The following is a 144,179-nucleotide window of genomic DNA, read 5'->3' as shown; positions in this document are numbered from 1 at the left end:
CGGTCCACAGAATATTGCACGTACATTATTCGGGAGTAATTCACCGTGCCATTTGTGCTATGACATTTTGTTCCGAAAGTTTGTCGAAATTCATCACGGGGAGCTTAGTAGGTTGTTTCTCAAACCGCATCTCGGACATGACTGATCGTATTTGCTATGAATATCTCGTTTTAAAGCACTTTCCTTCAGTCAACGCACTGTTACGTCCTCCAGACTTCATATTCCTTTCCCACACTCTTAGTTACCTTACGCTCTGTAGTCTACTCTTATCGTTCGCGAGTCAGCAGGTTCTTCTGTAACTCGCGGCTAGCTTGCCTCCTACATCCCGCAAAACCAAGCTGATCCATCCTAGCGCTCAAGCAAGACACCTATCCCTCTAGACCAAGACCATACCTTTTTCCCTCGACCGACTCCGTTGCATTGACTACTAATAAACAATCATATACTTTAAATCGTTTACCTTCCCTTAATACCGATCCCTTTCTATTCCATTCACTTCCTGCATTGGGAGTAGTAGCACGCAAGTGCATAGTCGACGTGAACGGACCCTACAATAGCCAAATAATACCTTGGCTGGGCGTGGAGTAAGCTCCGATTACCGCTCATCGGAGCCTACGCAATCTGCCCCGTGACAGCACGAACATAATCGCGTACAGAGGTAAACGAAGCAGCAGGCGGCAACATCGTGGCAAGGGTCTGATGAATAAAATCATCAACAGCCTTCCAGTCGAATTGCATGTACCTGGTTATCAGTACTGTGGGCGTGGTACAAAATAAACTAGGAGACTCGCGCGGGGTGATCCGGGAATCAATCTTCTCGACGCAGCTTGCAAGGACCACGACATTGCTCACTCGCAGAATCGTGAAAATCTTGAAGTTAGAAACGAGTATGATAGGGTGTTGGATGAGAAAGTTTGGAAACGGGTTCTCGCAAAGGACGCACATTTGGGTAAGAAGGCAGAAAACTTGTAATGCGAATTCGAGAATAAAAAAATGTGACCTTGAGAAAAATTACAAATGCTGTAAAACGTTCTATGGTTCCAGGCAACGATGCCAAAGTAGCTATCGAATCTGCGCTGAAGGGAGCTGAGAAGGCCGTTAAAAAAGCGGGTGGTAAACGTAAAGTGCGAACACCTCGCGTCCTACCAGTATCTTCAAAAGTCGGTGGTTTTCTACCGCTTCTGATTCCTATTTTCGCTGGACTTAGTGCTACAGGCGCGTTAGCCAGTGGTGCGGCAGGTATAGCAAAAGCTGTGAACGATGCAAGTGCTGCTAAACGAGAACTGGGAGAGAGCAAATGACACAACAAAACTATGGGAGCTATCGCGTTGGGCAAAAGGCTTCCTATGAAACCGTACAAAACAGGTCTTGGTCTCCATCTTTCAAAAAATTAGATGCGATGCTACCACGTCGAGCGTTGACTGATTGGGACTTGTTGAAATATGGAAAAATCTTTAAGGTTCCGCAATTCCGTGGTGTTTTCATGCGAAACGAAATGCCCGAAAATGGTCCACGAAAAAAAGAGTCAGCTATAATCAACCTTGACGACAAAGACGGTCCGGGAACATACTGGGTTGCATACAAGAAACGCGACAATAATATCGATTACTTTGACAGTTTCGGCAACCTTCAACCACCCTCAGACCTCATGAAATACCTCGGCGTTGGTAGTGTTGAATACAATCATGAAAGGTACCAGGATTATGATACATTTGAATGCGGACACTTGTGTTTGAAATTTCTGAGTAGTGAGCTATATAAACATGGTGCGTGATTCATCGAAGTCAGTCTACCACTCGCAGTTATGGATGATTCGTTAACGTTGACGATTTCGGGGACCTCTTTCACTCTCGAGGCACAATATTTCCCACCGATTGAACTTGCTCGCAATAAAAGTTATGCTCTTGGCTTGGTAGAATTTTTGACTTTTAATTCGATTCCCAACGTTAATGTTGGTCACAATAAAATTTACGTAGCTGATAGTGATCACTATACCAACCAGCAGCTACAAGATCGAGCACATAGAGAAGTATCTTCAAAACGTGCTAAGAAATACAGATGTTAGGCTCAGCATCAAACCCAACAATAATACATTACGCAGCGAAATCACATGCAACCACCCGATTGACTTTGAGTCGAATGATTCCATTGCTCAACGTTTGGGATTCACGCCACGTGTATTGGAGGTTGATAAAACTCACGAATCAGACGTGCCTGTAACTATACTCAAGGTCAACGCGTTGCGAGTTGTGTGCAGTATTACAACGGGCGCCTACCTCAATGGACATAAAGTACACACTATTCACGATTTTTTCCCCACTGTCCCACCAGGATATAAGATCGTGTAAGTACCGTCGCACGTCATTTACCTTCCGATCACCGTCAGGACCATGGATCACGTTCAGCTCCGGTTAGTGGATCAAGACGGAGACCTGGTTAATTTTTGTGGAGAAGTTATTACTGTGAGACTACACATCAAATCGCAATAAACGATGGGAATTGTATATAACAGACCGTCAAAGAGTGGGTATATCAGTAAGTCGGCATGCCCCGATCAAGTCAGTCGTCGATCGATTCCCGAACCGCTAACACCTCGAAACGTGGAGTTCCTGATAGCTCTGAGTCTGAAACTGACACCTTTTGGAAGAGGAATTTCCGACAACTAAAAATCCGATTTTGCTGTTTTATCTGCTACGTACCATGGAGGAAGAAATCTTAAACATTCAAACACCAGTCGTCTTTGACAAATCCGTTGCGCATTACGAGATTCAAGCTCACAAACCTTACGCCTCGTCAACTTTCAACAACAGCGATGAAATTCGAATCACCCTTCAGCATCAGGATTTATGCATATTACCCAGCAAAAGTTCGGTAAGTATCCATGGACGACTCCTCAAACCTGATGGTACAGCTACTGTGAACACACAGCTCGTAAACAACGCGATCTGTCATTTGTTTGAAGAAATTCGCTACGAAATTAATGCAGTTGAGATTGATAGAAGCAAGAACGTTGGCTTGACAAGTCTCATGAAGGGTTACGCTTTCCTGCACCCTGGTCAGACTTGGCTGATGGAGAACGCAGGATGGCTTGATGTAGAAGAGAAGAAAAAATTAACCGATGCCGAGGGTAGTTTTCACGTACTGATACCGCTCAGCATGATATTGGGTTTCGCCTAAGACTACCGCAAGATCGTTGTCAACGCTAAACACGAGTTAATTTTGACGAGATCAAAAACTGACGTCAACGCAATCATGCAGACTCAAGAGGAGGAATTCAAAATCACGATCAATGCAGTGGAATGGCTTATACCGTATTTGAAACTCGCGGATCAGAAAAAAAGTTGAGCTACTAAATTTCAACAAGAGAGATCCGCCTATTTCGATGAGCTTCCGCAGTTGGGAATTGTATGAATATCCCTTATTTTCCACAACATCGAAACACGTTTGGACTGTGAAAACTTCCACTCAGCTTGAAAAACCTCGGTACGTCATTTTGGGTTTCCAAACAAGTAGAAAGAACAAGACCGGCAAGAACGCAAGTCATTTCGATCATTGCAATATCACGGACGTCAAGCTATTTTCAAACTCTCAATCTTATCCGTACAGTAACCTGAACCTCAACATGAGTCATAATCTGTACGCCCTCCTGTACGAGTGTACACAAACTTCCAAGCTACCTACTACGACAAAAACCCCGAGCCGTTGTTGACACAGAGTGAATTCCTTCGAGACGTCCCCTTATTCGTTATCGACTGTTCAAAACAAAACGAATCTTTGATGTACGGACCTGTGACATCCGTCTTGAATTTGAAACTAAAGCCAACTTTCCCGCTGAAACATAGGCGTATTGCTAGACTGTTCACGATCGTATTGTCGAATACAACCCACTCAGTGGTGGGTGAAAAAATTGGTATGAAAGCTGGCCCGTTCCCACCTTGGCTATAATTTCAATCTACTCGGAAGCATCTCCATCAATGTTTTTTCTTCAAGCCACCTTACGAATGGGATTGTCCGGACGTCAAATACAAAAGCCAAAATTCTTGGTTGGAACGCGATTTTCACGGGTTACCTTGGAGCTGTGGAACCATACCGTTTGAGGAAGTTGAGTGGACCATTGAAGACAGGCTGTGCAAAGCTGAAACCGTGTACGTAGAAGGAGTAGAAAAACGAGATTGGTTGCTTAAAATTGTCCCCAAAGTTCAAATCATCGATTTGCTGGACTTTGGCTATCCGTCCCTTCAAACCTTGTAAAAAACTTCAGTTGTGTCTCTAAGGTGTGACGTGCATACAATATCCAACGCAATCTGTGCAGCACAAAACGTTTTGTTACTTCAAAATTGGCTACAAAATCATCATACTGTTCAAACGGCGAGGGTGTACGATTTGTGTTACTGCGCAGAAGCATCTACAAGAGCGGTCCCGCATTCCTGGCGAATATATCATCCTGGTTACCATACCGTTGAATAAAATTATAGTACTATCGTTGTGAAGTAATTGTCAACTGTAGCCTAAAAATTGTACTCAATAAAACTGTTTTTCAAAGAATATTTGTGAATAAATTTTACACCTTTACCTTAGCTCTCAAGAGAGAAATTTTTTCAATACGAAGCTTATGTAATATTCAACCTTGCTCTCCATCCTTGACCGAGCTGTACTCACACCGAGTCATGTCTTGCATTCCGAGAACGATAGTAACCCAACACCGCAGATCCTTGGCTCCGAATGTATTCTACCGCTGGTATCGATCGACCTTGCACTCTGGTCTTGATTGAACCCATTCAAAATTCATCATAGAGTTCACAGTACAGTTACAAGGCGCAAACGCAGCTTGCAACACTTCATTGTTGCTTATTAGTGTTCGGAGTAACAGTTTCTTTGATTTTAAGACTCAATTCTGGTTACAATTACAAGGTACAAAACTTATGTAGGGTTAAAGGTATACAGGATGGCTTAACGTTAAAAGAAAATCATTTAGATTTTCAATCTTTATTTATTGAACGTAAGACTATTACAAGATACTGGATATGTGCATGTGATACTCAGATTATACGTATGGGCTATTCCGCGTCGACCGGATCAGTCATCTCTCAGATATTTTTTTAATTTGGCATGTGGATTGTGTAGGGGGAGTTGGATTTTTGTGCCAAAGCGCGAATCTCATAATGCAAAATTCGATTTTTTATTAACAATAACAAATTAGACTCCCATTTTTTTCAAAAATTCATAACTTTGGCAAAAAATTAGATACAATATATTTTTTTTTTTTAAATTACGCGGAAAGCTCCATAGAATTTAAAAAAAAATACGAAATGGTAAAAACAAGTTGTTATCAATTGTTTATTTAACAATTAATTTTTCAAAGATTTTTAAAACAGTGACTGACACGATCAAAAAATTTTGTTAAAATTCTGACATGTTCCTTGAACTGTACTACAACCTGTCAATCAATTCCAGAGGGGTGTTTTTCTTCGTTTTCGAGTAAAAAATCATTAAAGGTGTCGATGCGCATGAAATTGCGGCGCGCCGAGTCTCTAAGTAATGGCGGGCGGCCGGTTGCCGTCCACCGCTGCCCCGCGGTGGCGTCGCAGCGTTATTTTAGAGTCATTTTCACGATGTAGGGCATGATTGGAGAATCTGAAAAAAATACTGTACCTTCACAAGGCCTGCTCAAAGCGATAAGTGAAGTTTGAAGAATGTGTTTTTATTTTAAAATAAGTAGCAAGTTATGTAATCATCATCATTTATGTGCACTCTCATGGTGTGTAACCGTTATTTTGAATCTCTGTAATAAAAAAACGGTGAAAAACACATTCCTGAAACTTCACTTATCGCTTTGAGCAGGCCTTTTGAAGGTACAGTATTTTTTTCAGATTCTCCAATCATGTCCTACATCGTGAAAATGACTCTAAAATAACGCTGCGACGCCACCACGGGGTAGCGGTGGACGGCAACCGGCCGCCCGCCATTACTTAGAGACTCGGCGCGCCGCAATTTCATGCGCATCGACACCTTTAATGATTTTTTACTCGAAAACGAAAAAAAACACCCCTCTGGAATTGATTGACAGGTTGTAGTACAGTTCAAGGAACATGTCAGAATTTTAACAAAATTTTTTGATCGTGTCAGTCACTGTGTCATGTGCGGAGCGGTCTCGCACGCGACGGCTTCAACTCTCTAGATCTCACAGAGGTTTATATTTAATTTTTAGGTGGGTTGGTAGGTGAACGTCCTCTACAGGGCGTTCCCTGGGAATAGGTTTGGAAGATTTCAATTATATTGTACCAATGGTTTGATGGGAAGCAAGTAAAAATGTTTAATGAATCAAAAACTAAAAGCAGAAAAGGTTCTAAACAAGGAAGCTTACAATATTTTCTTACTCTACTCACGTTCTCTCTCTCGCTCTCTCTCGCTTGCTGCTTCGGCCTCGATGGTGCCGAAGTTTACACACCTTCACAAACTCACTTACAGCCTACACTGCTCTACAGAGTTCGTGGCTTATACGATTGCGCTTATTACTAGCTTCAAAGACTGACGCCGCGACGCGAGATGCTCTGGAATACCGCTTGTAGAATTAGAGGTGTTCTCGCTCTAATCGTCGGTGATTCTAAGTCTGATACTCTTCACACAGCAGCTCTGAAGGAGCCTGGGTTCCGTTGATGTCGTTCTTAGCTGTCTCTAACGGGGACTGACTTCGCTCGCTCGTCCGACACCCCTTGGAACGTCGGGCGGCGAGCGAGTTTTCGCTGAATTTACAATTCGATGTTTTCGCTAAATACACAGTTCCAGACAAAGGCTCGCCTCGCGACAGTCATCCTCGAAGCGCTTGATTTCGCGCTCGCCTCATCCCGGTGTTGATTACACCCGGGATCTGGCGGGCGCGAAGACGCTGACGTTGCTGGCTGTCCAACTATGCCGTTGCGCGTGGTTACTCCACGAACTGGTTATGATAAAATATTTTATATAGACTAACTAAAACTATGCTTCCTTGTTTCTAGAAATAATAATAATATATAAAATAATGATTGATATGATCGGTAATATATCATAGTTTTGAGTAAATATGCGGCGCTCGTGACAACTGTTTTAAAAATCTTTGAAAAATTAATTGTTAAATAAACAATTGATAACAACTTGTTTTTACCATTTCGTATTTTTCTTTTAAATTCTAGGGAGCTTTCCGCGTAATTTGAAAAAAAAAAATATATTGTATCTAATTTTTTGCCAGTTATGAATTTTTGAAAAAAATGGGTGTCCAATTTGTTATTGTTAATAAAAAATCGAATTTTGCATTATGAGATTTGCGCTTTGGCACAAAAATCTAACTCCCCCTACACAATCCACATGCCAAATTAAAAAAATATCTGAGAGATGACTGATCCGCTTGACGCGGAATAGCCCGTATATGAATTCAAGTTGACCGTTCGGTCCACCAAGATAGCGTAGATGCAACCGTATCTCCCTACTGGCTGTCGTCACCTTCTGGAACAAATCATCATCTTCTTAGAGGGCCTTGGTCAATCGGTTCGGTAGAATAATCGTGAAAGAGTCCTCCAAGTCCAGAACGATTTCAATACCAAATTTCGTTTTAACCTGACGAACGCCGTTGACTCGGTATTCGATGTATACTTCGAGGTCCGAAAGCTTTTTCAAGGGCAGAAGTGTCTCCAGCCGCGAAATTTCGTTCAATTTTGAGAAGTCCATGATCGTAACTGTTAATTCGTGTTTGCTCAAAATCTCTTGCGAGTTGATTTAGTTGAGTTCTAATTTGCACTAGATGTTTTACTCCTCCAATATTCTTGACGAGCAATTCTAGTCGTTTCTTTAATTCACGTTGTTGTTCCAGAACACTTTTCATTTGCAAGAAGAACGGCTTCAGACTGACGCTGAAGTTTTCGGTTCTACATTTTATAATACCGCTCCCCACTTGCATTCAAAATCTGGTGGGGGTAATGAATGTCACGTGGTTGATATCAAACCGGCATCCGAGTAAGTGAAAAACAATTCTCAGAACCATTAATTTTGGAATGTCGCGTGGTTGATAACGTGGGGAAGAAATGTGAGGTGGTTGATGTTACACATCAGCGTTTTCCAAGTGGATGAAAAACAATTCTCAGAACCGTCAATTTTGGAATGTCACGTGGTTGATAACGTGGGAAAAGAATGTGAGGTGGTTGACGGTACACATCAGCAGTCCTACCGTGGAAAAAGAATGTGGGGTGGTTGACATTACACATCAGCAGTTCTACTGTGGGAAAAGAATTCGAAGTGGCTGATGTTACACATCAACAGTGCTATCGTGGGAAAAGAATGCGGGACGGTAAAAAAGTTCACGCTCCCAGCTGCGCCCTCTAACGTTAGCAGGCGCGCACTACATAGAGACTTTGACCTTCGGTCGGTAAGACAGCACGATTTTGACCTTTGGCCGATAGAACTGTCGGTAAGGTTGCACGTTTTTGACCTCAAGTCGGTACGGCAGACTGTGACGTCATCGCAGAAAAAGGGTTTGAGTCTGGGGAGGATGTCGGTAAGTGTCGGTAACAGGAATTTGCGTGTAGAACCCGCCTTGCTGTGCTACTACTGAAAGAAATTCAAATCGTTTGAGCGTGACTTCAATATGAGGAATATCACTCGCTATCGTTGGGGCGATCACTTGTTTTTGAGAAAAATGCAAATAAGGTTGAGGTGCTAAATTTCAGTACGCGATTTTTGAAAATAGTATTATGCGAAAAACTTATAGAATTCCAAATACATTGTGGTGCTAATCGTTAGCGTGTCTTTTGCGCGACCAGCATCCCGAAATAATTCAGCCGTAAATATCAAAATTACTAGTAAAAAAATTGTTTTCTCTGATTTACAATATTCATCACCAGAATGAATTATCGCGCATGTGCCGAGAACGGCGTAATTTTGTGCTTTCCAGATTCCAACCGGATAGACCGTAACCAGGACCGCAACAAATTTAGTAAATAGCTGAAATAATATGTTTCAATCAATGTAAATCATTCATGTGGCTTGCGCGTCGCCGAAAACTCAAGAATATCACAAAAATTCATTTGAGCTTTCACGCGGTGTCGCGAAAAACCGTAATGAATACCGAGTGCTGAATTTCGGCACCCGCACTTTTCAAATATCGATCGCATATGAACCCAGTTTGGAAAATTCCATTTTTTGAATCTTGCGTGATGTAGTGACTTTCGGTGAAGTAACGCAATAAAATATGGAGTTCTGAGCTCATGAAGCAAACAAGTGGCTGAAATAGAAGTGCTGAGAGAAATGTTTCAATCGCAAAATGAGTGTTATTCGTTTAAAGTCTGCAACAGGTGTGCTTTTACAAGAATGCTGGTTGACGCAGCAACCTTATTCATTTCAAGATATGTGAAAGCTTATATGTGAGTTTCATTTAGGATAACTACTAGATCACTAGAAAAGGGCATGAAACAGGTGATTTCATCTTTTGTAACATTACTTCCCCTTAAGAAAAAGAATTGACCACGAAGTGAGTGATCTAGTAGCCGATGCTCGTAGGTGAGTTAGTAGTATGTCTCTAAAGATTGTGACGTGGTATTTCGTACCCCGTCACTTTATTTAATTATCGCATTTCCCTAGGTGCAGATATCGCTAAAAATAACGAAAGCACGTCTGAGGCCAATACTCCAAAAATGAACGACTGATTATCTTTAAGTTGATTTCTCTTTACTAAGCTAATTGTATGCTATTTTCTAATTCTGTAATGCTCTTCGAGAACCATCCGCGAGACCTTCGCGTCAAGATACAAGGACACTGCCTGACAGGGGTCACGTACCAGCTCAACATCGACCACAACCGACTACAGACGAACGAATACCGCTGAAACCACTCCCGATGGATGCCTATCTAGTTGTCGAACAAGGTCGTGCGTGATGCACAAACAGCACCTCCAACTATTTGAGACTTATCGGCCAGGAGCCGAACCACGAACGAATGCTTCTACCGCTCGGATGCATCGTTAGGCGGCGTACAGGGCTGTGCGTCAAAAACACAACGAAGCCTCCCGTCGACGATACTTATCAGCCTGGAGCTGAACCGACCCTAACATCTACTAAGTCGTTGACTATCCAATAGAAGACGGTTTTCTCTTCACGAACCGTCTTATCGAAGGACTGCGGCGTGGAATAGGCTAATGATATGCTGACCACGTGGATCTGGTGGATCTAGTGTGGGGATCCGGGTTGAGGGCCATCACCACCAGATCGTTCCGGCATGAGGGCTTCGATGAGCGAGGGCCGGGATGCAGCGCCGACGAAACAGCTACAACGGGGAGTACCAGTAAAGCAAGGAGTGAGTTACAGTCGATCGCAAGTCCAAAGGACCGTTGACGTAATATTGCCGCACACCTCAATATCGCAACACATGAGAAGTACGACCCCCCCCTCTCACCAACGATACCGCATAGCTGAAGGAAAATATCTCTAACCACCTTCCGATGTCCCGATACCTCGATACCTGTCGTCGAGGGAAAAGAAAAACAAGCGGCGAGGGATTATCGCCGCCTACCCGTGGACCAGGCCTACGCGACCTGCTGGTCCAATTAAAATACCGCAAATTTGAGGAAGAATCACGTGACAGCAGCTCGACGAAAATCAGGATCATCGCTCATCTCGTCACTCTACGTTCAGTTCTCGTATCATACCGACGTGCTATCGTAATCTTCTGTGTCTTATCGCTACCTTATCGCATTCTCTCGCACCTGTTATATCTTCTTTTACGTAAGTGAGGTTCCTTTTCTATTTTGTGAAGCCACGAGATTACTTGCAATATATCGTACCTTTACCTTTATCTCTTTTTCTCTTTACCTTGCAGTTGGTCTGCTTGAGCCAATTGGGCTCGTATCTTTTCTCTTTATCTTGCAGTTGGTCTGCTTGAGCCACCTGGGCTCGTACCTTATTCTCTCTTATCTCTTATCTTGTCCCTTTCTCTGTCTTATTGCAAGTAACTTCGCGACTAGTTGACTATTACTTACGCATTGTAGTGACTATTGCTTATTTTATTATCTTTCTCTTCTAGAATATTTGAATGTCTAAAATCGCTGTCTAGCAGCGCGTTCCGTTGAAGGATCAATTTTTATCTTAGCTATTGAGCATTGCTATTTTGTTATATTTTCTCTGATTAGTTATATCTGTCTCTTTACCTATTACCGTTGATTATCGTATCTTAGTGAGTGTACCGCGGGAGCGATCTTACATCGCTGCGCGGTCCCGCTCGTCGTTCATTTGACATTGGAGTATTGTGCCGTATCGCATAACATCTTTTTCACTATTTTCTTCGCTAATATCGCTGATCGTAGTTATCCGTAGTCTATTTGGTTTGCCGTACGTTGCATATTAATTATCTTGAATATTGTTTGCCTTATCTTGAATAACCTTTTATCGTACCGAATATTATCTCTCTTTCTCTCGCACTTACCGCAAACTAGAGACTACGTATTATCTGTTAGTACCTATATTTTATGATAATTTTCTATTTGACCTGTCGCTTGAATTTACCTTGCAATTCATAATTCCCTGTCTGCCTATTTCTGATCATTCTGGTAATGTGATAACTATTACAATTGTTGTATTTCGCATGTGTTTATAATCGCTTCTCATATTTTATGATTTATTTGCTTACCGCTTAATTTAAGTACCGGATATCTTTTCTGTTCTGCCTATCTATCTTAAAACCGTGTTAATCGTTACCTTTAGTATCGCGAGCTTGCGCATATTTCCCGCTTATTCGGAAAACGTTCCGTTATTTGTTAACTCTCTCGCTTAACCTTTCTCTGGCTGTAAATATTGTTAATCATCGCATTTATCGTAATTGTATCGCAATCTCTTCAGCTGCTTGCTTGTCATTAAGCTTATCGCTTCTTGCTTAATATATTTGATATTATTCCTGCTTCACCTGTTTCTTATTTTATCTATTGGATTCGACTCCGCCCCTCTAACATTATCTTGTCTCTCTGAGCGAACTGTGCAAAACCGTCGTAGAACCTGACCTCACCTTTATCTATTACCTTTACCTTTACCTTTATCTTTTTGTCTAATTATCTATTTTTGACGCATGTGCGTCTGGCGCCCAACAATCGTATCTTTCTCTCTTAGTATCTCTCTCTCTATCTAATCATTCAGGTTGGTGACTGCGCCGTAGGGTAACCAATTATCGTTATATCGTTTTACCCTCAACTGTATGAAAAATATTGGTTACAAGATCTAAAAATTCCCTTTTTAACACCCGGCATTCGCCCATAGCAGCCCCCTGACACTAACCTGCTTTTCCTATACGATAAATGTAAACGCGTTTTGTTTCGGAATCTGAAGTTCTTGAAATCGCCACCAGCAGCGCTGGCTGTTCTGTGTGAATCTTCGATATTAAGCGAGGAGTGAAGCAGATCAACATAACCTCGGCCTCCCCTTAAACACTCCGACCGCTCCGATTATTGTGCGCATCGTGCTGTTATTGTTGTGACGTGTGAAATTTATTGTTTAAATTGAGTGAAAATTGTAAAATATATAAAACCGTTTTATTCGCGAGGTAAAGTTTTATTAGCGACATGCCAACGTGCTCAGTCCCGGGCTGTACTTCCGGGTATCCTTCAAACTCGGAAAAAGTAAATTTTTTCACAATTTCCAAACATCTCGAAATTGCTGAAAAATGGAGAATTGCTATGAAACGCACAGACGCGTGTATTACAACCAGATTAGCATTTTGTGAAAAACATTTTGTCAAAAATGAAATTCTTTGGCAGCGAGAGTTGCTCGGTCTTGATAGTAAAGTGCTTGGAGTGGTATGTTCATTTAGGAATTCAATCTTTCATGTTTTGCAGGAGGTCAAAACTATTTGTTTAATTTGCTTAGTTTCACGATAGCAATAAAAATGTTCAATCGACGAATTACAGTCACAGTACAAAGTCCCCAGACGCGCAAAGGTACAGTGCCTTCGAAGTTTTCTTAGGACGATTGGACGAATCCAGTGGAACCTGGTCAGGTTCAGATAAAACCTCAAATTGTAGATAAAAAGGATAATGCATATGATTCAGGTATTCACGTACTACAGTCTGACAATAATGACGGTAGAATCTCTGTTCCCGATTCGATCTTTTTTCAAGAACCAGATTTGCCATCCATTGAATCTACCTCGCTTTTTCAAATGGAACAACAATCTGTAGAAATTCACGTGCTGAATTTCCAACATATCGTGACAGCAGATCTGGACCTGCCGCCTGGATGGATAAAACAAATTATTAGCTGAGTCAAAAAGCAGCTTACAGGATTTTACATCCTCAAGACTGTTGAAACTGAGGGGATATGTGAAAGTGGCATATTCAAAGGAGTGATTATAGCGGAAGATTCATCGATTCAAGTTAACGTTCTTGGCAAACAACTCGACCTTCGTCGGTTCAATATATCTTGCCCCATCATGGATATACACGAACTACAGAATTTGTTATTTGCAATGCATCGGCTGAATGTGTGTCGTGGTTGTTGGGAACCACCAGTGAAGACCGAAATTGAGCAGCTCAGTTGCGAAAAATTAAAAACAGATTTTTCCTCCACTTGGAGACACGTTGAATGTCCTCTGCTACTTTCCCATAAGAAAGTTAATGTACATTGCAACAAAGCTAAACACGCTATCGATACAAATCTTCGCCGGTACATCGAGGGAAAGCTACAAGCACGAAAAAAAAAGTGGATTTAATCTATAATTAATCTATCTATTTATTCTGTAATTGGAGTCACCTATTTCCAGAGTATCCCATTTTCGTCCATTCACCCATTAATCTAAGATGTCTCATTTTGATTTTTCGCTTTTACCTACTGTGTGTGTTTGAACGAAATTTTTTGGAACCGTAAGACAGGCAGGTGACTGTGACGATCACCCTTCGACGCTGACATTTTTGAACATGTTCAAAATACTATCGGTGTACAATATATTAAAACCCCTAAAAACCGGGAATTGTTCCATCATCGGTGACAATACCCTGGCAGAGCCTTTGGTGACACTCGGGGATCTTAAAACAATATACGCCAATCCCGACACTTCCATTGAACTTGCAAATTCTGTTAAACAACAGTTGCAGAAAATTATTAAACACGAAGACTGGGATTTCACAGAAATCACTGAGCGTCATTATAGCATGCCGCAGGTAGTCAGTTGCATAACTTACTGTTTGACTGCCGACTTAGTTAAACGAGTCTGCAATAACGTCAAGTGTATCAAATGTAAGCATGCTTTATTAAATCCAAACAATACGGCAATCCTTCCGGAAGCTGTATTGAATAATTGGCAACGAAGAGATGGGATATCACTTCAAGAGTAACTTATTGCACCATAACACAATATTGTGTCTTATCCGTTATCAGCAGCATCTTTGTCTGGGGATACTTTCTTTGTTCCCGACATTGTCTTAGTTTCCGATGATTCATTTTTGAGCCTTTGATAAAACAGTGAAAAAATGAAAAAACGTTAACAATTCAAAACGTTTCAGAGGTAGTTCCGTCCAATATTTATTTTCGAGAAAATTCAAATATACGTCTTATTTCCTTTGCATTTATACGCAATATATATTTTTTCAGATTTTTAAGCTTGAATTTTAACATTTTTCGTGTATATGCAAAACATATAGAGTTCAAGGCTAGTTATCCCATTCAATATTTTTTTTTGATAAAATCCAAAAACACGTAAATTTTCTTTTGTGTTCATGTGCAATATATATTTTTTCAAACTTTTAGATTTCAATTTGACCAGTTTTTGCATACCCGCAAGATGAAGAGCGTTCAGGGGTTACCCCTTCAATATTGGTTTTCGAGAAAATTCAAAGATTTGTCGTGTTTTCCTCGTGTATATACGTAATGTAAATTTTTTTCAGATTTTTAGACTTGAATTTGACAATTTTTTGCATACGCGCAAGATAAACAGCGTTCGGGGGTAGTTACCCCGGCCAATATTTTTTTCAGGAAAATCCAATAACACGTAAATTTTCCTTTCCATTCATACGCAATATATATTTTTTCAGATTTTCAGATTTGAATTTGACATCTTTTTGCATTAATGTGATTATATTTAGGGCTGGCTCACCCCCATAATTTTTATTTTTTTTTATTTTGAGAAAAATACATTTTCCATTTCTCTTCATGAGACAACATTTCCAGTCGGATTGTTTAAAAAAAAACATGTTCTTGGGGGTGAAACTGGCAAATCGCCCCTTGACATGCCTAACTTTGAAGGGTGGTTTCACCCCCTAAAAGGGTTTCATGGCCGTTAAAAAAAACACGTGTCGCTTAGTTTTTAGTCTACTATAACATGTTACGAAAGAAATCAAATCCGAGAGTTCGGGCTGAGATTCCTTCCTTGTCAGTTTTGCTAAGAACCCTGCTATAGTAACAGATTACTTCCTCTAGTTCTCCTTGCACCTGTAACAAAACTCCACCTATACCTGAAAGCGAAACATCCATATCTAAAATAAAAGCAAGCTCAACCTTTGGATAAGCTAAAATGGGAGAAGAAGTTAGACAAGTCTTCAGTTTCTTGAAAGCTTCTTCGCATTCTGAGCTCCACTCGAAAGGAATTTTACTTCCGGTTAGATGATGTAGAGGTTTAGCTATGGTGGCAAATCCCTTTACGAATCTTCGATAATAGGTGCGGAGTCCCGAAAAAATCTGAAATTATTCCTTGTTCATAGGCGTGAGCCAAGTAGAAACTTTGCCGATCTTGCTTGGATCTGTTTTCACTCACTCAACTGAAACAAAATGTCCGAGGAAGCTGACTTCTCTCTGGAAAAAGGTGGCACTTCTTCAGGCTCATCTCTAGGCCCGCCAGTTTCAATTTGACGAAAACTTCTTTGAGATTGTGAACTTCTTCTTCAAAGTTTTTGCCTAAAATGATTATGTCGTCCAAATAAACAAGGCATATTTTTCCTATGAGTCCATGGAGGACAGCCTCCATTATACGTTCAAAGGTAGCCGGGGTGTTACTCAGACCAAAAGGCATAATCTTGAACTGCCATAATCCTCCTAGACCTGTCACAAAAGCTGTTTTTTTCTTTATCTAGAGGATCCATCTCGACTTTCCAATACCCACCCTGTAGCTCCATGATACTGAACCAAATTGCTCCAGCCATCAAGTCGAAAGTCTCATCAATCCTGATCAACGGGTAAGAATCCTTCTTGATTATGTCGTTTAGTTTTCTGTAGTCAATGTAGAATTGCTTTGTTTTATCTTTCTCGTTCACCAGTACGATTAACGAGGCCCAAAGACTGGAGGAGGGCTCGATGACGTCGTTTGCCAGTATATCCTCGACGAGCTTCTTCATCTCCTCCCGGCCGTTCAGACCGAGTCTTCTGTGAGCTTGCTTAATCGGAGAATTATGTCCAACGTCAATCTTGTGCTTGACGGAAGAACATTTCCCTTTATCACCGCTATTTTTAACGAAAGAATCTGCAAACTCTAGTAAAAGGGACCTAAGCAAGTCTACCCGAACTACGTTAAGAGCGGCAGAAGATTGTTCTAACAGATTCTGTAGGTGCGAGGGAAACTGGTGTCGAGACTTGTTCTGAGAGTATTCTATTTCTCGTATTCTAGGGGGAGACCAATAAATTCCATCTCTATTTGCGTAAAGAGCTATCTAGCGATTATTTGAGGCTAATGAATTCCCTTTTGTTGAAATAATACAGTTCTGAGCTGTAAGGAAGTCTGTTTCCAAAATTTCTTCATCCTCGATATCTGCGATATAAACCTTACGAGGAGAGTACAACTGAAATTGTTAATCTGAACAGTAACCTGTCTCAAAACTGGGGTTGTCTCTCCTGTGGAAGTTCACAGAGGTAAAGCGGGGAAAATCTGATCATCGGATTGAAAGAGCCGCGAGCGTAAAGATCAGACTGCCTGAAATTTGTAACCAAAACCTGAGTACTGGAAGGGCTTTTACTACCCAAGGTTCGCGATGATTTCCGCCCTGCTGAATCATCTGGAGCTAGTTTTTCGTACCAGCTCCGGTCGAGGAACTTGGTTGAGGATCATCATCCCTCTTAGTTGTGTCCCTATTACGCCATTCCGAAGTTCTCGGACTCAAGTCCTGAGGCGGTTCGCGAGCAAACTTTTTCGATGTAAAACAATGATTGGCATCATGTCGTTTTCTTTTACAAAATAAACAGATCGGGACAGGTTGAATAGGTTCATTCCCGCAATTTTCTTGACAGTTATTATTATGTTTCCGAGAGAAACCACGATTATTCTTATTTCTAAATTTTTGATTCTTTTTTTGCTTGTTAGACGAGGTCTTTTCTGAACCGACCTTCTGTCTTTCCTCAGGTACGTTTTTTGAAACTTCAATTTGACGAATTTTAGCTACTCCTAGATGTTCTCTAGACTTCAAGGCGACTATCTCAAGAGCCGTAACCATAGCTTCCCGAAGCGTAGCAGCCTCTGAGGTGCTTGCTAACCACGAGTCTAATATCGGGATCACGTATAGATTTTACAAATGCTTCTACTGCAAAGATACCTTTCAGGCCATCTGCATCCGGAATTACGGCTCTACTTAAACAATCTATCTCCCGACCCCAGGGAGGCTAAATCTTCGTCGCGATTTTGGCGTCTATTCTGCAGAAGTTGGATCATACATAATTTTTTGAGATGTTCACTCCCGTACTGAAATTTGAGAGCGGAACTCAATTTTTCGTAATTCATCATGTCTGTTGGAGACAAAGACGATAAAACGGTAATGGTTGAACCGTGTAGATTAGCCACAAGATTCGCTGCTTCCGAAACGGTCCCAAAGATTGTGATTAGCAGCCGCGAAGAACTGGTTTTCAAAATCAGACTACGAAACTTTCTGTCAAAAGTTGGAGGTTTTATTACTACAAGGGCCTAGTTTCACGTATATAAGACGTCTATCTATCGAGGTTTGGTCAAACTTCCGGGCCACGTCCGGTACGGCTCAAAAACGACTCGTTCAAATGAGGATTATTTCGCGCGTGTTTCGCAATGTTTGCAGGTGTAAATGCCCGCATGCATGTCAGCGCCTGCAATCGCACGAGGCTTAAGAACGTGTGAAGTGATTGTTCAACACCGTGTGTTCACAACAACGTTGTGAACACAACTCATTGGTCGCGCGCCTTCCAACTCACGCGAGGCAACCAGCCTCGCACACTTTCCAATCACGCGACCCAGAAGAAAGTGTGACGTCACGCACGCCGCTCACGCCACCCACACAGCCGAGCGCATTGCGTAATCAACGAACGTGGTCTCCCGCTGCCAAAGACCAACCGAGGCTGGAATAAGAGACGGCCGATCAGACCGATCGGCAGGACACTTCGGGTTCAACTCGTCCTGACGTTCCCAACAGACGCTGACGCTTCAACGCCACGCCGTTCCAGCTCATCAACGCTACGCCGACTTGACTGACGCTACAACGACTGTGACTGACGCTGCGACAGTTGACTGACTCCACGACAGACCGGATTACAAGACATTGTATGACGGACCCCTTTTATCTGGCTTCGGCCAGCGAACAGACAAGAACAACTGCATCCAACCCGCCTGTCCCTTGGATTCTACATCCAATTGACATTCCATCACGACCACTGACCAGACCACCAGCCGTACTTCTTTCTTTATGGGATGTACGCAGAGCACGACTGACCTCTCCGAGCTATCACCGACGCATCCCAGCTCCAGTATCCCCGTTTCCTGAGCCGCAGCGTTCTTTTGTGTCAACTGCCACCCAGACGACAGATAGCGAGTGGGAGTCTCCGGTGAAAACAGCTGAGAACCGCCGTCCCCCAATGCCACCCAGCTCACCAGAGAGCCGATACACTCCGCCACCCAGGACTGTGACCGAACCCCCTCGACGACCGACATCCGCACTGAAGCCTCCGCCGCATTGTTTTACCACGAAAACTACCCCATGTATCACTTGGCGACCATTCCAATAACTGTATATATGTAAATAAAATAAATAATAAGATACAAACAACAGGAATTAACAGGAACTTGGACTATTGATAAACGCAAATCATTGATTCCGCAACGTTTCGACCATTTTATTCGGCCTTCTTCAGGCGTCTATAAACATACTGTAACGGTTTAGGCGTTACGTTAATAAAATATGGATCCGCGAGTTTACTTATTATCAAATCAAAGGCGTGAACAAAAATATCGTGAAAAATGCTTTTAATGCAATATACGTGTTTCTTGTTTAAAGTCTGAAACAAGACTGTTTTTACAATAATATCGGTTGGCGCAGCAACCTTATTCTTTTTAAAGACATAAGAGGTTTATAAACGTCTTTTATCTATGCCGACTACTAGATCATTAAAGAGGGGGCAAAAGGGGTGATTTCACCCTTTGTAACACTACTCCCCCCCGAGGAAAAGAGTCGTCCCGACTCGGGAAAGATAAAATAATTATAAAAGTATTCTAGTAGTCAGTGCTCAAAGGTGAGTTGGAGCTGTGGCTCTAAAAATTTAAGAACTCCCTTTTTTACTATCTGGCATTTGCCCACAGTCTCAAGGTAAACCACAGAAAACCTTGAGCAGATAGTTGAGCGTTAAATAATCTCAAAAATTTATGTGCCATGTTTTATAAAGGTTAGTGTTATTAAGTGTTATGTGGCTTCATGAATTCAAAGTTATCCGCAACGGCCCAGATTGATGTCGGGAAGAAATTCAATCTTCTTCATGAAGGATCCCTTCGAAACAGGTTCGGATGAAAACATCGAACCGAGAACCGACAATTCCAGGACCAAATAAGACGAAAACAGACTTCTCTTCATAGGAAATAAGGAAATCGGGGGGTGACTGAATCCAGAGCTTCTTCTGAGACAGCACACCCTAGAGTTTGGAGGACAAATGTGAGTGGTGGTATAACAATTCAAATTCACTGAGTGAATTTGGGAGAATACTTGAATAAAATAAATTGAATATGTATTCAAAAGAAAAGAAACGATCTTATCTGAATTATTTCAGCGTCCTTCTTCAAAATAAAACCACCAGTCATCCTCAGGAATCGGGGAAAAATTGGATGGGAAAAGGCTGTGTCGAGTAACCTGAAAAGTACTCACAAAAACTGACACTTAAGGTTAATAAAATGTGAAAATCAAGCAATCGCTCATCGACCTCGAAAAATAATCGTGGCTCTTTTCACATTATTCCTTAAACCAAAGCCTATCCGACACAAAACTCGATTCTGAAGAAGAAATTTCTAGAAGGAAACAAAACCCTTAATAAAGCAAGCACAAAAATCCTTAAAAACTTGATCGGCTGTAGCTTCTGCATTGATAACTAAAACAGGAGCCGATAAAGAAGAAAAGGTTTGTTTTACTAGCCAATCTTCATGAACCTCATGGATAGTTCTGAGTAGCTCTAAAGAAATACTCGATTCTTCCTCACGAGAACGGGAACTGACTCGAGCGAAAGAAGTTTCTGGGGAAACTCGCAAATAAACAATCAAATCTACTCTGAGCTCAGGCGAGCGAATGAGAAGATCAAAATTTTTTGTCAATAAATGAGATTCGAAGTCGCGAAAATTACCTAACCTTCGACGAGCTTCTACAAAACAATTGCTACTGAATATCGATCTTTCCATCACCTTTACAGGCAATGAAGTCGTCTGCAGATGTCTATCTAACATAACCATTTGAGCGAAATGTTGAAAATAATAGCAATAACGATCTGGGTTCTGATACATCAAATCTAAAAGATTAATTCCGGCTACATTTCGATATTCTTCAAGAGGTTCTAAAAGTGTACAGACCTGGCGATCTGCTAAAAACCTCTTAGTGAAAGTTGTTTTTCCGCATCCGATATTTCCTTCAATAATAATCGTAAGCGGTCGAGTTTTACTCAAACGAATTCCGAAAGGTAAATTCTTCTCCCAATCGATAACCGACTGTAAAGAAGGTCAAATCGATCACAGTCGTCAAGGGTGTTCGTTTGAAGATCTAACCTCGAAGGATGTCCCTGGTCTTGGAGAGACTGTTCCAGGTTGATCCTCTTCAAAAGGAGCAAGACGATCCAAGTGAACCACTTTCTGACGCGAATGAGGAGATCTTCGGATTCTATAAACAACATCATTTATCCGGTTAACCACTAAGTAAGGGCCTTCCCAATTTCTTTGTAGCTTTGGACATCGTCCTTTCTGTCTTCGAGGTTGAAAGAGCCAAACAGAATCTCCAGGATTAAATTTTAAATCTCTGGCTCGAATATCATAACGAGTTTTTAATTTATCTGAAGACATAGAAATTCTATTCCTAGCAAAGTGATGAATTTCTTCTAAACGTTGTTGTAATGAAAAGGCATAATCTGTTTGATGCTGTCTTCGCACAGGAACAGGGCCTTTCTCTAAATCTGACGGAAGTCGAAGATTTCTTCCAGTAAGCATGAGGGCTGGCGTCTGTTTCGTCGTCTCGTGAATCGCAGATCTGTAAGATAAGAGGAAGAAAGGGATCCAGGAGTCCCAGTCTCTCTGATTCTGCTCTACGAAGGACGACAAATATTGTAGTAAAGTCCGATTCAGACGCTCTATCATGCCGTCAGATTGCGGATGCAAAGGAGTTGTACGAGTTTTTCTAACCCCTAAAATCTGAGTAACCTCTTTCATTAAGGTCGACTCAAAATTTCGGCCTTGATCAGTATGAAGTTCTAGAGGAACTCCGTGTCTACAAATAAATTCTTTAACGAATGCCTGCGCTACAGTAGAGGCTTCTTGATCAGCGAGAGGGACCACTTCTGGCCACTTAGTAAAATAATCAGCAATAACCAAAGCATATTTATTTCCAGAATGGGTTATCGGGAGAGGTCCAAGAATATCCATTGCTATCCTTTCAAATGGAGCTCCCACGTTGTAAATTTGAAGAGAGCTTTGTCCCTTCGCTCGAGGTCCTTTCTTTGCCGTGCAGACTCGACATCTTCGACACCAATCTTCAACGTCCATCCGGCAACGAGGCCAAAAGTAGAAGTTGCGAATTCTGCCCAGAGTTTTATTTGAAGCGAAATGTCCACCTGCAGGAGAATCATGATAAAGAGCAAGAATCTCCGGAACTCGTGACCTGGGAACCAAAAGTTGCCACCTGATTTCTTTCAAGTCTGCAGATTCCCATTTTCGGTATAAAATTCCATCAATTAAAAGGATAGAGTCCCATTGAGCCCAATAAATTTTCAAATCTGGCTCGGCTAAAGATATATCCTGCCAGTCTGGGCGAGTTTCTGCTTCTTTCCAAGACTTCACTTGATTCAAAGTGTCGTCCTCTTGTTGCGATTTTCTCCATTCCTCCTGGTTATTTTCGAAAGAAATCTTCCGTATTACAAGAGAGGGGTCACGATTTTTCTCTAATCGTGCACACTGTTTACACTCTGGCATTTCCTCGCAGGGTCTTCGAGAGAGAGCATCGGCGTTTCCATGATGAATTCCTGCTCGATGACGAATATCAAAATCGTACTGACCGAGCCTTTCTAACCATCTAGCTACCTGACCTTCGGGAGATTTAAACGAAAGTAGCCACCTGAGAGAAGCATGATCTGTACGTATCAAAAATTTCCTGCCGTACAAATAATGGTGAAAATGTACTACGGTCTTAACAACAGCTAAAAGCTCTCTACGAGTGACACAATAATTCCTCTCGGTTTTACTCAAAACTCTGCTGAAATAGCTTATCACTCTCTCTTGACCTCCCTGAATTTGTGACAGAACCCCGCCTATTCCTGAAAGAGATGCATCCGTATCTAAAATAAAAGGAATTTCGACCTCTGGATAAGCTAAAATCGGCGAAGAAATAAGATTTTCTTTTAATTTCTTGAAAGCCTCTTCGCATTCCGGGGTCCAGTCAAAAGGAATCTTGATTCCGGTCAAATGATGGAGAGGTTTAGCTATACTAGCGAAACCTTTTACAAATCTTCTGTAATACGTACAAAGGCCTAAAAAGCTTTGAACTTGTTCTTTATTCTTAGGTGTCGGCCAAGAAGAAACCTTCTCTATTTTGGATGGGTCGGTTTTCACACCTTGTGCTGAAACGATATGTCCGAGGAAGCCTACTTCTTTCTGGAACAGATGACATTTTTTCGGGCTCATTTTCAGACCTGCTTGCTTCAGCCTAGCGAAAACTTGTCTGAGATTTTGAACTTCTTCTTCAAAGTTCTTGCCAAAAACGATTATATCGTCTAAATAAACGAGGCATATTTTGCCCGTGAGCCCATGGAGAACAGCTTCCATCATTCGTTCAAAGGTAGCCGGGGCGTTACTCAAACCAAACGGCATAACCTTGAACTGCCATAATCCTCCTAAACCCGTAACAAAAGCTGTTTTTTCTTTATCTAGAGGATCCATTTCGACCTGCCAGTATCCGCTCTGAAGATCTATGGTGCTGAACCAAGTTGCACCAGCTATCAGGTCGAGTGTCTCGTCAATTCTGGGTAGAGGGTAAGAATCTTTCTTCGTTATATCGTTCAGCTTCCTGTAATCGATACAAAATCGTTTGGATCCGTCCTTTTTGTTAACAAGGACGATTGGTGAGGCCCAGGGACTAGACGATGGTTCAATAACATCGTTCTTTAACATGTCTTCCACCAGCTTCTTCACCTCTTCTCGGGCGTTGAGAGCAAGTCTTCGAGGAGCTTGTTTAATTGGTGAACTCTCTCCGACATCGATCTTGTGCTTGACAGAAGTACATCGGCCCTTATCACTACTATCTTTCGCAAAAGAATCTTTAAATTCTAGTAAAAGAGATTTAAACGATTCTTCCTGAGCTAAATTTAACGAAATCGAAGATTTCTCAACAAGGCTCCGTAAATGAAGAGGAAAATGTTGTTGTAAATCACCTTCCGACAGTTCTATTTCTCGAATTCTAGGAGGAGTCCAATAAATTCCATTCCTATTTGTACAAAGAGTTATTTCGCGATTGTTTGAAGCTAGTGAATTTCTCTTAGTCGAGATAACACAGTTATGAGCTGTAAGAAAGTCTATTCCCAAAATACCTTCATCCTCTATATCTGCTATAAAAACCTTATGTGGAGAGTCGATACACCCAAAAAGGTTAATTTGGACAGTAGCCTGTCTCAAAACCGGGGTCGTCTCTCCAGTGGCTGTTCGCAGAGAAAAAGAGGGAACAATTCGGTCATCGGATTTAAAGAGATCCGATCGAACTACGGTTACCTCCGCGCCCGTGTCTATTACCCACAGACAATCGACGCCATTCACAGTACCGCGCGCGTAAAGACCAGACTGTCGTAGACTTCTAATTAAAAACTGTTCTCTAAGAGGGCTTTCACTATTAACAATCTGCGATGATTTTCGCCCTGACAAATCATCTGAAACTAGTTTTTTGAGTGAGTTCCTGTTGAAGAACTCGATTGAGGATCTGCTTCCCCTTTTTCTATATTTTTCTTACGCCAATTATAAGAATTTGGATTCGAGCCTTGCATCGGTTTTCCACTAATTTTTTTAATTAGAAAACAATGATTGGCGTCGTGGCCTGTTTTTTTACAAAATATACAAGTCAAGCTAGTTTGACTTGTCACGACCACGTTTTTATTTATACGCTCGTTTCGACGGTTTTGAAAAGAACCTCGATTTCTTGATTTAAAATTGTTACCGTTATTTCTATTTTTATAATTTTGAGGTTTTGGCTCCTCCGAGTATTCAACACTCTGTCTTCCTGAGGTGTTTTCAGACACCTCAATCCGACGAAGTTTGCTTAACCCAAAATATTGCTTTCTCATTGCCTCCACCTCGAGGGCTTTGGCGGTTGCCTCCCGCAGAGAAGTGAGGCCCGACGTTCCAACGGCCATTTTAATTTCCGGATCATTAATCGCATTCAAAAAAGCTTGCGTTGCTAATAAGTTACGAGACGGCTCGTGATCCGGCAAAGCTATACGAGAAAGCCGTTCAATGTCCTGACTAAGAGACGCGAGGTCTTCGTCTCGTCCTTGTCTTCTTGTCTGTAACTGTGCCGTGTACAGTTTCGTTAAGTGGTCATTTCCATACCTCAACTTTAATGCAGAACTAAGTTTTTCATAATCAGAGATTTCTTCCTCAGACAACGCCGTTAAAACATTCAAAGCCGGCGTTCGAAGACAGGAGGCAAGACTGTGGGCCCTCATGGCGGAGTCCCACTGATTATGTTTAGCAATTGTATTAAACTGGCGTTCATAATCCGCCCATGGAATTTTTCCGTCAAAAATTGGCGGTTTTAAAGGATAAAGAGGTTTCTCATTAATCTGAGAAACAACCTCAGGAAATCTCGAATTATTTAATTGATTAAAATGAGAACATTGAGGCCGAACTTGAGTCAAAGACTCGGAAAAACCAGCCTCATTATTTACTCTCATTCTACTAATTGGAGATTCATCTACTCTCCTAATAAAAGGCACAGACCTTGATTCAGGAACATCCTGGGTTCGACCTGGATGTTGGACCTCCTGAACAGTAGGAACTGGAACAGGAGAGGGAACAGGAGAGGGAAGCGGAGTAACAACTCTGGAACCCTGCGGTGTAACAGCTGGTCCCTCAGTGCCGCTCATCTGATGAACGGACTGAAGAGCCGCCACAGTTGTCCGGAGCAATTCGTGTAGACTAGTCTCGGAACGCTCTTGAGCTTCTCTGTCTAGCCTCCGCTGCTCCAACTGAGTGGTAAGCTCCCTTTCTCGCTGTTCTCGTTGCTCTTGAAGCAACTGGACAAGTTGTTGTTGTTGTTGTCTTGCCGAATCCAGAAGCTGCCGTTGATAACGTTCGGCGGCTTCTTGTTGTTGGCTCATAATTTTTAGTAGGTCGATTTGTGAAACTGAGACCATCGTAGGGACAGGTAAAGAGTCCACTGAAGGTGCACAAATAGACTCGGGAAGCTGCGGATTTTCGGTGATAGAATGTTCTTCACCGCCACTTTCCCGACGACGAGAGCGTGTTAAACGACCGCTACTCATAGTTTATTTCACTATTTCACGCACTGAATCAACTTGATTAATAAGAACTCAAGATCCCGCTTCTGACACCAATTGTAACGGTTTAGGCGTTACGTTAATAAAATATGGATCCGCGAGTTTACTTATTATCAAATCAAAGGCGTGAACAAAAATATCGTGAAAAATGCTTTTAATGCAATATACGTGTTTCTTGTTTAAAGTCTGAAACAAGACTGTTTTTACAATAATATCGGTTGGCGCAGCAACCTTATTCTTTTTAAAGACATAAGAGGTTTATAAACGTCTTTTATCTATGCCGACTACTAGATCATTAAAGAGGGGGCAAAAGGGGTGATTTCACCCTTTGTAACAATACATATAAATACAAAATATTTTAAACACAACGCATAATACATATAACAAGATTATACAATTAATAGCAAATAAATTTACCTCAATTTATAAGCGTAGACAATATAAATCTTCTTATACAACTTCATTAGCTCCTCATAAATAATTAACAAAATTCAAAAATTTATTAATTAAAAAGAACGCAGCTAACAGAACCGACTTGTACATGTAAATAAACTGTCGACCGCAGTCAACCTCAAAATATACATAAATGAGGAAACAGTAAGCGAATGAAGCGCCCTTGTTTCCCACATTCACCGCCGCGGGAATTCAAAACAATACTCTAAAACATTTCTACAATATCTGAGTCAAAACAAAAATTAAATACATTAAAATAGTCTAAACATTCAAAATAAAGTAAAAACTAACGTGCGTCACCAAGATAATCGTTATAAACCGATAAAATCTCGTTGTACATTGCACTCAGATTCTGGGTGTCAGTACGCTTGTTTACCGTGTCATTAAGTTTAATCCAAACCATTTCACTAACCGATCTTTTTAACCAGTTATTCTCTAAATCTAAGATCTTCGCTTTGTCAAAATCAAACCCTGTTAATTCCTGTTGTTTGTATGATATATCATGGACGTTAATATAATGGATAAATAATAAGTATAAATAAACTCAACACCACAAACTCATCTTTGATTTCAAGCGACTCACACCTTCCACGCGGTTCGGTCGAACTACGAGCTATCAAATAGCGAACACCGTGCTTTATTTAATGAAGCCGTTAAAGTGAGGTTAAAGTCGCCAAAATGAATAAATTTTTTTTTGTTTTTCTGACGATTTAAATTTTTTTCTCAATTACATGCGAACAATGCGTGGATGACCACAACCGGTGACATTTGAGTGGCTACTACTAGAAAAAGCGGGGCTGTCAAAAAAAAACCAGCAAATTTTCTGGTGCGAACTTTTTGCTTCAACCGATACACATAATATATTGTTTTCCATTTCGAAACATGATTTTACTCACCTGTTTGCAGTGACGGAGTGTAATTTGTCGCACTTTTAACACGATAAGCATTTACATCAACGTTGACTGACTGGCACGAAACAATGTTACCGACCGCAGCTAACTTATCATATGGATGTTTTGACTTCGGTGTCAGCACGAAATCATCGTGCTTACATTGGGCACAAACGACAATTGTCGTATCGACTGTATCTGCCCCCTATCGAAAATGATCCAAAGGTGACCACAATCGAAGCATGGCCACAACCGGTGATCTTCCCCTACTATGTCACATGGGCTATAATAAATTACTTCTTCCTCCACAGAATAACGCAAAACACGACGAAAACACGTCGGAGGCCAATACTCCAAAGAAACGACTAGCTAATTTTAAGTGATATTCATTTATTAAGCTAATACCTGTCTATTTTCTACCTTTTATATCGCACTACGAGAGCCAGCTTCATTAGCATCGCTTCGAGAGAACCGGATATCGCAACGCAGAGGTCACGGACCGGGTCAACAGCATCACACCGTCAGCTACAGAGATCGGAATATCCCCAATCCCACTCCAGGTGGATGCCTGCAGGGATTGTGAATAGGGTCATGTCTGGTACACGTTCGGAAGTGCCCACGCAGACCTCCAATGACCAGACTTCTCGGCCAGGAACCGAACCACCCAAACACCGCTACAGCTGCTTGGATACACAAACCGTTGACGACACTTATCAGCCTGGTGCTGAGCAAACCATACCGCCTATTTCGCCATCAGTCATCAAATAGGAGCATGTTTGCCTGATGCACATGACTCATTAAAGGACCGCAGCTTCGTAACCAAACCCGAGTTGGTAAGGGATGGACACCACATCAAATTGGTGGATTCAGGATGGGAACCCCATCTAAAAATCAGCATTACCAGGATGTCTCGGTACAATGGTGCCATAGGGCCAGTGTCGAGCTGAGATACCAGAGAAATGGACTGCGCGGAAAATATCAGAATACCGAGGAGTCGGCATAGGATCTGTACCTTTTCGATATCAATACTGCAATATTGAGTAATATCGTTATATCTTCAATTATCGTCGTCTATCTGCACGATCTACTCACGTATCGATACCGCAATACCGCGAGGGGTGAATCTTCCCTTCTGACGAACAGCGCAGAGCAGCTGACTGCAACCTCTCTACATATCGCTCGACGGATCGATATTTCAATATATGTCAACGAAGGAGGAGAAGCCGAGTGAAGATGGACCACTGCCCGTCTCGCGTGACCTGCTGACTCAATTAGCGATCGCACAGGACGAGGAGAGAACCGTGTGATAGCACCACGCCGAAAATCAGCCGGGATCGCGAGGAGCACCACTCGACCCGGCACACTTTAGTTCAGTCTATTCGGCATTCAGACGTGTTTTCTATTATCAATTCTTTTACCGCATCGTCTCTAATTTTCTATTCGATCTATATCTGTTTCTTGTACCTGTTTTCTGATATTCTCTTCTATTTTCGTAAGTGAGGCTTCGTTTCGTTATTTTGTCAAGCCACGAAGTTACTTGTAACATATCTTGTCTATATCTTCGTTCTCTTCGCTCTTATATTTTCTCGCACTCTGCTCTGCATGAGTCACGTGGGCTCGTATCTCTCCTTTTCCTATCTAATACCGCAATTAATTTCGCGACTGAGTAGCACTTACTTATTTGTAGTGACTATTGCCTATTTTCTTGATCTCGTTTCACTATAATTGATTAATTATCTGATATCGCTGAACAGCAGCGCTTTATTATTTCTTCGCTTACGTTGGATCAGAATATCTGTAATCACCTTGCTTCACTTGAATTTGATCATTTCTTGTTTCTCTGTAGTGATTGGTAAATTAGTCAGCTTATGAATTCACAAAGTTTAATTTCGTCTCTTATTATCGGTTATCTATCTCTTCTTTATCTTGTATATATCTTCTCTAACTTGATTATGATCTGCTTTCTTACCCAATATCTTTCGAGTAATTAATATCGTAAGCGTACTGCGTGCGCGATCTTATATCGCTGCGCGGTATAACACGTCGTTCTTTGCCTTTGGAGTATTGCGCCGTACGGAAGAAAATCTTTCTTATTACCTTTCATCTCTGATACCGCTGTGAGCTGTTACGTAGTTCGTCTCTAGTCCCTCTAATTTGGAATACATCGCGTTGTAATGGTCTCTATTCTCTTTTGTTAATACTGTTACGTAAGCGGGCAAAATAAATAATCAGGAGAATTTAAAAAACTGGGGTGGTTTAATTAGGACAAAAGTACAAGGAGACGTGTGTCGTTTATAAAGTCCGTTCAAGGAAAAATCCAGAAAGATTCTCGTTGATTTCAAGAGACGATCGTTGTCCGGGAACATCAGATCTTCATTTTGCTTAATTAAATGAATACATGCATATTCGAAGGGGGAAACCGTAACAATACGTTAAGAAAATCTGTGTTCTTTTCTGTTTCTTCTCGCTATCTCGTACCTACTGCATGTATCGCAAGAAAGACACTACGTATTTTATTTTTAATTTCTATCGCAACCGTTTGAGTCCCAGGGGGTATTGAAGAAACACTGTCAAAGAATCCTAAACAGCGCAATCGGGCTTTCTCTAAACGAGTACGAAAAGACCCAAGCAGCGCGATAGCACTTTGTTTATTTGATGTCGAGAAATACCAAGCGGCGCGATAGCACTTTATTTTATATCGATAAATCCCAATCGGAGCAATAGCGCTTCTTGTATGCGGTAGGTAACGTGATTCTCGTCTTTTCCTCATCGTTCCATCATTTATTACCTATATAATTGCAAATCTGGTGCGTCAACATCACTAGGTCGGAGTTCGTGATCCACTCGTCGTCAGCCAGTTGAAAACTCTATCAATTATATGCACTGTGTCATTGATAATAAATGTAAATTGCTGAACCTCAAGTTCACGCGCTTTCAGTGGCACCTTCGGTGAATTTCAGATTAGACTTTTCTTTACACATGTTGCAAAAATAGCATGTGTTACACATGCCATTGACTGAATGCATATGTAGGGCGTCCCGATTTGAAAGATACAATACGTTTTCAGCCCACCTAATGGTTCAATTGGAAAATGTGTCCTACAAAAGTTGTATGGTTCAGAAGGGGATACATGAAGAATTTTTTTCATGCGGTCCACCATCATATTTTTTTTTTAACCTCATCCTGCGTTCACACGGGTAGTTGTACCATTGCAGCTCAAGCCTTCTGGTGTAAACGCAGCACTCGTCTTCACACAGCTACATATTCGCTGAAAATTACCCACTATTTGCATTTTTAATACAATGCACCATTTTTTTCCAAGGAATGGTGAAGCCAGCAACTTAAGTTCGGAACTTCCCACAAAATCTATAGGAAAAAAAGTGCGCCATGAGTTCACGTTTTATTCAATCATTTCGAGAATTTCTGATGCCAAATCTATCACAAAATCCCTGAGACATCTCGTCACTTTTCTGCTTAATTCAAGCAGATCTTTCACTCTTTCACTGGGCACGAATATAGCTCCTACTCCGCTTTTTTATCATGATAATTTTTATTCTCTCCAGGCACATGTTCAAGCTGAACTTAATCTAAGTAACCTAACCTAACCTAAGCTCTCTAACTAACTTCAGGTAGAACACGCAATTGTTTAGCTAGCCTCTTTCCAATCAGCTTAGGATATGTATTTTGTTTTATTCTCCACTCTTTGCTTTGATGTGTTACAGCTCCATTCTGTAGTTGAAATCTGCAACATACAATAAAAGTGGTTCAGATTCTCAAACTTGTTTATAAGGTGCACTGTATTATTATGCATACAGAGTGATTATCTATCGACAGAATGATCTGTCGACTGCTATAGTTTGACGCGTATGCGTTAAAATCATAGACATATAAGAATGTCAATGGTTAATATTCAAGAGCAGTTGTTTGTCAGGGTAACCAACAGTCACAAATTCAGATGACAGGCATACAAGGAGATGGTGGGGTAGTCGGGTCTCAGAATATCTCCATACTTACCATGGAGGAAGGTTACTTATTAACTATTAAGTACACAAAGCCATCGAACTAGATAGCGAAGAATAGCCGAGAAAAACGCATTTCTAAAATATAAAGTGACTTAAATGTACTGAAAGTTTTCATGGGTGCGAATGAGTTCGTAGCTCAACAGCGAGACTCGATCCCGCGACCTAACAGTTACTAGGCAAGCACGTTACCAAGTAAGCTACGAAATCATTCGTACCCATAAAAACTTTGACGGAGTATATACAACCTTATAGATTCCTTAGTTTTCCGAAGTTGAAGTTAACCTAATTAACATAAGGAAACATTAAGTCAACACAAGCATAAAATCGTTAACGTCTGTGGTTACGCGGCGGGAGAGGTATTCATAGAACGAGCTTATCACAGCCACCGGGCGAGGGAATTGGGACGGGAGAGGGGCGAGAACACCAGAATCTTCTTAATCAACGAAAATCGGGCAGTCTTGAGTTTGTCGAGCTCGTGAGCAGTTACTCTTCGGTGCTTATAACTGAAGCCAACTGAATAAACTTGCCGCTGACTAATTGTAAGCTGCTGACTAATATCGTTGCTTTATTTGCCTTCCCTAACCCCCTGGTATTTCTCTTAACAATATTATATCGGAATGTATTTGCTATATACACCTTTGCGTACGCCTACGGATATCCACAGATGAAGGTGTGCTAACAAGAAAATAGGTAGGGTTGAGATTGAATAAATGCATTTTTTCTCGTACGTGCAAGCAAAGTGGAGCTTAGCGTAGCAGTTTAGCGGGATGAAAGTTGTCAATTTCATCTCAGAGTTGTAAAGATAAGTTCGCGCATGTGCAGTTTGAGATTGCTGCTGTTTCGTCCACAGGGAGAAAAAATTGGTCACTCACGTCTCGCAAAACTGCCACGCAAGTCACTGAAATATAATGAAGGCGTTGTCCCATGGTTCGGAATGCGTTCCGTGCGGAAATCTAGTCACTTCTAAATGCATCAATCAGAAGTGTTCCAGCTTCACTCGTACTAGGTTGCTTTTCTTGGGATGTTCCATGATCTGGAATCTTTACCAGCGAAACGATCGCTTGCAAATCGCAACCGTTGCTTTACTTCCATCCAATTTGATTTATCGTCTATTCAAAAGGCGCTTTGCCTATAGTATTTTATCAATTAAACGAAGAATAAATGAAAATGAATTGAGTCACAGCCGGCGCTATGCTATGCTCTGCTCCGAAATTGACGTGAGTCAGTTAGGCGCTATGCCACGGGTCTGCTGACCGGCGTGTCCGAAGCAGTCGTATTTATACTAATGTCCTGCGGCAGGGACCACGTTCAGACGACGCAAAGATTAGTCACGGTGTATAGTTCATACGTCGGTGTGGTCAGACGTTATGTTGATTGCTTGATCCACTAGTTTGAACGGTCGAACGCTTGGCAAGATACATATATAAGTTTATACATTACGTCAAATATAGCGGAAAGTTTACGAATTTGATTATTTCCATTTAGTTTTTGGAATAATTATACCGTGACAATCTCTTGAAACTATACTGTGACGGGACGCCTGGCTGGCGTACCGACACCTGGGGCTCAGCGCGTGCCCCCTAATATTTTGCTTGGTAAACCCAAGCCAAATCTAACTGTCCACTCGATAACCCCGCCACATACCGGGAACCTAATCAAATCACACGATTTACCGTACCCCTTCTTCAGGGAACGCGACCAATCTCTATCCGCGAAAACGGCGTAACTAGACAATAAGAGTATATAAGACGAGCGCAAACGGGAATCTAGTAATCTATCTATCACCTATTGAGCAACCGCCAGGATAGATCATCGCAGACTTCCACGAGAAGACCCATACTTCCCACATCCACGAGGAGCCGGACACCAAGGACCCACGATCAGGAGACGTGGAGTACCCGTGCAAGGAATCCTCAACACAACTTCCCATCAAAGGAGGGCATTCAGCGTACTAATAAATCCTATTTGTTTTCAATAAAATAAACTCCTTAGGTACCAGGGAGCCGTGTCTGAGTGAAGAACAGCATTGCGTCTGACCTCATAGCTCAGATACGGTGATCGTCTCACAATCCCCCGACCCGTAGGTAGGACACCTGAACCCGTAGAGAGTCACGGTCATAGCGACTGAAAGTCTTAAGGGAGCTTTCCAGTGTGAAATTTTCAAAAAATCGATTTTTTTTTTTTTGCTTTATCGAATAGTATACACTCTTCCGAATATTCCCTGAAATTTTCATGCCGAAATTCAGATTATTTCGGTTACTGTACAGCATTTTTTGGAAGAAGGCAAGGGAGCGCTACAGCTGCCGCGTCGGCCGTCTGCCCGTGCGACTGTTATTTCTATTGTCTCGTTCCTACCTGCACGTACATGAACTTGGCTCGCCAATTGTCGAAAATGTGAATTCGGACTATTGCATAATTTGCCGTTAATTAGCCGTAAATTAGTCGCGCGACTTATTTTTTTGCGCACTCAATTTTCAAAAAAAAAGCGGACGGCGTGCTAAATTCTTGAAAATCAATCAATCACTGTGTGTGGCAACTAGCCCCAAAGCACGTATTCTGCGGCAAGCAGATAGTAGAAATCGCTACGCAGTGTGCTGTGTGCACCTTCAATGAAGGTTACGACCCAATTTTAAAAATTTTGGAGACGATGGGATGCACGATAGGGCCGAGCGCCGCAGATTTCGCCGCTAAATACAAGAATGCGCGCATCACCCAAGCAAACCGCCGGGCGTCCCTGGATAGCAAAGAGGCGAGGACAGCTCGTCGGATTGAACAATCCATTGAGCACGATCTTTTCGAAGAAGCAGAAGGGATATTGTATGGACCTGGCATCGCTGATTGACCGTAAGTAAACGATTTACCTAAAATTTCCTCACTTGAAACTTTGAACGCGTTTTTCTCGAAACAGCATTTTTCAAAACGGTGGCCAACTTGGAGGGCAGAGTTTTAAAGCTATCGAGTTGAATTTTTTACACAATATTCTTAACGTCATTGTTTATCGTGCTATGGAAGCTTTTTTTTTTTTTTTGACATCTTCCTATTTTTTTGTAAAAAAAACTGCCAAAAAAAAATGCTAAAATCGATACTTTTTGTTCAAACCGGCGCCATTTTTGCAAAAAAAAAAAAAAAGAAAAAAGCTTCCATAGCACGAAAGCCAATTATATACCGATCAATAATCTTTTTGTGTTTTTTGTCTCAGATCAAAATTGTGACCCCCAATGTGGCCACCACATCCAAGTGCATTTTCTGCAACAATTGTTTCATCATTTTTATAGATACTAATTAATAAATAAATCGATCTTTAAAAAATTGTTTTGTATTCTTCAATACCCAATTAATATACAAAAAAAAAACCAGACCGATTAGATTATTTTTTCTTTAAAAAAAAAAATCGCGAAAAACAGCGATTTTTCGGGCTGTCACACTGGAAAGCCCCCTTAATACAGGTGAAGGTACATTTGCGTAGAATCCCCTTGCCTTTAACTACCACGCTAGTAATATCCAGTCTTGCCATACGCAAACTGAATCACTATCAAAGTCCTTCTGACTACTGTGCTATCACTCACGTAATATTCTGTTTGAGTACTATCGAAACGAATAATTACAATATCAAAATCAACTGTCAGCGACGATTCCTCATTATCAAATACCGTCCCTCTGACGACCAGGCTATCACATAAATAATATTGAGTCTACCCATAGGTAAACCGAACTACCATCCAAGTCCTTCCGACTACCGTACTAGCACACGAATAATATTCTGTCTTAGTTCCCACTAAACGAATCATTATCCATCACCAAAACCGACTAGTCAACGATCCAGAATAATCAAATACCGTCCCTCTGACCAACACGCCATCACGCAATTAATAGTCAGTCTTGCCGCAGGCAAACTTCATTAATATCAGAGCAAATAAGCAAGAACTATCCCTTCCTAAATTATCGAAAATCTCTTAGAGATTCCCAGAAGAATAAGTTCACAACCTTTCATCCTGTCTCTTATCCCGCCTCCCGGGAACAAAACATTGACGTATAATTGCTATATTTCCTTTTCCGAAATAAATAATTTCGCATCACGAGCCAACCTCTCAGAGCGATCTATCTGTGCGTGCTTCACACTCACAGATCAAGTTTGACCCTCAACCGTTTACACGGCCTATGATGATGGGTCTATTCCACTCGTGCCTGTGCACATGAGGGTGAGAAAACAAATTCTGAGGCTATCTCGAAAAACCAAGTTGAAGTGGTCAAACTATTCGGGCTGTTCCCGGAGTTAATCACACAATTAACAAGTCATCCTTCTCCACCTTCCTTCCGTGTCCAGAGACCGAATCCTGCAGCTCTATTCCAGAGACAGAAAACTCTCAAAACAAATATATCATTCGAGTATGCGCTAAATATCACACATAGCGTGTGTAGTTTTGGCGAAACAAAGCCCGCGAATAAACTGTACGTCTCATTGGCGAAAGCGTGCAAACTCGAAACGTTTCATTTCATTTAATGCGCATGCGCGAGTTTTATCGGCTGCTCGGACAGGCTGGCCACTCCGAGTTTCAGCTGTCAAACTCTGTTTCTGGCGGTGATGTAGTTCATACGAATTTTTGAGGTTAGAATCTCAAACAGTCGAGGTAGTGACTCGGAAAGTTGATGCTAATGCTCTTTGAAAATTGGCTTTATTCGACTGAAATGAGAAATCTGTTTAAATGTTGGGTGCTTGGAAGAAACGCAGCAGGTAGGTGGGAACATTTTATTTGATCACTTTTATTATTTCGTACATTAGAAATAACAATGAAATTTTTTTCTATCAACAGGTGATACGGCCAAAATAATTACATCTCTAATATTTACTGTTATCTGCCTATTCAATTTATCACACGTACAAAAATCATCGCCACTTTGAAGCAACTAAGCAACTTTCTCACTCTCTTGTGATTTCAGGTGGTAATATTGAATTTTATCACTTTTGAAAATGAGACATTGAACCGAGCGTTCAAGAAATTTAAATATCTCACTATCTGTAATAGAATGGTGAATCTTTTTTTTTCTCGAAAATAGTTCAACAAAATTTACAAATAGTCGATAGTCAATGTATTTTTTCCGATCAATAAATTATTGCTACTACTATTAAAAATTTTCTAATGATTATCAGAGTTCATTTCGCAAATTTTCAATGATGTTCAATTAAATAAATGAAGGGAACCTAATACTCAAATTGAAAATTCAAGTAATATTAGATTTATTAAAATGATTTCTGTATTTCATGTTAGTGCGGTTCGAAACAAAGAAAATCTAATCGGAAGCGTAGAAACCAGGAACGTAGATCACATCCTATGGCACAAGTTGAAAATCAACTTTCTCAAAATGCGCCTTAACGTCACAATTAGCTTCAAGGACAATCATGTTTTAGAGTAATGTCAGAAAATTATTAAGAAGATATCGACTTATCGGATTCAAGATTGTGTCCCTTATTCCATCAAAATAAATTAATATCTAATTTTTAACGAAGTTTATGAAGATTTTTTTTCCAAATAATGTAATCCGATACAATATCTTGTTCATAGTCCTCCGAACATCACCTTGTAACAAGGATATTTGGAAAGAGTCCCTTTGTTGCAGGAACCATTATAAAATTCTTGGTTTTCAATTCGTGCTACTGAATAACTTCTGCGTTTCAGGTTCCGTTTCCAATCTCAAAATGAGATTTTTTTTGCTCCAGACAATGCTAACATGAAATGCAGAAATAATTGCGGTAAATGGAGATTCACAAGCTTTCAGTCTTAGCGTAGGACCCTATAAAGAGTGTAAAATTAAATTTGGTTTTAAGTTATCGTGCAACTAGCTAGCCTGATGACACCGTCAACTAAGATTAATTTAAAGACATTTTTAACTGTAGTTATTTAACAATTCTAGATTTAGATTGATTCAGTTTGCCTGGAAAAATTCAACCCTAGAATCTAATTGAGGACTTGAAAAACTATTTATCTGAATTTAATGCCAAAGAGAGTAAAAGTAAGCTTCAAAATAAGATACCAAATTAAATGGTATAGTTTGAAAAACAATGCTGGTCAATAATAATGCTTGAATTGCAATGGTGCACAGAATGATTCCTCGGTAGAATGAATTGGCAGCAACGGTTAAGTAACAAACTTATCGCTATTGGCTCGATCAAAGTAAAATGATGGGATATTCAGCCATTATCATCTGTAGTATATCCCGCTTTTCAATTTTGCCTCAACTGATGTTAAGAAGGTGGCGATGGCCTGATGAAATTCAGTCTGGCACCTGATGTCTGACGGAACAACCAGGTTCGATGGTTATAATGATTGCACCGCTCGAGAAACCAGGATCCTTGCCACCTAAACGTTTTGACCATCAGGTAAGGCATAAGTTTCTTGGTGTTAATCAAGGTTTAAACTTTCAGCCTGCTGAAAAAAAAAATAATTTCATCATTGAATCCATGTTAAAATATTGTAATAGTCAAAGATCACGTAATTAGAAATTTACCTAGATGCTTCCATGCCTGACAAATTTAGTCCCGCTTTGACAGTGAATTATTTCGTACCTGAAAATATTAGAAGCTATTATTATCAGACAGGATCTTTTGGTATTTTTTGATACAACTAATTTCCAATAAAATGCACGAAACATAAATCGTTAATGAGACGCATTTTTAATTTTATGTAAATAAAGAATCTGTTCACAATAAACTTTGTTTTTACTTACCTACCTCTGTTTGTCCAGACTCCCACTTGTTAATGACATTTCACATTGAATTTCAGAATTCTTCTTTCAATAAATAACACCCAATTTCTGTATCATTTGATATTTGCTTTTCCGTTGAATTCTTTATTGCGTCGGTTGGATATCTTCCGATATTGACCGCGGTATTGCTGAACGATACTCTTCTTTTTAAACAATTCACTTTACGTAAAAATAAACAGCAGCACAACCTCAATCCACGGCTTTACGCGCGAGAGATTTACAGCTTTAGTTTCATTTTGTGTACGTTGGCGCTCTGCTCAGCAGACGAAAATATCGCCGCAAAGCGATTTCACCGACGAATGAGATTGAATTATATGACGCATGCGCATTGTATGTATAGTTTCAAGAGATTGTCCCGGTATACTGACAAGACCTAATGACGGATTCATCTTCTCTAACCTCGATTTGATTACGCTCTTGTTACGCACACAAAAATGCATCTCACGGATGCACTCTTCCGTTGACAGTACGTAATTTGACCCTATGCATATGGAACGGAACGCCCGAAAAGCCTCTGATTGGTGCTGAAGAGTAATTAGATTTCCGTACGGAACGAATTCCGAACCATGGGACAGCGGCCTAATAACACTAGAGCGCTCACTGCAGTGGTAAGGGTTTCGGAGAAAGAGATATAGCTTGGAAGTAAAGTGCTATCTCTTAACTAGCTATTAAGCATACGCGGAACAGTCTAAGTAAAAATATAATGTTACTAATTTACAAAAGAAAATATATGCTATAGGGGCACTGATCTTCGGTGTACAAGCTTGTCTGTACCGGTGTAAGAAAGACAGCCCTTCACTTCTGAGCTATCTCTCTCTCTCCGGAAAGCCAGCCGTATACCGAGCCATACCGTGAGCGTGCCAGTATACGAGTATTATTATATTTCAGTGCCCAAAGCTCCATTACTTTTCATTCGCTTGTTATAACTATCGTGTGTGACTCGGGCCAAAAGTTGGCAATTGCAACTGCGTGCGCTACGTTTCGCCGGAGGCTATTTTGGCGCAGAAACAATTCGGCGTAGGAATGTTTCCTCGGATGTTTCGGTGCAGGACCAGTTGGGCGCGAGGACTCTTTCTAGGTAGCCGACTGCTTCGTGCTTAAGAAAAAACAATAATAATTCATTGGGAAATTCCGCACGTGTTCCATAAATATGGGAATTGCAGAGAAAGTTCACGCACCTATCTTTACAATACTTAGATGAAATTGGCTACTTTCCACCTGCTGAACTGTTATGCAAAACCCGACTTTTCATGCACATACGATAAAAAGTAAATATTCCAGTAAGGATGATGTGTTGTGGTTTCGGTTATACCCCTGTCATTACGGAGGCCGAATTTATTCTAACCTGTGAGATACGACAGTCACCTTCCAGGTTTTCGTAAGGGATGGTGTGTTGTGATTTCGGTTATGCCTCTGTCATACGGAGGCTGAACTTATTCTATCCTTTGGGACGCGACAGTCACCTCTCGCGTTTTCGTAAGGGATGGTGTGGTGTGGGTTTGATTATGCCCCTGTCGTACAAAGACCTAACTTATCCCAATATCCAGGTTGCAATAGTCACCATCAGCATGTTGGAATTTTTGAAAAATCACAACTTTTAGACGATACTATGCTTGGGGGTAAAAAAAAATTGTTTAACTTTTAATTTGAACCAGTATTCATGCAGAACCAGTCCTTCGGTCTCCCCCAACAATATACCGAAGGAAAATGTTCTATAAACAAATATTCTGTAGAAAAATATTCTATCGGCTCCACGAATCAGACTGCGCCAAAACGTCGCTGCGTCAAATCATCCCAGCGACAACACGTCGCCGCGCTGAATCGTCTCCGCGCTGAAACATCTTGCCCCTAAAATCCTGCTCCCATCGCAACTCGTGTTATTGCTGTCCTCGCTTCGCTTACGTGCAAATTTCACACTGGTCGCAATCGCCAACTTTCGTCCCTTGTCACACAATACACTAAAAATTATCCGCCGATGTTCATTTAATTAGCCTGTTCTTTTATGCATCTGAAACATCTGGTGGTATTTGAATTGATAAACAAAACAATGGAATCTGTGCGAATTTCGACAATGCATAATTTCGTGATTTTAAAATTCAGCAATTCATTCAAGTCTGGAAATTTATTTAAATATATGGTTTTTGACCACGTGTTGTAGTTGTATTTCACGGATTTTTGGGACTGTAATATTTAAGGGTGAGGAACTTTCCGTTATTCTAGTGGTAACGAATAGTGTCATGAGGCGTCATGCTGGGCATCATTTTCCAACAATATAAAACCCGGAAAAACAGTCGTACGATATCTCATTTTGCTCTTAAGTAATAACGAAAATGTTCTCACCCATAGACCTTATTATCTACAAAAATTTGTGAAATACGGAAACATATTTACCGGCACAGGTATTGAAGCGGACGTAGAAGTTCATCCTTCAGCTGGGAGTTTCCCTCTAAAATAGAAAGTGCAAAGGTACCCGTTTCCAATGTAGATAAGCATCCTTCGGTTGGTTGAGTTCGTATTACATATTCGCTGGTGGGTAACCCAACAAGTTTGCAGGAGCGTATAGAGTAAAGCATTGGACTACCATGGAACATTGCCTAAAATCATTCAAAAGTATTCAAAGAAAACCGGACCCTCTGTTCAAAACTCAACACCTAGCTATAATATTATGCGTGAGATCCTATTGCTGTAATATATTGAGTTCGATCCGTGGTTACATTTTCTTTTTAAATTTTTGAGGTTGAAATTGGTAACATTACGTGACGAAACATTCATTAGAAATCACTTATTCGCTACTTCAAATTGACTTTAGAGGTGTCAAGTTTTCAGAATGTCAGATATTATTTAGGTTGTTAACGTTCGCTCAGTTTCACAATGCTTCAGATACTCCTAAAATTGCGGAATAACGATTTTCCCTAAAAGTGCATTGTGAATGTTACGAATTTCAATCTCATATGAAAGCCAAAGGAGGACAAGTATAGTAAAAAAACATTTGCGTATATCTTCACGATATTTTATAGATGACTAGGTATTGTTTAAAATACTCAGGTCATGAAAGGAACAGACCTCACTCGCGATGCGTTTTCGATGAGAAAAAAAAAAAAAAAAAAATAGAATCATATTTTCCTCAAGATTCACTTACCGCTTTAGTTAAGCATATAATATATTATTGAGGGAGTCAACAGCTTTCATAGGCACAATGGACAGATTTTTAGTTCAATAAATTTATGAGAAAAAATTTTTTTCGTATAGTGCTTTTGTTTTTTTTTCACTGTGATACTTTTCGAGCAAAATTATGAAACTAGTATTTTAACATTCCTTACAGATTTCTGAATAACTCGTACTTTTCCCAAATTTTTGTGACTGTACGCCGTGGTTGAAAAAAAAATTATGGCCATTTTTTTTTCTAGAAAAAATAAATTATTAAACAAGATTTAGCCTTATTCTCGCTAATTGTACTTTCATTTTGTTGTGAGTAATGTACTGAAATAATTCACTTACTTTAGAAGTACTGCTTACTTTTGTAGTTAGACTTATTTTCAAGATCTAACAATAAGTATTTTAATAGTACCTACTTGTCCATAAAATATCATTAATATATTTGCAAAAGGCATTTTTACTCCACTTTTCTCTCTATGTCCATTGGCATTATTTGAATGAGTTTCTCGGTGTCCTCAGGTCAATTGTTTGCGAAAAAAAAACCCAAACATTACGTTTCGGCCCAAATTTAGAGGACCCTCCTCAGAACTATTTATTACCACCGAAAAAAATTAAATAAACAAAAATTGTACAGCTATAATTAAGATTGTAATTAATTAAGCAGTTAAACCGTGACCTTATTGTAGAATATCGGGACAGACCAAAGTACACAAAAAGAAAGGAAGCTAACAAAAGAAAAAAGAAAGAGAACTTACAATGAATTACATAGAAAACAGCAAAATAGCCGAAATTTGAGTCAATCCGGTACACAGTAGAAAAAAAACCAAGGAATCGCTGAGTCGTCATCTGTGATAAGGTAAAGCTATTAAGTGCTATGGTTCAGATAAAAGTGAAGAAAAACTTACCAAAAAAAGGAAGGAATTAAAAATTCATATTTTATGCGGTTCTTTCGGGACCATGATAACAAGTAAACCACGATCGCAAATGAGAAAAAACTAGTAGCAGTGACAGGAAATAGATGCTCACAGTGAGGAAAATGGTGAACGAAGGAGACCATGGAAAGATTACTAGGATGACGACACAGTAACATGACAACTTACAAAGTAAAGCAAGACAATCAGTAACTAGGAAGAAGCATGGACTAGAGATGTCATGGCGCTGGCATCCACCCTTTGAAGTTAGGTACCTCTATCGCGAAAAGAAGAGACTCACTACTTATTCATAATCAAACTGTAATAAATGTTACTAAGATTGTCAATATCAGATCTTAGATTGACGATGTTGCAATTTCTGATAATACTACACATTTCTAAAATCAATCTTTTTCTATAATCATTCTCGCGGTGGAGGACACTAACTTCTGTAAAATTAAAATTATGATTATTACCTATTCTGTGCTTTTTCAGGGCTGTTTGTTTATCCGGATCCGAGAAAATCTTTCGTTTATGTTCATTAATCCTTGTTTCTAAATGTCTACTTGTTTGTCCTATAAAACATTTATTGCAATCAGCGCAAGGAATTCTGTAGACTACTTTTGAACTTTTTTCAATCGGAACTTGATCTTTCGGTAAAACAAACAACCCTGACAAAGCATAGAATAGATATGTAGTCAAGGCGGCTAGGTGGTCTAGTGGAGTAAGGCTCCGGCAAAGCATCTCTAGACACCAGGTTCGATTCCGAGCTCCGTCGTAAATTTTTCAAATCACCAAAAATTTCCGAATTTGCATTCTCTAGCATTTTTCTTCTCACTAAAATAGGTATGACGTATTTTCATATCATTGCATAGACGGTCGGATCCGTTTTACGTGGTTTTTAACAAGTAGTGAAATACACTTGTAAACATGTCACATACATATTATGATCTATACTTGTGCTTCTTGAGACGAATTTCATGATATATGTATAGAATAGATAGTGATCATAATTTTGATTTTACAGTTCTGCGGAGGACCTCCCACACTAGGGCCGAAACGTAATGTTTGGATTTTTTTGTCGTAAACAATTGATCTGAGAACACCGAGAAACTTTGTCATAAATCCCAACGGCCGAGAACTTTCTTCATTGTTTGAATGACTTCGAAGTGGCACCTTTATGTTGACACCATAATTCTAAAACAGTTGGTAAATTCCTTTGTCAGACCAGAGTAAGCCAATGACGAAAAGTTACCTTAGCTTGCGGCCATGTTCCGTCAAGTATAACCAGATTGTAAGGTTTTTGACCATTGATTCCTACAGGATCCAGCGTGTCGAGGGCCACAGAGTCATTAGTTGGGTAGAGCATAACTGTATTTGGATCTTTCAAAATGTCTGCCAATCCTTCGTGATGAGGAAGTGGAAATTTTTTACCCCTAAATGATGAGAAATATGGCGATGATTCGTCGTTAATTTAATGATTATCTTAAACATCAATTTTGAACGCGACTGTATAATAGTTACTAACTTGAATTTAACGGAAGAATGAAACAAATAGCTATTTTGACATTTTAGGATTAGTTTAAACTAGGTGTTTTTAATAATATGAGTATAGGTATTTTGCTTTGTTGTGGTTTACACAATTGCATACAATTCTGAAGTTTGGAAATAACGATCGCTGCTAAAAATTTATGGTTACTTTAATGGTACCAGCGCCAATTTCATCATTGAGTTGCGCTTTAGCGTAATTGAGAATTACAGACACGATTTAGTAAATCTGTATTCGAAAGGATGCATAGTCAGTCTTTATCAACTGTATTGAAGATCAACTATTTCAGCTGTTATAGGCACCTATGCATTAGACCCGATAAAACAATAGCACGGAGGATTACAAAGGACTGAAATCTTTACCGGGGATCAAGTAAACCTACGATTCCAAAAAATTTGACAATTCACTGCGCTGTTGTAAGCGAAGACCCTCCACTTTCACCGACTTGGTATAAAATTCGAGCGCGAGTACAAGTAGAGCCGCAAGTAGCCAAATTTATCCCTATCAGCGGGACTTGGACTAACGTTGACGAGTGGTCTGGCGGTTATTTGTCATCATTTTTCCGACAAAACAAATATTTATACCGAAAAAATGTCTCCTTTCGGCGAATGCCTCATGTCTACGAGCTTCTAATCTTAAATACCAGAGCGCACTCAAGAAACCGCTTCTCTCAGATAAACATGTCGCAAAAAGAATCACTTGGGCGCATGAAAATTTTGATCGTGATTGGGAGGATGTAATTTTTTCCGATGAAGCCTCTTTTTGGGCACAAAGTACCATCAAAAGAGCTTGGTCTTCCCCCACAAACAGAATTTTCCAGCGGACCGTAAAACACCCGATGAATCAAGCGAACTAGTTATAGAAAATATACGCGATGCTACCTCTTTATTTCGATCTCCACGCATCATCAAACCCTTACTCTTTCGCGAACCTTCTAGGATTAAAATTATTGAACTTTCTCTACCTCTAAGCACGGTGTAAGAAAAGTGACGGTTGATTGCTGCGCTATTAGTTGTTATAACAATCATCGCGGTATTCACGAATGTTCGTTATATGTTTAACAGGTGTAATTGTATAACGGCTCGTTATAATCTTCTGTTCATTGTATCATTGTTCATCTTATGAAACATGTAAACAGCGTAAGTTTGACGGTCAAAAACAATAAAAACAGAAAATTATAACGGGCTGTTATACAATTACGCCCGTTAAACGTGTAACGAACATTCGTGAATACCGCGGTCAAAAATACCGAGGAAACTGTTATTTACTGTCCCTACGCGACAGACCGATTCAAAAAGATTGGTTAATTTGTCTAAAACCGTCGGTTCAGATGAATGCGGTCGATTTGGAACTATTGTTTATTTTGCGCACGGTCTCTATAATGTGATATATGTTCATGCATGCAAATCGAAAGATTGCGCGTCGCAATACTGTCTGTTAGTAAAACAATGGGAACCGTTTCAGTAACGGATGATTACATAACTCGCTACTTTGTAAAACTCCAAGAAAGTCTTACGCAACAATATTTCCAAGAAACGGATTCTTGTAATTTATAGACCACTAATGTTAGGAATACATTTTCTAGCATGATTCTCGCATAAAAAAGATAAGTTTTTAGATAATTCCCTATTCGTTGCTTATGATAATCTGAAAAATTGACTTTGTATAATTTCAATAAATCTGCACGTTTTCAGTCCTTTAGTATCCGAAAAACAGGGTTCTAGAAAAATTTCGGTTTGTCGGTATGTCAGTCTCTCCTGACAAACTTCCACGATGATCTCTAAAATGGCTCTATGAGAAACTCTAAAATTTATATGAGTTCATATGTAATGATGGGCACAAAAAATTGTTGTTCCATTTTTGAAATAAGAACTTCTTTGGCGGCGCTACCGCGAATTAGCAACAATTTTGTTGAACGTCGTACGTTCGTACGTCCGATAGCCCGCGGCGCGGGTAGGGGAAGCGGCGTAGTGGAGGGACAGGAGAGAGGTAGTAGTTCAGCGAGAGCAGTACTGTGAGCACTGATTTTTCTGAACATCTGTACGTTCGTAGGTCCAAACAGCTCGCGGTGCGGAAGAGGCAGCGGCGTGGAGAGGGGACGGGACAAAGGCAGCAGTGCAGCGAGAGCAGTACTGTAAGGCGAGAGATAGAGGCTCCCCCTCTCTCACCCGCTCTGTCTGTCTCTACTATATCTTTCTTGTAGCCGTGAGAAAAAGAAATAAGGGATGTTAACCCCCCATTTCAAAATTTTCGAATTTCGAGAGTTGCTCTGGTTTGCTCCGAAGTTGCTCTACATTGGTCCAGACAAGTATTTCGGCAAACTCAAAATTGAACAAATAAAAATAAAAAAACCCATTTTCCACACTAGCCCCCCGTTTTTGAAAAAGTGATTTTTTCGCGACTGCTCTAAGTTGCTCAAGTTGTTCCGAACATTGCTCCAGAACACAGTGCTGTCAAATAAATAGTACTCAAACAAAAACCAAAACTCGACGGGGAGCTTAGCCTCCAATTTTTTTAAATAAAAATTTATAAAAATGATTTTGGACAGATGAAAACTTGCTCTGAGTTGCTCCAAAGCCGTAGGATTCTGAATCGAAAATTCGTCCCGGAAATGACAGATCAATTTTTTATACTGGGAAATAATCGTGCGATCCGGGAATCGTTCCCGGGTCCACGAAAGCTTACCCGGGAACCAGAGTTGTGAATTACACATAACACTGCCTGATGTGAAATGGATGAGTGCTCAATTACAAATACAATAAGTAACGTGCAATGGTTGGGTATTCCATTACAAATACAAAAAGTAACGTATAATGGATGAGTGCTACATTACAAATACAGGACGTAATGTGTAATGGATAAGTGCTCGATTACAAATAAAAAAGTAATGTTTAGTGAATGCTTTATCCATTGCAAATAAATAAAGTAATGCGTAATGGACGCGTGATCCATTACAAATTTAAAAAAGTAATTTGCAATTGATAAGTGATCCGTTACAAATTACAAATAAGAAAAAAGTAATTTGTAATGTAGAATATTCCGATACAAATTGAATAATTGCTCCATCATCATTTCATTTCACTCACGAAAAGTATCTTCTGGGCAAAATCGTTTTTCTTCTGTTCAAAGATCAATACTTCACGCAGAAGAAGAACGTGCAAATTAGAAATTGAATTTGTAATGGAGCACTCATCCATTACACATTCAAAAAAGTGATGTGCAATTGACAAGAGAACCATGACATATTACAAATGAGAAAAAAAAGGTAATTTGTAAAGGAGAGTATTCAATACTTTTCTACATAAACTTTTCCATCGCCTTGCTACCTCTTAACAGTTGAATTTTGGAAAATGCTGAAATATGTGTTTTATTAATAGTAATGCATAGTGAGAAACTTGGTTTTCAAATGATAGCTTTCTCATATAGAAAACTGTGTCAGTTCAATAAAACAATGAAAATGCAATGCGCAAGTTTATAATTTGCACGTTTTTATTCTGCGTGAAGTATTGATCTATGAACAGAATAAAAACGAATTTGCCCAGAAAAAACTTTTCGTGAACGAAATGAAATGATGGTGGAGCAATTATTCAATTTGTAACTGAATATTCTCCATTACAAATTACTTTTTCCTCATTTGTAATTTGCAATGGATCACTTATCAATTGCAAATAACTTTTTTCTCATTTGTAATTTGTAATGGATCACTTACCAATTGCAAATAACTTTTTTCTCATTTGTAATTTGTAATGGATCACTTATCAATTACAAATTACTTTTTTAAATTGGTAATGGATCACGCTTTCATTACGCATTACTTTATTTATTTGTAATGGATAAAGCATTCATTAAACATTACTTTTTTATTTGTAATCGAGCACTCATCCATTACACATTGCGTCTGGTATTTGTAATGTAGCACTCATCTATTATACGTTACTTTTTGTATTTGTAATGGAGCGCCCAGCCATTGCACGTTACTTGTTGTACTTGTAATTGAGCACTCATCCATTTCACATCAGGCAGTGTCATGTGTATTTCACAACTCTAGACCCCGGGTAGGCTTTCGTGGACCCGGGAACGATTCCCGGATCGCACGATTATTTTTCTCAAAAACAAATTTCCCAGTATAAAAAGTTTTTTCGTCATTTCCAGGACGAATTTTCGATTCAGAATCCTACGGCTTTGGAGCAATGCAGAGCAAGTTTTCACGAATCCAAGATCAGTTTTAGAAAGTTTTATGTAATAAAATGGGGGGCTAAGCGCCCCGTCGAGTTTTGATTTTCATTTGAGCACTGTTCATTTGACAGCATTGTGGTTCTGGAGCAATGTTCGGAACAACTAGAGCAACTTAGAGCACCGCGAAAAAATCACTTTTTCAAAAACGGGGGGCTGGTGTGAAAAATGGTTTTTTTATTTTTATTTGTTTAATTTTGGGTTTGCTGAAATACTTTTCTGGAGCAATGTAGTGCAATTTTGGAGCAAATCAGAGCAACTCTCGAAATTCGAAAATTTTGAAAATGGGGGGCTAACATCCCTTGTGAAAAGGAGCGGCGGCTCGCTGATTACCGTCGCGCTCTCGCTCCCTGCGGCTCTGCGTGGCTGGCTGGAGTTGCGTTGCGCGCGCACGCAAACGCCGAGTTATTATATATGCTAGTGAGCGTAACGGTCACCGAAGCACACGTGAATATTTGTTTTTGATCGATATAAACAAGTTCCATGGGTATTTTTTGAATACGTCGCAAATAAGCTCTCACTTCTGCGCTACGTCTGCGACGGACCCATTTTTTTTAACGTACGCTTCTGTCGAAAGTCAATAATTTCAATTTTCGACAAACTCTCGCGATGGCCTCGTAAACAGCTCAATGAAAACTCGGAAGTATACGTAACTTCATATTCAACGGATGAGCATAAAAAATTGCCATATCCTGTTTTCTTAGACCGTGTGCTTATATTGAAAAGAATTCTTAAAAGCATACTCGACGAACTAAGACATAGTCCATATGACGTTTATAGAAAATTTTATGTGTTACTATAAACTGAATAAAATAATGCAATGAGCAAGGAAACCATTACATAAAAGAAGAGAATTTTAACGACAAATGTAGTGGGAGAAACTTGACATTTAAGTGGGGAAAAAATACGAAATCAGTAAACTTTGACCAAAAGTATTCTTTTGTGTGTAAGGACAGGTAGTTACCTGCAAGAGTTTATTACTTATCGTTGTCTCCGACAAATGTTTAAACAATTTCGTTAGAAAATCACAGAAAAGTAGAGTTGCCAATAACTCGTTCAACTAGATTTTGATAAAAAACGTGTTGAAAGAAAAAAGAGAGCATTGGTAGTAATGTCAAATGAGAAAAGTTCCGTGAAATTTTAGATATGGTCAATACTGTAAGTGCTAGGGTTTTTTGATTTAATGATCGAAAACTCGGCTCTGAAGTAGTAGTGTAAAAATTCGTAATGCACGCGCACGCTTTTCGTCCAACTTATTCTAACTTTTTTTCTATCTAACCGAATCGACAAAATCGGCAGCAATATTGAAGATGAATATTAGAACTTGTACAAAAACCTGAAACAGACAGTAAAAGCCCGTTTTTTATATTGTTTTCATATCTATATATGTACACGACATTTAAGATAATTTCCGGGGTGTAAATCCTGCTACCCTACGGCACAGATACTGATCTGAACAATAACGATAAGTAGAGATAAAGATATTGCTGTGGGGCGCCATACGCAGTAGCGTCAATTAGATAATTAGAGAAAAGAAAGGCAGAGAAAAGGCACGGTCAGGTTTTACGACGGTTTTGCACAACTAACTCAGTTTAGATGAGATAATGGTAGAGGGGAAGGGTCGTACCCAGTAGATAAAACACAAGAAAATAGGTATCCAGTGTATTAATAAAAAGTGAGAAAATAGTTACACTCAAGCAATTCGAGAAATTTAGGTAGAATCAGACAATGCAGGAAATTCGGTATAACCGGAAAGAATGGTAAGAATGGAAATTAGCAAATGAACGAGAGGGATATGTGATAAGCGAGAGGTAGATGCGTGTGTTCGCGATACTATTACTCGGAGCAACAATTAGCAAAGTTTACAATATTCGGTTAAGATAAGCTAGCATGCAATCCACAATCTAAGATCCTTAAATTAAATGTTAACAATGCAAGTAAAGGCAGAATAATATAGGGAGAGAATAGTATTATGACAGTAAAGAAAGCAGTCAAGGTAATTCGAGAACTGTTAATAATGTTCGTAAATTCGCTACCCAGTTAGTAGGCAATATTTTAGCAAAAGTAAAAATTTCGTGTTTGAAAGTGAATTATTTAGCATTTTCATTAAATTTGCAATCAATTTTCTTAATTTTGCTTCTAGCTTAGAAAAATACAAAAGCGTATTTTGAATTTATTAAATTGTTGCGGTAAATTTGTTATATTTGTAAATTTATTATTCTTTTACTGTGCGGCATTCGGAATTTAGTAAACATGCTGCTGAAATTACCAGACACATATACAAAATAATTCGATTACCTAGAGTTGGTAAAAATTAAAAATATATTGTGGCATAAGGAATCAATGTATATTACTATTAATTTTGCTCTACAATTAGTTTGATTTCGAATTTCTTAAAACTGAATTGTAAAATATTGAACGTACTGCATTTGAAAAGTTTCGTAACAGGTTTTGGAAATTAAAATTTTTTTTTCTGAATCTACTCAACTTGTACAGGTATAAATTTTATGCGAAATCCGTAACAATATCAGATGTAAGCAATGTCCAAAAAATTACCATGTAAACTTTGGAATTAGTAATCGAATTTTTAATTTGTGAAAATTACACCGTAAGTTGACTGATACGTTCTGAAAATTGACTGAATTTAGCTAATAATTGGATTCGTAAATTCATTAAAAATTGTATTGTAAGGAGGAATTTGGAAAATATCTTATTCATAAGCTATCATTGACTGTATTACTTGTCATGCCCGTGTGGACCGTCGTCCATTGTATTATGAATCAAATGAAGTCATGATTTTCCATAAGGTAGTTTGGCGTAGTAGGTAGGGCGTATGACCACTAATCGGAACATTGCGAGCGAACGGGGTTCGAACACGGGTAAGAACAAATTAAGTGCTAATGCTTCTATTCCATCTAAAATCCGTTTTCGTTCAGTACAGCTACTGAGAAGTTGTTAAAATGATGTCTGTGCTCACAAAAAGTCAATGAAATCAATTATCGAACCGTTTTTTATCGACATTTTTCACTTCACAATTTTAGTATCATTTACCATAAAGTTCCTAAACTCGAACAGTAAATTTAACAAACTGTAATTCAAAATTCCTGTAGCCTGTATTGTAACAACGATATTATTATAAAATGTCAAAGTAAGCGCCTTATTTGCGTAGGTAAAATGAAGTAGGATAGAAGGTTATCTTATGCCAATGAAGTAGAAGTTCATGTTAGGTCTATTTTGCTCGAGCCAGTGTAAAAAGAAGAAAAAACGTCGCTGTGAGCCTCTGGTACTCTCGCCAAGACATATGTATTGTTATTATATTGAAACGTATAATTTTGAAAAACTGGTAAATTCGAAAAATTAACGACTTAACTTACTTAACTTACTGGTGATGAGAGGAATTAACGACATCAGAGTCAGGGCGGCTAGGTGGTCTAGTGGAGTAAGGCTCCGGTAAAGCATCGCTAGATACCAGGTTCGATTCCTGGCTCCGTCGTTAATTTTTCGAATTTACCAGTTTTTCAAAATTATACGTTTCAACAATGAAAAATGCCTCGTGATTAATATTAATATTGATGATGCATATCCGCATTTCAATATTAGACGGTCATTGACTGTCTTACGAGCTTCGCATCAGAAGCGTAAGATTCCAAAATGTAAACACACTTACAGACATTCTTACAAGTTGTGCTCGAAGAGGAAGAACACTTTCTATATTCACACATTGTTATTATATTGTTGTATAGATATATGTAATAGCTATAACAGTGTTTAATCAGCTCGAGTACCCTTTTTTAATCCTTGCTTGTAACAACATGGCTGCTGCTGAAACGTGTGCAATAGCACTTTGGTTGTTTAACGATTCACGACACTTACATGCCACTGAAATCTATTTCACCCACAACAAAATAGCAACACGAAGAGCTCAATTACAACTCCGTTTAACATTTCACTTCCAGGATGGGGCTACGTTGAAGAACGGTTTGTTGCCGACGATTCGTGCACACTGCAATTCATTTCGTCAGAGCAAGGGGCAACCTGATAATGGTTGCTCCCATGGAGGGTATCCCTATATATACCTGGACTGGACCCGTCAAATCCGGACCAAACTACCAACATTCTACAGAATGCCAAAATCTCTAACCCAACTGGAATGCCAAGTCTTGAGAGAAATCAACAACAACCCAGGCATCATCGTACTTCCAGCGGACAAAGGCAATGGCACGATGCTCCTCCGTAAAACCGATTACGAATCCAAGATCCGAGCACTCTTAGATGACTTGACCTACCGGAACATCCCGAAAGATCCTACGTCCAAATATGAAAGACACACTTCAGTACCGATCAAAGAAAGCAAGCTTTCAAACCTTACTAAAAAGCACTATTACCCGAAGAATCGTACCATCCCAGACTGTATGGTCTACCCAAGATCCACAAGGCCAATGTACCCCTGAGATCCACAGTCAGTGCAACCCACTCACCTACTTATAAAGTAGTAGCTAGTATACCTAGCATCTGAACTCAAATGACTACTTACCAACCCCAGCTAACGCATTCTCAATTCAAAAGACTTTGTCGACAGAATCAAGCAGATTCAATTATTTCTAGAGGATATTGTAATCAGCATTGACATAGAATCCCTGTTCACCAAAGTCCCCATCCCCGACATCATGGACATCATAAAGACATCCGACAAGGTACCCCAACACCTACTTCCACTGATTGAACATTGCCTCACCAGCGCCTACTTCCTTTACCAGGAAGAATTCTATGAACAAATCCCCTCCGCCGCCATGGGATCTCCAGTCTTCCCCATCATAGCCGAGAGTTTCATGGACCACTTCAAAAAATAAGCCATCGCCATTACTAAAACCAAACGAGAACTCTGGCTCAGGTATGTAGATGATATATTCGTCATCTGGCGACATAGTAAAGAACACCTTCTTATCTTGCTGGCTCATATCAATTCGCGAAATCCCAACATATAGTTCACCATGGAAATGGAAAACAACAACCAACTCCTCTTGCTAGATGTATTGGTCACCAGGTAAGTAGATGGACGCCTAGAATATCAAGTATACTGGAAACCCACACACGCCAACAGATATCTTCACGCATCCTCACATCACCACCCACCACAAAAAGAATCAATCATCAGCTCACTCACCCACAGGGCTCTCACTGTCTTCGATTCAACCAGCCTAGACAAAGAACTTTTACACCTACGAAAAACCCTACAATCCAGTAGATACTTTTTCCAGACAATCAGACGGACCACTCAAAAACTCCAAAACAAAACGGTCTTGAAAACAAACTCACCCCCAGACGCATCAACAGAAAACACGAGGAGAATTGTCTTCCCTACGTCCGGATCAGCCGGACCATAGGAAGAATCCTATGGAAACACAACATCAGACCGATATTCAAACTACCACAACTGCACTGCAGCACATCAGAAGTAGCGGTACATCAAATGGAAACAGGCCAAAAAATGCTCCTTAATCAAACCACCTCTCTGTCCAATACACCGTAGTACTTTCCACGAAAATAAGGAGACGCTCTTGGAATCCGTAAACATCCCAACAACATCAACGGGAATAAGAGATATCAAACACATCCAATTTGGAATGCCACCTTCTCGGTTTTTGAACTGATTGGCCAATCAATTAAAAAGCACTCAATTGGTCAACTTCACCCAACTGGAACGTCACGCCCAGACGGATCCAGTCCAGGTATATATAGCGACACCCCCAAGGGAGCAACCAGTGTCTAGGCTGCCCCTCGCCCCGCTGAAGTGAATTGCAATTTTCACGAAATGTCGGCAACAAGCTCTTCTTCAACGCAGCTCCATCTCAGAAGCCAAGTCTTATTCAGATTCCGACTGCAAAAGCCTCAAAGACCTTGCAATTCCGTTGGGTAAGCACTATATATTGAGATCTTACATCGCGAAAATTCAGTGATACAAGATGGTGCCACCATGAAATTTTCGGCTCTAAGGTAATATTCACGGACTTATGGACGGAACGCAAGGTGGTAATGTAGGCGCGGGGGTTATCCCAAAAGACAGAAGGGCAATCAGAACGGGAGCCATATTAATAGGAGTCATCTGCGCGCCATGTTCGACCAGTTGAGTATTGAATAGGTGCTAAAAGATGTAGATGCAGTGCAACGTATCATTGGTTTAAGAACAACGCAAAAAGCAAAAGGAATGCCGTGATATTGACCAAGTGGTACAGTGGTTAATGTGATATATTAATATAAATTTATATACTTGGTAAGTATATGTATCTGTATATGTAATTATATGTTTTGTAGTATTATTTGTAAGCTATGAATAATACGTGCTTCACTCATATACTTATTATTTTAGTTTTTAGCTCTGGAGACAACAAAATAAGATGTTTTATCCATATTGCTGTTCATTTTGTCATATAGATTTTTTATAACAGAATATTGTCTGTCAGAGATATGTAGTGGTTTTATATTATTATCCTTTATAACAAACAATTAAAATTGTGCACATACGTTAATTTCATCAATTGCTTTTCGCTGATTGCGGAGATTCCCTACAACCACGTTTATTTGCAGATACTTTGTACCGGATGGGTGTTAATTTCGCGATACCTGACTGGAAGACTTCATTAAGATCCAAGGTACTGTGGACAAGGCGTAACCAATTTGTTTATTAGTGTCATAACATATTTTTATTTCGAATAGTGTTTGCGCTCGGCATCGATGGCGGTAAGAGATTTTTTACCAACGAGGGTTGTAAATCCTCGTCAAACCAATCGGGAAAGATTTTCGATGCACTGGCTTCCTTGAGACAATTGGGTTTGACTCAAAGATGATTCAATGTTATAAGGTTTTAGTCAACAAATATATTTATTAACAGGCTTGAAGTAAATTGAATACACTGTTGAGTTCGGTTGTATGAGATTCACGCGGGGTAGTGAGAAGAAGTTGTGGAAGTTAGAATAAGCTGGTCTTCTCTTCGCGTTGGTCGAAACGAATCTGATCTTAAAGGTAGTTTTTAAAAATTAACTAATTTCCGATGGCCAAAAAACTACTGGAAGGGGTAGGATTGTCCCTTGAGAGAAGGGATGAATTTTGCTTGGGAGTGGGAGTGAGCACCGGAGCCAGAAGCAGAAACGTACATTCCCAATGTGCGATGCACGTGCGGGCGTTTTAGGATACACGTCATAAAAACCAAGGAACGAAAAGTGAAGATTAGAGAATTGGTAGGTAGGCAAAGGTATTTACGAGTAGAAAGTAGAGAATTTGTCGAGATTGCAAGACTGGCTGCCAGATGTGGCGGACAGGCGTAAGGAGTATCCTTTTTTGCAAATCAGTCGACGAAATTCGTCAATAAGGGATGGGAACTTCCAGCAGTTGAGTATTTTATGACCTTAAAACGTGACTAAAATGTCCACGCAGAGATTAGGATTAAATAATGTAAAACGTGAAAACGAATGCCGCTAATTTACAGAGCGGATTCAACAAATAGAGATATAAGTTTGGAGCTGTTTCTACTAAATCTAATCACAGAATGTATCTTTAATAACGTAAATTTATCTCATAGGCTGCTGATTGTTAGTAGTTCGGTTGTTCACAACCACCTTGTGAAGACCAACTTTCCTGTCGCGCGCCACAGCGGACAGCACCCACTACGTCACACGCGCTGCTGACGCCACCCACGCAGCCACGCGCGTCCCGCAATCAGCTCGCGTGGTTTCCCGCTGTTAAAGTGGAGCCGCGGCTGGAATAAGAGACCACCGATTTCACCGATCGTCAGGACAACTTCGGTCTCACCCTCATTGAGCCACAATCAAGTTGCACCACCAGTACGTCACAGTCAATCGACAGCAGTCAAGCACCAGCCAGCACAACTAGAGGGACAGGCCCCTACAATCCCCCAGCTCCTTGGGTACTACCTCCTTGGACTTCTCGCCAAGACCGCTGACTCAGCCACCAAGCATACTACTCTCTCTCTCTCTGGGACGTCCGACGAGCCACTACACGCCGCCACCAAGCGCCGCACCAATCAGTCGCCCATCCTCCTCACTGCAGCCTCCACCGAGATTCCAGAGGACCACGACTACTCCTTCCATCACGTGGACCCCAAATATTAAATAACCTTGTGTATATATGTACTTTTGAATAAATCAGGAATATTATAAACAACACAAAATCTCATCCTTGACTTCAGAACGATCACACCTTCCAAGCGGCTCGGTCGAAAAAAAAGCTAGCAACAACTAGCGACCACCGGTCAATTTAGACATTTGGAAACACAAACATTCCGACATAGCTGAATTTTAGTAGAGACCTTGGGTTTACCATTATAAAGAAATCGCAAAAAGTCCAGATCGATCCCATGTGTACTAAAAAATTATTCAAGGTTAAAGGTCAAAATTTTCGGTTTTTTCGATATTTCTCGTTAAAGGTTGATTTTATCAAAAAAATTTTTAAGACCAAAACTGTAGAACATAAAATTATCCGCAAAAACGGTCTCTATACTTTTTTTCCTAAGAATCATCATTTCTGAGATATCGCGATTCTAAAAGTCGAACGAGTTACATTCTATAAAATATGCACGCATATGATATGTCACGGATATACTCGTACATAGTATATGTATAGTATATATAGTATATATACATAGTGTATACATAGTATATATTATGGTATATATACTGATATACATAGTATACAACGATATACATAGTATATATGTGGGATTTGGAGTAACAGGGATCCTACGTATTAAAGCGTGCGATGGGTAAAATATAAATGGATGTTTATTACGTTTTACAGGTGCGTGGATACGGAGATCTGGTTATTGCGCGGTTACAGTATCGGTACTCTACCGTGTGTTGATTTTGACTTTTTGAGTGTGAGGCGAAGGATCTTCGCTCTCGTTTTTGCCCGCTGGAGTGGGGAAAGCGCGCTGAGGATTATTCCCGAAATTGGGCGATAAACGCCGAGCATTGCCTCGCTCTAATACTAGAGCGAGTGCGTGTATGTGGCAGGCGCCACATATATATGTATAGTATATATCAGACTGCCTCAAAGAAAAAAAATGGGTGCGTGTACTTATGTACGCGCGTGAGAAGTTATACTTCTTTGGCATCATTAAAAAATACACAACATGTCAAAATCTTCTGTCACACAATGATAAAGAAAAGAAGTATGTAATAAAAAACAATAAAACAAATAACGGATGTCTTACATTATATTTAAATAATCTATTAAATTTTTGTCACGAACTTTTTATTAAATGTTCTATTAAATTTATTTCTTCATTTTGTAAATATTAAAAAACCAATAATAAATACTCAACATTGATAATTTAATAATATTTAGTATTAATTATATTAAATAATGATATTTTAATTTATATCAATAAATAATACATACGGATAACTAACCTCAATTATATTGGAGCACTTGAAAAAGTATTTTAGCACAATTTTTTCACTAATATTCACAAAAGTAAATAATATTAATCCAGATATTCAATTTAAATCACTACTGAATATATTTTATTGCCACATATATAATTCGCACTTGTATGAAAATAAAACACGTGTTGTGACTGTAAAAACTAAAACCATGTGGATAAATATTATAAATAAATATGAAAACAGTGATCAGAGGCGACAAGCGTACCAACATTAGCTTTTTTTCGAGACTTAATGAATTCGGTTGAGTGGGCAACTTCATCCTGTTAATTTTGTGTTACAGTGATGCGCGCGCATCCTGAAATTTCACTCTCATCAGTTTTTCATAACGCGCCTAAAGAAGTATAACTTCAAAAAAATTTTTTTTTTTCGATCTCCAGCTTCATGAAATCATAGTTTATAACATAATATTGAACGTCGTGACAGGAAATCGCCGTGCGATTTTTTTAAGAGGTGCCGCATCGAGATTTTGTGATTCCCATATGTTTAACACGTAAGAAATCCAATTCTGACGGTTGGAGGGAGATAATAATTTTTCTCTGCAACGAACGGAACTCTATATGTATAGTAGCGCTTGACAGTTTATATGTTTTCTTCGAATGTATTTGACGGATATTATTCAACATTTTAATGTGACCCAGTCGAGGAAGCTGGGAGTTTATCCTAGGTACCCATTTTTCGAAAAGGCGAAAAACCACGTTTTACGCAATGTTGAATCACTCGAAGGTCGTGCGATCAAAAAATTTCTCCAACACGGCGATTCGAAGAAAACATATAAACTGTCAAGCGCTACTATATAGAGTTCCGTTCGTTACAGAGAAAAATTATCATCTCCCTCCAACCGTCAGAATTGGATTTCTTACGTGCTAATCAAATGGGAATTACAAAATCTGGATGCGGCACCTCTTAAAAAAATCGCACGGCGATTTCCTTTCACAAGGTTCAATATTATGTTATAAACTATGATTTCATGAAGCTGGAGATCGAATAGTCTAATATATACTGTACATATACTATGTATATCAGTATATATACTATAATATATACTATATATACACTGTGTATATACTACACATATACTATGTATATCCGTGACACATATAATGTGCGTGCATGTTATATAGAATGTAACTCGTTCGACTTGTAGAATCGCGATATCTCAGAACTGATAATTCTTAGGAAAAAAAGTATGGTGACCATTTTTGTGGATAATTTTATGATCTACAATTTTGGTTTGAAAAATTTTTTTGATAAAATCAACCGTTAATGAGAAAAATCGAAAAAACCGAAAATTTTGACATTTGACCTTGAATAACTTTTTTAGCACACATGGGATCGGTGGGGACTTTTTGCGTTTTCTTTATAATGGTAAGCCCAAGGTCTCTACCAAAATTCAGCTGTGTCGGAATTTTTGTGTTTCGATCACTATTTTTCTGGCTAAATTGACCGGACTATAGATCAAAAACATAAGTTCTTTGCCCCAAATAAATACTTTAGCGAGCCGTTACTTTATACAGTTAAAAGTTTTACTTGATTCAATATTCATATAATTATCAAAAAAGATGATTATTTCCAAATAAAACAATGTAAATATCATCCGAGAAAATAAAACACTAAATTTAAGCTTATATTTATCAGTAAACTCCTTACGTAGTAATCATAACATAGGGTGAACGGTTTGAACGTGGCGCGCAAATGGCTCCTATCAAGATAGCTGATCGATTCGATTACCCTTCCGTCTTTTAGGATACCCCCGCAAGGGAAGGCTCCGTCCATAAGTCCGTGGTAATATTTAAATATTACAGAAAGATGTCCTGCGCTGGGCGAAGGACTATGCGGCGGTCATAACTTAGAAGCAGCGACTACGGTACATCGATCTACCCGCTGCCTAGCCTGTCCATCCCTGTCGGGATCCTCACCTTCCGGTCACGATCATTCTTCAGTTTTCCGAGTGGTTAACACTCCATGACCCTAGAACCAATGCCCACGGACAGCAGGCCGACTAAGGGAAGAAAAACGCCGTCCTCGAAGCCACTAACACCATTCGAGTGCCCCCCCCCCCCCCCCCTGCCCCAAAACGTCTAGGCCGGCAAGCCAGGGCCGTCATCTTACCAAATAAACCCCTTTTGGCAGACCTCCCTCTCCCCATAGCCTGCATCACTTCTTACTATGAAGCTGAAGTTAGCGCACGTGAGAAACTTTCGACCGAACCTATACGTACAGAGCGTTTAGCGCTACAGTGGGTCTAGGATCAGTGTGGCCCAAGCGCGAGCCCCGTAATGATTGGCATCGCCATTTTTAGGAAATCGATCCCGCGAATTTCGAAATATTAGGCAAATTACATACCAGCTTCAGAACGGTTCAGGCTGTGATACTTGAAACTCGCAGAAGAAAACTTAGCTTTTTTTTAGTATTTCTTTTTCAATTAATTCATTTCTGATCGACGTTTATTCAATGTCACTGTGTCGACTATTTTACAATATTTTTTATAATTGAGATTTATACAAAAACAAGTTTTTATACACGTAAATAATCGTATATTTATAGTTTACAATCTTTATCATAATTTTACACAACTTTATTTCTATACATTTTTCTACAATGTACGCAAATTTTTATTGTTTCTTGATATTTTTACTTTCATATATTACTAACGTTTTAACTACTTTTACGTATATGTCGGCGTAAGTAGCCGGCGGCCTCAGCGCTTGACGCCCGTAACGCTCGTACTATTTTTGTTTTGATTTAGACCACATGAGTATCGACTTCAAGTTCCGATCTTTGTAATGTAGCAGAGAATGGGTAAGGTACCCTACTTTAATCTTAGAGGAACAACAAAGAGTTTACCTTGCGGAAGTCGACACGAGAGAGCTCAGTGAGAGTCTGAGGCAGGGGGTCCGCACTCGAGTGTGGAGAGCTGAGATAGAATAGTTCCCAGCTGAGGGAGCTTAGCCATGGTGGCGTTGTATGCGCGCTCGGCAATAAGTATAGTTTAGGCCAATCAGAATATACATGAATATACACCGCTGTACTTATATATATGTACTTATATATATACACCGGTGTATATTCATGTATATTCTGATTGGCCTAAACTATGCAGAGCCTAGGGCGATGATTGAATATGTAAGTGGATACACATTTCAAAATTATTGCTGTAAGCTTTTTATTATCACTTTAATTTGATTGTATAGAAAGAGTACAATTTCGAAAATTTCGTGACGACTTTCAAATATGTTTGATTGTATAATGTTTGTAACGGAATGCCCGTTTTCCATTACAATACAATAAATAAATTAAAATAATAAATAGTTTGGTGTATCACCTTCGCCGTATCTCCGCGTGATACGTTTAATAAAAGAACAATAAAAAAGATAGAATAGAATTGTTCACAACAACCTTGTGAAGTCAACAAGTCGGTCGCGCGCCTTACAACTCACGCACCGCAACAAGCGTTTCACACTTTCTAGTCGCGCGACACAGAAGTATTACGTCACGCGCGCCGCTCACGCCACCCACGCAGCCGAGCGCGTCCCGCAATCAGCCAACGCGGTCTCCCGCTGCTGAAGACCAACCAAGGTTGTGATAAGAGACCACCGATCTCATCGATCGGCAGGACACTTCGGTCTCGCCGAAACTGACCAGACGTACGAACTACACTGCTACGCTACGCTACGCTACACCACGCTACGCCACGCAACGCTACGCTACGCTACGATCACAGACCAGCACGCAGACTTTTGACAACTGCATGACGAACTCTGTTCAACTGGCAACAGCCAGCCCAACCAAAAGGACAGGTTCCCACAACCCACGAGCTCCGTGGGTGCTTCACCGTGTGGACCTCCCATCAAGGCCTCTGACTAGGCCACCGGCGATCCTGCTTTCGCTGTGGGACGTCAGAAGAGCGAGAGTAACGTCTCCAAGTTACTACCGCAGCATCCCGGCAGCGGTCTCTCCGTTTGCAGAGTCTCAACCCACCTACGTGTCAACGGCCACTCAGACGACACCGTCTGACAGCGAGTGGGAGTCTCCACAACAAGCGACCGAGCCGGAGAATCGCCGCCCTCCAACACCGCCTAGCTCTCAGCGCCGGCGCTAGGTATGGGCTAACCGGGCAACCGCCCGGGGCCCTGTTCCCGAGGGGGCCCAAAGACTGAAGAAAATAAGAATTTTTTTCGGAATAAGGTTAACTGCAATAATACATTATCCTGTGTGTGAACATCGAGATGATAGGTGTAAGAAAAAAAATATGAAAAAAAATTATAAAATGAGGTTGAACGATTGGGCCCTTGTAGAAACATTGTACGGCTCACGCTGCTGTACTAGGTTACCGGCGAGCACGGACCGCGCGGGGTGTTGGCTGGACCGACGGCCCCCACCACAATTTGTTCGGCTGCAGCGCATGCGCCAGTTTATAGCTCAAACATCAAGCTACGTCGTGCGGCGCGGCGTGCCCAGAGACTACTATCAGACCACGCTGCTTGTAACTTGTATGGACTGTGGATTCACTGCTACGCTCTGTCTAGCTGAACCGCTGTATTCGCATATTCCATAGGAACTCTTTCAACAACGTGAACATTTCTTGAAAATTTTCTCGCTACCTATTGTTGTTTCTTATTTTTTATTCTCGATGCTCTTTTGAAAGTACTAGTAATTTGCAAACTCTCGGATATCGACGAGACATTTATTCAGAAGCTGCCGACGTTCCGGTCAGGCAGCGGCCGATCACGTTTAGGGCACAATCTTTAATATAGGCATTTCTACGGATATTCATATTACTTAACATTAATTAACCGCGTTCAACTTGACTTACATTGCATAAATTACGATTTGATTGAATTTTTCTGAATTTATTTTTGTAATTGTTGGATTGCACAAGTCATAGTCGATAGTCATTATGAACAAGCCCGAAGACTTATCAGGGTCCCAAAAGCGGAAATTAAAAAAAGCTCGATGTGAAGCGGACAAAAAAAGTGCTGTTTTTTTTCAAGGCTATGTTAAGCGGTTGAGGTCTGATAATGAGGGTGGTGAATGTAGCCAAACCACGGATGATTTAGACCCCGCTTGTCCACCTTCCAAGGACGCCGTAGATTCTGATGGAAATTTGGACGCTCAGTCAGTGAATACCGGAGATATGACGATAGCTACAGATAGAAACAACTTGGCAGAAAAAGTTATAGAAAAAGATTCTACAGTATCAAATATTGATTGGCAAGATCCTGCTAAGTGGCCGAATAAAATCAGCGACAGTTCACGCGTAGCATTGGTAAAGCTAGGGCCTACAAAAATAGATCGGAATACAATTTTTACTTTTGATACAGATCGCCGGCGCTTCACCATAGAAAATTGTTATCGAACCCTGAAGAATGGCGAAAAAATGGAGAGATCCTGGTTAATTTATTCAGAGACTAAGGATTCCGTTTATTGTTTTTGCTGCAAATTGTTTGGCCTCCGCAACATTCCAACCCAATTGCAATCGACCGGATTTAGATCCTGGCGGCACTTGCAAGACAGTTTGAGCTCGCATGAAAAATCCAAAATGCACATTGAATGCATGACAGACTGGAAAGAACTCAAAGTCCGTTTAGATTGTAGAAAAACCATCGATGATGAGAATCAAAATTTAATCCAAAGAGAGGAAACCTATTGGAAACAAGTACTTGAAAGACTCGTTGAAATAATTAAGCATTTAGCTAAGCGGAATATGGCATTTCGAGGTACTGTCGATCGATTATACGAGCCGAATAACGGTAATTTCTTGAGCCAAGTTGAACTGATGGCGAAATTCGATCCTATTTTAAGCGAACATGTACGTCGAGTTCAAAGTGGGGACCTCCAGCGCGTTCACTATTTGGGAAAGGAAACTCAGAACGAATTCATTGACATACTGGGTAATGCAATTTTCAAAGAAATTAGCAGGTGAGTGGTAGCCGCGAAATATTACTCCATAATTTTAGACTGCACCTCCGATATTAGTCATGAAGAACAAATGACTGCCGTTGTTCGATTTGTCACTGTGTCTAAAAACACCGTGGAAATTTGCGAGCATTTCATTGGCTTCGTTGTTGTAGACGATACAACTGGTAAGGGATTGTATGAAACGTTGTTAGATATCTTGAAATCAAACAATCTTGAATTGAATAACTGTCGGGGTCAAGGGTATGACAATGGCAGTAATATGAAAGGTAAAAATAGTGGTGTTCAGGCCAGAATTTTGAAGGATAATAAAAGAGCGTTTTTCGTTTCCTGCAGTTGTCACAACCTCAACCTAGTAGTTTCAGATGCCGGACATTCGTCCGTCACAGCTGAACTATTCTTTGGTGTTCTTCAAAGGCTATTCGCAGTCTTCGCTGCTTCAACCCAGAGGTGGCAAATATTGAAGGAGCACGTTAATATCAGTGTGAAATCATTGCCTGAAACTCGCTGGGAAGGGAAAATAAATGCTGTAAAAGCTGTGAGGTTCCAAATAGCAGAAATCAGAGATGCGTTGCAGGAACTTTGTCGAATGTCGCAAGGTAAAGATGCAAAGCTGAGATCGGAACTGAGAGGCCTATGTTTCGAAATTGAGTCATTGTCTTTTCTGATTAGATTGGTAGTATGGTATGATGTACTGCAAGTGATCAACAAAATCAGTAAAGCTTTACAATGTCCGAAAGTTGATTTGCATACTGCGATGAACATGATTGATGGTGCTCTTCTTCAATTACAAACCTTTCGAGAATCCGGTTTCGAAACTTGCATAGCCACCGCTAAAAAAAAGGGCTGAGAAGTTAGATATTTCACAAACTTTACCCGAATCACGTACCCCACGAACAAGACGATTCTTTGATTATGAGTCTCAGCACGACGAACGACCTAGCGATCCGATGAAAAGGTTAGAAATTGAATTTTTCAACAAATTATGCGATATAGCGATATCAAGCCTACGCGAACGTTTCGAAATGACCCAAAACGTTTGTGAACCATTTAGTATCATCCGAAACTCGGATAACTTTATGAGATTGGACAGAACCCAAATTTTGACTAAGTCCAAGGCTTTAGAAAATTATCTGACTGGTGAAGACGAGAACAGTGACATTGATGGTCGGGAGCTTGCCGAAGAACTGGAATCTTTAAAAGCTTACTTCGTAGCCGCTGGAATGACCGACTTGAGTGCACTCGTTATGATATCGCACATTATTGATAAAGGTCTGGATGAGATATATCCAAATTTCACTGTGACCTTAAGAATTTTCGTAACATTACCAGTAACCTCCGCGTCGGGTGAAAGGACCTTCTCAAAGCTAAAGCTCATCAAAACTTACCTGCGATCCATTATGTGCCAAGATCGACTGAATGGTTTAGCTGCGATGTCAATTGAGCATGGAATTTGCAACGAGTTGAATTTCAGCGATATTATAGCATCTTTTGAGAACAAAAAATCTCGCAAAGTCCCACTTTAAGACTTCAGTGGTCCAAAAATTTCTGATAAGGGGCCCGATTTTCAAGGCTCGCCCGGGACCAGCCGTGGGCTAGCGCCGGCACTGCTAGCTCTCCGGAGAGCCGATACACGCCGCCACCAAGGACCGCACCAATTCATCGCTGCACTTCATCGCTGCAGCCTCCACCGCGGTGCAACAGGACTAGGACTACTCCTTATAGCGAACAACTAACTCGAATAGCTAACAACAAATAGCGAACAAGAATACATAACCAGTTAATAAAAATCGTCGAACTATTCCTGCTATGGTGTGTATAATAAAATTGTCGTTATTTGTATAAAATGTATAGAATATGGGTAAAAGGAATATAAATAAGTGTATATGGTAAACTTATCAATAGCAATCCAAGTCTGATTTTATCCTCGTGTTTATCCAGTTTCGTCCGTTAATTTATTCGACTGCGCTGTGTTGTCTTTCCGTATGTTCCTTTAATATATATGTAAGCTTGGGTACGTTACCAAGCTACGTAGCGCCGCGCGTTGGCTCATGCGCAAAGAGTCAGTATGAAACATGACTCCGAGCTACGAGCACTAATGACAATACAAAAGTCATAACAAAGGTGTACTATCGACAATTGTATTGATTCAGGTTAGTTTGTAAGTGTGTGCGATTAATGTAAATAACTTATCGTTTTGTTAACTCTTGTAAATATTTGATATTTCAGTTGTTTACTACATCATACAAGTGTTGATTAATAACCTCAAATCCACTCCATCAAAGTTCCTTGTCTGTCGCTTACAAATCAATACAATGGAGAAAAAAGCAAAATTTTACTTCGTCTCGGAGGCTGGCATAGACTCAGCAAAAAGTACAGCAGTGAAAGTAAAAAAAATTCAGCTGCTTGGGCAAGAGGAAAGTTTTTTGTTTCCAGCGGACAAGCAGACGAGAGCTCAGCATGATAAGCTTTTCGAGAATGCTATTGTGAAGAACGTAGTCAAGAGTCTGAAGCAACGCAACAAATTTCGTAATGTATTGACGTTGTCTGAAGAACTGGAAAACATCTACTTGGATGAGGAAGGTAATGTTGTTTTTCATGACGAATATCTTGAAGAGGATACCCCAATGCAAGAGGCAAGCGGAAACAGAGAGGCATCAGCCACGAGTGAGAGGAAAACGAGCTCGCTCGTGAAAGACATGGTAGTGGAAAAGTTTAATGGTGAGAATATGAATGCGAGTAATTGGATGCGTTTATACGTGCAGGAGTGTGACAGAGTGGGTATCGCGCAAAACAAATACGCGGAAGTTTTGAGATTGTTCCTAGAGAAGGGAGCGTTAGATTGGTATAGCGTATCGGTAAAACAGATTTCTTTATTGAACTGGGAAGCGTGGAATAACTCTTTTATCGACACCTTTGCCGCGCAGTCCTGGGTAGACATTGAGTATGCTTACAATTTCAAATTTTACAGCGGATCGTTACTAGAGTATGCGCTAAAGAAAAGGAGCTTATTATTAGAAGCGGATGATAGCCTATCCGTAAGCACTCAAATAAACATGATCGTGATTAGTTTACCAAAGTTTATTCAAAATAAACTAGATAGAAAGTCCATCGGGTGTGTAGACAGTCTCATGTCAAAACTAAAACAAATTGGGAAAATAAGTGATAAGAAAAATGAAAATGTAAACAAGAAAAGCTCAAATGAGAAAAGGCCATGTAGTATTTGCGAAAAACTAGGATATAGAAATAGATTCCATCTGGAAACAGTATGCCATAACAAAGATAGGCAAAGTAAAAATCCTAAAAATGAAAATATCAGGGTCACAAATAATAATGAAGTTCAGGAGATATTAGCTAGGCAAGAGGAATCAAAAAACGATTAGTCCTCCCACTTATAAAAATAAAAATATTTGCAAATGGCAATCCAGCAACAGCTTTATACGACTCTGGATCAAATGTTTCTTTGATCAGTAGTACATTCATAACTAATAAAAAAAATATTAAACAAATAATAAGTGGGAGAGATACCATCAAAGGTTTAGCTGGGATTGCAAAAACGGAGGGCATTGTAGATTTAAGAATAAAAATTTGTAACATCGAGGAGAATTTTCAATTTTTCATTGTTAAAGGAAATGCTATGGATGGTGAATTTTTGATTGGATTAGATGCGATAAAAAAATTCAGGTTATGCCAAGATGAAAATTTGAGGATATCTCAAAAACAGGAAAATACAAAATTGGTCAAGAAAAGTAATTTCAGTAAAATGAGCGCCAAAAAAATCGATGAAATAATACAAAAAAATGAGAAAATATTTGCAAAATCAAAATTTGACATAGGAACAGTAAAGGGTTATGAAGCCACAGTAAAGTTGACAGAAAATAGGTACATTTCAAAGAAACCATACAAATGCTCTTTTCAAGATAAAGCAGAAATTGAAAACCAAGTAGAGGAATTATTAAATGCAGATTTAATAGAGGAGTCAAGCAGTCCTTTTGCAGCTCCTGTAACCTTGGCTTACAAGAAAGAGGAAGGAAAAAAACAAAAAAATCGTTTATGTATGGACTTTAAGGAACTAAACAAGATTATAGTTCCAGAGAGTCAACCATTCCCTAGGATAGAAGATCTTACCGTACGTGCCAGAAATTGTAAGTTTTTTACAAAATTAGACGTTAATTCGGCGTTTTGGTCGATCCCGATACGTGCGAAGGATAGATACAAGCTAGCCTTTGTAACACATAATAGGCACTTACAATGGAAATGCTTACCTTTCGGCTTAAAATCTGCTTCTGCCATTTTCCAAAGAGTTTTAGCAGGTATAATAAAAAAAAATAAATTGGATGCATTTACCGTAAATTACATAGATGACATTTTAGTGTTTTCCAAGACATACGAGGAACATTTACAACATGTAGATATAGCATTGCAAATATTACATGATCAAGGCTTTAAATTGAACAAGAACAAATGTCAATTTGCTCAAGAAAGGATAACCTATCTGGGGCACGAAATTGAAAACAATATGGTTAAACCAATAAATGATAATTTAGTCGCTATCAAAAACTTTCCTATACCTACATCAATAACACATATTAGACAATTTTTAGGAAAAGTAAACTTTTACTTGGAGTTCATCCCAAATCATGTTGTCTTACTAGATCCTTTGCGAAATTTGTTAAGGAAGAATGTAACTTTCCACTGGTCTGAAGAATGTAGGAATAGTTTTAAGTTAACAAAACAATTTTTATGTACAGTTCCAGCTCTGGCAATATTTGATCCAGAAGCTCCAATATTTATTTTCACAGATGCAAGTAATAAAGGAGTTGGAGCCATATTGAAGCAACCACAAAAAGACAATTCCTTAAAATCAGTATTTTTCTTTTCTAGAAAATTGACTGATGCTCAAAAAAGAAAAAAAGCAATTTATATAGAAGCCCTGGCTATTAAAGAAGCCATTTTGTATTGGCAATTCCATCTAATAGGAAAAAAGTTCATTATTTTTACGGATCATAAGCCACTAGAAAACTTCAACATAAAAAAATGTAGTGACATGGAACTAGTGAATATTTTAAATTATATTTCAATGCTCGACTTTGACATCATATACAATCCTGGTAAGGAAAATTCTGAAGCTGATTGTTTATCGAGAAATCCAGTTTTGGAACCTCGAGAAGATACAGAGTTGGACTACGCAATTAGAACCTCAAATTTATTAAAATTAATAGATATTAAAGAAAATCAAAAAGCATTAAGAGTAGATGATAAGTGCATCATAAAAGAAAACATAATTTATAAAGTATTAAACAAAAGAGAAAAAATTTGGGTCACCGAAGATTTCGGAAAATCTCTTATCAAGGACATGCATGTAGATCAAGGTCACATAGGCACAAAACAACTAATATTAACTTTCGGTCAAAAATTTTATTTTAAAAACATGTACAAACACATAAAAATGACCTGCAGATCTTGCGAAACTTGCATTAAAAATAAATCCAGAATAGGCTGCTTCAAAGCACCCTTATCTCAACTTGGTCCAGCAAAGGAACCCTTCGAAATTATTTCCATAGACACAATAGGAGGTTTCAAAGGCAATAAGAGTACAAAAAAATATTTACACCTGGCAGTGGACCACTTCACTAGATTCACCTACATAGTAACCTCAAAAACTCAAATGGCAAAAGATTTCATAAATCTAATTAAGAAAATAGAGAAAAATGGAAACATAAAATTAATTCTATCAGATCAATACCCTGGTATAAATTCAACTCAGTTCAAACAACATCTAAGTAAACAAAACATAGCACTGGTTTTCACGGCAGTGGACTGTGCATTTTCTAATGGATTAAACGAAAGAACAAACCAAACTCTCGTAAACAGAATAAGATGTAGAATCTATGAGCATAGAGAAAAATCATGGCCTCAGATAGCAGAAGAATGCACACAGGACTACAACAACACAATTCATAGCTCAACCGGATTCACACCGAATTACTTGCTCACAGGCTCTAACAAGTCATTTTTACCAGATGAGTTGAATGATAACAATTTGTCAAATTTAATCAGCAACAGAGAAATAGCGTTCAGAAGATCTAAACAAATACACGACCAAAATAAGGAATATTATGATAAGAATGTAAAGCGAATAGACTATAAGGTAGGAGATTTAGTTTATGTTCAGAGCGTTAATAAACTAAATAAGGATAAATTGGACCCAATCAGAACAGGTCCCTTTAGAATTAAAGAAAAAATTTCAGATGTAATGTTTTTGTTAAATAGTAGAGCCAGAAAAAACGAATCAAACATTTTTCATGCCAGCAAGCTGGTTCCTTATTTTGACGATGCGCTACATCGGTCTTGAGAGGGGGGATGTAAGCTTGGGTACGTTACCAAGCTACGTAGCGCCGCGCGTTGGCTCATGCGCAAAGAGTCAGTATGAAAGATGACTCCGAGCTACGAGCACTAATGACAATACAAAAGTCATAACAAAGGTGTACTATCGACAATTGTATTGATTCAGGTTAGTTTGTAAGTGTGTGCGATTAATGTAAATAACTTATCGTTTTGTTAACTCTTGTAAATATTTGATATTTCAGTTGTTTACTACATCATACAAGTGTTGATTAATAACCTCAAATCCACTCCATCAAAGTTCCTTGTCTGTCGCTTACATATATGTTTTTCCTTTTTTTCTTTATAATTTAAGTGACTATTCAACTTTAAATCCAGTAAATCTTCAAATAAACAATTAGTTTTTTTTTACAAGCTCACTCCATTTTGATAAGTATATCTATTTTTATGTTTTGACCCATGTTACTAGTTTGGTTGCCGTCAAGGGAGTGAGAGCGAGAAATGGTGAGGACGAAACTTATAGGCTACGACGGTCAAGCCTTTACATCCACATTAAAATCTTATTATCATTTAGGTGGGCTTATTCGACTGTTACATGTTTATTTTTCATCGAGACAGCGATGTGCTATTAGTAATGTAAGGTATGAATTCCGCATCATGTGAAACCACCAAAAGTGATATTTCTCAATTTTGAACCTCGCGCTTTATTTTTCCTGAATATGGCGTCTGCCACACTCAGGAAGTAAGAGGAAAGGAGATGTAACTCCGGCAAACAAAGTTGGGCTAGATTTCAGCGCACCGTTCCTTAGTACAACGTTTCACCGCACTGACGATCGATCTGCTATCGATGTTTGATCGTTCAACTATTATGATTATTGACCGGCTAGCAGTTGCTTGTTTACAACATTCGCATATTTCGAACGACCGTAAACACGAACGCGGCGAGTAGATGAAATCGGTACTACTAACTCTGCGCCGAAAACGTGCCTAATTTTTGCTGGCAAGCAGGCTTGAGTTACATCTCCTTTCCCGTTTCTTCCCGGCCACACTGTTCGTAGACCACGGTGTAAAAATAATAGGTGGTCCGGCCACGGTCTTACATACAGGTCTGGGAACTCTGGTGGTGACGGTATGTCCTCTTATTGAAGCACCGGCCGTTTTGCCTAGTGACCACGAGTGTCTCTGCTATCGAGGGATTGAGGCTGTGCGAGAGAGATGGAAAAAGGTTGTTGACCGTCCGTGGTTTTGAAATCTGTTCCGTCTGTCTCACACAGCATAAATCCCTCGATAGCAGCGACACTCGTGGTCACTACGCGCAACGCCGGTGCCTCAATAAAAGGACACCCCCGCCACTGAAATTTTGAGCGAGTTACCAGACCTGTATGTAAGACCATGAGTCCGGCTGCGGCTCGGCGGCTGTGATTATTTTCACATAATTCGGTACTTGTCCACCAGACCGCTACGGAGCTATAGAACCATTGTAAACAATAATGGCGGCATGTGGTATTCGAAAGAGAGGAGAGTAATTTTAGGTTAATCATGAGATGAGCGTGTCATATTTATAAAAATATGAGAAGTTGCAATTGAAAACATAAAATACCAAAAATAATAAAGAATTGTAAAATATATCAAACATGTAAAGTAATATAAAATAAATAGAAGTCATAATAATCCTATGAGGATGAGGTTCGTAATGTTGACGCAACAGAATAATCGAAAATAGTTTGAATTTTGAGGGGTCGAACCTTTCAAAAACAGCAAACTACATTACGTAATTTTCGAAGTTGGTTAAAAAATTGTGTCTCGCTTATTTTGCAATTACAACAATATTTGAGTTACAAAATTGTGCTCTTACAACTATCCTATTGCCTCAACCTTATGGATATCAAGCTGCTAAAAGTTACGTACTCATCAATTTCGCTAATTTTCTCTTTTCACGGCTCTGCTTTAGAACGTCACGAGTATTAATTCTCGGTCATTGTCGCATTCTCATAGTTATGTAGTAGTGCATGATATATGATACAATTTCATCCTTGTGTTGTTCGCAAGGAAATGAAAAACTGTAATTCTGTATCATATCAGACATAGTAGATTCATATACAGATTCATCTTCAGGTTCTATGTACTTACAGAAGTATTTCTCGATCGCTGATAGAAAAAAGATCAGAAATATATTGCTATGACTTGAACCACCTTTGGTTTTCATGTCAATCAATTCTGTATCATTTTCTTTTACTGACTGAACGGCTTTCTGACATGCTTGACATTTATTTTGGTTCCTTAAATTGCGGTATAAAAAAACAGTCACATAATATATTATGCAATTGACCATAGAAGCTGACATAAAATCATGGTTAAACCTAATAACATGTTCGCATTCCCATCCCGTTGTTTGAGTAATAGAGTCTAACTTCGTTTTTAATTTTTGCAAGTGTTTTGAAATGTGTGTAGTATCTTTTCTAAAAATCATTGGGTAATCTGCCAATGAAACTAAAGCCTTATGCGTTTCTTCTTGCACTGTACAATTTCCAAATTTTGAGGGTTTGAACAGTTGATGTATTGATATTAATTTATGAAGTTGTAAAAATGAGGGAAGCGTAGGGTGGTCATTAGCAGCTCACGCTTACCGGATAATCCCAAAAAATTGCTGCATTATAAATTAGATACTATTTCGTAGCTCAAACAGGCTTGACACAAGAAAATGTAATATCGAATACTACGATATTGACATGCTTAGTTTAAATTTCAATACAAATTGGGTTTACCCCAAGAGATAAAGTAGGAAGGCACAACAAATATAAAATGTGTAAGATTTTGAAGATACGTGTTTCGAACACTGCGTTACGCCATTATTGTTTACAATGGTCCTACAGATCCGTAGCCGTCTGCGAGCTTTGCGTTTTTGTGAGAACCGCGCAGAGCCGGTATGTGCCTTAATGACTATATCTTGGCTTCGCTCTGCCGCATATGCTGAAAGTTGCCGCAAGGCATCGGACGTCGTCCGCACTGAACGCTCTGTACGTACAGGCTGTCGAAAGTTTCTCACGCGCGCCAGCTAGCACGCGTGCTAACTTCATCTTCATCTTCACACGCTCGCCAACCAAAATCCCCATCTACACCACCCTAACTTTCTCGCGGATAATCCTGATTGCCGTGCCAAAAAAACCTCATCGTCTTTGAACCGCCTTACCTTTCACTTCTATATATACAGCCCAACCCCCTCTTTTTTCCTTTTTTTCTCCCCCCCCCCCCCCCCCTCCCTCTCCCCCTCACCATTACACCCTCTCATCCTAACACAACAGCTAGAGTTACCACATACGGTTACAAGAGGCACAACAGTAGCGTGCAACAATTATTCGAACAAAACACGTGAAATTATTTATATTTCTGAGGATTTGGTAGATCATCATAGTGGTCGTCACATATCATGGTACTACTTAGGGAACGTACCCATACTACGTGACCTATTTTTTTAAATTTTTCGACCCCTCCCCCCCTTCGGTGACTTCTCGTAGTATATGCCAAGACCCCCCATCCCCCCCTTTATTTTTCACGTAGTATTAACTTCACTGAAATACAAACTGTCTGACAAACAGTGTCTGTTTACAATTGGCTGACGTCTCGGCATATGTGCGTCAGCGCCACCAACTGTGAGTTTAAAAAGCACTAAACACTGCGCGCTATATTCAAATACAGGTCTAAAAAATACGAGATTTCTCTCAGTAAAATCGACTACGTGACAAAGAGCTGAGCCACTCCCCCCCTCCTGTGACTGATTGTAGTATTTTAAAGACTCCGCTCCCCCCCTTAAACGGGTCACGTAGTATGGGTACGTTCCCTTACGTGAAATACATATCAGTTTCGAATAATTTTTAAGGATAATAATATGAAATTTGCGGGTATAACCTAAAATTTGTCATTGTTTACCTCTTGTATTCTCAGGTGGGATTACGACATGAGAAATGAAAAATGTTGCACATTCATTACATACTTTCATATAATCATTTATCATGCGAAGTAAAGTAATACATGTGGAAAATATTACAGCATCAACGTTTCCAAAAATGCATTAGCTTCGAATTTCAAGTACAAGCGATTTTTTTTTATTATCCTAATTATGATATGAATTGAAGTAACGCATAAGACTAAAAAAAGCTTAGATCACAGTTTATTTACATGTATTATATGTTATGAGTGAAAAATGTTATGCGCTTTGTAACAGTATACTATAGCGTGTAACAGTCGTACTTCTTCGATAATGTAATGAAGATTTGTTTTTAACTTTGTAAATGAGGTAGGTACAACGCTACAACGTGAAGAAATTGCATTCTTTATCGCGAGGTTGTAACTCGCGTAATAATGAAGATAGCTTGTTGCCACTTGGCAGAAGGATAGCTTTTTGGATGTTGAAAAATATATGAAATTTTTGCAATGATCGAAGATGGCATTTTTGAGAAAAGCTATTTCTCGTGGAATTGACTTCTTTTCAGTTTTCCTTCTTTACCTTGGAGACTTTCAACTGAACCACAGTTTACTAAACACGAACTGAAGGCTTATGAAATTCTATACCTAAAAAAAAAAAAAAAAAAAATCGTAAATAGATGATTGGGAACGAAATGGCGTCGATTTGAAGAAAACATCGATTTTTTATTCTCAGAAAAACACAATTTTCTTGAAAATTTCAAAATTGAGAAAAAATACTATGAGATAGATCGTGTAGACTTCGATGAGAGGCTACCGGAGCCTACTCTACGCCCAACGAAGGTGTTATTTGGCTATTTGGGGTTCGTACACGTCGATTATGCACTTACGTGCCACTGCTTCCAATCCAGGAAGTCATAGAAGTGTTACGAACGGCCCTTTTTGACTTTCGCGACACGCGCTAGGCGTCAAGCTGCTTACTCGGCGCATTCCTCCGAGGGTCGCTGCCCCGCACACAACCAGATGAGTCAGGAAGTGCATCGACACCGGAAAGTGGCGCGATGGCTACTCTGCAGAATAACGCCCCGCCACCGACGAAACCGAGCTGTAATCGGTAATCCATCGACACCATCAAGTCAGTCGTAATTGAGGAGTGTGAGATCAACGAAATCTCAGCCTGGAGATAAGTGAGCGGTGCACCACATCGATCGAACCGGCCACTAGAAAGGACCTTCCATTACCCAGAAAAGGCAACGTGGAGACTCAGGATTTCCTGACAGAACGGCTCGGCAAATCGGTGGTGTGTCCTAAGAGTCACCCTCGCGCTACCCAATGTGTCCCACTCCTTGACTCAACTATTCCTCAACTGTAACGTAGTACCTTATTTATCCTACTTTCTTTCAATAATATTTGCAACAATACATTTCATTTATCTTGTACAAATATAAACCATTGTGGACAAAACGAGTGTCATCTATTCGTCCTGTCCATACCACTGAGACCCTGTCACCCAGAATCCTGTACTCTCATCACAGCTGGTATGTTTAATCTATTTCTAAAGTAATCTATTTCTAACCGCTCGGGAATAGACTATATATATATATTAGGCTGATTCAAAAAAAACGGCCAATTTTTTTTTTTTTAAATCCTCATATAAAAACTTCCGAGAAGGTGTGAAAAGACGCCTGTAAAAAGCAGAGCCCTTAATGTTAATATTAAGAGGTCGCGCATCGGGAATTTCTATTTCCCGTTCAAATAACACAGGAATAAATTTTTTTAAATTTTGCAATTTCGTATTTTTGCAACGGCTGATTGAATTAGCGAACCAAAGCACATTTTTGTAGGAAATTTGACGCTCTACAAAAAAAGTCCTTACAAAGTTTTCGATAGTCACACTCCTTCAAAAGTTATTCGAGGTCAAAGTTGAACTTACAAAAAAATTCAATGTTTTTTTTTTTCGATGATACTATGAATCTTTTCTCATTATTTTGTTATAAAGATATATTTAATAAATATATCTTACTCTAATTGGGCTTTTTCAATCATTAATTTTCCCATCGAGTCAATATAAAGTTACCTTCCAAAAATGCGATGTTAAATAATAACCATGTTATCATGGAGAATCCATAACTGATGCACTTGACTATTTAAAAATGTAATTGTTCCGAAATCTATCCTCTTTATAACAAAATAATGAGAAAAGATTCATAGTATCATCGAAAAAAAAAAAAAACATTGAATTTTTTTGTAAGTTCAACTTTGACCTCGAATAACTTTTGAAGGAGTGTGACTATCGAAAACTTTGTAGGGACTTTTTTTGTAGAGCGTCAAATTTCCTACAAAAATGTGCTTTGGTCCGCTAATTCAATGAGCCGTTGCAAAAATACGAAATTGCAAAATTTAAAAAAATTTATTCCTGTGTTATTTGAACGGGAAATAGAAATTCCCGATGCGCGACCTCTTAATAATAATATTAAGGGCTCTGCTTTTTACAGGCGTCTTTTCACACCTTCTCGAAAGTTTTTATGTGAGGATTTTGAAAAAAAAAAATTAGCCGTTTTTTTTGAATCAGCCTAATATATATATATGTAAACAAATATGACGAGGCCTATATTCACCTCATGATATTTCTTCCTCACTCCAAAATTTGAAATTTCACCGCACAACAATAAGCGCCTTTGGCAGTTTCACGGTCAATAGTACATACGTGTAATTATGAGCGAATAGAGACAATAGAATGCCGAGGGCATTATGACAGATTAGTACATAAGCTATTATCAGCGGAATCGCACGTGGAAACGTCAGAACGAGAGGAAAATAAGCTGTAAATGTCGTTTCTCCATTTACAGGTAATATTATTTTTATTCAACGTAGAATATAAGTACGTAATGTAAAGAAAAGTAATGTAATGTAATAGTATACGAAACAATAAACTCCATTTACAGAGAAACTCATCGCAGCTTCGACAAAGTTAAAAAAGGAACATTATATATATATATATTTTTATTAAGTCACGTTGGACGAGATCCTTCAGATCATCGACTGCACGTAACAGAAGGAAGGAATCGGTTTTCAGAGAGGTTGACAATTTAAACGGTATAGTTGGTTTATCATAAAAGACCTAGTAATTGAGTTATAACAGTGGCCAATGTGAAAGAGTCGGCTTGGGGAAAGGCCTTGGATATGCATGGAGAGATATAATTAGAAGTGACTCGTGTGCAAGTTAGGATGCCAGTAACGAGTTGTGAGAATGTAGGGGCCTCGCTAGTTGTTGTTTAGAGATGACCCTACTAACTCGGTGAAAATACGGAGAGGATGCAGGGTGTAAAGTGACTATAAGACTGTGGGAAAGAAATATGAGATCTCGAGGACATAGCACAGAGATAGAAATTCGTTCTTCCTCAAAACGCAAAAATACAAGTCTCATGAAATCGCATGAAGATTAACTTTGACATGCTGTCAAAGTTACGAATCGATCCAAGCTGGTCGCCATAGAATGGTCGGTGAATCCATATAGATTTTGCCATATACGTATGTATATGGAAAGTGTCTGCAAGTTACGTGAGTAGATAAACAACTTCTTGAGCAAAAAGAAGTGATTAAATGGACAAGAAATGAAGAAACGGGAAAAATGCTCTTATTAACGACACGTTTTTTTCGGTGTAAGTTGGAAACAAGATTGTATTTTTACAATAATCCCGGCTGACACAACAACCTTATTCATTTTATATCATTTAACAGTCTGTGCGTCTTTTTTTATTTATGATGACTGCTATATCAGAAGGGGGGGGGATAACGGGCGCTTTCGCCCTTTATAATAATATCATGAATATGTAGACCGGGAGATAGTGACAGATTTTGGCAAACCAATTGTTACAGTATGGCGACCCTTCAGGGGTCGAATTACGTAATGAAGGAAACGAAAAAATATGGTCATAGTGCTGGTCGTCGAGGCGTTATCACAAGACGATTAATCAAATTTGTCGGATTAATTAAGGGTTCCAAACAACTTGTTACACAAAAATTATTGCATTTTCCGGTAGTCCATAAAAAATAAATAAGGCGCTAGCACAATGCCAGACTTATCCGCTGGGGCTTATAGCCTGCCATACCAATGAAAACACGTTATTTATTTATTCATTTTTTAAACCATTTGTTACAGGCTATTTTTTTTTTTTAACTAATCATTTTCGAATAGTCATCCACGAAAATCACCATGCCATACCGCTTCTATGGTTACAAATAGCCGTCAAACTGCCGCAAAGAAGCAAATTTATTTGTTAATGCAAACGGGAAAACGGGAAGTTCAAAGGCTGGCTCACAGTCAGCCCAAACCGGCTTGTTTTGTTTGAAGACTTTTAGAAGAAAGTCAAATTGAAACCGTTATGGGCCGAAAACTGTAATTTCACCACTAAATGTTTTAAACATTCGGCGGCGACAACCGTATGGTCGGAAACTTTCGCAGGTAGCTTTCTTACACACAAAAGAACAATTTTCATGAAAGTTCACTGACTGCATTTTTTTCCAGGTTAGGCCTGTTTTTCAGCTAGATTTCCTCCACCACAGATTTTGAAAATATTTGATGGTATTTTCAGTAATTGAATTGGTTTGTATAGTAATGAGAGGTATCATGGAAAATACAATTTTTAGGGATTATTTTTGTTGGGTAATGCCAGGCCCGTATTTACGTCTAGGCTAACAAGACTCTAGCCTAGGGCGGCACGTACTTAATTAAGGGCGGCGCAGCGTTGACCAGACGTTTTTCTCCCTTTATTATTTTCATTTTATTTTTAATAACAAATTGATTCTTCGGTTTCATTTTTTTTTCCATAACTTTTCCTTCAATTATAAGAGCGAGTACCGTCTCCGATTTTTTCAAAATTTCTGCTATCCCGTTCATAAGTTCTTAAAAGTAAGAATTTGGTTATTTGCGGAATTCACGAATCTTTGATCAATGTTACCTTACAACTGGAAAGTCATATCAACAAAATCAAGATAGTCAATCAATTCGGCTTGAATCATTGCGAAAAAAGTAAAGTTCAAATTTTACCAAATCGCCTCAGTTGCCCAAAATTGATTTGAAAGACAGAAACTACAATTCTATCGAATACTTCATTTTTTTAAATGTAGACACGTTTCTTCAATCTTACACATTTTTTCACATTCAATGATATTTGATTCTAAATAGATAAATGCGACTTCCATTTATTACGCGAATAGATGTTTCTAACCGAGAGTTTGGAATACATCATTCTTTGGGGAATTGCTTATTCTTGATTGTTTGTAAAAATAACGGGCTTGACTGGAAAGTCGAGGAAAAATCATGATGTGGGCTAAAATTAGTAAAATCACGACTAATTCCGGTTTCAATTGTATGACTGTAAAGTAAATACAAACATGAAGTCAGTGTTTTGAGTCGTGCGGATTATATTTGCGAATCTGTAAGCAAACCCCAAAATGATAATCCGCTTCAAATTATTTTACCGATGTGTAATGTACGAAAATACGGCTGACAAAGTGGGTGAAGGGTCTAGCCAGATAAGAATAATGAATCTGCCCCCACCGAATTTTGTGACGCCAATTTTTTCAAAAGTTTCTAGCCTGGAAAAAAATGCAGCAAAATTATGGCTTCCTACGTAGATTCTTAAGTCTTTGTGCTGAAGCAACATTTTTTTTTTCTATTTTTGCAGCTTCACATACCAGGAGGTGATCGAAAAATCTGAAAAAATTCTGAAATCTTGGAAACATCTCGACATTCATGAGAGAAATTTCTCAAAATTTTTAATGCTAAACTCTATATTTAATTATCGAAACTGTCCTTTAAAAATTTGCTCTGCAGTGTATCCAATTTTTTGACCTTATGAAAAAAAATGATCTAATTCTACTCATCATTTCCTGAAATTTAAAAAAATTAAAGTTTCAAAATTCGACCTGCGACACATTAACCTTCATGTGCGCACCCAGCTTTGACCACATTAATGCGTACCCATGGTATCCGGGTTCCCATCACTAGTTTGTATTATTCATTGAGTACGGATGTGAACGGAACCATCCAAAATCGATTCATTTAATCAAATGAACACAAGTGAAAAGTATTTGAGCTATTTTCAAGTTTTGTAAGACAGTGCAGTTGCCGCAAAGGGAAAAAGGAGCAGGCGTTCCTAGCACTCCGCACGCAGCTCGCGGTCAGTTTTGATCTTTGGCGGCTCGCAAATTTTCGAAATGTTAGTGGTAGTGGTAGTAGCGTAGCATGGCTTTATTTATTTTTTTATTGACCTGTGTTATCTCATGAAGATATTTATCAATATTAATACTTATTTCCAGGTGACTAAACATTTTTCATCTATAAGTGGGTACCCTGGTACCTAGATACTAGATACTAGATACCATATTTTTATAGTAAAAAAACGTTATTTCAGCAGAAAGACCCATCGGAATCGACGTAGAAGGCTCTAATTTTGCACAATTTTTTTTCCAGGTTAGAAACTTTTGAAAAATTCGGCCGGGGCAGATTCACCATTCTTATCCAGCTAGACCTTTTCGGGAATTCATGCTTCGACAACCAATCATTCCGTTTGTTTCAGGTTTGTTTTTTCAAAAGTATGTGAGTCGAGATACATTTCCATTACCATTTCTTTTTTTTTTTGGTTTTGTTAGAATCAATAGCAGGTAGCACTGATGTCGACAATAACGGCAACCATTTCACTCGGTGGCATAGTGTCCCGTTGAGTCTACGATATTCCGGAAACGGCTAATTATAAATATCGATCTGTTCAAAAATAAAACAAATCCGAATCGACTTGCATCATTGGCTGTCGAAATATGAATGACCGAAATTCATCTACTTTGTCAGTCGCCGGCCGGTTCTTAATGCGTTAAAGATCGTAATGCTTCTTCCGAATTCGTGGTGATAATGAATATGGCACATTTTCAGATTCGTATAGGATAAGAATCAGCTGAATGAAGTGTATTATGAGTCCATAAAAAATACAAAATTAAAATACAATTTGAAAGTATAGTTACACGCGGAGTTTCTTTATTTACCGATATTAGAACCCGAATAGAAATTTCGAATAAGAATTTGTTCACACATTCGTGAGCGCACACACACACACGCATGCACGCACGCACGCACGCACGTACGCGGACACACACACACACACAGTTTGGTAATGCATGTCAGATGCATAGGGAAAAAAATTAATCCGAATGAAACGTTCTATTGTTTGGAATCTGTATTTACGATTCGATTTTTCGCCATTTGTTCCATTGGAATTGCAATCCAGTTCTAATTATATGAAATGCAGTTCCTTTTCTAACCATTCCTATACCTGGATGTCAGTTACCGTCCCGCATTCTTTTCCCACAATAGGACTGCTGATTTGTAATATCAACCACCTCACATTCCTTTCCCACGTTGTCAACCACGCGACATTCCAAAATTGATGGTTCTGAAAATTGTTTTTTATCCACTCAGATGTCGATACGATATCATCGACGTGACATTCTTCCACCTCAAATTCTTTTCCCACGGTAGGATTGCTGATGTGTAACATCAACCACCCCGCATTCTTTGCCCACGTTATCAACCACGTGACATTCCAAAATTAATGGTTCTGAGAATTGTTTTTTATCCACTCGAATGTCAATACGTTATCATCGACGTGACATTCTTTTTGGCGTGTTACTGTCATGTGAACTCTACGATGATTTCGAACGGGTTCAGTCAAGGCCAGAGTGAAAGGTCGACCGACAGCTGCGGTAGTATACATTCAGAGCCAAGGATCTGCGATGTTGGGTTACTATCACTCTAGGAATGCAAAGCACAGCGCGCGCACACACAAACATACGTACAGCTGCCCTGTAAAAAGGACGCTTATCACTGCAAGCGATCATTCAGTCTCAACCTGTCAAGTATACGTGAGGAAAAAGCTCAAAATGGAATCCAAGAAGTGTTTGAGATTGATCGATATTATGGAATCGGCGTACAAAATCTTGGACAAATCATCATCGACAGCAGAGATTCAGAAATGGATGAAATTCGGAAGTCAAAATATTCGGCTTCTGTTATCCTGGTTTGTAAATTTAAAGTTAGAAAAGATGATCACACGGTGGAAGAGATTTTTTAATACGAGAAATGAAATCATCCTCCAGACAACGGATATTAACGAATGGTTCATCGGAAACGCGATAGAGCGTTTGTTGAAAAAGGTGGAAGATTTCCAAGGAAAGGATTCAGGCTGGTCGCTGACTGAAATAATCAATTTGACTGTGAATATCGACAAGTAGGTGCCACTACGAGGCGGTGTGTTCACATACACCCCGTTACCTAAGCATATCAGTGATAAGAAGGCTGTGGTAAACATCAGAAACAACGACTCTTACTGCTTTCTCTGGTCGGTCACCGCAGCTCTGTTCCCAGTCGACAACAACCATCCCAACGCGACCAGCTTGTACCCGCATTTCAGCTCAGTGCTGCAGTATGATGGTATAAAGTTTTCTATGTCTCCAGACAAAAACACCATTTCAAAATTTGAGAAACGTAATGGACTTTCCATTAACGTTTATGGTATAGACCAAGGTGATCGGAATAAAAGTGAAGAAGTACCGATTCACCTGAATCAGAATGAGTCTGATAAACCTGTAATTCATCTTTTAGCGATAGAAACTAAAATCACTGACGATGCCGATGATGTTGGTATGGAAAAGTATGAGAAAAATAGAATCTTTCATTTTACTTAAATTCGAAATCTGTCTCGATTAACAAGTTCTCAAATTTCTAAACGTAATGGTCGTACTTGGTTATGTGATAGATGTTTGACTCACTTTCAATCTGAAAGGTGTTTGTTCAAGCACAATGTAGATTGCATGAATTTAAACAAAACCAAAGTTATCTTACCAGCGGGAGAGGACAAGGTTCTCAAATTTAAAAATTTTCAACACAAAGAAACCGCTCTATTCTGCATTGACGCAGATCTAGAATGTTTACTGCAACCCTCTCTTAAAAGTTTTAGGGAAAATAGAACAATTTATCACAAGCATCTTCCGTATAATATAGCTTACTATCTACATTGTGCGTTCAACGATTCAATTTCAAAATTCAAAATTAATCGTGGAGAGATTTGCATTCAATGGATTGTGAATGAGTTAGAGGAATTAGCACATTCGTTAGAAGCTTATTTCAAAACTGTTGTACCGATGGAACCGCTACAAAAATTCATTTATTTGATGTTACATGTCCGATTCGTTTATCCAACTGTTGTGTCTGTTGTCAAAACCTAACCATTTAACATATATTTTTCTTCCACGCTTCTTGAGCACCTTCTCCACCAGATAGATATCCGGATATTCAACCTTGAGAAGCTTTTGTTCGTAGAAACCACCAGCGATGGGTTGATCTCAGTAGTCTTTAAGCTTGTACGTCACAGGATGAGTATTTTCCACTCGACTTATCGTGAATATCTCTGTCGTCCAGTTGGAAGTGTAACCTTTCTCAAAGACGTTTTCGAATTTGCTGATTCGAACTTTGTTACCGGTTTGAACTTTGCCAGTTTGGTAGGTTTCGCTCGCAGCCCTCCCTACGCCTGACGTAATAACAGCCTTTCGTTCTCAACGGTGACATCCGACGGTTTCATTCCTATGGTTCGGTGTTTGGCGTCGTTATAAGCCGAAACCAAATCAGATAAGATATCGAGCCACTTGTAGCTTTCTTGCATGCTGAACCGTTTCCACATTCGACTTTTGAGCGTGTGATTTAAGCGTTCGCGGATCGAAGCCTTCAAATTACTGTACGTGGAGTAAAGTTTGATCCCGTAGCGTGACATAAGAGATTCGAATTTCGAGTTGTAAAATTCCGTTCCTCTGTCGACGTAGAATTTTTTCGGTACCCGTCCTTGGACAAGCGCAGATTCCATTGCCTTCGTAACATCATCTCCAGACTTGCTCGTTATCGATACAGCCCACGCGTACTTTGAAAAGATATCAATAACTGTGAGATCATATCAACAAGATCCGCCAGCCAGGTCTCGTCGATGCCGCGCACGTCTACACGTCGACGCGGGTAATTCTGGCGTGCAGGCTTATGCAGTTCCGTCACCAGTGCTTGCTTTCTCTCATTCATATTCCAACGCTCTTAGTCTGGTGTCCAATTTGGAAATGATTTCAGGGTTCCGAATCGACAGGTCTCTGCCTGTTTCAAAGTCTGTGTAGAAGGTATCCAAGGCTTTCTCCGTGGTGAGCTCCAAAGCTTTAATCATTTGATCGAGATTGTCGATTTGTTTTTGCAGCACGTTGAATTTTCGTCTCAAGATTTTTAAAGTAACAGCATTGTTCGGCTCTGCGGAATCGGACCGTGAGTACTCGCAGCCGTGTTTTTATTCAGATACCGTCCAAACACGTCGACGCTCATCTCGGAAATGAATGCAAAACCGATGGGAGCTGCTTAATAAGAGATTCCTGCTTCGCGTAGTTCTTCGATAATGGAGATTATTTCGTTATTGTGATTCGGATTTCCCGCTGCCTGAGATGCCAGGAGTAAACGAAGACGCTCCACTAACTCGTTTGGATCAGCCCAGAGAACGTATTTCGTTTCAACACCTTGTCGAGTGATCGTAGCTTGCGGAAGTAGACCTTCACCCTTTCGGCGAGGTGATGGGGAATAATCCATCAATTCGGCAATGACATTTTTAAATTTGTAACTGTTTTCGTTTGGAACAGCCTCATCGGATGAGTAATACTTTTGATGCGCGTTGCTTGCGAGGATTATGTTTTAAAAATTTTCCCGATCTCCGGCGCTCACAGAAGAACCGTCAGGCTTCTTTTTCAACAAAAGTTCCAGCAAACCCTTCGTTTTTGGGTAAAACGTATCGCCAATACGGATGTAGTCACTCTCAAAAGATATCAACGAATCACCAATCATTAGTCCGTTTGCGAGGTTGCGTACACCGTACACGTTGTCCAATTCCCTTTCTTCTTCGCATCTCTCATCAGTGCAAAATACTCATCCTCGATTTTCTCGACCGATGTTTGTACGATTGTTTCATCTCCTGCCGAAGCAAAGGAATCGTCCATATCCGAGACAGTTTCATTTTTCGTTTCATTTTTCATCTGCCGTATTTCTTCTTTAATTTCTTCCACCTCTTGTTTTACAGTTTGACTATCTTTTGTAATATTCACCAGTTCTTTTAACGGAGTCACTACTGGTTTGAAAACGTCACTCAATTTCTGAGCCGTAGATTCCTTGCCCGATTTTAGCAATCTGTGTTTTCGACGGATCGCTGCACTTGCATGAGCGATCTGATGTAGGACATCTTTTTGCTTGGAAATTTCAGAGCTCTGCATGTTAACGCTGTCATGCAAATATTGCGCAACGATTATATAGGTATTTATATGTTTATTCAAACAGAGAATTGAGTGATAATTGATAACAACAAATGGTAAGATGAAGCGTTAACGTTATATTATATTTAATTAGACGTGCGTTACGCCTGGAAGCAGCATTGAGACTGCTCACACGGCCTCTCGCCGGGCTCGGCGACAGTGCATATGAAGTGCATAATCGCGTAATTTGAGCACTGCTGCCGATAAGAAAGCCAAGCGCATAAGGCGGGCTACGCTGCATGGATAAATTTTGTACTCATCTAAATGATCCCCGGCATGTTCCTACGAGAGGATATAAACTGTTACATTTCATTAGAAATGTTCCAGCTCCATCACAACGCAACTGAGTCTGCAATGCTACTGCGTCTCTCGCTCGAAAACGTTAGATTTTATTTCTTTTCCATGCTAACAAAAAAATCGAATCCCTTCCTGTATCGTCCTTCGTTGAGCTCACTGTCTTTGTCGATCACCAGAAACCAGTACTTCGCACCGTTCCAGCATGCGGAGCACACACTTTCAAACTCTGCGTAAGACATATCAGTGTTTACATGGTCGCTGTATACGTGTCTCAGGTTCATGTCGTCTTGTTTGAATAACACGAGTAAGTTTACGTTGTCGCGCACGAGATGCTTGGGGATTCGAGCGTACGTCTGACAAAGATAGAAACAGTCAACGTCGTAATTTCTAGCTATGCAAAAGTAGACTCTAATATTGTCCTGCTTCTCGCACGCTACATCGTCAAATATGATCATTGAGTTGGGCCGTGCTTCTTACGGTGTATTCACTTGCTCATGCTCGGTGAACGCAGAGTACTCCATATTCTCAACATTGTCCAACAATTGCTTCAACAATTGATATTTCGGCTGGTTGAGAGATTTTGAGTAGATATAGATATTTTCGAATCTGAGTCCGTTGGGATGGGTTATAAGTGTGAGCAACGCATTAGTTTTACCACAATTCGACGTTCCACAGAATATTGCACGTACACTATTTAGAAGTAATTCACCGTGCCGTTTGTGCCTTGTGACATTTTGCTCAGAAGTTTGTGAAAATTCATCAGGTGTAGCTTGTTTCTCAAACCGCATCTCGGACATAACATATCGGATTTGCTATAAATATCCCGTTTTAAAGCACTTTTTTTCAGTCAACGCACGAACATGATCGTGTACAAAGGTGAACGAAGCAGCAAGCGGCAACATCGTGGCTAGGGTCTGATTATTGAAATCATCAACCGCCTTCCAGTCAAATTGCATGTACCAGGTTATCAGTACTGTGGGCCTGGTACAAAATTAACGAAGAGACGCGCGCGGGGTAATCCAGGAATTAATCTGCTCGATGCAGCTTGCAAGGACCACAACATTGCTTACTCCCAGAATCGTGAGAATCTTGAAGTTAGAAACGAGGCTGATAGAGTGTTAGCTGAGAAAGCTTGGAAACGGGTTTTCGCGTCAGACGCCAATTTGGATAAATAAGGAGCGGCTTGGGCAATAGCTAATACAATGAAAGTAAAATCAAAACTTGGAATGGGAATTCGAAAATCAAAAAATGCGACCTTGAGAAAAAGTATGAATGCTGTGAAACGTTCTATGGTTCCCAGCAACGATACAAAAGTAGCTATCGAATCTGAGCTGAAGGAAGCTGAAAACGCCGTTAAAAAAGCGGGTGGTAAATGTAAAGTGCGAACACCTCGCGTCCTACCAGTAGCTTCAAAAGTCAGTGGTTTTCTACCGTTTCTGATTCCTATTTTCGCTGGACTTAGTGCTACAGGCGCGTCAGCCAGTGGTGCGGCAGGTATAGCGAAGGCTGTGAACGATGCTAGTGCTACTAAACGAGAACTGGAAGAAAGCAAACGACACAACAAAACTATGGAAGCTATCGCGTTGGGCAAAGGGCTTCATATGGAACCGAACAAAAGAGGTCTTGGTCTCCATTTTTCAAAACACTTGATGCGATGCTACCACGTCGAGCGTTGACTAATTGGGTCTTGTTGAAATATGGAAAAATCTTCAAGGTTCCGCTTTTCCGTGGTGTTTTCATGTCAAACGTAATGCCCAAAAACGGTCCACGAAAAAACGAGTTAGCTATAATCAACCTTGACGACAAAGACGGTCCGGGAACACACTGAGTTGCATACAAGAAACGCGACACTAATATCGATTACTTTGACAGTTTCGGCAACCTTCAACCACCCTCAGACCTCATAAAATACCTCGGCGTTGGTAATGTTAAATACAATCATGAAAGGTACCAGGATTATGATACATTTGAATGCGGACACTTGTGTCTAAAATTTTTGGATGGTGAGCTATATGAACATGGTGCATGATTTATCAAAGTTGGTCTATCACTCGCAGTCATGGATGAGTCGTTAACGTTGACGATTTCGGGAACCTCTTCGATTCACGAGGCACAATATTTCCCACCGATCAAACTTGCTCGTGATAAAAGTTATGCTTTTGGCTTGGTAGCATTGTTAACCTTTAATTCGATTCCCGACGTTGATGTTGGTCACAATAAAATTTACGTAGCTGATAGTGATCACCATACCAACCAGCAGCTATAAAATCGAGCACATAGAGAAGTATCTTCAAAACGTGCTAAGAAATACAGATGTTAGGCTCAGCATCAAACCCAACAATAATACATTACGCAGCGAAATCACATGCAACCACCCGATTGACTTTGAGTCGAATGATTCCATTGCTCAACGTTTGGGATTCACGCCACGTGTATTGGAGGTTGATAAAACTCACGAATCAGACGTGCCTGTAACTATACTCAAGGTCAACGCGTTGCGAGTTGTGTGCAGTATTACAACGGGCGCCTACCTCAATGGACATAAAGTACACACTATTCACGATTTTTTCCCCACTGTCCCACCAGGATATAAGATCGTGTGAGTACCGTCGCACGCCATTTACCTTCCGATCACCGTCAGGACCATGGATCACGTTCAGCTTCGGTTAGTGGATCAAGACGGAGACCTGGTTAATTTTCGTGGAGAAGTTATAACTGTGAGACTACATATCAAATCCCAATAAACGATGGGAATTGTATATAACAGACCGTCAAAGAGTGGGTATATCAGTAAGTCGGCATGCCCCGATCAAGTCAGTCATAGATCGATTCTCGAACCGTTAACACCTCGAAACGTGGAGTTCCTGATAGCTCTGAGTCTGAAACTGACACCTTTTGGAAGAGGAATTTCCGACAACTAAAAATCCGATTTCGCTGTTTTATCTGCTACGTACCATGGAGGAAGAAATCTTAAACATTCAAACACCAGTCGTCTTTGACAAATCCGTTGCGCATTACGAGATTCACACTCACAAACCTTACGCCTCGTCAACTTTCAACAACAGCGATGAAATTCGAATCACCCTTCAGCATCAGGATTTATGCATATTACCCAGCAAAAGTTCGGTAAGTATCCATGGACGACTCCTCAAACCTGATGGTACAGCTACTGTGAACACACAGCTCGTAAACAACGCGATCTGTCATTTGTTTGAAGAAATTCGCTACGAAATTAATGCAGTTGAGATTGATAGAAGCAAGAACGTTGGCTTGACAAGTCTCATGAAGGGTTACGCTTTCCTGCACCCTGGTCAGACTTGGCGAATATATCATTCTGGTTACGATACTGTTCAATACAATTATTGTATCATCATTGTGAAGTAATTGTCAACTGTAGCCCAAAAAATTGTACTCAATAAAACTGTTTCTTTAAAAATATACATGAATTAATTTTACACCTTCACCTTAGCTTTTAAGAGAGAATTTTATTTTTAATACGAAACTTATGTGAGATTCAACCTTGCTCTCCATCCTTGACCGAGCTGTACTCAAACCGAGTTATGTTTTGTATTCCGAGAGCGATAGTAACCCAACACCGCAGATTCTTGGCTTTGAATGTATACTACCGCAGCTATCGGTCGACTCTGCACTTTGGTCTTGACTGAACCCGTTCAAAATTCATCGCAGAGTTCACATTACAGTTACAAGGCGCAAACGCAGCTTGCAACCGTGCATCGTTGCTTATTGGTGTTCGGAGTAACATTTTCTTGGATTTCAAGACTTAATTTTAGTTACAATTACAAGGTATAAAACGTATGTAGGGTTAAAGGTACACAGGATGGCTTGATGTAAAACAAAAAATACTTATAATTTCAATCTTTTTAAATTGAACGTAAGACTACTACAAGATACTGGATATGTGCATGTGACACTTAGATTATACGTTAATGAATTCAAGTTGATTATACGGTCCACCAAGATAGCGTAGACTCAACCGTGTGTCCTTACTGGCTGTCGTCAACTTCTGGAACACATCATCATCTTTTAGGAGGGCTTTGGTCAACCGGTTCGGTGGAAAAATCGTGAAAGAGTCCTCCAAGTCCAGTACCACTTTATCACCGAACTACGTCTTTACTCGACGAACGCCGCTGACTCGGTATTCAAAGTATAATTCGAGGTCCGACAGCTTTTCCAAGGGCAGAAGTGACTCGAGGCGAGCGACTTCGTTCAACTTTGAAAAGTCCATCTTGGTCACTGCCGAGTTGTATGTACTCAAATTTTGTTGTGAGTTGATTGTGGTCAGATCTGATTTTCAGCAGATGTTTTACTTCTCCAATGATCTTGACGAGCAGTTCTAGTCGTTTCTTTAATTCATGTTGTTGTTCCAGAGCATGTTTCATTTGCTAGAAGTACGGCTTCAGACTGATGCTGAAGTTTTCGGTTCTACATTTTATAATACCACTTTCCACTTGCATTTGAAATTTGGTGGGGGGTAAAGAATGTCACATGATTAATATCATGAAAGTGAATGAAACAATTCTCAGAACCATTAATTTTCGAATGTCACGTGGATAATAACGTGGGAAAAGAATGTGTGTTGGTTGATGTTACACATCAGTATTCCCAGCGTGGAAAAAGAATTCGAGGTGAAAGAATGTCACGTCGAAGATAACGTATCGATATCCGAGTATATAAAAAACAATTCTCGAAACCATTAATTTTGGAATGTCGCGTGGTTGATAACGTGGAAAAGGAATGTGAGGTGGTTGATGTTACACATCAGCAGTCCTACCGTGGGAAAAGAATTCGAAGTGATTAATGTTACACCAGGTCGGTAAAAAAGTTCACGCCCTCTACCGTTGGCAGGCGAGCACTACAGACTTTGACTTTAGGTCGCTAAGATTGTCGGGAAAGCAGCACGATTTTGGCATTCGACCGATAATAACTGTCAGTAAAGCAGTGCGATTTTTTGAGCGTCGACCGGTACAACTGTCGGTAAGGTTGCACGTTTTTTTACCTCAAGTCGGTACGGCAAACTGTGACGTTATCGCGGAAAAAGGGTTAGAGTCTGGGGAGGATGTCAGTAAGTGTCGGTAACAGAAATCTGCGTGTAGAACTCTCCTTGTTATACTACTAGCCCCGGCTTCATGCGGCCTTCAGACGAGTAGTGCGCAAGAAACGAGTTTGGCCTGGCGTATCAAACACTGTTTTTCTTTACGCTTGTATGGAATTCCGGTTTGTGTAGCGTTTGGGGGCAACGAAAGCCGGGCAGGTAATAATTCGTAATCAGCGACACAAAGAACATGAATTCTTCAATTTTCATCAAACTGCGAATGTTTTAATATTTTTCGTGCATATTTACTACGTGAAATCTTTATTTTGCAAATGTGACTTCAGAAATGTGGTCAGCGACCCCAAATCCCTTCGGATACCAATTTTCATGCAAATCCGTGTGTCTGTTGCGAAGATAACACCATTTTTATTTTATTTTTGTGATTTTGGGTTTTTAAATTATTCAAAAACTACTAAACCAATCACAGCCAAAATCTAATCAGGTCTAAGTCTGAAAGAGGTGCGTCGATTAAGATGAAGTTCATCAAAATCTAAGTACCCGTTCTCGAGATATCGTCGGACAAAAAATTGATCACGCACGTACATACATACATACATACTGTAACGCTAAATTGTTACCCTCACTATCAGATGCAGACTTATCGTTGACACTTTAGCGCTATTCTCCACTTATTAAGAACATTAAACTATAACAAAATCAATTATGTTGGGCGCCAGACACGTTAGCGTCGATTTTCAAACAATAATACGAATCAACAAAAATAACACGACACAGTGAGAAAAATAATTAGAGAACCCGTTGTATGGCTGGCTAGGCTCAGGTACCCACACGAACTGGTAGAGTGGCGGTATTCAAGGCAGCTAACAATAATTACAGAATTAAGGAAAATAATGAAATAAAGAATAACTCAAGTCAGGAAAAAATGAACAGGTCAATCAGTCATATATTGTCGAGTAGGTTACAGGGTTAGGACAGGCAAATGAAATGGTATCGATAGCGGTAGTTAATAAAATAGGCAATAATTGTTCACAAAATTTTCGGTAGAATAGAATTAAACGGTAGCTTTGAAACGAGAGATGGTAGTTAACAGAGAAAAATGAGCGTAGGTCGTGAGAAGCGATATAATGCAAGAATTTACTTAAAACTACACGTCACTGAGCAACGTGATCTTACCCAAGTTGCAAATGACGCTACGAAAATTATTATTCTGTTGATTAAAAACAAGAGTGAGAACTTTATTGCAATCGGTAGAAAACAAAGTAAAGATAGCTCGGTAGATAATAACGGGAGAATACGACGAATTTACCAAAGATTCCAACCAGTACGAAAGATTGACATTCATTAACAATTTATAAAATCGGTAGCGTAAACGATCAACTAGATATACTGTCAAGTACGATAGATAATTTTCGGTAGAGTTATTCATAAACGATAGAATCGATAATTTACAATAATTACGGATCTGAAAAATTAAACAATGAATTCTTAAACATAACTCTCGAGAGAATACAAAATTACCAGAGAATAAAAAATTATGAGAGAGTGAGAAATTCGGAGAGTTCACAAAATAAAGAAATACACTAAATACACCGCAGTACAAAAGAATCAAGAATATACGAAAATTAATAATCACTGAAATCATGCAGTCATATGGCGGCTTACCGCAACTTTAAGCCATGGACCATGATTCACACAAAATACGCAGAACTTAAATTATACAGAGAAAAGAATAACAAGAAAAAATAATATAGAATGGCCAATAGCAATGGAAAAAGGTGCAGTAGTATTTAGAGACTGATTCTATGCTCGGTTATACTCCAAGGAACTCGATATACGATACAATAGGCAGGAAATAAATAAAAATATAATAAGCAATAACAGAAATAAAATAATGGCACAGTATTACTACAAAAAATTAGGAAACGAAAGATAAAGCCAATAGGGCTCAAAATACGATAGAAAGTACAGAAGCAGACTAATGGAAATTCATAAATAATCAGGAAATTCGTAAATACAAAAGAATCGATTATTCGGCAGTTACGAGGTCGCTCAAACACGAAATTTATTAATTACTGAAATCATGCAGTCACACGGCGGCTTACCGCAACTCTAAGCCGTGGACCATGATTCACACAAAATCGGCATCACACGATGCAACCAAGAATCGATAGATACAATATTAACGACCGAAATCATGGAGATATCATGGAACCTCGTCTCCCATGATCTAGTATGTTAAATTACAATGGCTAAGTTTGATAGAAGTAGTAGAGCTACGCCGGTTCTGGACCACTCAATGGTGGCGCTCCCCCCTAGCTCCCCCCTCGGCCCGAGGGAGGCCGGTTCTGGACCACAAAATGGTGGTGCTCCCCCTGGTTCCCCCCTAAATCCGCGGCGCTACCCCCCCCCCCCCCCCTTCCCGCCCGTCGATCATTCTCGCGGTTTGTTGCAAGATGGCTATTTTCATAGGATAGGACATAGGCAATGGGGGTGGTCCCATAAAAATTCTCCGCACAAAATGCGTGTCGAGACTTGTCCAATGGAAAATTGTAGTGGGGGTGGGTGGTATCTAAAGCGTACGCCTATCGTGATCGTCACTCTGTTCTCATCGTATTCTCATTGTGAATTGTTCTCGCTTGTAAAATAACCTCGAAACGCGATGGATCTAGCAAAAGTTAACCACGTCAGCCGCCTGGAGATCTGCCAACCAAGAAGATGTCGGAACTCGAAATTGGGGGAGTGTATGATGTCATCGGGTTACGACTGGTCAAAACAAAATTCGGGGTACGTGTTATAGCGACGATCGATGGAGAATACAACGTCTTCTCACCACCGAGAATCGTAAGAGTTCTACAACAAGATTCCAGTCAGCTGACTGAAATGTGCAACATGGCCGGGGAAAATCGTCTGCAAATTAAATGCCTTGGTGGGGAATTCAACAAGTTTGAATTTTCATGCAGTTATGTGCCATAAATGAACTATGGGATCCCCCTCTACTTCCACAAAATTCATCCGCGAGGGGATAAAACCGGGTGTGCTTGAGATGGAATAGTCAGTCTTCCAAATACCATCCGTCAGTATAATCGAGCGCAACATTCCCACTCCTCAACATGGTGATGATCCTAGACGTGCAATGTTTTATTGGTCATAACATGAAGTTTGTACCCAAGGAAGTTGCAGTCATCAATGTAAACGGGTCGGGTCTGGATAACATCATTTTCAAGCCACCCTATGATTTGGCAAGCTTACCACTTGAATGTAGAGCTACCAATGTATGGTTGACACACAATCACCACGGAATATCATGGAATGCGGGCAACAAATCTCACGAGGATGTGACGAAGATTGTAAGAAAAATGCTTGGAAATGCGTGTTACGTATACGTCAAAAGGGCGGAGAAGAAAGCATGGCTGACGGAGATCGTCGATGGTACAACGAGGGTTATTAATATGGAAGATTTGCATATCATACCCCCTGCACTGGAAAAATTGAGGTATATGGAAGCGGCACCGTGGCATGACTTGAACCATGGATACTCTCCAGCGAATAACTTCCAGCAAGCAGCAGCAGAAGGCTCAATTTGGTATGATGACAACTCTGAATACATCTCGGCATACAACTGCGCCTTTGAAAATGTGCAGCGACTAAGGAGTTGGTATTCGAAGGAGTGTACCAGCTCCCTCGAGAAATCCTTCCGTCTGTACAAAGAATTGGACGGTTTAAGGGCAATGATGTCCGAGGATACAGCTTTTTTACCAAAAGAATTCATCTACACGTTCGCATCAAACTCCATCAATGATGCGTGGGATAAACTACCAGAGAATATGAAAATGGACTACATCATCGCAAGTTTCCGCAGATGTAGCACACATTACACACCAGGACCCGACGGCTATATAGTTGATGGACCGAATCCTCTAATTAAAGACTGTCTAGGTTGCAATCGTGTATATAGATCATATGGACAATATTTGCCAAAATAGCAATAGAATTTATTACAATATATACAATTATATTCGGGTTTATATGTAGAATATTCAATAGAATTAATCTCAATTATATCATAGCTTATACATGAAATTAAAAAAATTTACTATTCGATAAAATTATAATCTAGAACTAGGATACATTACAAATATATATCTTTATCACTTTCACCCATTCTTGTCAAACAAAATGTAGATGTTATGAATTTTTACTTGTGAAAAACATAAAATCAATAATTGTGAATTTAGCGTGGTTTATTCCTCAAAATAATCCATAATATCATTATCGTTATCCTGTTCGCTAACATTATCATCATCATCATCATCATCATCGGTATCTTCGACATCTATAATTATTACGATAGTTTCATTCGCCTATTTTTCAATAATTATTTCTATACATTTATCCCCGTAATCTATATAATGTTGGCTGTTTGGCCTCACTCGAGCAGCTCGCGCGTCCTCAACGAGTTCCCGAAGCTCCTCCAACGAGAACTCGCGTGTTGCTTCGGAAAAGCCTATAATTATCTCTTCCTCAGCCTCTTCATCCTCACACCAATCAACGGTTGCCCACTCATCACCATCATCATCATCACTTGAATCATACTCGTGATGGGAATGAGATGCCATTTTTTCAAAATTGATTCGTGATGAAAAATCTGTAAAAAGAGCGAACCGAAATAGAAAAGTTGATGCTGCTGCACTCACCATTTATATACATGATAAATCTCCAACCCAGAAAAGTTTCCACATATTCAAAATGAGTGATACGACGAAAGTATGGAAGATACTACAATTTTATTTTAATGTGGTGCTACACACCAATCTTCGTCCGAATAATAGCCATCATCGTCAGCTCTATCGATGTCTCCCAGCATTTGATGGATTTGATCAATCTCGTCAAGAAGCAATCTGAATCTGACGTGTACATCTTCGCAACAGTCAAAATCATTAGCAAACTCCACCCGCTCCTCATCAACATCGTCGTCATTCCATACTCCCTCCACCTCCGCCTCCGCCTCCCCCTCATCCTCCTCCTCATCTTCCACATCAGTCGGTGATGGTGATGATTCTAAACGATGATGCTCGCCAACCAAATTTTGCTCAAACTCGCGATCATCATCACCAGCACTGTTGTCAATACATGGCTCGGTGTCGATAATCCAACGTATCGGCATCACTATCGATCAATTCATCAGCATCCTCCTCCTCATCGTAAGCCACCTCTCTGCACACCCGCTTATAAGTCGGCGATCGTGGTGGTGAATTGGGTGGGGAGTCTGACGGTCTTCTTTTCCATCCGTTAATTTTTTTTTTTAATACGTTTCTAAAATTTTTCCAGAATTTTTATGGATATGATGATAGGGAATACAGAAAAGTTGAAACAAATTGAAAAACTTTGTTAACATACTAATCGAATGCGATAATCATTACGGAATTCAAATCAACATTCACAGTATCATAAGAGTACTCACAAAAAATATAAACTCGTTGAAGTCTTAAGATTTTTCAAATGAACACCGTTTTTTTTTTTTCTTTCTCACAAAACACTTTATAAAAAACGCTTGTTTTCACACGAAGGATTTTCAAAATTACTAGAGAAGTTTCAAACCGCTGTTCGAATTTATACTAAAGGAGTCGCACCCGCCCTCCACCGAGCAAAAACCAGCCAGCCAATCATCCGTAGCGCATACACCACGTGACATACAGACAAAAATGTGACGCGGGGGCAGTATAAGCTAGGAGAAAATTTTCACAAGAGCTCACTACCTGCTTTTCGTTGACCGATTTTTTTCTCGTTGCATATCCCACGCTAATATGATTGGGGGTGTGCAGGCTCGGACTTGTTCGCTATAAAGAGTCATAAAACCCAAAAACTGTATGTACACAAACCATCCGGTCAAGAGTAGGCAAGACAAGATTCTTCTCACGCCAAACACTGCTCGCTACCTGTTTTTCGCTTATCGATTTTTCCCATCACATGTCCCCATGCTGTTTAGGGTTGGGGTGTGCAGGCTCAGACCTGTATACCATAAAAATTTTTGATTCTTTGATGGCGGGGGTAGTACAAAGCTTGGACCCCCCACCACCACACCCAAATTCTTGCGATCTATCGACCTATATATAAGCTCAACGCATCCGATGCAGACTCATCAGTGTTACACGATACGTACAAGTCAAAAGTTATACAAAGTTCTGCTTATATCAACGTCAAAGTCATGGCCGTCGAAGCGTATATGGGACTTGCAGAGCAGATGGAGGGGACGTACAATTTGCTTAGAGAGCAACCACCCGGAGAAGAGAATGACGCTGTCATCAATCATTGGACTGATATTGGAATTGCGAATATCCAAGTTCTACGTAATATTTCTATGCAACGAGGAACGACTGTTGGTGCGAAAATACGGATCCAACATACGATCACACTCCTACAATCTTGGATGACGAAGATCAAGCATTTGCAGGAATGCGTAGTGGTGACGGGTGGAAATATCGGTACTCCTGCGGGTATACAGTGGGACGACGTGGATAGTGCATTTGCCAGCCGAATCCGAACAGGGGTTGTCACAAATCTACGTCATAAAAATTTGGACGTCTTTCTGGACGATGTGCAGCGCGTCGTCACCGAGAAGTTGGAGCTGGTACTGCGCGAGGAGGGAAATGTGAAGGTCAACCTCATATTATCGTGCAAATTCGAAAATGCCAGGCACGAAGAGATCTCCACCGAAGTTAAAAGCTTCAACACCTCCAACGTGGCGATTCTTCTCCCATCCAGCGATATAGAGGGCTGGTTTACACGTTCACAGGATGATCTGCTATCAAAGGTGGAAGATTTCGAGTAACGCGATTCCGGCTGGAGTATGATTGAGATCCTCAACATCGCTGTAAATATCAACCGTTACCAGCCTCTCGTCGCGGGGGCTTCAACATTCATCGAGTTGCCCCAGGACTTTCGACATAAGAAGGCTGTGATCAACGTGAGGAACAAGGATGAAAGATGTCTTCTCTGGTCCGGCACAGCAGCCCTCCACCCGGTCAACACCCACACCGATAGGACTCACAACTATCGTCGCTATATTTTCGAGTTGGACTGTACAGGTATCAAATTCCCTGCTACTCTACATGATGTAAGTGCGAACAATTGTCTGATCATGAACACAAAACGTTTTTATGTGACAATTGTTTGTCTCACTTTACCGTGAAACATGCCTACGACAATCATCGACAAGATTGTATTATGGTAAATAAAGTACGCATGGAATTTCCCGAGTGTAAAGATTTAGCATTTTCCAATTTTCAAAACATAGGCACCGTCCCGTTTGTCGTTTACGACGATCTCGAATGTATATTAGAGTCTGCAAGGGTTGATCAATTCCAAAATCACGTTTCAAGCCGTAAAACATGTGAATTTCAAAAGCATATCCCGCACAGTGTAGCATACTATGTACATTGCGCGTACGATGAGACTTTATCGGAGTTCCACAGTAAACGCGGTGCCGATTGCATAGATTGGTTTATGCAACAGCTTAAAGATTCATCGATCCAAGTAGACTCACGCATCAGAAACGTAATTCCGGTGGAGTCTCTTACCCAAGTGCAACGCGATCGTCACATGCGCGTAAAGAATTGTTATATCTGCGAAAAGCCCATTACCCCTGAGGAGAAAGAGTGTCACGATCACTGTCACTTCACGGGTAAATATCGTGGTCCTGCTCATAATCGGTGTAATTTGAATTTCAGGGAGACGCATACAATTCCAATAGTTTTCCACAATTTGTCCGGTTACGATTCGCACTTTTTAATAAAATCCCTCGCGTCAACTTTTCCCGGTGAAATTACACTACTACCCATAAATGAGGAAAAATATATATCCTTCACGAAACGCGTTGATGAGACAATGATGCACTTGAGATTCATCGATTTGTTTCGATTTATGGCTAGCAGCATCGATAAATTTTCCAAATATTTAAATGATGCCGACAAGCACATAACACGTAAATTTTATAATAATCCGACTCAGTTCAGTTTGATGACTCGCAAAGGCGTTTTTCCCTATGAATAAGTCGATTGTTGGAGGAAACTCGATGAAACGCGATTACCTGCAAAGAGGCATTTCTACTCACACCTCTGCGATGCAAATATTTCAGACACCGATTACGAGCACGCTAAAAATGTTTGGGGGAATTTCATTTAGAGTCATTGGAGGGCTATTCAGATTTATATTTAAAGTCCGATGTTCTTCTGCTTACCGATATTTTTGAAAATTTCCGCGCTAGCTGCTTCAAAACATACGATTTAGATCCGTTGCACTACTACACTGCACCGGGACTTGCTTTCGACGCGATGCTCAAGCATACTAATGTAAATTTGCAACTTTTAGATAACCCTGAAATGGTCTTATTTATTGAAAGAGCTATTCGAGGCGGCGTAGCACAATGTTCTAATCGACACGCTCGGGCCAATAATAAATTCATGGGAAAAGATTTTGATCCTAGTAACGTGAAATCGTATCTCACGTATTTTGACGTGAATAATCTGTACGGTGCAGCTATGAGCGTGCATTTACCAATCGGTTCGTTCGAGTGGGAGTATCAGCACATCGATATAACAAACCATCCGGACGATTCGCCGATCGGTTAATTTCTGGAGGTAGATTTGGACTACCCTGTAGAACTCCACGAGGATCACAAAGACTTACCTCTTTGTCCCGAACATTTTACTCCTCCAGGTAGTAAAAATGCCAAACTCTCGACCACCCTTCACCCCAAAACAAAGTATATATTGCACTATAGAAATTTGAAACAGTGTTTGAATTTAGGATTGAAAGTAACGAAAGTGCACAGAGTTTTAAAGTTCGCACAATCTCCATGGCTCGAGCCTTACATCACGCTCAACACAGACATGCGTAAGCGGTCTAGGAATGAATTTGAGAATAACTTTTACAAGCTCATGAATAACGCGGTGTTCGGCAAGACTATGGAGAATGTGCGAAATCATAAAGATGTTAAATTGGTCACAAAATGGGAGGGAAGAGGTGGTGCGAGAACGCTTATTGCCCGAGCAAACTTTTACAGCTGCACCGTATTTGGCACTGATATGGTTATCATTGAAATGAATCGTGTCAAAGTTCACTTCGCTAAACCTATTAACGTCGGCGCATCAATTCTAGATCTGTCAAAAATCTTTCTCTACAATTTCCACTATAATCACATTAAAACCAACTTTTCGAATAAACAAGCTAAATTGATGTATACCGACACAGACAGCATTATTTATCAATTTAATGTGCCTAATATCTACGATATCATCAAACGTGATGTAGATACAATGTTTGATACCTCTGACTATCCACCCGACAATGTGTATGGTATTCCCCTTAAAAACAAAAAACAACATCGAAAATTTTGACCTCTGACCTTGAATGACTTTTTTAGCACACATGGTATCGATGGGGACTTTTTTCTTTTTTTTTTAAATGGTAAACCCAAGGTCTCTACCAAAATTCAGCTCTGTCGGAATTATTGTGTTTCGATCACTATTTTTATGTCTAAATTGACCGGACTATAGCGGGCGAGAGAAAAAATTGTTTTTGGCTGCGCGCTGCTCTACGCGAACAATGCGTCGACTACAAGTAATACTCGCGAGGGATTATTCCGTCGTCGTAATATCTGTAATCCGGGACGTTTAAATATTTTGGGTCGATGGGTCAATCAATATCAACTGTTTTTAAAGATAACCGACTAAATAAAAGCAGGAAGGGGTTTCTTTTGTTAATAACAATTTCTCTCTTTCTCTCTCTCTCTCTTGTTCTCTCTCAAGTTTTTAACTAAATTTGAACTGGAATTTACTGTAACTGGCCTGTTGTGGCCCCACGTTGGGCGCCAATTTGTAAAGCTAAATTCTGTTACCCTCAGATGAGGACTAACCGTTGACACTTTGGCGCGATTCTCCACTTGTTCTGAACATTAAACTATAACAAAATCAATTACGTTGGGCGCCAGACGCGATAGCGTGGATTTTCAAACAATACTATAAATCAAGAAAAATAACACGAAACCGTACGAAAAATAATTAGAAAACCCGTTGTATGGCTGGCTAGGCTCAAGTACTCACACGAACTGGTAGAGTGGCGGTATCCAAGGCAGCTAACAATAATTACAGAATTAAGGAAAATAACGAAACAAAGAATGTACATACATACATACATACATACATACATACATACATACATACACACACACACACAGACGTCCATTTGAAAATGATTGGAGGTGATTCTCCGGACTTCAAAACGTGGAGATCTAGTGAGAACTAAACTTTTTATTTTCGGGGTGATTACAATAACTTCCTATTTTCTCTGAAATCAGAGAAACAGAAAGTTAAAAAGAATGTACGATAAAAGTGCTCATACCATTCATGAATTTACATAAACTCAAATCTTTGCAGTACTGAAAACAAAAATATTATTTCAGAATAATTTTTGCATCATACAAAACGTTTTCTTTTAAATTTCAGATTGGCAGCCATCGGAATAAACCTCTTTTAAGGGGAGTGGGTAAAGCTAGGACGATCTAATATCATACCTAACCTAGTTTTAGGGTTTTTTTTTTTTAAGAAAATTAAAACACTCAGAGCAATTAGAGTTTGAAGGCTTTATTATTTGTATTTTTAAGAACATTTTAGAATCTTTTCATTAAAATTAATAACAGAATGGCGGCACGGCATGTATAAGTATCGAACGACCATGTGTTCAATCCAGTGGTACAGATTTATTGATCAATTTTTAAAGCTCTCAAACTCAAATTGCTTGAAGTGTTTTCATTTTCTTTAGAAAAAACTTCTTAAAAATAAGCATAATTTTAGATCTAACATGTACATCCCCCTTAATACGTTTCGTTCTCATTTCATTTACTTGAGATTATTTCTGACGAATGAAAATTAGGTGGCTCAATTTATAACGTGGCTGCCTCGGAACTGCAGATTGTGGCATCAAAAATAGGCAGCGAATCACTATAAAATTTGCTGTGGCCAACGGCAGTTACCAGCTTCTACCATTCTGGAAATTAGGTTCTCAAACTATGATGCTGCAAGAATCAGCCTAAGCGTATTTACCTGAATGTTAAACATTTTCCTGGTTCTAAAGCGTACGTCAACATAGGTGCGGTTCTGAGGCAACGTTTAACTTCCGCAGGATGCTGAAGTATTATCACTCTTGAGTTTGGAGATAGCCGTGTGTTTGGTAATCCCAGACACCAGCAAACTGGGATAGGTCTCCTGGATTAAAGATATATTTCATAATTTGGTGTCTTTTTGTATCAGTCAATTATTTCAAATGAATAGATAAACTAAAAACAAGCTAGGGTTCTTATGAAATGCATATGGTCTGTACAAATCCAGTTGAAGTAGATTAGATTAGAATAGGTTAGATCCGGCAGGTTTGATGATAACTTTACATTATCTACCTGCATTGTATACACTTGTCACGCATTCTCGGAGGATCGGCATCGATCTTTGGGAGTTCTTCCCATACCATGTCGTCATTTGCCATGAAAAATTGAAGTACGTATTACAAAATATTTACACAGTCACACTTTGGCAGAATTGACATGGAGCAATTCAGCACGGTACTTAAGGCATATACTACCGCAGGTAGCTGCCTTGGAGCATATACAGGCCGTGTTCGTAAATTGACTGCCAGTAATAAAAATTCCCTAGGACAGAGACAGAGCTGTCCATGAACTCGGCAGCGCAAAAGAGATAAAAGATTGCTGACAGTACTGTCAGTCAATTTTCAAACACGACCACAGTACCCACGCCCCTACAAATTGCTTATGCCATGTCGTCAACCTCGCGAAACTGTGGCCGTAGTAATGAGAGAGCGAGATATATTTCCCCGGTTTACCCTGGATACTCCATCTTTTTTACTCGGCATTTGATTGGCTGAGAATAAACGTATCGGCCATCCAGGTTGTAGAGCGACAAGGACAGACTGCACATGGTATTGTTCTATCTTACTTTTACGCCACACTTTCTGGAGAGAGGAATACTCGTCTTACTATGTTCCTCTCTTTCGCACTCGGGGACACTTTTTCCGCCGCCAGGCTTCCTGCATGGTATATGCTCTAAGAGCTGAAAAGGTCATGGTTTGGGAACAAAAATCACCTGATTTTTTTATAATGCCTTTGTTTTTATGACAAGTGTCTTTGAAATTTGCGTGTTTAACACTTATGAATTTACATATACTTATATTCATCGCAGTGAATACCCAAATAAAGGATTGACGACGATGAGACGTACAATATTTCCTACAAAAACAAAGTTCATGAGAAGATATTTCAGGCACTCGGTATTCCTAATTGTTATATTTTTATTACTAAGGGCTTCGCCCCTGCGCGCTTCGCGCGCCAACCCCACCACGGCGCTTCGCGCCTCACTATTTCCTCATACAGTGTCCGTTAGACAGGTGAATTTATTTGTGCTGATTTAATGACAGGTCTGCAACTGTTGATCGGTTGTTTCCGATCAACCCGACATTGCTATTGGCTCCCTATGCAGGTCTGCTCAAATTGTTTTCGTAAACGAATCCACTCACATGTACAAAACCCCCGATGCCATGCATCCCCAGTAGCATTTGGCAACTTATTTTGCTATAGTTATTATTTTGCCCATAGTAGAAGAAATTCATAGCTTTGCTACAAGTAGAATCTCTATGGCTTCGGACAAATTAAAAACTCGTTATGATATTCGAGCCAGGGACATAAAATTTAATCCCGGAGATTTTTTCTGGCTCTTTCAACCTCGAAGACAGAAAGGACGGTGTCCGAAACCACAAAGAAACTGGGAAGGCCCTGACTTAGTGGTTGACCGGATCAAGGATTTACAGGATCCAAAAAAACCTATTTCTTCTCTGATATAACTCTCCTCGAGTTCTGTTTCATTACTTCTGCTGACATGTTTGCCAGTATGATATATTTGAAACGATACTCAGGCCGTGTTCGAAAATTGACTGACAGTACTGTCAGCAATCTTTTATCTCTTTTGCGCTGCAGAGTTCATGGACAGCTCTGGGTATGTTCCGATATACACTGCGAGCACTGTTCAGTGCTCTTACTGGGGAGAAATTCGTTCCGTTATAGACGGACAGTATACAGTCGCAGTATCCTAGGGAAATATATGACGTCATAAATCGTCGCCATTTTTCTACTGTGAAAACTGGTGCTTTCGAGGTAAGGTGCTCTCAGTGCATTGATCACGTGATCAACAGCGTTCAGAAATTTAACAGCTTCCACTATTGATAATTATTACTATTGAATATTGTCATTTAAAAATATCGGCCGTTAAAAACAAAAATGGAAAATTTGAATAAATTGTGTTTATTGCAATGTGAAAAAAATATTATGTATCAAATGAAAGTAACGCCAAAAAATGTCGATCACAGTATACTGTACTGCGTTCCGTTTTAAGCAGTAACCAGTATAGCTAACTATACAGGAACGGCTTCGCAGTATACTAAATTGACGACACACCTTACAGTGCTCGTAGTGTATATCGGAACATGCCCGTTGTCTCTGTCCTAGGGAATTTTTAGTACTGGCAGTCAATTTACGAACACGACCTCAGTCTCACCAGAGATGAGTAGGGAGATCTCCAACGCTCGGCTTTTCGTGATACCAGCTAGGTTGGAGCGTCGACGTGACACCTAGGCGGCCACGCACCGAAGGTGGCCCATTTCCGACCTGACACCTAGGCGGCCATGCACCGAAGGTGGCCCACAATCGTGCATATATAGATATACTCGGTCGCTCGAGCAAGCGGTTGCCAATCGCATCCTTGTCCCCGCTCGCACAGATATTTCCAGGAATGCAAGAATTGGGATTTTTTTGTTTCAATTATGAATGTCAGCGAATAAAAGTATCTCCAGATTTGATAAATTTTGGATTCAATTAGCGGACGCTGAACCAAAATAATTAACCATTCCCAGCCCCAATACTTTTTTTTTTTTTTTTTTAATAAATATTATTTTTTTATTGATGTGAAAATATGTGACGCCTGGTGTTCTCGAATATTTGTACACGCAGTCTATGGAAAAATATACGAAGCCAGCTCGATAACATTTATGCAAAATGTGCAATGGGCAAGTGGTTGGGGGAAATTTTTTTTTCTCGAACTGAATCTTCCAGAGAACCATCAGCGAATTCCAAGCAAGCTCCATAAACATACCGAGCAAACGCGCGATCACGGACGTAGCTGTGGTGTGGCTTAGTGGATACCACATGAGGATGAATTTTCAGTCACAGGTTTTTGCGCGAAGTTTTCCTGTATTTGAGTTAATTACTGCTGCCTTTTCTATAATACTGCATTCAAGTCTTAAACAAAACACTAAAAAATAAGTTGACCACTTGATGTAAAACAAAATGTTAGATTGAGTTTAAAATTTAAGCCGGAGTTACATAAACTAAGATAATTACAAGTGCAACATTGTAAATATTGTACATTTATTGTTCATCTAAATAAATATGGTTTCCTCCTCAAAAAAAAAAAAAAAAACATGAGGATGGAGTGATGCGAGAGACGGGTTCGATCGCAGTTCACTCGTTTTTTTTTTGTATTTTCGGAGAGAAAAAACAAATCAAAGAAAGAAAATTTCGAGAGCTGGTCGATTTTTTCCTTCTTTCCTTTTGCTTTTTTTTTTACTGAACCCACCTTTTTTGTAGTGGGGGTAACCCGGAAGAGAACAAATAATTGAAACAATAAAATTCCGAGAGCGAATCGATTTGTTCCCCGTTTTTGGCGCCTCTTTTTTGACAGGGAAAAGTTTTGACAGTAATGGAAAATAGAGATTACTAAACGCAAATGTATTGTTTTTTAATAACACCGGCCCACAAAAAAAAAAAGTGGCCTGTACTTTTGACCGGACCTACCTATCTTTATGTATTTTGACGCGCTCAATCCGAATCTGAAGTCAGTTTTGCCCGTACACCCTCAAAATTTTGAGTAAATTGCAAAAAAACATAAAAATCGCCAAAAATTAGCATTTTTGGTAAGAAAAAAATTTATGGAACAATAGACCAAGTATGATTTTTATGCATTTTGGTCCGCTAAACCCAAATCTGAAGTTTATTCAACCATCAGCCTTTTAAAATTCAATTGGGCCGGTGTTATTAAAAAACAATACATTTGTTTTTAGTAATCTCTATTTTCCATTACTGTCAAAACTTTTCCTTATTAAAAAAAAACGCCCATTTTATATCAGTCTTGACGAGCATTTCTTAAGAAGTTTGAGAGATGCGAGATCGGAACGACAAAATTATTTCAGTAGCAACAGTGTATGGACCCCTCTCCTTTTCTGATATTGGCAGCCAGTTAAGAGGCTTCACAGTGTTCAATTTAGTGCCAGCAGCTCTCGAGGTAGCAAGATGGTAAGTGAATTACATAATTATTTTACATGTATGGAAAAACCGGCAGGTTTGACGATCGTCTATATACTTTATAGATTAAGAAGAGAAAAAAAGGGAAGGACCTGTAGTCGTATTTTATACTTTATTTAATTTTCCTTGAATTGTCAGACGTTTTTATTTTTCGTTGTATAGGAAGAAGATGTGTGGGGAATTCCATTCTAGTGCCCAAGAATATAGTACACATTTTCGATCATTTTTTCTTTTTGGAAAAGATTTTCCTCAATTTCCAAATTTCCTTAATTTTTTGGTATTCAAATCGATTCTTAACAATTTTGCGCACAGGTGGGATTTCTTTAATTATTTTTTCCCTAATCCTGAGGATATTTCCTATCTGAGACCACTGTCAATAGGCGAGATTCCGGATATCATAAAATTACCTTTTTTTCTGATTAAAAAGAAAATCACATAAGGCCACTAAGAACTCGAAATGAAAATCTGAAAAAATTAGAGATGTTTTTTTATATTCTAAGCCATTAACGTAAATAATCCGTTTAACGACCATCCTAATAGATATACATTGTATATAGGGCATTCCGCGTCAAATTTGCAACCCATGTACCTCACCTTCTTCGATTTTGATAATTCTTTAGTATGATGTTAAAACCACGGTTTCAATCGACTTGAAACAGTGTCGGAATATTTTGCAGATTTCTTCAGCCACCACTGTAATAGAAAAAAATTGTAAAACCAATTCCGAAAAAGCTTCTTTTAAAATTCTGAAGAAACTCACACCAATTTTATAATTAAGAATATTATTTGTAAGCACGACACGATAACGGGATCTGAACATCTACTACTTTTCTAGCAAGTTTTTAGTTTTCTTGGATCTTTGGATAACTTAAAAAAAAAGAATGGAATGGTATTAACTGTATTCAGGCCTTCTGGCATTCCTCTAAATTTCAGAAAAATTGAAATCCATTAATAATAGAGAAATTTATGACCGAACAAATAAATAGAAACTCCAATTCCGGCATGAGAAAAAAAAACTTGCTAGAAAAGTAGTAGATGTTGAGATCACGTTATCGTGTCGTGCTTACAAATAATATTCTTAATTATAAAATTAGTGTGAATTTCTTCAAAATTTTAAAAGAAGCTTGTTCGGAATTGGTTTTACAATTTTTTTCTATTTCAGTGGGGGCTAAAGAAATCTGTGAAAATTCCGACACTGTTTCAAGTCGATTGAAACCGTGGTTTTAACATCATACTAAAGAATTATCAAAATCGAAGAGAGTGAGGTACATGGGTTGAAAATTTAACGCGCAATGCCCTATATACAATGTATATCTATTAGGATGGTCGTTAAACGGATTATTTACGTTAATGGCTTAGAATATAAAAAAACATCTCTAATTTTTTCAGATTTTCATTTCGAGTTCTTAGTGGCCTTATGTGATTTTCTTTTTAATCAGAAAAAAAGGTAATTTTATGATATCCGGAATCTCGCCTATTGACAGTGGTCTCAGATAGGAAATATCCTCAGGATTAGGGAAAAAATAATTAAAGAAATCCCACCTGTGCGCAAAATTGTTAAGAATCGATTTGAATACCAAAAAATTAAGGAAATTTGGAAATTGAGGAAAATCTTTTCCAAAAAGAAAAAATGATCGAAAATGTGTACTATATTCTTGGGCACTAGAATGGAATTCCCCACACATCTTCTTCCTATACAACGAAAAATAAAAACGTCTGACAATTCAAGGAAAATTAAATAAAGTATAAAATACGACTACAGGTCCTTCCCTTTTTTTCTCTTCTTAATCTATAAAGTATATAGACGATCGTCAAACCTGCCGGTTTTTCCATACATGTAAAATAATTATGTAATTCACTTACCATCTTGCTACCTCGAGAGCTGCTGGCACTAAATTGAACACTGTGAAGCCTCTTAACTGGCTGCCAATATCAGAAAAGGAGAGGGGTCCATACACTGTTGCTACTGAAATAATTTTGTCGTTCCGATCTCGCATCTCTCAAACTTCTTAAGAAATGCTCGTCAAGACTGATATAAAATGGGCGTTTTTTTTTAATAAGGAAAAGTTTTGACAGTAATGGAAAATAGAGATTACTAAAAACAAATGTATTGTTTTTTAATAACACCGGCCCAATTGAATTTTAAAAGGCTGATGGTTGAATAAACTTCAGATTTGGGTTTAGCGGACCAAAATGCATAAAAATCATACTTGGTCTATTGTTCCATAAATTTTTTTCTTACCAAAAATGCTAATTTTTGGCGATTTTTATGTTTTTTTGCAATTTACTCAAAATTTTGAGGGTGTACGGGCAAAACTGACTTCAGATTCGGATTGAGCGCGTCAAAATACATAAAGATAGGTAGGTCCGGTCAAAAGTACAGGCCACTTTTTTTTTTGTGGGCCGGTGTTATTAAAAAACAATACATTTGCGTTTAGTAATCTCTATTTTCCATTACTGTCAAAACTTTTCCCTGTCAAAAAAGAGGCGCCAAAAACGGGGAACAAATCGATTCGCTCTCGGAATTTTATTGTTTCAATTATTTGTTCTCTTCCGGGTTACCCCCACTACAAAAAAGGTGGGTTCAGTAAAAAAAAAAGCAAAAGGAAAGAAGGAAAAAATCGACCAGCTCTCGAAATTTTCTTTCTTTGATTTGTTTTTTCTCTCCGAAAATACAAAAAAAAAACGAGTGAACTGCGATCGAACCCGTCTCTCGCATCACTCCATCCTCATGTTTTTTTTTTTTTTTTTGAGGAGGAAACCATATTTATTTAGATGAACAATAAATGTACAATATTTACAATGTTGCACTTGTAATTATCTTAGTTTATGTAACTCCGGCTTAAATTTTAAACTCAATCTAACATTTTGTTTTACATCAAGTGGTCAACTTATTTTTTAGTGTTTTGTTTAAGACTTGAATGCAGTATTATAGAAAAGGCAGCAGTAATTAACTTAAATACAGGAAAACTTCGCGCAAAAACCTGTGACTGAAAATTCATCCTCATGTGGTATCCACTAAGCCACACCACAGCTACGTCCGTGATCGCGCGTTTGCTCGGTATGTTTATGGAGCTTGCTTGGAATTCGCTGATGGTTCTCTGGAAGATTCAGTTCGAGAAAAAAAAATTTCCCCCAACCACTTGCCCATTGCACATTTTGCATAAATGTTATCGAGCTGGCTTCGTATATTTTTCCATAGACTGCGTGTACAAATATTCGAGAACACCAGGCGTCACATATTTTCACATCAATAAAAAAATAATATTTATTAAAAAAAAAAAAAAAAAAGTATTGGGGCTGGGAATGGTTAATTATTTTGGTTCAGCGTCCGCTAATTGAATCCAAAATTTATCAAATCTGGAGATACTTTTATTCGCTGACATTCATAATTGAAACAAAAAAATCCCAATTCTTGCATTCCTGGAAATATCTGTGCGAGCGGGGACAAGGATGCGATTGGCAACCGCCTGCTCGAGCGACCGAGTATATCTATATATGCACGATTGTGGGCCACCTTCGGTGCATGGCCGCCTAGGTGTCAGGTCGGAAATGGGCCACCTTCGGTGCGTGGCCGCCTAGGTGTCACGTCGACGCTCCAACCTAGCTGGTATCACGAAAAGCCGAGCGTTGGAGATCTCCCTACTCATCTCTGATACGCCAGCGCGCGAAAAAAACAATTCGCGTTGGGAATCATCTTGATAATTCTCGTTTGCATGTTTATTTTTTGCGTGTCAGAAACAGATACCTATAAAAATGTTTGTCAAAGACTGTCATAAACAGCCGATGACAGCTGTCAAAGGAAGTTTTGTTTGCTAGATGCTTTTTGTTTTGTTTTCGGCATCTCACCCCACCGCCAACTTCATATGTATACTATTGTTATTATAATCTTTTTTATACTAATGTTATTATAATCTTTTTCACCAGTTCATTTGTTCAGAACTTTTTTATTAGGTAGAGAGACATATTTAAATGATGTGTTTTCATCAAGAGTCAAACATAGTGGTCGCCGTCCTTGTAGTTGGGACCCTTTACTTTGTTGACGACGGCAGAGTAGACTGGTGGGCAACGTAAGAACTTCCTTGATCAGAAGCGTATGTAACAGGCTTATTTCGTTAGATCAGATTACTGAAATCACGTACGACTCTTAGAGCATATACTGTAAAATTGTACTGAAAATTAATGTAAAAGGAAAACGTCCCAGATCTCCAGTTTTCACGATTTTGGTCTAGGACTTTGGTTGAAAACACTGGTGGAGGATTTTGCATAGACGTTTTTGTTCAATTGTGACTGGTAAATTAGAGTAAAAATTTGGTTTTAGATAATAGTAAAATAAAACCTAATTTGTTAATGAAAATTTATTTCCATAAAATTTGTCATTACCAAATGTTTCTATTTCACAATTAAATTTTGCCGGGTTGATTCAGATCACAGGAGGCGTTTGTTTCTCCATCCGATGTTAGGTTGAATACACTGAGGTTAAATGTTACTCCGAAACAAATGATGAATTTTGAGATTTAACTTGCAAATATCTACTTATATACAGACACAATCGCTAATTAGATTTTGATAATCTGAGGTTATAAATGTCACGTGTATCCAATCTGTACATGTTATAAGCACAAAAAACTTCATGTCCGAATTTGAAACCTTTAAGCTCTGTAATTTAAATTTTTTGTATACGAACTTAGCCATGACCAGCTGTTTTGTTTGAATTTTGTTTGATTATTTATCCAGCTATTCGTGGTAACACTTCAAAGAAAAATTTGATAAGTTGCTTGTTTGAGTCACCTTTGTAATTTTATTACTCTTATTTATTAGAAAGTTGGCATTTTTCCCAATTATGTATACCTGTATCTTGAATTGCAATACGTGCATGAATTAATAAGCGACCAAACCCAATCACAGATTCTAATCTTATTGAGACATACCAGGCCCGAAGGTTCGAGATGCTCAGAAATTTTTTTATCTGAGCCACTTATACGTTATTTGTAAACTACTATTCATTATCACAGACAAATTACCAAGTTGAAACTTGTAACACGAATGTAACAATGTATTTCCAGAAAAACTCGTTATGTTGAAACTCGCTGAAGGTAGAGGTACCATTTGTCGCTAGTAGTGACCTTGTACGAGCCATGTCAAACATTTCAATTGTTACTAGTTCTAGGAATCTTCAATTATTTATTTAATCACAAATATTTTCTACAATAATTGTCAATGAAACTTTTGACCGCTCAATTGTTTTAAAATCAAATTCTGCAGCCATCTTATCTGACCAAACAATCTTGTGCATTTTTAGCCAGGCCTGCACTTTTATGCAATAGATATGATCGTACACGAATCAATTGATAGTCACGGTACATCTAAGGTAGTGAAAATAATACATCTACCATTGTCTAAAACTTAGTAACCTGTATTTAAAATAAAACATACTTATATTTTAGGAACTCATTTCAGTTCAATGTGGAAACTGGGATTTTTCATAGTAAATTAAAAACTTTCGAGAAATTTTTTCTGAAATACCTAATTATACAGTTTTTCAGAAATATTTTCAATGGATTGGTTCTTTTCCGGCAGTCAGCAAGTTCGCCCTCCATCTAGAATATGAGGTTAGATTTTTTAATGTCAAGTAATGATTTACAATAATCATCTATTCAATATTTTATGATTGCCTAAAATTCAGTAAATAATGAAGCAATACATACTCATACCCTGCCAGATTGACTTTCTCAAGTATTAGTAGAAAACTTAGTTTCTAAGCAAACTTAATTCATCGGAACTTCTGGGATATGACTGTTCTTAATGTTTCGTTCCGTTATCGTTACTAAGTTTCAAACCTTTTCCCTTTCTCTTTAAATTCATTATTTCATTACTATGCGTGTACAATAACACAGTTCCTTTGCAACAATGTTTCATTAATAAATTTGTTTTAATTCTAAGCAGACCCACTCTCCCCCATTAGGGCCGAAACGTCAATTCACATATTATTTTCTTTTCTCGACCATTGACACTTAAAAAACTTTGTATGTCACGGTAAATGTTGCTAGCATTTCCGATGAGTTATAAGATATTTATTTGTTGATCGTTCTATAGTGTTTTTTTCTTCAATGTTTATAAATTTTATATGTATTTTAATTACGTGTATAATTTCAAACACATGTTCGTAAGTCTTGTGTTTCTTGAATATCATTGCAATAAAGAATATCAAAAATCTATAGGCCATGTTGAAAACTGTTTTGTGTAATTTTTCCTTCTCGCTCTGTTCATATCTCTAGTTCCATTTCTGCGGTATTCGTGACGCTACTTAGATGTATGGATGTGTGCTATGTCTTTTCCTGTAGATATTAACCTGTCAAGTCATATAACCATATTTTCTGCACTGCTATACCACTTGCAGCCCTACTAGTTGTGTCTTTTGATGTCTTTATGAATAATGTCCCAGTTTTTGGCAATCATTTATAGGGGTATGCCATGTTATTACTCATTACTTATAGAGTCTGCATAACTTGATACTTCTACCTAGTGGATTTTAGGTAGTACTAGAGCAAGGAGAGGCATTCGTCATTGCATTAAGCAGCATAGAACAGATGCTGAAAACCGGAAAAATAAATGAAATAATGTAAGATGTCATTTTGCTCTGCCTAATTATATATTTAAAAAAATGTTTCAATACATAATCAAATTATGGATTTCACAAAGTGATAAAAAGTAACGATGCTTGATGCATGCTCGAATAGAATAGTAAGAATTTTTATAGGCGTGAATATCTATGATAACAATGTCGTATAAGACCGAATTTTGATCATCAGATTTGTTGTAATAATCGAAAACGTTAATTTATTTATAAATTATTATTTAAGGTGGTATGAAGGTTCATTTTGACCATATGAACTAGGTTGATTTTTTATCCATTTACTTTTAAACTTTTTACGACCAATCGTGATCGATTGAAATTTCAGGTATAAGCTCTAATTCTAAATGAAACGTTCAAATTGTTTTAAAAACATAACAATGAGATAGCAATTATGGATAGGTGAACACACAGGTTATGAAAATTCAATAACATGATTAGTGTACATGAAGTATCACTACCAAATAATGTTTGACTGTTGGGGCTTATGGTTGTGAACAAGATCACGACTATTGTATGATTTGAATGAAAACTAGGACTCTGCACGCCCATACATTGCGATCTCATTGGTATGTTGCCAGAAAAATTTTAATATTTCATTTGTGATCAATAATTTATAGAATGTAACTTGAATAAATATAACATTCCTCAGCCTCTAATGCCGAAAGTGAAGGCGGTCCAAGTTTGTAAAGTTAATTTAATGATGCATTTTTGGGAAAAGTTGCTATTTTTCTACTCTACATTTCTCTGAAATTTAGAAAACCATAATAAAACAAACCCTTCTCATAGTTTGAAAACTGAATACCTTCAGCTTCAGTCGAAGGTTGCTAAGCAGTGAATTTCATTTTAATATTTCGTTACTTCAATGTTACCAAAATCAATGTCACGAGTTGAATAGTTACGGAAATATAAGAAGTTGACGGAGCATGTAACTTGTTTTTTCACTATTTTTCTTTTATATTCAGCACATCCTATTCAATAATTTGAAATTTAGTTTCTTCATGGAAATCAATGTAAAATAGCGAAATCAGATTGATCTCAGCGATTTTTTCTCTGTTTGAGACATTCTCGAGCTAAAAGCGAGGGCTTATAACGTTTGTCTTAGAAAATGGAGTTTTCAAAATAACGGCTATTTCATGGACGTTGAAAATTGAATAAAATTTATATTTCATTTTTCTTTCACAGACGTTTTGCGGTAAGGCAGCTATCTCGAGGGACTGTGCGTAATAAAAACATGAGCGTCTTCACACAGAGCTTCAATCCAATGACAGGAACAATATGCTGGGAAGAGAAAGATCCGGATTATGATTATCACCAAGAAGTGGCGCGCTCAGCATTCGCAGATATGCTGCACGACAAAGAAAGGGTAATTAGTAGAACTAGCTGCATCAAAGTTGGCAAAAAATAAAGCATCGCTGTTTATTTATTACTTTTCTAATTTTTACAGAATGAAAAATATTGTGCTGCTTTAAAAGCAGCGATTGACAAAAAACATGCGTTAGGAAAAAAAGCTAACGTACTTGATATTGGGACTGGAACAGGCCTGCTCTCAATGATGGCTGCCAAATGTGGGGCTGATACAATAACTGCGTGTGAGGTAAATACCTGCTTTTCACAGATCGGTAATGCAAACGGAAACGAGTTTAGGCCACATTTTTTATCTGATTTTACCTGTAATTTATAAGTTATTAAATAGTTGTGAAAAACTCTATAAACAATCATTCAACAAACATGGTGTCGAGTGTTTTGTAACTTTAGTTTGCTAGTGCCACTGTAAATGCTCAATCAATATGTATTACTTCCAATATTTCAGGTCTAGGTGCATGCAGTGCTAAATATTAACGAAAATTATATTGACCTTACAAGTATATTGAGTCTCATAAAAACTCATTACTGTAAATTCTAATTTGAATATGAAACAAGTGATCTTCTATGGGTTCCCTAGTGTTGTTATTAAAAAATTAACTATAAAAAGTCTTTGTTACCATTGCCAGCTTGAAAGTCAATGACTGATGACTTGATAGTTGTTGACCATCGATGAACCCCATTTACATCAAATTTGTTTGAATAGAAGACTTAAATTAGACAAAATTGGATAATGCAATCACTATCTCATGATTCTGGAAGTCGAAAAAGTCTGCTGACATCAAATCTGATTTAAAATAAAAACACTAATAATTCACCATTTCGTATCGTTAAATTGAATTTTTAACAACTTCATTCTGGCAAAACAAAATTAGTCTTTGCTACATTAAAAGATTCACTATAAATATATATGCTTAAATATCAGCTGAAATTGCTGAAAAATATAATGCCATTTCTGCTGCGTCGACAAAATCTCCATCAAAATTTAACATCTTATTTGGTGAAAGTATAAGTGTCAATTAATTGGTACAGACAAAATTTTCAGGCATTTAAACCAATGGCAGAATGTGCAATTAAAATAATCGAAGATAACGGATATGCGGATAAGATTAAATTGATTTTCAAACGATCAACAGAGATGACTGTTGGAATAGGCGGAGATATGCCAAATCGTGCCAACATTTTAGTTACTGAGGTTTTTGATACTGAATTAATCGGGGAAGGCGCATTATCCACATTTCGACATGCTCACAAGGTTTTGCTGGATGTAAGTATTATTGAGATTAAAAGTTGAACAATCAGAGAACACATTTTCAAGTAGATCAGTTAACATTCAGAAAATGCTGCTGACCTCTCTTATCATCAAGCTCTGTAGTATTAAAATATATTATTGAATTCAGAACGACAGTATAGTTATTCCACATAGCGGCACAGTCTGGGCTCAAGTTGTTGACAGCGAACTGGTATGTGCTTGGAACAGGATAGAACCAGTTTTGAATTCTACTGGTGATAAAATCCTTGTTGATACTCCAACTGTCACTAGATCATGCAGCGGTGCTGCTGCAGTCCATGATTTACAGCTTAGTCAGTTGCCACGTGACTCATTCAAACTTTTGACCAAACCTTTGGCAGTCTGCAGGTACTTGATAAATTAGAAGTTGAGAAAGTGATTATTCATTTTCATGCGTCGTGTTTCCATCTCATTTTTAGATTCGATTGGTCTGATGTAGCAACCCTTCAACTGTCAGAAAGCTTCAGTCATAAAACTAAATCCATTGCAGCAGGCACTGCGCATGCAGTATTTATGTGGTGGGATTTGAAGATGGATACCGAGGGGCAGGTATTATTATATATGGTGTAATATTGACAAAAAACATTAGTTTGGTGTCCCCTGCTAATTCATTGCAACTATCTATGTTGTAGAGCATAGAAAACTGAAGGATACGTATTTTTTTATTGGAACAAAAACGATTTTATGGGTGAAAACGACCCCCGAAGATGGGCACCCAATGGGGTGATTTCTTGATGCGCTTGATGTGTTTGAACGAAACCAATGTTGAAATGTTTCTATTGATGAATAAAATATTTCAGTGTTAGCTTCACCCATATACATTCAGCGCTTCTATCTGAAGATGAGCAACTACCCTATTGGGTGCCCATTTTTGGGGGTTGCTTTTTCCCTTTGAACCGTTTTCTACTGATAAAAAAAAATACGTATCTTGTAGTTTTCAAGGCTCTACTACATTGGTGACTTGCAACAAAATTGGCAGAGAACACGAAACTGATGTTCCTTGTGAGAGTGTTTGTGGGTAAAAAAATTGTCGTGGGTTGTGGGGAACAAATTTACATTCTGTGCAGTAACATAGCAATCATCGATTTAGATACTTTTAAGCTGTGCACCAGTTTGGGAACATCCAGATGTGAAGTTAGAGTTGAATCATGGAAAGAGCACAGTTGAATTGAATGAAAAAATTCCATGGAGAGATCATTGGATGCAAGCAGTTTATTACCTATCACCGGCGTATGAAATTTGCTCTGGACAAGAATTAACGTTGGTCACTTCTCATGACGAATATTCTTTCTGGTATCACCTGAATGACGGATCAAGGTTAATAATCATATTACTTAAATATGTGAGGTATTCCACGTGATCTTGTTGTGGTAAAACCTTGCCTCTATCACAATCTGTTCGATCTTAGTGAAATGTTAGTGCTAGTTGGTCGGAGTTTGTACTTGTACAGTACCTGATATGATTTACTTAAAAATCAAGAGTCTGAGTTACAATTTTTGCAATAATCAAACATGGTTGATCACACTAAAGTTCACTATGGAGTAACTTTTTCACCAGAGATGTGCAACGAATCACATAGGCATCAGAATGGTCTGAAAAATTATAAATACCAGTTTTTTTTCGATATTTTGAAAGGCTATTTTTTTCTACCCAATATTTTACAGTATATTCTCCTGTTAGTGTTCGTAAATTTGATTGTGAGCTGGGATTTTGGTTAAAAGCTATGATGTGTTTGCCTTGCAGTTTTCGGAAAAATACATCGTACGTCATATGGTTGTCAGCTTCCTATTAAGTACTACTGAAACTGTAACTCATATTCTGTCATAAAATTATTGATTATAATTTTTTTGTATATTGACTTCATAGTTTTGGAATATTCATTACAAATTCTACGAAGATACGGTGTCATCCAACCAAGGATCTAACATTTTTTGTGAAGATTGGAAAACAATAATATTTTCCTATAATTTCTACACAAAATCCTGCCGATGATAAAATTCACACACTGTCCTACACTAATCAGAGAATATACATGAAATTTCGAGCCAAACAATGTCTTACGTTTTGGAAAATCGAAAAACCTAATATTTCAAATATCATTCTAGCAAATCACACATGCAATGTCAAACAAAATTAGTGGTGATTCATTCACGGAAATACATTTTCTGACTTTATTGTTGTGTAGAACATTTTTTTTTTTTATATATTTGTGTACGGCATTGCATGTAAAATTGCGCAATCTGCAGCATTTCCACGTCAACGATGCACAAATAATAGTCAAAATGAGTGACACTTTCCTCGGTCGGTTAAAGTTGACTAATGCAGTCTTTCGAGGCAGAATTTGTGCGTAAGAAAAAGTGTAAAAATTTCAATAAATTATCAAACACAATGTACTTAATATGCTGCATCCAAGAATTCTTGTATCAAGCTACGAACGATTCATATCTCAAGAATAGGAAGATAACATTAATCTTTGAATGCAAATCTGTTCAAAAAATTAGAAAGTAGGGCTAATCTGTTATTTATTTGACTACAGTATGGACGAAGTCAACTATCAGCGACCAATATGTGAGTGTTTCGTACACTTGGCCTACTCGAGAACACGAATAGGGCAATTGAATGATAAGAAGCGCAATAAAAAGTACATACAAGCATTAGAAAAAAGGATCACGTCAGATTCTGTATGCTTGTGTTTGTCAGACAATTGCTTGCTAGGTTTAGCTGCAGCTAAACTTGGATCAAAGAAGGTGAGTGAAAACGAACATGAAAATGCTTGGAAAATATCTCTGATAAATTATTAGACTGAATCCATCTCAAACCATGCCGGCCAGCAGAATTATATTCCATAATTATACATAACTGATGTACGTGCTTCCTCCAAAACCCAACAAATTTGCAAAATTGCAAAAAATATAGCTAGCTGAAAAAAAAGTCTTTTTTCAGAAAAAGCCTAGTTTTGATTTTTCGGAAAACTTAGTATGTTTGGTAGGGAGTATACACTATCTACCCTATGAATGGCAATGTGGATTTATTATTAATCGAGATATCGATTTTATTCTTATTTATCTAATTATTTTCATTTGGCAGCTATATTTACATGGTCAGATACGCTCCTGAGTAGTGTAAGGAATAAGAAGGCCTCCTCCATTGAATATGATTCAATTCTGCATTTCCCTGCAGATGTGAATTCCTGCGCAAACAATATAATAACAGTTTTTGAATTTCGTAGAAGCATTTTTGAATCGATTCACTACTTGTTATCGCATGTGAAATTTATTTTTCATTCCGAATATTTTTTAACAAACACAAGAAGTCTAGATTTGTTTGCTACAATTATCTTATTTTATCATTCTTTCCGATTCTACAAAATGGAACATTAGTTTTTATTCTTTTCTTTGTGTTTTGATTATCAAATTGGTAATTTTTTTTTTTCAATTTTTATATTTTTTGCAATTCTACAAATTTCTTTGATATTTGATTCAACAAAGTGTCAGATTTTACATATTCCAAAACAAGAATTTTTAGAAAAGCTCAAAACTTACGAAATAGCGGTTATTTTTCGGAAATTGTACGATAAATATTAGTCTATATTTACCTTAAATTCTTCAAAAATCGTTATCAGGCGCAAAAAATTGATGTGGGTCATAATAAAATATACTTATGCTCTTATTTTGGGTGAGGAAATCATAGTTCAGTTACAAGCAATTGTGGAATATGACCTGCGCTGTCCTGTATGATTTGAGATGGAATCAGCCATGATCACACTTCAGTGAAACAAAATAAGATCGTTAACAGAAAAAAAAGAATAAACGTATTTTTAAATCGAAATATTTGGTTCAATAAACAAACCTATGAGTCTTTATCAAAAAGAGAATTTTCACAACAGCAAAATATATATAATTTTCTAAAATAATTATAAATATTTATAAATAACAAATATTTGATGTCTCACTGTATCAATTCCTAGATGCAAATTAAATCATATCTCAGGTGTGGATGGTTGAAATTTTGTTTTTTCAAGTGGATTTCGTTTTATGACCAGTACTGTCATAATAAAAATTCTGGAGTAGATCTAGAATTCTGTGACGTGCCCTAAAAATTTAGTTTTTGACTAACACACTAATTATACTAATCAATTCACAGGTTATCATTTTTGAGAGTAACGGTCTCTCCCACAGAGCGATGGAAATGTTTGTGAAGGCTAATGGTCTGTCTGAGAAAGTTCGCATTGTTAATTCAAAAGATGATTTGAATCCAGATGATGGAGTGAACTTAATTTTTGGCGAACCTAACTTTGTTACTTCCATTCTCGCATGGGATAACATATACTTTTGGCATCTGAGTTCGAGATATCCAAAGCACATTGCACGCATACCATCGGCAGTTACCGTCAGAGCTGTTGCAGTAGAATTCAAAGATTTACACAAGATTCGTGCACCAGTTAGAAAATGCGAAGGATTTGATATGTCTAGGTTTGATGAACTTGTTCAGGTACTGATGAAATAATTAATTCATTGACTGCATAGTTTGAGCTCTACTGTAATTTAAATTGGTAATAGGAGCAATTTTTACAGGTTTCTAGTGATATAAGCGATAATCAGATAGAAGCACATCCTCTTTGGGAATATCCGGGACAGGCTTTGACGGCTCCTTTCACCGTTGTAGAATTGCACCTTGACAGAAATATAGATCATCAGCCTGATATTCAAAATTCTGATACAGCTTTCATAGCATGGTAGGTTTTTTTAAATTCCAATATCTATTATATTTTTTATGGAATTTCCCTCAAAGTTTCCTGTGCCGCTTTACGGTTGTCTAGTAAATCCTCAAGTCTAAACCGCACGTTTCAGAAACAGAATACTGAAATTTCTATTGTATGAAATAGGTAATATTCCCACAGATATGCTTACTTCTCCCATCATACTTTTCTACAATAAAACTGCAATTGCAAACATTGTCCAATCGATCATTTCAAAATATATGTCTTCACGATATTTAAATTGATATTTTCATTGAATGCTGTTTCAATGTGGCATTGTTTGCCATAAAAAAATATCGGCAGCTTATCTTATTAAAATGATTCGACACAATCATTATTGCTTGCCAATCTAATTGCAGTACTGGAAATTGCAATGGAGTTGCGTTATGGGTTGACTGGACTCTGGATGCGTCAACTGAGGTCAGTACAGGTCCAATAAAAGATATTGTTCCTGGTTCTAACATATCTTGGGATCCATACACGCGACAAGGTGTTTTTCTTCCGAGAAAGAATTTTGCGGTTACAAGAAATGACCTTTTGCAATGGTCTGTGCACTTTTCCCCAATCAGTGGTGCTGTACAGTTTACGTTTAAAATTACAATGGGAGATAATTAATATTAATGTACACCAAATATATTTAATTTTTTTTTTCTTCTCAACCAAAATTCAATTTACGTTTTGTTTCCCTTCATTTATATTTTTAATTTCCCCTTCCCTCACTGAAAGACGAGACAGTACTGTACTTAAATACATCTGATGCTTTCCACATGAAACCCGACAAAATTTTAAAATCGAATTTTTGATTTGTTATATTTTTTCCATCTCAATCTGCCTATTGAAAAGAGCATTCCTGATTTCTTCGAAATTTTTATCTCAATTTGTACTTTACAAATTATAAAAATTTCCTGGCTCAACTTTTTAGTTGGATATAACTTGCCAACGAAAAGAGATATTGATTGAATTCTAAACCCGTTTTTCCGTCTTGAATCATAGATTCACAGAACAATTTCAAAAAATTATACCTCCTCAATTGTATTGTATTGTATGTTAGAAGGGGGTAACCAGGCGCTCAGTCCTGCTGGACCATATACCTCCTCAAGATCACAAACTAAATCACTTACAAATAAATAGTATGTACCAATGTAACGAGTAATCGACCCATAATGATACTTGGCTTAAAAGTTATGAATAAACCAATACTTTTCACGATATTTTTCTCAAGAAAATAAAAACGTGACAATCGTGTTGAAAAACCAATTTGTTTTACATCAAAATTCAATCAAGTTCATGATTTCAAGGGGGGGGGACTGCACTCCAAAATTGACCCTACCTAATATTGGGCATACGGAGCTGTCGATTTATTTTCTGGCCATGTTTCTCGATAGAAATAACCATCTGAAACGGGAAATTGATTCCATAAGCAGTTTTCAAAATTTTTATTTTTGAAAAAATGAGTATATCGAAAATCCAATACGATTGATTGTTCAGAACCGTCTTCTGAACATGTAAAAAAATCGGCAAAACTTAATCTTCACAATTGTGGGAGGAGATGAATTTTAGAGGAATCATTTTATGAGATAAATGTACGTCGAGAACTGTGATAGCATACTCATTCATGGAAAATAATGAAAGATGTTTATTACCTATATCATGCGCGCTTCCAGCTTTTATGAGATATATTTGACCGTCCTTGAACGTGAGTGCAGATATACTATACCTTGTTAGTTGTTATGTATTTCTGAAGCGGCAGTTGCACGAGGAGAGGAGCCAGGTCCTCATTTGGGGCATGTTGACACACCAGTGAAAGAAATATATCTGAAAAGAATCCTATCTATATACAAGAGATTGTCCGATGTTTCATTGTTGGAACGCTGCTCATCGTGTCGGACCCAAAATGCAAACAAAAGTTTCCACAGCGTGATCTGGCGGAAGTGTAGACTACATGTGGAAACAGCGGTAGCTGAAGCAATTTTAGAATTGAACAAGGGGTGTGTTGCCATGATGATGAAAAATGCACTATTTTGCTGCTCGCTTGGAAAAACAGCTTATTGCCTCGCACAGCAGCGGAATAGAAAGAGAATAAGTCGGTTTCACAATCGACGCAACAACGGTTGAATTCTATAGGCGTACACGTCGTCTCATCAAATTGGCTCAGATAAGATGGCAAGAAAAATTCTGTCAAAATTAAGGTCCTATGTATGGGCCTTTTAACTCTTATCGACAATATCGTTGATGACATTTATTTTGTTATTAATTTACTTTTCTGAAGTTATATAATCTATTTTACGTTGATGTATAATTACAAATTACAATTATAAAATTTTTTTCGACAAAAAATTCCTTAAAAATTCATCTTCTCTCACAATTGTGAAGATTAAGAATTGCAAATTTTTTTACATGTTCAGAAGACGGTTATGAACTATCAATCATATTGGATTTTCGATGTATTCATTTTTTGAAAATAGAATGTTTGAAAACTGCCTAAAATGATGAAATCAATTTCCCGTTTCAGATGGTTATTTCTATCGAGAAACATAGCCATAAAATAAATCGACAGCTCTGTATGCCTAATATTAGGTAGGGTCAGTTTTGGAGTGCAGCCCCCCCTCCCCCTGCCACTAAAGAGGTGTATTTTCTGCCTACAGTCGGACCTCTAGTCCAGGGCATTTAGATCAAAATCAGCCGGAATAGAGAAATTTTTGGAGACAGCAGATATCGAGATGCGGTTTTCTGCATTGTGTTCAGGAAGGTCCCAGGAAAAAAGTCTATATCGTCTGGTGGGGCCATTTTTCGAAAAATGCATTTTGCAATTGCATAATTACTTGCAATATTATGAGAACGACTGGAAACTCGGAAATCGTTACTCGGGGGTTTTTGGGGATGCTGAATTCAATTCTGGCGTTAGAATTATCCGGGGGCGTTCGGGGGTGGCTCTGCGGGGCCACCCGGGGGGTGATTGGGGGAAAAATTGCAGCGTCCATGGAAACAGATGAAAATCGTTACTCGTGGGTTTTCGGGGATGCTGAATTCAATTCTGGCATTAGAATTATCGGGGGGTATAAATTATAAACATTTTAATTTAATCTTGAATCATATTACATATATTATAAACAAATTGCTTCCGGTTGCTCTACGGGAAAGGTAATGGAGAAAGTAAAAAATCACAAATTATGAAAATAACACTTTACTTAAATGATAAATCGTAGGAGTTTCTATTAATATTGAATTTGGCATCCCCAAAAACCCCCGAGTAACGATTTTCGTTTGTTTTCATGGACGCTGCAATTTTCCCCCCAATCACCCCCCGGGCGACCCCGCAGAGCCACCCCCGAACGCCCCCGGATAATTCTAACGCCAGAATTGAATTCAACATCCCCAAAAACCCCCGAGTAACGATTTCAGAGCGATTTTTCCGAGTTTCCAGACGTTCTCATAATATTGCAAGTAATTATGCAATTGCAAAATGCATTTTTCGAAAAATGGCCCCACCAGACGATATAGACTTTTTTCCTGGGACCTTCTTGAACACAATGCAGAAAACCGCATCTCGATATCTGCTGTCTCCAAAAATTTCCGATTTATTTCCTATCTTCCCTGGACTACTCGATTCTACGGACCTGGATTCTGCGGTTCTCCGCCCCTATTGTAAAAGAGGGAGTAGGCGGGATCTATGGAAGGGATCTGATATAGCGCTGGGATTGGTTCTGTGGAAACCTCGATTTTGTCGATTTTGTAGAATCGAGTCCCGAGTTCTCCGTAGAATTCAGATCCGACTGTATTTTTTTATATTACTTTCAATCTATAAATCGAGACGAAGAAAATGTGTTTTGGATTTTTTCAATACCTTTTTTTCGTTCTTGTAAATGGAAGAACTGGAAGAACTGAAACTGGAAGTAACTGGAGAACAAATTAAAATGAGAATTTCTGAAAAATTAGGAATGCTTCTTTCCTTTGGCAGATTCAAATACGAAAAACAAAGTATTAATTGTGAACTGGTGACTGAACGAAAATTCATTAAAACTTAGTTTTTGAAATAGTTTGTTAGCGTTTCAATCGTACTTATCTGAACATATGAGGTACAAAAAATTTTCTGACGAAACTGTTCGATGATTATTTCACAATTGAACAGCGTCACGGTCTTACATACAGGGCATACAGGTCTGGTAACTCCGGCACTTTTGAGTGGTAGGGGGTATCACCGTTAGTGAGGCACACGGTCTTGTTTCCTATCTATCCGCTAGGGGCGCCATTGGCCCGGGGTATGATAGATATAGATATATACCGATAAGATGACCTGCTCATCGAAGTTTTTGACAGTTCATAACTCAGTGTAAAGTGTGTAAACGGTGGATCATCTACACAAGATCTCAAGCTGTCTCAAAAGTTGTGAGCCCTCGCTTGATGTTTATGGATTTTATTGACTTAAATATTTGAGGATTCCGTTAAAATAAAACAATTATCACGCCCGCCATGGAATGCTAGTGAACGTCTCAATCATTTTTTCTTCGCATCTTTCTTCATTTTTGAGTGTTATTCAGGATTGTTGATTCCGAAAAATCAGTTGTTCAGATCTGATTTATGATTGGCTTACCCCGAGGGGGCAGCGCTGCAGACGGCGAAGACGAGAACCACGGTTTTGCCTCATTATCTCAGTCATTCCCCACCCTACTAATTACCAGACTTGTATGTAAGACCGTGAACAGCGTGAAAGTAGCAACTCAGGAGCCCGAACACCGCATCAGAGATGAGTAGGGAGATATCCAACGCTCGGCTTTTCGTGATACCAGCTAGGTTGGAGCGTCGACGTGACACCTAGGCGGCCACGCACCGAAGGTGGCCCATTTCCGACCTGACACCTAGGCGGCCATGCACCGAAGGTGGCCCACAATCGTGCATATATAGATATACTCGGTCGCTCGAGCAAGCGGTTGCCAATCGCATCCTTGTCCCCGCTCGCACAGATATTTCCAGGAATGCAAGAATTGGGATTTTTTTGTTTCAATTATGAATGTCAGCGAATAAAAGTATCTCCAGATTTGATAAATTTTGGATTCAATTAGCGGACGCTGAACCAAAATGATTAACCATTCCCAGCCCCAATACTTTTTTTTTTTTTTTTTTTAATAAATATTATTTTTTTATTGATATGAAAATATGTGACGCCTGGTGTTCTCGAATATTTGTACACGCAGTCTATGGAAAAATATACGAAGCCAGCTCGATAACATTTATGCAAAATGTGCAAAGGGCAAGTGGTTGGGGGAAATTTTTTTTTTCTCGAACTGAATCTTCCAGAGAACCATCAGCGAATTTCAAGCAAGCTCCATAAACATACCGAGCAAACGCGCGATCACGGACGTAGCTGTGGTGTGGCTGAGTGGATACCACATGAGGATGAATTTTCAATCACAGGTTTTTGCGCAAAGTTTTTCTGTATTTAAGTTAATTACTGCTACCTTTTCTATAATACTGCATTCAAGTCTTAAACAAAACACTAAAAAATAAGTTGACCACTTGATGTAAAACAAAATGTTAGATTGAGTTTAAAATTTGAGCCGGAGTTACATAAACTAAGATAATTACAAGTGCAACATTGTAAATATTGTACATTTATTGTTCATCTAAATAAATATGGTTGTCTCCTCAAAAAAAAAAAAAAACATGAGGATGGAGTGATGCGGGACACGGGTTCGATCGCAGTTCACTCTTTTTTTTTTTTTTTTTTTTAAATTCAATCCCGGCTTTTTTTTGTATTTTCGGAGAGAAAAAAACAAATCAAAGAAAGAAAATTTCGAGAGCCGGTCGATTTTTTCCTTCTTTCCTTTCGCTTTTTTTTACTGAACCCACCTTTTTTGTAGTGGGGGTAACCCTGAAGAGAACAAATAATTGAAACAATAAAATTCCGAGAGCGAATCGATTTGTTCCCCGTTTTTGGCGCCTCTTTTTTGACAAGGAAAAGTTTTGACAGTAATGAAAAATAGAGATTACTAAACGCAAATGTATTGTTTTTTAATAACACCGGACCACAAAAAAAAAGTGGCCTGTACTTTTGACCGGACCTACCTATCTTTATGTATTTTGACGCGCTGAATCCGAATCTGAAGTCAGTTTTGCCCGTACACCCTCAAAATTTTGAGTAAATTGCAAAAAACCATAAAAATCGCCAAAAATTAGCATTTTTGGTAAGAAAAAAATTTATCGAACTATAGACCAAGTATGATTTTTATGCATTTTGGTCCGCTAAACCCAAATCTGAAGTTTATTCAACCATAAGCCTTTTAAAATTTAATTGGGCCGGTGTTATTAAAAAACAATACATTTGTTTTTAGTAATCTCTATTTTCCATTACTGTCAAAACTTTTCCTTATTAAAAAAAAACGCCCATTTTATATCAGTCTTGACGAGCATTTCTTAAGAAGTTTGAGAGATGCGAGATCGGAATGACAAAATTATTTCAGTAGCAACAGTGTATGGACCCCTCTCCTTTTCTGATATTGGCAGCCAGTTAAGAGGCTTCACAGTGTTCAGTTTAGTGCCAGCAGCTCTCGAGGTAGCAAGATGGTAAGTGAATCACATAATTATTTTACATGTATGGAAAAACCGGCAGGTTTGACGATCGTCTATATACTTTATAGATTAAGAAGAGAAAAAAAGGGAAGGACCTGTAGTCGTATTTCATACTTTATTTAATTTAATTTTAAAAAAACATCTCTAATTTTTTCAGATTTTCATTTCGAGTTCTTAGTGGCCTTATGTGATTTTCTTTTTAATCAGAAAAAAAGGTAATTTTATGATATCCGGAATCTCGCCTATTGACAGTGGTCTCAGATAGGAAATATCCTCAGGATTAGGGAAAAAATAATTAAAGAAATCCCACCTGTGCGCAAAATTGTTAAGAATCGATTTGAATACCAAAAAATTAAGGAAATTTGGAAATTGAGGAAAATCTTTTCCAAAAAGAAAAAATGATCGAAAATGTGTACTATATTCTTGGGCACTAGAATGGAATTCCCCACACATCTTCTTCCTATACAACGAAAAATAAAAACGTCTGACAATTCAAGGAAAATTAAATAAAGTATAAAATACGACTACAGGTCCTTCCCTTTTTTTCTCTTCTTAATCTATAAAGTATATAGACGATCGTCAAACCTGCCGGTTTTTCCATACATGTAAAATAATTATGTAATTCACTTACCATCTTGCTACCTCGAGAGCTGCTGGCACTAAATTGAACACTGTGAAGCCTCTTAACTGGCTGCCAATATCAGAAAAGGAGAGGGGTCCATACACTGTTGCTACTGAAATAATTTTGTCGTTCCGATCTCGCATCTCTCAAACTTCTTAAGAAATGCTCGTCAAGACTGATATAAAATGGGCGTTTTTTTTTAATAAGGAAAAGTTTTGACAGTAATGGAAAATAGAGATTACTAAAAACAAATGTATTGTTTTTTAATAACACCGGCCAAATTAAATTTTAAAAGGCTTATGGTTGAATAAACTTCAGATTTGGGTTTAGCGGACCAAAATGCATAAAAATCATACTTGGTCTATGGTTCCATAAATTTTTTTCTACCAAAAATGCTAATTTTTGGCGATTTTTATGGTTTTTTGCAATTTACTCAAAATTTTGAGGGTGTACGGGCAAAACTGACTTCAGATTCGGATTGAGCGCGTCAAAATACATAAAGATAGGTAGGTCCGGTCAAAAGTACAGGCCACTTTTTTTTTTGTGGGCTGGTGTTATTAAAAAACATTTGCGTTTAGTAATCTCTATTTTCCATTACTGTCAAAACTTTTCCCTGTCAAAAAAGAGGCGCCAAAAACGGGGAACAAATCGATTCGCTCTCGGAATTTTATTGTTTCAATTATTTGTTCTCTTCCGGGTTACCCCCACTACAAAAAAGGTGGATTCAGTAAAAAAAAGCAAATGGAAAGAAGGAAAAAATCGACCGGCTCTCGAAATTTTCTTTCTTTGATTTGTTTTTTTCTCTCCGAAAATACAAAAAAAAAAACGAGTGAACTGCGATCGAACCCGTGTCTCGCATCACTCCATCCTCATTTTTTTTTTTTTTTTGAGGAGGAAACTATATTTATTTAGATGAACATTAAATGTTCAATATTTACAATATTGCATTTATAATTATCTTAGTTTATGTAACTCCGGCTTAAATTTTAAACTCAATCTAACATTTTGTTTTAGATCAAGTGGTCAACTTATTTTTTAGTGTTTTGTTTAAGACTTGAATGCAGTATTATAGAAAAGGCAGCAGTAATTAACTTAAATACAGGAAAACTTCGCGCAAAAACCTGTGACTGAAAATTCATCCTCATGTGGTATCCACTAAGCCACACCACAGCTACGTCCGTGATCGCGCGTTTGCTCGGTATGTTTATGGAGCTTGCTTGGAATTCGCTGATGGTTCTCTGGAAGATTCAGTTCGAGAAAAAAAAAATTTCCCCCAACCACTTGCCCATTGCACATTTTGCATAAATGTTATCGAGCTGGCTTCGTTTATTTTTCCATAGACTGCGTGTACAAATATTCGAGAACACCAGGCGTCACATATTTTCACATCAATAAAAAAATAATATTTATTAAAAAGAAAAAAAAAAAAGTATTGGGGCTGGGAATGGTTAATTATTTTGGTTCAGCGTCCGCTAATTGAATCCAAAATTTATCAAATCTGGAGATACTTTTATTCGCTGACATTCATAATTGAAACAAAAAAATCCCAATTCTTGCATTCCTGGAAATATCTGTGCGAGCGGGGACAAGGATGCGATTGGCAACCGCCTGCTCGAGCGACCGAGTATATCTATATATGCACGATTGTGGGCCACCTTCGGTGCATGGCCGCCTAGGTGTCAGGTCGGAAATGGGCCACCTTCGGTGCGTGGCCGCCTAGGTGTCACGTCGACGCTCCAACCTAGCTGGTATCACGAAAAGCCGAGCGTTGGAGATCTCCCTACTCATCTCTGACCGCATGTAGTTGGCTTATTTTATTGCATGAAAAGGGCTAAGTCCGCAGAACGAAATAGCTACATGCTCGCGCATGCGCTGTTCGCAGTATAGCCGTATCCTTTTCTTTCTCACAGAGAGTGCGAGTGAAAGACTCACTTAACGACGTAAACAATTTTAAATTTTAGTGAAGTGAGGCTGTGTTATGAGGTGAAAGTTATAACGAATTATAAGACTTAGAATCTTTATGATGTTTTAATAACTTAACGTCAAGACACTGCTGCGTCTTTTTTTCCTCTGTTTTCTGCAGGAATAATAAAATGCGACCGCATGGATGTTTTCTGTTTTCCTTGCGTGATTGACTACATATATGTAATATTCCTATATTGCCAGCGCTCTCTGCTTCCCTATAAGTGGCGAGGACGGCCATGAAGTGAGACAGAGCGAGTTACTTTGGTCATTCTGCGCACGCGCGACCCATTGGCGTAGACATAATAGATATATGTTACTTGCGCGAGAAATGTCGATGCCATTAGCGGGAAAAGGAGAGGTTGGCCGTTTTAAACACACATTCAAAAAACCTCACAAATGCATACATTTATTATTCACATGTATTGTGCACTTTTTACATTTTTTATATTTATTCATATTATATTTCATTTTCATAAGCACTCTCGTGTATGTTCAATAATAGACTCAAGGGTGATCTCACTGACATTTTGTATGCTTTATTTTGGCGATACGTGTATGATATATGCTGATAGAAACCTTTTTTTTCGTTATATTTAAAAGTACGGGTTACCATAAACTGTGAACCAACCAAACAAACTAACAATAAACCAAACTAAACCCCAAGCGCGGCTACAACTTAAATATTGGAAGATTAGCCTATAATGATGCTTCAATCAATAGCCCCAATTGGCAGCGTGCTTGAGTGTCGATGAGAAGCCCTGTGTTCGATTCCTGTAAGTGATGAAAAAATCCAAAGAAAATTCAATACAGATAATATTTGATTAAGTATAGCAAATAAATAATTGTAGAACGAGGAAGGTGAAACCCATGTGTTCACCCTTATCCCCAGAGCACGTTACCAATTGAGCTATCCATTGCAATATTAAAGCTAAATCGCTCGATGACTGAAATAAATGTTGTAGGTTTAGAAGGAAATTTGCAATGGTTTTGGATAATAAATAAAAAACTGACAACAATAATAAGTTATGAAAATATTTGTATTTTACATGTATCTATTAAATATAAATATGTTTTCAAGTGTGAAGTTTACTGATTAGAAAATAATATGAGTTTTGTATACTTAGATCGCACATAACACTCTTTTCCGACATTTTTTTCGCTTCAGCATGCATGCGAAATTTTAAATAGAATTCTATGACGTATTTTGACAATTGGTATCGATGATTGTCGAATATGTCTTGGGTCAATACATGTTCATTCATGATATTGTCGAATGGAGTTCCTAGATGGCCCATAATTTTATTTATTAATGTTGCCTTGACATTGGTTTTCAATAACGCATGGGAATATTGGCAAATAATTCTTTCGGAAATTTTGCAAATCGCTTCTACATCCTTGGATGGCATGACAAAAGGACCTCTATTTTTTATTTTTGATGGAAGTGGCATACTATCACCTATCAACTGCTGTTTGCATGTAACACAGTCAACCATCGATTGTAATTTATAAGAAATATATCCCGATATGTAAGATACAATGCTTTCTACATAAGGAGATAAAGAAAAACATGATTGTATGTAATCGTGATCGAATTGTATGGCACTTTCCGAAAACTGTGCATTACCAATGGGGCATTTATAATTTTTAGGTCTCGACGAAATATGCAATATGCCAATGCCATCAAAAAGGCAATTGCCGTTTTCAAATTCTTTCAATTCGTGTCTAATTAAAAGTCGTTTGTAGGCACTTTTTAATTGTAGGGCGTTGGGATTATTATTAAAACCTCCGCGGCTTTGAATAGCAGAAAAAAAGGTTTCCAAGTAGTCCTGCGACAATTTATATGTCAACAAATACGTGAAGCTCAATGACTTTAATTTATCGAATAACGGAAACATGTTTCTCAAACATATAATCATGCCTAAGAAGCCCGTGCAGCGACCAGTTGAGTATTTAAGATACATTTTCCTTCATACGTACATAACGAATTTATGTACTTTTCAAAGAATTCCGCATGGGATTTCAATGTTACGTAATTTTCGTCATTTAGAGGTTTCTTGAATTCGTGTTTTGAAAAAACATTTTTACAATTTAGCAAATCACCCATATTATTGAAATTCAAACAAAACTCTGCAGTGTGAGTAACATTGGAAAATTGTTTTTGTACACTCGGATCTGGAAATTGATTTAAAAATATCAATGATTTGCTGACGCTTTCATTCAAAGTTTGGATAGCTAATTTTACATTCATTTTGTTATTTTTGAAATGTATGTGTTTTTTGGTCAGCTTATTGGCGGGTTTGAGGCCCTCATCGCTTGAAAACTTATACAATTGTACAATATAATACCAATGAATTTCTACACCGGCAGAGATTTTCAAAGCTTCTCAATCGGCCAACTATTCCAAATTAATTTTATTATGTAATAAAAATCCAAAAATATGTAAAAGGGCTCAGATGTCACTGGATTTGTAAAGAACGGTTTGAAGTTGGGTCCATAGGTGAAATTACAACCTAGCTTTTCGCACATGGAGAGATTTGTAGATGCCCCATCAAACGTTATTGAGTAGAAATCACATTGATGGTCATGCAAAGTTGCCAATGATAGTTTTTAATAAATCTCCGCGTTCACGACTACTTAAGCCTTGTGTTAAAAAGTAGCCTATAGGGACTTTCCAGTTTGCGTTTAAAGACACTGCCATGAAAGTAAGTGCACTTTTAGCTGTCTCAACGTTATCATTTTCCAAGGATTTTTTGCCAGATTCATTATCTAAATTCCCGAAATCAAAGCCACCATGAAATTGTCCATTCTGATAAATCACTTCTTCTTTTATAGACATTTCGTCAATGGTAAGATTAACGACAATTTTGTTTCGTAACGCTCGCATCTTGATTGCATCTAATGCTTCTTTCGTAAAGCCTGGTGACCCATTCACTGCTTGATACCATGATCTTATAGTAGACGGACATGGCAAAAGTTTGTCCCATGTTTTTCGCACATAATTATAGGCCTTGGGCGAATAAAAATGCAAAGTTAGAGCGAAACTTCGTAATTCTTCGGAATACCGCCCACCACGTCGACCAACACCTAATTTCTTTACCATTAATTGTTTCACATGCTCGGGCATCGTATTCTAAATGAGTTAAAAGAGTATAATTACTTATATTGAATGAAATAATATCTAAACGATCGTACATCTGTCGTTTCTTTTCTGTCTTCCATGGCTACATCATTATATATTATGCATAATTATTATACGACGTGCGACATTATACATACGTGATATTATACATGAATAAAATTACTATGACATACAAGAAAGTAGATAAAAATTTGAAATTCCCTTTTTTAACAACTTTTTTTGCAATGATTAGTTGCTGGTTGAAAAAGCGATTATAAAGATGTTACTGATTACCTACATTCTTATATATTGATGGTTGAAAAAAAAAATTAAGATTTTAGCGTGATGCCATTGTAAAAAAGCAGAAAATTGAAATTCGCAATAAACCCTTAGGCATTATATTTGTTGGCACTGGTATACAACTCAATTTCCTTGCAATGTACAAAATTATCTCGTTGTCAAAAGTACTTTGTACTTTCAAGTAGCACTTTGAGAGGTTAGGGGTAGTCAAAGGCATGAAAAAATGAGTATTTTAAATAATTTTTGTTTTACATTAATTAAATTTATTTGATAAAAATAATAGTACAGAGTTATTTTATTATATTTTAAGTTTAGTCGACCAAAATTAAAGAACTAAAAAATGAATTGTAGACGAAGTTATTACCATCTTTGTTGGACCTCGGTGCCTTCGCGGTGATCATCAAAACATTTTACTGGTTCATCTCAAATCAATTGAACAAACGAAAAATCATTCGTTTAATAACAATTATCTAGTATTTAATAGAAGCTGTTTATTTTTTTATACTCCTACTTTTTAATAAACTTTCAGAAGCTGTGATTTCGTTTGTTTAAAAAAATTGGTTGTCTGTAAAGTCGGTTTACGGACGATAGTTTTACATGATAACGTCATAAAGAAACATTGATTAAAAATTGCATACTTTTATGAATTGAATTGAATTATTATCACTGAATTGGCGTTCAAGTAGCAGAACTATTGGAATTGCTAGCTGTGACGTTAAGCGAGAAGAGTGCGAGAGTAAATGTGTACAAGCCGACGCTTGAGCCGATCGTCCCTCCATATCGCTTGTTCCACGCTCTCGCTTGCACGCTCAGGCTCAGGCGGAATGTGACACTTTTTCGTGCGTGCAGCCGGTGTTCCTCAATTTTTAGATGTGATGTTATCACGTCAAAAAAAAGCTTCGATTAAGTACTACATTTACTAAAAAACTAGTGATTCATTTGTTTTATTGGTTTCTGATGAACCAGTAAAATGTTCTTATAGTCATCGCACAACACTACTTGTGGAGCGGGACCCAACAAAGACGGGGTTAACTTCATCTACAATTGATTTTTTTTTTCGAGATTTTGGTCAAGTAAAGTTAAGGAGGATGGCTACATACATTAATATGATAAGTTAATAAAATTTTGTGATAACATTCTTCAGCATCAATTGTGGAGACACATTCTTTCAAAATTTTTTTGTACATAGTTATCGAGTAATTAGGGTACTGTTGCACGTAACGTATATCTGTGTATATGTTACTTCTATGCTTATACATGTGAAATTTAGTATTTAATTACTCGAGAACTATATAGAAGAAAAATCTAAAAAAAAATTGTATTTTCATATTTAATACCAAGAAATATGCTCACCAAATTTTATTAACTTCTAAGCTTTTGAAATTTCTTAAGCTTTTAACATATGCATCATCGCCGAGTGCAGCCACCCTCCTTAAAATATAATACATTAACTCTATTATTAGCTGTATAAAATAAATTTAATTACTGTAAAAAAAAATTATTGTAAATACTCATTTTTTCACGCCTTGGACTATCTCTAACCGCTTAAAGTACTACTCTCAATTTAACCTATACATTACCAATAAATTATCGCCAGCTTCCTTGGTCATGAGCCCTTTATCGGTTAAATGTTGTACCAAATTTTGTAAAGAGTTGATACGTTTCTTCAAACGCAGAATTTGGTCCTGAAGCTTCTTCATAGTTCTGGATTTCTTGTCATCGGTCTCCTTCACTGTTACGTAAACCTGGATCCTTTGGAAAACTGCAAACAAGTATACACTACAATATGTCAACACACTTGCCTATGCAATGAAATTTTATCATTTCTCGAGGCTTTACGGTTACACAAATAACAAACATAAACCATTTTCGATTGATGTTGGCGTCGAAAACACGTTTTAGATTTCCAAAACACGAGCACTCATAACCTCACAGCACCTTACAATTAAACCGGCAATGACGTAGGCAAGGAATTTGTAAAACGAACAGCGCCATCTGACGTCACGTCCACTAAAACGAACGCGCAAGGGTACACTCCCCACGAAAGTGTAGAAGTGTAGCTAGCGCGAACAAACCTAATGACGTGTTTCCATATACTCAAGACAACTGTTGCGTACTCCCGCTTTCATTCGCGCTTGCGCATTGCAACCTAAAGTGAAGTCGAACGTACCTGTAGCGGGATTCGGTAACTCTCTAGCGACGATTATCGCTATCGTTAACGCTACCTATCGACAATTGTCGCTAGTGGTGATTCTGTACGACGCAGTTAACGATATTTGTCGCTAGTTCGAATCGTTAGTTTACGACACGGTCTTACATACAGGTCCGGAAACTAAAAGGGTGGGGAATGACTCAGATAATGAGGCAAAACCGTGGTTCTCGTCTTCGCTGTCTGCAGCGCTGCCCCCTCAGGTGAGCCAATCATAAATCAGATCCGAACAGCTGATTTTTCGGAATCAACAATCCTGAATAACACTCAAAAATGAAGAAAAATATGAATAAAAAATGATTGAGATGTTCAATAGCTTTCCATGGCGGGCGTGATAATTGTTTTATTTTAACGGAATCCTCAAATGTTTAAGTCAATAAAATCCATAAACATCAAGCGAGGGCTCACAACTTTTGAGACAGTTTGACACACATTTTACACTGAGTTATGAACTGTCAAAAACTTCGAAGAGCAGGTTATCTTATCGGTATATATCTATATCTATCATGCCCCGGGCCAATGGCGCCCCTAGCGGATAGATAGGAAACAATAATCAGTGACACAGTAGACGATAGTATTGGTGCAACAACGTGTCAATGTGTTGCGCGTGAATTTTTCTCTAGCCTTCAAAATAGTATTTAAATTTAAAGAGGATTGAGAACTTCATCATGCAAGTGAATATGAAGATCTACTTTAACAAGTAATTATTTTTTTCAGCACAATAATGTAATCGTTTTAACGTCCTCTGTAAAACGGTGTTCGTTATCCAAGTAATTTTATAAAATTAAAAAACATACTTTTAAGCTTACGTTGACTCAATCCTCAATATCTTTCCAAATATACAAGTCCATTTGTAAGATATCGTAAGGGTTGATTAAATAATAGTATTTGATCAACTCTCTCGATGGATTTTTAATATAAAAAATAACAAGTTCATTTTTTATTCACCGAAATAATGGATTAAATAATAATATTTAATCAGTTCTTTTGATGCGGAGAAATAGACTTATGAAGAGGGCTCAGTCATGGTAACCTTAAAAAAATATTTCTGAATTTTATAGAATTACTTGGATAGAGTGATTCTAGTCATTATTGTGATTAATAGATGACAAACAGAGGACACAAGGCCTTTTCTCCAAATCAGTTGAGTTAAGCATTGCAACATTCATATAGTCAATAGTACTCAATCTAAAACCATTGGAACTATTTGTGCTCAGTATACTTACACTGTTCCATTTTTGATTAATCGGAGAAAAGTTTTTTTATACAACGTGAGGAAAGATCACGGCTAAGATACAGAACAATAGACAATGTTGTTTGCGTTCACAAATAATCTGTCCGAAGTTACTAGATTTTTAGTGATAATATCTGCGACGTTGTCAAATTTGCTGAAAATCTATCGACATTTATCGATGCACCTGTGATTAGTTTTGCATCGATGAATATCGGTACGTCTAAGTTACAGAATCACCCTACGTCGCTAGCATCGTCGATGCAAGCGACAACTGTCGGTGCAGAGTTACAGAATCCCGCTACTGGCGGAAATTTCCAGATGTTAGACACTGGAATCGTTCACACAGCTACAACTAGACTTACATCAGTAGTTTGGGTCACCAATTACCGAAAAAGTATTGAAATACATCGGACAACGGTCATTCTATCGCTCTAATCGAACGAACCGAGGAAGGAGTAATTGTTGGATGGAAGATTTAAGTAATTGGCTTACCTTTTGAGAATGATCTGGACATGATGACTTGCAGCGTAGATTGGTCAGAGGATTTAACGGAATGACTGATTTTAATATATTTGGATACTTTGATTAATTTGGATTTATTTTATAAGTTCAATGTTTCAAGTCACAAACAACGGGGTTACTCAGTTGTAAGATTTTAAATTAATATGACAAAATAGAGCTGAAAGCTCGCTGGATTCTTGGGCAGAGTAACGTTGTAGGAAAAGTTTAAATGCAAAAGGCAAAAGAATTTTACCGCGAGACTGTACCGGAACAAGATAACGAATCTCGTGGTAGAAACCAAGAGGACGAGCCGGTGATCGGTCACCGTTTTTATAGGTGTCGATCGTTGCGCAGAACGATCCCCTTCTTCAGCTTTTGTCAACTTTTGCGCATCTTCCCCGTTTTTCTAGGAATTAGAATTCGGGCACGATATCTTCGCCGCATGTACGCCTGTGATCTTAGTTATTTAGCTATTACTGTATTGCAAGCTTTTACATATGGTATAACGCTGCGTTGGTGCGGTGGTGTAGGTGTAGGGTCGTTGCGCTGTAATTTTCCATTCCGCGTGGGCTTTGGTGTTGGGGCGGCCCCCCCCCCCCCCCCCCCTGGCCCCTCGGCTACCGCGCTTCTTCCCCCCTGTGGGCGTCAGGACCCAGGCCGATTTTAGCCGCTATTTCTTAATATGGTAATCACAGTGCGTCTGCGCTAGAGGTGACCCATGTATCGTGGTGTACGTTTGTGCCGTGTGCATTTTCGGGGTCACGATGGGCTGGATTCTAGTCGTACTTGACGTCTTAAATATTCTTACTATCATGTTCGTTACAAAGTCTATATATTGCCATATCGGTTACTTGTCGTTTTGTTAGTTTTATAGCGTGTAAATATGTAAAATTGCACATGTATTATAATTGATTACTGTCGTCATTCACCTGGAGTACAATAGCGATTGTTTATGAGACATAGTTGCTATTTGCTCAACATTATTAGGATCGCGCTGCTGCGAATATTCTTAGGTGTTTGTGATATAACTATCTTAACAGATGTAGGGTATTTAACAATTTGATAATTCGCAGTTTTAGAGCAGGTTTACGTGTGTGTTTTCGTATTATAATTCTCTTCTGTAATTATTAATTCTTATATTGATATAAATCGGCTTGGAAGCTACTAGAACGTTGTTCATATGTTTGTTGGTTGCCTGTTACTAGGCGTTGCCACTTATGCATCTTTGAGTTTATTGTGAGTTGAATTCACTGGTTGATTTACCTTCAATCGTTTCGTCTTTAAGTTTTCTAATGTGCTCTCTAGATGGAGCTCTGTATGGCTCCACATTGTAAATCTGTATAGCCTTTAAAACGCTGCGCGAGTTGCCTACAATACGGCGTTTATGGAGGAAAGTATAATTCATGCTGGGTAATTGGTATTCGCGGTTTTGATGGTTTCGCAGTCTCTGGTTTTATGGATTACTGCAGCAATGCATCTATCTTTACATTATGTCAGTTATACACGTATCTATGGTTTTACAGTCTTCTGTACTCCAGGTTATATGGAATAGCGTAAGTTGCATATAGTGTAGCTCTCAGCTCCGAATGCACAAATGGCATTGTCGAGTGTTATATGATAATTGGATATAATGGTGTTTGTTCACAACAACATTGTGAACGCAACTCGTTGGTCGCGCGCCTTCCAACCCACGCGAGGCAACCAGCCTTTCACACTTTCCAATCACGCGACCCAGAAGAAAGTGTGACGTCACGCGCGCCGCTGACGCCACCCACGCAGCCGAGCGCGTTGCGTAATCAACCAACGTGGTCTCCCGCTGCCAAAGTCCAATCGAAGCTGAAATAAGAGACGATCGATCAGACCGATCGGCAGGACACTTCGGGTTCACCTCGTCCTGACAAACCCTACCGACGCTGACGCTTCAACGCCACGCCGTACCTACTCCTCAACGCTACGCCGAGGTTTGACTGACGCTACGACGTTTGACTGACGCTACGACGACACGTTATAAGACAGACCGGACAGCACACCAATTGCATGACGGATTATCTGGCTGCGGCCAGCCCACTGACAAACTCAGCAGCTTCAAACCCGCCAGTTCCTTGGATACTGCATCCTATCGAGATCCCGTCCCGGCCTCTCACCAGACCTCCAGCCGTGTTACTTTCCTTGTGGGATGTCCGGAGAGCTCGACTGACTTCACCAAGCTACCACAGACGCATCCCGGCTCCAGTCTCCCCATTTCCCGAGCCGCAGCGCTCGTTTGTGTCGACTGCCACCCAGACGACCGACAGTGAGTGGGAGTCTCCTGTAAAGACGGCTGAGAACCGCCGTCCCCCGACACCACCAAGCTCTCCAGAGAGCCGGTACACGCTGCCACCTAGGACTGAGACTGACCCCCCTCGACGCCCGACATCCTCGCTGCAGCCTCCACCACAATTTAAAAGGACACAAACCTTTCCTGTTATCACTTGGCAACCTTTACTTTAACTGTACATATGTAAATAAAATAAATAAGATGTAAAATTAAACTCAAAAACAAAAACTCATCTTTGACTTCAGCGACCCACACCTTCCACGCGGTTCGGTCGAACTACGAGCTATCAAATAGCGAACAGTGTTAGTTAATTATGGTGGTAATATGATATTGGTATATAATAACGTATAATAATATTATAGCTCTTCGTAGTGCGAAGATCTCGTAACACGGTTTTTCAGCTTTGGTTAGTGAATTTAATAGTTATTTCTATCTATGGATATTCCAAATAGTTAGATAGTTGTTTGAATACCTTATGGTTACAAGATTCTCGTACTTCGAGTTTGGTTAGTTGATAAAAGTGACATGCAGTAATAATGGTCGATAAAACATACAGACGTTCCGGTCGGATGTTACACCAAAGTGACGAGTCATGAGTGAGAGAGCGATATTGTCTGCACCGTAATGTTCTCTTCGCGTTTCGGTGAGTGCTAGCAATATAGGAGTATTACATATATATGGTATAAAACTATGTTGGTGTGGTGGTGTATGTGTAGAGATGTGTGCCATTAGCTACCTATCCGAGTGAGCTTTGGTGCCGGGGGCAGTAAGCCCCTCTGGCTTCCGTGCTTCCACCCCCCTTTTCACAGACGTTAGGATCTGGGAGCTTATTACGGTTCTCGATTCGAGTGAAAATGACGAAAGTGAGTGGCTCACCCTATTACGGTGAATCTCTGGAGGTGAAAGAACGAGGTTATCCGCGTGAATAAACTCGACATGAAATTCGGTGTCGAGAATCGTTCCGCGTATGCTCGTGAGCGTAATTTGCTTGGATTTGCCTGAAAGTTCCATCGGTTTCATCTGAGAACGAAGATTACTCCATATTTGTTGATTAAAGAATAAAAGTTATTGATACGTGGGAACTTATGCAATTTAGTGATCGTGATTATGCAAAATCAGGAAAATCAAATGCTCAGAATACGACGAACACTACGCGATGCCTCAGACCCATTCAATACAACTTATATATACTTATGTTATTTATTATATATTTTATATATTGTACTTCTGTCACGTCCATTTTCTTCAACAATTCTTTCTGACGTTCACAACAACTTTTGTGGGTTATCTGACAAAATAGCGTCAACTTTCGTGAAAATGTGACATCCCTATACCAGAAGTGCCTAGTTACTTCACATTTTCACTCGAGAGATCCGTAATAGTGTGACTAAACTCACGTGAGATGAAAATGTGAGAAATGAGTAAACTCGCTCAAGAACCGTAATAACCCTCCTGGGCCGACTTTAGCTGCTATTTCCTAATATGGTAATTACAATGCACGTGCGCTAGGGGTGACCGATGTTTTGTCGTGGTGTCATATGTCGCGGACGTTAGTGCCGTGTGCACTCGAGGTCACGATACACTGGGTTCTAGTCGTAGTTTACTTCTTACAATTAGATGTTCTGTTCATTACCAAGTCTATATATTAAGATTACCATGTCGGTCACTGGTTATTTGGTTAGGTTTATAGCGTGTAAATATATAGAATTGCGGATATGTTATAATTAATTCCTATCATTATTCACTTGGAGACCAATAGTAATTATTTATGGGACGTAGTTGCTATTTATCTAATATTAAAGCTAATACTAGAATTGCGCTGCTGCGAATATTCTTAGGTATTCGTGTTGTAACAATCTTAACAGAGTTAGGATATTTAAAGATTTGATAGATCGTAGTTTTGGGATACGTTTATGTATGTGCTTTTCATATAATTCTCTTTCGTAATTGTTAGTTTTTATATTGATATAAATCGGCTGGAAAGGTATTGGCGCGTTGTTCTTATGTTTGTTGGTTGCCTATTACTGGGCGTTGTCACGTATATATTTTTAGGTTTATTCCTTGGCAGTCGTGCAATACCTGTAAAGGGCTAGGGATATATTTTCTTCCGTTTCACCTCAAAGCTGGCATAAGCTTTGTTCACCTTGAAGAGTTGATTTTTATTATATTGATACATTAATTGTAATTCTGTTCGGAATAATGTTTGTCGGGTTGTTTCGCCTTACAGAATCATTCCGTGAATTGATTTACCTACAATCGTTTCGTCATTAAGCTTCCTAATATGTTCTCAAGATGGGGTTCTGTATGGCTCCACATTGGAGATCTGGATGACCTCCAAATGTTTGTGCGCGTTGCCTACAATACGACATTACGGAGAGAGTATAATTCATGTTAGATAACTGGTATTTACGGTTTTGAAGGTTTTGCTGCGACTGGTTTTATAGATCATTGCAGCAGTGCATCTAACTGTACATTATATTAGTTATGTACATATCTATGGTTTTACAGTCCTCTATTCTCCAGGCTATATGGTATAGCGTAGGTTGCTTATAGTGTAGCAGTGAGTGTAGCTCTTAGCTCCAAATGCGCAAATGGCATTGTTCAGTGTTATGTAATAATTGGATATAATGGTGTTAATATAATAATAATATGTAATAATGTACAATAATATTATAGCTCTTTGTAGTCCGAAGATGTCGTAACTCTGGTTAATGAATTTCATAGTTATTTCCATCTAGGAATATTTCAAATAGTTAGACCGTTGTTTTGATACCTTCTGGTTACAAGATTCTCATACTTCAAGTTCGGTTAGTTGATAAAAGTGACATATAATAATGATAATCGATAAAATATACGGACGTTCCGGTCGGATGTTACAATTTGGTGACCCAAAACTTTTTTTGCAATTTGATTTGGTGACAAAAAACTGATTGTGCGTCTAGCTGTACTTTCGTCAACGAATTCCAGCTGCTAACTTTTTGAATTTTCAGGGACTACTGCTCCAACGTCACAGCACCACGAGGACAGCGTCCCATCATTCGGAATCAATTCGAAGAAGATCGTCCCCAGGGGATAACGATTGGTGAATTAGCGATTGAACTATTAGAACTGGTGTAACGATTTTCTGTCAGATCCATCGACGAAACTCGAATAATATCCGAAAACGTCTTGTTACAGTTTTTGTTACCGACAGCCGCTAGTTCACATTACCTTAGGCATTTTTACTGATAGGATTTTGTAGTTGGGGATCTTACATAAGTGCAAAAGAGAGTTTTCCAAGAAATAAAAAATATTTATAACAAACAAATTACTACAGTTTTTCTCTGTCGTTGTACGAGTTTTCTTTCGCAATCTAATTATTGTGCAGATTGTCAATATTTTATCGAATACTACAGATTTTTGAGCAAAGAGGATTAGGTATAGTGGAAGGTGCTATAAGGCGCCCATGTATAATTTCGTAGCAAGCTTCGCAGCGCCTCTGGTGAGTTGGGGGACGAGTCAGTAACCCGCCGTTCTATTCCCCTCTCTAACGATCTAGTAGTCATCACAGATAAAAGACACGTAATATTTCAAATGCCATAAAATAAATAAGGTTGCTGCGTCAACCGGTATTACTGTAAAAACAGTCTTGTTTCGGATGTTAAACTGAAAACATTCACTTGCATTAAAAGCAGTTTCTCTCAACATTTAATTTTCGCCTTTGATTGATTTGCTAACTAAGCTCACGAACCCACATGTTATTTCGAAACGCGAGTCCGTTTCAATATCTACGCTATTTACACTATATACAGTTTTGGTATTTACAATATTTACAGAATTAATCTTTTCTTCTTATTAACCTCTATTTATTCTTATTTTTTTTGGCTCCAAATTTTTTAATTTTTTTATCTCTGCTGAGCCTGAGCCGCAGTCTATATTTTGCTTTCTTCTTTCAATTCTCGTCGCAAGAACCTAGCTTCTCAATGAGATTTGACTCATATGCAATTCATGTTTCATCAGGTTTTTCAACACCAGCAAATGACAGCTATTTTGCACGTCTGTACTGTACACAAAATAGATTACTAAAGCAGTACATACTGCTGTATTGAGAAACAAAGCGCGATCGAGTGAACTGGAGTAGGTTATGTTATTCGTCGTTGAATACTTACATTTTCGGATCTCGCAGAGTATGAAAATATGTGTGACGTGGGTACATACGGGAGTTTTTCTTGCAGCCCTGCACCCCACATTCGTGTACCATTTTTGGTAGGTATGATTAACACGTTTTCTCTCAACACTCTAATATATTGTAGCGAGTGTCATTCGACAGATCCGTATGGTTTATCTGCAAGATCACCTGTTCCACAGAAACATGCATCAACCTTGCATAATTCGCCCGCAAAGTGCTGCCGACCATGGTCTTGCATGATCGGATGCTACATGAGATGCTACCTGGCTTGCTCAGCACATTGAAAACACCAACATCCACACCAACACGTATTCGCGTGTGGTATATGCTCTTATACTCACACTCACTCGCGAACCTTCCGCTCTACCTAATCAATCCTCTTTGTTTCCGAGTTTGTAATATTTAAGAGATTTTTGAATACTGATATAGTGATGTGTTTTACTTGGCACTTGGCAACAGTGACTGTCAGCTAATTTCGGAACGCACCGCAAGTCTTTGTCGTGTAAACATAGCCCGAATCTTCATGATGTCGTTAGAAACTCGCTTCCGGATTGATGGTATTTCAAGTGCAGCTGTAATTATGAAATATACTACGTTGTCCTATGCCATTGTTTAAATAATTGTCTGTGACTGTCGTTACAACGAATATAGTTGAAAGAAAAAATCCATTCGCTAATCGTGAGTAGCAAAATGGATAGTTGGCGTGGTCCAGGAACGGTGAGAGCACCAGCAGCGTCTCCGATCGTCTTTTGTTTACAACAGGATTTTCAACGTGTTTGCCTGTTCTAACCGCAAATAATGCGGTTTCCTATGACAGTTTGACAGTTCTCTGGGTGATATAATAACCACTTAAATATCGCTTCAGTTCAACAAATTCTCTGCCCTCGTCCAACGTCGAGACTAAGGACTTGATTTGAATAATAATGTCTGGTGCTGATTTGTGTCGACTCTGTGCCGAAGCTAAGGACAAGCTTATTGGTATTTACGACGCTGAAGGTCAGAAGTTGGGAATCGAGTTGAAGATATTGAAGTGTCTTCAAATTCAGGTACTTTGTAGTTAAATTCTATTTAGATAAAGCTGAAGTTAGTAACGTCAATGTAACATGTAAGAATGGGGAAAACAACACTATTTTCCAATTGAAGATACACTTTCCATTTGTCAAGTTATAAAAATTACAGTATATTTTGCTTTACTCTCATTCGCAGAATTTCAAAGTATCCTAAAGTTGCGGTTATTGATTTTTCCTGGCATGCGTCGTTGCAATAACATTACTAACTTCGATACTATGTATTTCGGCTATCCTAGATAATGTGAAACAAAAAAGCCAAGTGTTGAGGGAAAAAGCAAAGCAATGTTGAAAGTAAAAGTAGAATCAAATTACTTACATTTTTTTTTTCAATACCC

General features: G+C 38.7%; 3 protein-coding genes across 25 annotated transcripts in view; 2 read left to right on the top strand and 1 right to left on the bottom strand.

The window, feature by feature from the left end:
• Positions 1-26,352: 26,352 nt before the first annotated feature.
• Positions 26,353-101,944, bottom strand: LOC107226558 (tRNA-uridine aminocarboxypropyltransferase 2). Of its 2 annotated transcripts, none has more exons than XM_046739989.1 (5): positions 101,750-101,886; positions 101,409-101,570; positions 43,390-43,570; positions 40,459-40,661; positions 26,353-31,025 (listed from the first exon to the last, which is right to left on the bottom strand). In XM_046739989.1, coding segments are annotated over exons 1-5 (675 nt in total). In that variant the 5' UTR covers positions 101,752-101,886; the 3' UTR covers positions 26,353-30,898. The 2 variants fall into 2 exon arrangements, with proteins under 2 accessions (XP_046595945.1, XP_046595944.1); XM_046739988.1 differs by having other exon boundaries at positions 26,357-31,025; positions 101,759-101,944.
• A 7,924-nt stretch (positions 101,945-109,868) lies between these two features.
• On the top strand, positions 109,869-121,030 carry LOC107228228 (protein arginine N-methyltransferase 7). Of its 19 annotated transcripts, none has more exons than XM_046739971.1 (13): positions 109,869-110,017; positions 111,271-111,336; positions 112,261-112,346; positions 113,544-113,724; positions 113,806-113,955; positions 114,769-114,990; positions 115,124-115,362; positions 115,434-115,563; positions 116,105-116,331; positions 117,551-117,761; positions 119,158-119,505; positions 119,574-119,749; positions 120,133-121,030. In XM_046739971.1, exons 3-13 carry the CDS (start codon positions 112,315-112,317, stop codon positions 120,386-120,388), a joined length of 2,172 nt encoding a protein of 723 aa, XP_046595927.1. In that variant the 5' UTR covers positions 109,869-110,017; positions 111,271-111,336; positions 112,261-112,314; the 3' UTR covers positions 120,389-121,030. The 19 variants fall into 19 exon arrangements, with proteins under 19 accessions (XP_046595927.1, XP_046595926.1, XP_046595928.1 ...); XM_046739970.1 differs by having other exon boundaries at positions 112,251-112,346; XM_046739972.1 differs by having other exon boundaries at positions 111,263-111,336.
• Positions 121,031-143,277: 22,247 nt separating this feature from the next.
• Positions 143,278-144,179, top strand: part of LOC107228136 (zinc finger protein 37) — a 185,516-nt gene continuing 184,614 nt past the window's right edge. For all 4 annotated transcript variants that reach the window (XM_046740057.1, XM_046740059.1, XM_046740056.1 and 1 more), the window contains exon 1: positions 143,278-143,820. In XM_046740057.1, the coding sequence (XP_046596013.1) occupies positions 143,698-143,820 (123 nt within the window). In that variant the 5' untranslated portion in view covers positions 143,278-143,697. The remainder of the gene's footprint in view (positions 143,821-144,179) is intronic.

Source organism: Neodiprion lecontei, chromosome 5, assembly GCF_021901455.1.
Source record: "Neodiprion lecontei isolate iyNeoLeco1 chromosome 5, iyNeoLeco1.1, whole genome shotgun sequence".
NCBI lineage: Eukaryota > Metazoa > Arthropoda > Insecta > Hymenoptera > Diprionidae > Neodiprion > Neodiprion lecontei.
This window is presented reverse-complemented; position numbering and strand designations above follow the sequence as displayed.

What these genes read in the sequence shown, in the direction of transcription:
- LOC107228228 (XM_046739967.1), top strand. Translation starts at nt 111,054, where the DNA reads ATGATCGTACACGAATCAATTGATAGTCACGGTACATCTAAG. An exon ending in CCCTCCATCTAGAATATGAG is followed by an intron (nt 111,337 to 112,260) that starts GTTAGATTTTTT and finishes AGTGGATTTTAG; the next exon opens with GTAGTACTAGAGCAAGGAGA. An exon ending in TGCTGCACGACAAAGAAAGG is followed by an intron (nt 113,725 to 113,805) that starts GTAATTAGTAGA and finishes TAATTTTTACAG; the next exon opens with AATGAAAAATATTGTGCTGC.
- LOC107226558 (XM_046739988.1), bottom strand. Translation starts at nt 101,844, where the DNA reads ATGGCAAATGACGACATGGTATGGGAAGAACTCCCAAAGATCGATGCC. An exon ending in GACAAGTGTATACAATGCAG is followed by an intron (nt 101,571 to 101,758) that starts GTAGATAATGTA and finishes TCTTTAATCCAG; the next exon opens with GAGACCTATCCCAGTTTGCT. An exon ending in GAACATGGCCGCAAGCTAAG is followed by an intron (nt 40,662 to 43,389) that starts GTAACTTTTCGT and finishes GAATGATTTTAG; the next exon opens with GCAATGTTCCATGGTAGTCC.